The sequence below is a fragment of the Astyanax mexicanus genome, chromosome 5 (genome assembly GCF_023375975.1).
Source record: "Astyanax mexicanus isolate ESR-SI-001 chromosome 5, AstMex3_surface, whole genome shotgun sequence".
Classification (NCBI taxonomy): domain Eukaryota; kingdom Metazoa; phylum Chordata; class Actinopteri; order Characiformes; family Acestrorhamphidae; genus Astyanax; species Astyanax mexicanus.
The window spans coordinates 1,816,507-1,960,685 of NC_064412.1; the positions used below are offsets into that span (position 1 = coordinate 1,816,507).

At 39.1% G+C, this 144,179-nt stretch overlaps 1 protein-coding gene across 1 annotated transcript; it reads left to right on the forward strand.

Annotated features, from left to right (window-relative positions):
• Positions 1–43,529: 43,529 nt before the first annotated feature.
• Positions 43,530–117,701, forward strand: rybpb (RING1 and YY1 binding protein b). The gene is made up of 5 exons (XM_022662738.2): positions 43,530–43,763; positions 46,383–46,508; positions 103,884–104,171; positions 105,168–105,263; positions 116,060–117,701. Exons 1-5 carry the CDS (start codon positions 43,738–43,740, stop codon positions 116,307–116,309), a joined length of 786 nt encoding a protein of 261 aa, XP_022518459.2. The 5' UTR covers positions 43,530–43,737; the 3' UTR covers positions 116,310–117,701.
• The last annotated feature ends 26,478 nt before the right edge of the window (positions 117,702–144,179 follow it).

Sequence of the window (144,179 nt, forward strand, 5' to 3'; positions counted from 1 at the left end):
TACACAGTTACAAATCCAAACCATGGAAATTTGGGAGCGGCACAGTGGCTTAGTAGTTAGCACGCTGCCTCCAAGCACTGGAGTCTGGGTAAAAGCCGCAGTGCTGAATGCAGTCATCCAGGTTGTCTGTTGTTTCCAGTTGAGAGTATGCTGTGCGTGGCTGCCACTTCTCAAGGGTGTGTGATTGGTTGATTGCTGAGATTGTAGATGGTTGTGTTTAAAACATGATAGTAGAGCATCCCAGGTTTTAACAGGAAGTTGAGGATACTTTCAAAGTTCTTGAAATGTTTCGGATTGACAGACTTTCGTCTTTTGAAGCACAGGGGTTGGAGAATGAAACTGAAACACCTGGTTTTAGAGCACAATAATTGATTGTGGTGACGGACAGTTCTGGTGGAAACAGGAGAGTTGAGGTGCACATTGAATTCTGCGTGATTTGATCAGCCGTGGTTTTATGTTTTTTTTTTTTGGATACAATCCGGGTTAGTACCCGAACACCCCTTTCAGACAGCTTCCTCTTACAGCGTCCACAGTTAATCCTGTTGGATGTGGCTGGTGCTTCTTGGTGGTGTGCTGACATTACCCTGGATACCGTGGCTCTTGATGCATCACAAAGACTTGCTGTCTTGGTCACAGATGCTCCAGCAAGACGTGCACCAACAATTTGTCCTCTTTTGAACTCTGGTATGTCTCCCATAATGTTGTGTGCATTGCAATATTTAGAGCAGAACTGTGCTCTTACCCTGCTAATTGAACCTTCACACTCTTCTCTTACTGGTGCAATGTGCAATTAATGAAGATTGAACACCAGGCTGCTCCAATTTAGACATGAAACCTAAAATCCCACACTAAAATGATGACAGGGGTTTTAGTGTATTTCACTTAGTTGAGTAGTTGTTGCTTCTCATAACCTGGATTAGAACATTACTGAAATATTCACTATTCACTGTATACCTGTAACTCTACCTCTTCACTACTTTACTATAACTGATGCTCTCAAACTTAAAATTAAGAGACAAGAAATTCAAGTAATTAACTCTTGATGAGTTCAGCACAGCTGTTAACTGAAAGCCTGAATTCCAGGTGACTCTACCTCATAAAACTGACTCCAAAATGATGGAGCTCCTTCAATATCTTTGGGTTGAACTGGAATGGTCTGTACCTGACCTGACTAGCACTTTTGTAATAGATGACTGCAATCAAACCCTGACAGCAATGCTCCAACACCCAGCAGAAACCCTGCCAGTATCTACAGAACGCTGGACGCTCAGCGCACCACTGCAGTTTGTTTGCGTTTGCTCAGCAGCTGCGGCGTCGAGATTGATGTTGAGGTTCTGGCGAGGCGTACAAAAGCCACAATCCACTGTATGTGTTTGTATTTTAAACAGCTGTCACAGATGATTCATATTTCAACATGACTTTCTCCTGGAAGACAGAAGAAGAAGTAGAACTCCTGGCGAGGAAAAAAGAGAAAGGAGACCGAATCCGACCCACTCCCTCGCTCTCACTCTCTCTCTTTCTCTCTTCACCCGTAAAACTGCTTCAGGAGACCTGAAATGAACCGATAAACCTGAGAGGGGAGGGAAATATCCTGCGCTTGAAGTCTGTCTGTGTCTCCAGAGGAACCCGCATTCTTCAGACAGGTATTTACATTTTTTGTGCCACATTTTTCTTTTTCAAAGCAGCGCTTGGTTTCAGAAGCAACTATCCGGAAAGCGAAGGCCGTGTTTATACAGCGGCACAGCCACCAGAGAGCTGACCCGCAGACCTGAACACTCACAAACACTGGTGTTAACATTACACTGAGCAGTGAGAACTTAGTGAGATATTTTACAGTACCGGAATTTTCGCACCGTAAGGTGAACCAGATCAATATCCATCAATAAACATGTGTTTTTTGGTCTATTTTCATACACAAGGTGCATTGGATTATAAGGTGCATTGTGCGACATTAGTAAGGAACAGGGGTGTCACCATGTTTTTCTTCTAATTCAGCAGCTGTAAGGCTAAGCTAAGTAAACAAAACTGTAATTCTTAAAAAAAACATTTTCTTTTAAAGTCAAACGAGTGCTGGATGTTAACCTACACAGATTTCTACACAGATAAGATTACAGTAAGTTTAAAGTTCCAGATTTCCACTAAGGCTAGCTGCGGTTAGTGCTCGTAAATGCTACCTGGCAGGGCTACACTGAGAAACCCTGACTGTGTCCATTACACAGATTCTCCTGATCCACCTGAGCTATGGATCTCTGCAGCTCCTCCAGAGTGACCATGGTCCTCTTGGCTGCTGCTTTTCTGACCAGTGGAATAGAACCAGCTGCATAAGATTCACCAAAAACAAAGCTTTGATCTGACGTTAAAACCAGGCTTGATTTGGAGCCCCAAAACTAACCAGACATCAATAAGAACAAAGAACATGACCTTTCAGATGCCCTTATGAATTCTGTGATTAGCTCTATTAACTAATTAAGTGACTTCTAAAAGCTGTTAATTGATTGCACTGGATTTTGGGGTTTCAAACACACACACACACACACACACACACAAAAATAAGATGTCCTTTAGACAGATTCTCCTGATCCACCATAGCTGTGGATCTCTGCAGCTCCTCCAGAGTGACCATGGTCCTCTTGGCTGCTGCTTCTCTGACCAGTGGAATAGGGCCAACTGTGTAGGATTCGCCGAAAACAAAGCTTTGATCTGACACAGAGGCTTGAGTTAAACCAGACTTGATTTCGAGCCCCAAAATTAACCAGACATCAATAAGAACATGACCTTTCAGATGCCCTTATGAATTCTAATTAATACTCAAGATTTTAGAAGAAATGTTGCACAAGCAGATGCATGTCTTCACACTTCTGGAGCTGTAGTGGATGCTTGAGTTGCTCTGATCTGATGTTCTTCTTATGTCAGAACATGAGTCTGTCACACTCTGTGTCCATCTGCTACACACACACACACACACACACACACACACACACACACACTCTGAGCATTGGCCCGTGGGATGAGTGTATGAAAGCATATCTCCTTCCATGTCTAGGGTTAAGTGTGTCAGCTCGTCACCTCCCACGCTGCCCCCGTCGCGTCCTGCAGCCCGGCGTTCAGCGGCCGGCTGGTGTGGATTACAGGCGGATAACACACACGCAGCTCGTCTAGTGCAAAACCAACACACACACACACACACACACACACACACACACTGTACGGCTTGCATTTTTACACCAGGAGTAAAGCAGCATAAAGTTATCCAAAAGCAGTGTGTAAGACTGGTGGAGGAGAACATGATGCCAAGATGCATGAAAAAAAAAACTGTGATTGAAAACCAACCAGGGTTATTCCACCAAATATTGATTTCTGAACTCTTAAAACTTTATGAATATGAACTTGTTTTCTTTGCATTATTTGAGGTCTGAAAGCTCTGCATCTTTTTTTGCTATTTCAGACATTTCTCATTTTCTGTAAATAAATGCTCTAAATGAGAATATTTTTATTTGGAATTTGGGAGAAATGTTGTCTGTAGTTTATAGAATAAAACAACAATGTTCATTTTACTCAAACATATAACTATATATATATATTGGTAGCTAAAAGGTGGGGTTTCAAAACTCACACACACACTCCATACATACAAATCTCTAGTCAGCCAGCCAGCAAAACCTAGTGAGGTTACACACACACACACACACACGACCTGACAGTCAAGGCCAATACTGTATGAGCAGTTATACAAGGTCTACCATTGCTGTGGCAACACACGCACACACTCGCACACACACACACAGAAGCTTGAGGAGGGTGGGTGGAGGTGGAGTGTGTGAGGGGAGCTGCCACAGTAGCTGCCTCTCATCAGCGCCGGCAGCACGTCGTTAGAATGTGTCACCCTGCTGCTGTCTGGAGCTCGCGCACACACACACACACACACACACACTCACTCTCTCTCTGAGGGAATGTCAAGGACGCTCTCGCTTCATCGCCGCCTTCACTGCCGAAACACGACGCCGTTTCTGTAACAAAACCCTCCGCTCACTAGTGTGAACACCAGCTCACCCTCGTCCTTAATTAATCACACTTACACTTTAATCACCCTCACCTCACCTCGTTAACAACATCACTCCACATGACTGACAGCTCCACTAACACAGGTAACCACCCCCCACGCTCCGCACGCTGACCAATAAACACACAGACAGTACTAGTCTAGCACCTCACCTTTAATATAATAATAAACACACAGACAGTACTAGTCTAGCACCTCACCTTTAATATAATAATAAACACACAGACAGTACTAGTCTAGCACCTCACCTTTAATATAATAAACACACAGACAGTACTAGTCTAGCACCTCACCTTTAATATAATAATAAACACACAGACAGTACTAGTCTAGCACCTCGCCTTTAATATAATAATAAACACACAGACAGTACTAGTCTAGCACCTCACCTTTAATATAATAAACACACAGACAGTACTAGTCTAGCACCTCACCTTTAATATAATAATAAACACACAGACAGTACTAGTCTAGCACCTCACCTTTAATATAATAAACACACAGACAGTACTAGTCTAGCACCTCACCTTTAATATAATAATAAACACACAGACAGTACTAGTCTAGCACCTCGCCTTTAATATAATAATAAACACACAGACAGTACTAGTCTAGCACCTCACCTTTAATATAATAAACACACAGACAGTACTAGTCTAGCACCTCGCCTTTAATATAATAATAAACACACAGACAGTACTAGTCTAGCACCTCACCTTTAATATAATAAACACACAGACAGTACTAGTCTAGCACCTCACCTTTAATATAATAATAAACACACAGACAGTACTAGTCTAGCACCTCACCTTTAATATAATAATAAACACACAGACAGTACTAGTCTAGCACCTCACCTTTAATATAATAATAAACACACAGACAGTACTAGTCTAGTACCTCACCTTTAATATAATAATAAACACACAGACAGTACTAGTCTAGCACCTCACCTTTAATATAATAATAAACACACAGACAGTACTAGTCTAGTACCTCACCTTTAATATAATAATAAACACACAGACAGTACTAGTCTAGTACCTCACCTTTAATATAATAATAAACACACAGACAGTACTAGTCTAGCACCTCACCTTTAATATAATAAACACACAGACAGTACTAGTCTAGCACCTCACCTTTAATATAATAATAAACACACAGACAGTACTAGTCTAGCACCTCACCTTTAATATAATAATAAACACACAGACAGTACTAGTCTAGCACCTCACCTTTAATATAATAATAAACACACAGACAGTACTAGTCTAGCACCTCACCTTTAATATAATAAACACACAGACAGTACTAGTCTAGCACCTCGCCTTTAATATAATAATAAACACACAGACAGTACTAGTCTAGCACCTCACCTTTAATATAATAAACACACAGACAGTACTAGTCTAGCACCTCACCTTTAATATAATAATAAACACACAGACAGTACTAGTCTAGCACCTCACCTTTAATATAATAATAAACACACAGACAGTACTAGTCTAGCACCTCACCTTTAATATAATAATAAACACACAGACAGTACTAGTCTAGCACCTCACCTTTAATATAATAATAAACACACAGACAGTACTAGTCTAGCACCTCACCTTTAATATAATAATAAACACACAGACAGTACTAGTCTAGCACCTCACCTTTAATATAATAAACACACAGACAGTACTAGTCTAGCACCTCACCTTTAATATAATAATAAACACACAGACAGTACTAGTCTAGCACCTCACCTTTAATATAATAATAAACACACAGACAGTACTAGTCTAGCACCTCACCTTTAATATAATAAACACACAGACAGTACTAGTCTAGCACCTCACCTTTAATATAATAAACACACAGACAGTACTAGTCTAGCACCTCACCTTTAATATAATAAACACACAGACAGTACTAGTCTAGCACCTCACCTTTATTATAATAAACACACAGACAGTACTAGTCTAGCACCTCACCTTTAATATAATAAACACACAGACAGTACTAGTCTAGCACCTCACCTTTAATATAATAATAAACACACAGACAGTACTAGTCTAGCACCTCACCTTTAATATAATAAACACACAGACAGTACTAGTCTAGCACCTCACCTTTAATATAATAATAAACACACAGACAGTACTAGTCTAGCACCTCACCTTTAATATAATAAACACACAGACAGTACTAGTCTAGCACCTCACCTTTAATGCTAGTACTTTAGGGTTTAGTACTCATCCTTTATTAATTACACTTAAGCTCTAATCGCACTTTGCCGTCGCAGCACTCGCCTCGCCTCGGTTAAATCTCTCAGTAAGTGTGTCGGGGAGATAAGATGTTAATGCATGAAGGGAATCCGCCGGTTCTTATGTAATCTCTGATTGGGTTACAGAGTCCACGGCTCTCTCCGGCGAGAGCGTGGTGACCTTTGACCCCGGCGTGTACGCGATTGCTCAGCGCTGCTAAACTTTAGCCAGGCCTCCGGCTCGGCTTGTTTATTATTAAGAGGGGAGTCTTACTCTCCTCCTCATTCTCTGCTCTGGTCAAATAGATAAACTGAAAAACTCAGTTCAGTTACGTTAGTTTCATTAAAAAAAAACTGTACTTTAAAATCTAAAACAGCTAAAATATAATAACTTTAATACCCACAGTTTTTATTTTTTCATAGACATCTTATATAACTTATATAACTAATATGATGATATAAAGTCCAGTAACCTTCAATGGTACAAAGGTTATTATAGAACATCCCTTTCAGGCCCTGCATCTAATAAAATGCACATTACATTTTCTATTCTCATTTACATTTTAATTTCTTAACCTATAGTGCCACAGTCCAGTAATAATAGTAATATAATACACTTACTCGAATGTTTTTTTGTGTGTGTTTTTTCAAGTTTAAACACAAGATTCTAGTAGTATATATTACAGTAGCTTCCTCTAAGCATATCTATATCTAGAATATTAGATTTATATTTGGCTTTATTAGCTGTGTGGTTAAATAGTGCTTGGAGAAGCTTTGTGTTGAAGATTAACAAAGCCCCTGGTTTTAGTTGACCCAATGGTTTGGGAGGTGCATTGGGTGATGTATGGGTTTAGAGGCGGGCAGGAGGGAAAGCTTATTGGCTGAGCTGCAGCAACAGCAGTGTGCCTCTGATAGCGGTGAGTTGCTACAGAGGCGGAAATGAACACAATAAATGCATTACTTAAGGATAAGGGAAATATTTATAATTTTTTTAAGTAGGACTGGTATATTTTTTTACTTCAAAGAAAAAAAAATGATTTAGGGCAGGGGTCAGCAATTAAGTTTGTCAGCGGGCCAGATATTTTCCAAACCAAAAAATTCTGTTTTGTAAAATGAGAAAATGAGGTGTAATGGAATGGAGTGCTTCTACAGACTAGTAGCTCTCCAGCCCAGAGGGTTGTTGAACCCAATTGCAGAACAGTTGATCTCAAAGCAGGTAAACCCAAGAAGAAAAGATTAAAAAAATAAATAAATAAATACACCGCTTCTCAAGCGGGATCCAACTCGTGTCATCAGGGTCGTGGCCAAATAGACTACTGCTGCCCGAGCTAATGATTTGGGACACTGCCGGAAAAAAGGAGCCCTTATAAGGAGATAGGGAGCCCAAGAACGGGGGGGGGGGGGGGGTTGGGGGGGGGAATGAGAACGGGGAAAAACTGAAGTCACACCGAGCGCAACAGAGAGAGAGACAGGGGAGGCATGTAAACAAAAGCTCACCAGAGAAGCTCACCATTTAATTTTATTTTATTTATTTTTATTATAGTTTATTATATTATAAACAACCTCACAGGCCAGATGTTGCATGCTTGATATTCTATTGGCTATTGGCTAAATGCTTATTGCCGCCCCCTGGTTTAGGGTTTAGTGGCTCTTTAAGCTTGTAATTCAGTTTATATTGCATTAAGTATCTCCTCTCCTAAGAAGACTTTACACCAGCTGGCAGCTCCACGCTCCACTACAATCACTGACCTCAGATCAGCTGAGCTGGAGGCTGGAGGTCTGGTCTTCTGGCATCACTGCATTAGCAGCTTCTGATCTGAGATCAGTCTGCACAGGCTGGGACTGGTGCCAGAGCTGAAGGAGGTGTGTTTCACTGTAATCTATCCCATCCCTGAGAGCGAGCAACCTTAACATGCTCTAATCTCCCAGCGACACAAAATCAATGAGGCGGCCACCCACGTGAGATTCGGCATACGCTCGCTCTCTCTCGACTTCCACGCAGACATCTGCGTAGCTTTAGCATCGCTACGAGATTTATTAGCTGGGATTTCGAGGAGTCATAAACACCTTCTTCTTACTTCTTACTCCAGTTCCTCTGCTTGGTCAATGAAACTGAAACACCTGTCATCATTTTAGTGTGGGATTTTAGGTTTCATGTCTAAATTGGAGCAGCCTGGTGGCCAATCTTCATTAATTGCACATTGCACCAGTAAGAGCAGAGTGTGAAGGTTCAATTAGCAGGGTAAGAGCACAGTTCTGCTCTAAATATTACAATGCACACAACATTATGTGTGACATACCAGAGTTCAAAAGAGGACAAATTGTTGGTGCACGTCTTGCTGGAGCATCTGTGACCAAGACAGCAAGTCTTTGTGATGCATCAAGAACCACGGTATCCAGGGTAATGTCAGCATACCACCAAGAAGGACCAACCACATCCAACAGGATTAACTGTGGATGCTGTAAGAGGAAGCTGTCTGAAAGGGATGTTCGGGTGCTAACCCGGATTTTATCTCCAGCAGGACTTGACACACTGCTCACACTGCCGAAAGTACCGATTGGTATAATAAAATAAACGCTTAAAATAGATCACTCTGTGTGTTTAATACATCTATAAAATATATGAGTTTCACATTTTGATCTGAATTACTGCAATAAAGTAACTTTTCAATCATATTCTATTTTTTTAGATGCAGTAGTACTGTGAAACTTGTAAAAACAAGGAACATCCAGTAGAAGATTTGGTAAAGTTAATTATTTGTTATTTGTAGATTCATAAAAAGTAGGTCCACTGGTAGCAAGAACTCATTACATACTTTTTTCGTTTTGTTGCAACTAATTTTTGATAATGAGTAATATCTAATATCTAATGTAATGTTTAGTATCTGCTAAACTGATACACCCATTTTGCTGTAGCTCTCAATTTTTCCCCTTGAATCCCGTCCTGTAAGAACTACACAACTAGACGTGAGCCGTCCAACACTTGGGTGGTTGCTGTGGTCGAGTGGAGCCGGCTACGATTGCCTTTTCTGAGCCAGCATCTCACGGAAAAGAGCATGGCTCCAAAAATGAGATTGTAAAGCAGCTCTGGCTTGGAGAGTGTGACGCTCTCTCTCTGAGATGTGCTTTTGGCTGCTCACCATTCAGCCCATCAAATAGAAGGCTGAGGGGCATTCGCAGAGTGATATGTGCCAAATACAGTGTCTGAATGGATAGAAAGTCCTTGAATTTGTGTTAAGAAAGAGAGTTTAGAGATACAGATGCAAGAAAAAGTATGTGAACCTTTTGGGAATATACTTGGATTTCTGCATAAATTGGTCATTAAATGTGTTCTGATCTTCATCTACGTCACAACAATAGATAAATACAGTCTGCTTAAACTAAAACCACGCAAAAAATATATATTATAAATGTTTGCATGGTTTTATTGAACACAGCATGTTAATATTCACAGTAATGGAGTAAATAAAAGTATGTGAATCTTTGGATTTAATAACTGGTTGATTCTGCTTTAGCAGCAAAAACCTCAACCAATGGTTTCCTGTAGCTACAGATCAGACCAGCAGAACGGTCAGGAGGAATTCTGGATCATTCCTCTTCACTAAACTGTTTCAGTTCAGCTATAATATTATGGGATATCTGGTGTTAATCTCTCTCCTGAGGTCATGATGCCACAGCATCTCAAGAAGACGTATTTTCTTCTGTTGAAGTCATTCGGTTGTTGATTTACTTCTATGTTTTGGGTCGTTGTTCTGTTGCATCATCCGTCCTCTGTTGAGCTTCAGTTGGAGGACAGAGTCTTAAGTTTTCATGCAAAATGTCTTGGTAAACTTGGGAATTCATTTTTCCGTTGATGACGGCAAAATCCGTCCAGACCCTGAGAAGCAAAGCAAAGCAGCCCCAAAACATGATGCCCCCTCCACCATGTTTCACAGTTGGGATGAGGTTTTGATGATGGTGTTCTTTTTTATCTATACATATCATTGTGTTTTTCTTCCAAATAACTAAATTTTGGTTTTATCTGTCCACACAGTATATTTAGCCAGTACTGCTGTGGAATATCCAGGTGCTCTTTTGCAAACTTCAAACATGCAGCAATTTTTTTTTTTTGGACAGCAGTGGCTTCCTCTTTTGCACAGTGGTGTCCTCCCATGAACTCCATTCTTGTTTAATCTAAGCATGTGCCAGAGATTTCTGTAAGTCTTCAGCTGACCTTAGAGGATTCTTCCTCACCTCATTGATCATTCTGCATGTGCTCTTGCAGTCATCTTTACAGGACTTTACCACGCCTAGGGAAAGTAGCAGCAACAGTGCTGAACTTTCTCCATCTGTAGAGCGTCTGTCTTACCGTGGACACATGAACATCAAGGCTTTTAGAGATACTTTTTTTAACCCTTACCAGCTTCATGCAAGTCAACAATTCTTCAATGTAGGTCTTCTGAGCAAGCAATGATTCTTCTTGATTCTTCTTGATTCCCTTTGATCAGCAAACTCAAAACTGGTGTGTGCTTATTTTTTATAGGACAGGGCAGCTTTAAAGCTTTACCCAAAACATCCAATCACATCTCATCCCATACTGGCTCCAATTAGCTCTTAGAAAAGTCATTAACCTAGGGGTTTGCATACTACTTTTTTCCACCCTGCACTGTGAATGCTAATATGTTGTGTTCAATAAAACCATGCAGACATATATATATATATTTTTTTTTTTTGTGGTATTAGTTTAGGCAGACTGCACTGTAAACCCATACATTGTTTGAACTCCAATGATTTAAGTCTGTTTTACATAAAATTGGATATTTCTAAACAATACTATTTTGAGTTAGTTGAACATTTGTGGGCACATATACTGTACTATTCAAACTGAGATCTTTGAATTGAATCAACTTACAGTATAATAACTGAGTTTAGTCTGTTTTGCAATTGGCAGCTTCTTTTCCATTGGCTTCTGTCACAATCTATTTGCATACTGGGCGTGTACAACAGTTTCTGACTAACACTCACCATCAGTGTGTAGTAATTCCCCCTGGGCTACCTTAGAAATAAATCAACTTCCCCTTTAGTTGTAATAACTTGATGTTTTAATTTATGCTAACTCAAGTTTTCATTCCCCTTTAAGGCTGCCTTAATAAAGTTAAGTAAACTCAACTTATCCGGTCTTATAACAGTAAAAAAAAAAAAAAAGTTAAATCAACTTCCCCTTTAGTTCTAATAACTTGATCTAAGTTACAAGCTATGCTAACTTAAGTTTTCATTCCCCATTACTTAATTTTTTAAGGCAACCCGTTTTCCTCACATTTTTTTAAGTAAATTCAACTTATCCGGTCTTACAGTGTGTATTTGTCTATTGTTGTGTCTTTTTTGTGCAGAAATCTAAGTAATCCCAAAGGGTTTACGTACTTTTCCTTGCAACTGTATAGCAGCAGCAGCAGCAGCAGCAGCAGAGTAATACAATTCTGACCGTTGAAGAAAGAAAAGAAAGAAGCTGAATGGAAAGATGTTTTTTAGATAGATACATAGATAGATAGATAGAGCCAGAGCATGTGCCAGAGATTTCTGTATTCAGTCTTTAGCTGACACTCTAGGATTCTTCCTCACCTCATTGATCATTCTGCGCTGTGCTCTTGCAATCACCTTTACAGGACTTTACCATGCCTAGAGAGAGTAACAGTAACAGTGCTGAACTTTCTCCATTTGTAGAGCGTCTGTCTTACCGTGGACACATGAACATCAAGACTTTTAGAGATACTTTTTTAACCCTTTCCAGCTTCATGCAAGTCAACAATTCTTTAAGTAAATTCAACTTATCCAGGCTTACAGTGTGTGTTTGTCTATTGTTGTGTCTTTTTTTGTGCAGAAATCCAAAATAATCCCAAAGGGTTCATATACTTTTTCTTGCAACTGTATAGCAGCAGCAGCAGAGTAATAATTTCTGACTGTTGAAGAAAGAAAAGAAAGAAGCTCAATGGAAAGATGTTTTTTTTGGTGGAACGTCCAAATTTTAACGATCCTCTAAAAGCAGTGGAAAAGAAATATGCATTTCTAGGATTTTCACAGAGCCTCATTAATTCCAGTAAGTCGTATCGGAGTGACTGCAGTGGTCTGGCCTGGTCTGGAGAGTCTTGCGGTCTTAAATGAACAGGGCTTGGCAGGAACACGGACTCGCCGCATGGGATTTTCCTGCTGCAGTTACATGGATCAATGCATAACACATGACCTGCCCTGGGTGCATGTTTTATAGCGAAATGCTTTGCTTCAGCAAGCCTAGCACTACTACTACTACTCTCTCTCTCTCTCTCTCTCTCTTTCTCTCTCTTTCTCTCTCTTTCTCTCTTTCTCACACATACTCTTTTTCATTCTCCCCAAGCAGATAATAATAACAGATATCGAAGATTTTAATGCATTCTCACCCAAATCGGCACGCCGCAAAACTCCTCACTCCTCATCAAGGTCTAATCTAATTGGAATACATTTCAGTCTAAATGCTAAATTAATGTAATTGCTCGGGAATTTGTATAATTACACCTTCTGTTGGCTGCTACTCGTGATGGCATCATTACAGTGCTGACTGAATCCCTCCAACAGGGAAGAGGTTAATGATGCATGAGAATCTGTAAATAAATAAATAAAATTAATAAATGTGTAGGACAGACAGTGGAACTGTGGCAAACTGTTGCATCCCGTTGCAAAACACGGTTGGATGCAGTATTCATTTGGTGGGGTAATGCTGAGCAGCAGCATCCCTCAGGTGAAGCACTGGAGTCCAATTCCAGTTTTATATTTGACGCACAGATAACAAAACAAACAACTAAAACCAGCTAAAACAAAACAAAACAAAAAAAACAAACAAAACTGAACTTAAAACAAGATACAAGAACAGACAGAGCTACTAGAATAATGAACACGGAATAAACTTCAGACAGAAAAACAAGAAACAAAGCAAGAACCGACAAGAGACAATGAAACAAAAGAGCTATAAATACACACGGTAAACAGTAAACAGGAAACACCTGGGGATAGGTAATGAGGGGGCGGGGCACAGACATGAGGCGGAGACATGGAAGGAACACACAGGGCCAAGTGTAGGGGAGCATGTGGGGAAAGAACACAAAATAAATAACTCTGTAAAGCTTTTAGATTGTTCTTTTTTGGGCTAAGGCTTTTAACTGTGCAACAGATGGGACTCTTGCTCTTCCTTTTCTTTTGGGGTGGTCCTGATAAGAGCCAGTTTCATCATTAAAACATTTCAGATAGCCTTTGCGATGGCTACACTTGAGGATACTTTAAAAGTTCTTGAATTTCTTATTTTTAGGTTGATATTGTTTTTTTGAATCTCATTGGTTGACATTAACAAAAAAGTCCTTTTTTCTTTATTTAGTTGAGTAGTTGTTGCTTCTCATAATCTGGATTCGAACATTACTCAAATATTCACTATTCACTGTATACCTGTAACTCTACCTCTTCACTACTTTACTTTAACTGATGCTCTCAAACACTTTATTAAGAGACAAGAAATTCAAGTAATTAACTCTTGCTGAGTTCAGCACAGCTGTTAACTGAAAGCCTGAATTCCAGGTGACTATACCTCATAAAGCTGAGTGAAAAAATGCCAGTAAAATATAAAACATATTCCGGTTTGTTCAACATGGTTCTGTTTATTAAATAATTTGGTACCACTTTAAAATAAGACTACTTTTATAAAGGGTTTATGAATGGTTTAAAAAGGAGATTATTAATGATTATTTATTAGGTTGCAAACACTTTAAAACCAATTAATAATTGTATTTAATACATTGATAACAAAATAGATAGCAATGGCAGAAGGGAGTTGAAAATTTCACACTTATTTATACTGTCAAACCTCAGATATTTCTAGATACTGATCTTACTTACTTGTTTTCCATTAATAAGCATTAAACCTGTCATATTAATATATTTGTTAGTATGTTTAAGTATTTAATATAAATTAAATGACTATGTGAAATTAAATGACTACACAAACAATGGATCACTGTTGTTTTTTTTCTGCTTATCAATGCTTTTAAGACATTTACAACCTAATCAGTAATACTTAATAAAAACGCTAATTTATATACCCTTTATAAGTGTAGTCTTATTTTAAAGTGGTACCAATCATACTATATGTTTTTTATATATAGTTTGGATGCTTTTAGTATTAATCTACAATTGCTTAGCATTTTAAATAAAGAAAAACACTGAATTTAATGTGTACACAAAGTGTGACTTTGACAGTATATTAGCAAATCAATCCCAATCCCTGGTCTTTTTTAATAATATTAGCTTAAATAATATATAAAAGCTTAAAATTGCTTAATGTTTTGTTTGACACCAAGTAAACTGACATGTACTGCCATGTTATGCCAAAGCTTTTTTTTAAACAAAGGATTCTGCACTATATACTAATAGTGCATACTATAATTATTCTAAAAATGATCCATACCCATCACTGTTATACTCTATACAATATATATGCATTCCTACTGTTCCACCTCCCATCAATCAGTTCTAACACCTGTTCCTCGTCAGCTCATCACCTGGACTCCCATAAATACTCCCTGGGTTTTACATGCTTCTTGAAAAGTCATACATACTGTTTGGCAGCAGCCCTAAGCCAAACCTTGTGGACCATGTGTCTTTCCAGATGTTGTGGATTTTATATAAACTTTATATAAAATTTGCATATGTTACATATAGCTCTGGAAAAAACATTAAGAGACTCCTTCAGTTTCTGAATCAGTTTCTCTGATTTTGCTATTTATAGGTTTATGTTTGTGTAAAATGAACATTGTTGTTTTATTCTATAAACTACAGACAACATTTCTCCCAAATTCCAAATAAAAATATTCTCATTTAGAGCATTTATTTACAGACAATGAGAAATGACTGAAATAACAAAAAAAGATGCAGAACTTTCAGACCTCAAATAATGCAAAGAAAACAAGTTCATATTCATAAAGTTTTAAGAGTTCAGAAATAATCAATATTTGGTGGAATAACCCTGATTTTAATCACATTTTTCATGCATTTCAGGTATCATGTTCTCCTTCTCCACCAGTCTTACACACTGCTTTTGGATAACTTTATGCTGCTTTACTCCTGGTGCAGAAATTCAAGCAGTTCAGTTTGGTGGTTTGATGGCTTGTGATCATCCATCTTCCTCTTGATTATATTCCAGAGGTTTTCAATTTGGAAAAGCCATGTCCCTTAGTGCACACTCTCATTCGCTTTAAAAAGCTTTATCAACAAGCCACAGTGTGTAATACGATACTGCTTCCTCAGGTAACAGATAGAGTCGTGTTGTACAGTATCAGGGTTAAATCTGTTGGCCTGACATGCTTTTGCTTCTTCGTGCAAAATAATTCAGATTTCCTTATCTTTTAGTGACTCAAAATCCCAAGTAGTTCCAATTTCTACAGTGTAGCGTCTTAACTGCAGGTTTCTCCAGTTACACAACACCTCAGCAACTGACCGCCTTCAGGTTTCCCTTATTGCTCCATCTTCTAACTTCATATCTCGCCCGCTATCCTCTGGAGATGCTCTCCTGCACACTTGGCTCTACCAAGAATAGCAGGTGAAGTGGTATAAAGATGATATAAAGTTATCTGAGTGGAGGCTCAGATTCACGTCATGGATTATTGCTGCAGGGTTCCATATGCACGGCTCGATACACTTGACCAAACTTAGTCCACAGTGAAACTTTCTCAGGACAAGGTTCTTTCTTGGAGCTTCCAGTGGATGTGATGTGGAAATGAGCAGATACAGTATGTGTAACTGTCTTCTTCTATGGGCTCCAGTTAGAGGTTTAAAAATTAAATGGTTTGGCATATTTGGCACCTCAATGCACTTCATGCTTAATCATCATCATCTTCCTCAGAACCTATATTTTAACTTCCTGATTGGACATACCATCAGGTAACCATCAGGCTGTAATTCTTATGACTCTCTTTCAGTGCTAATATACAGAAATATCTCTAGTCCAAGCTCCAACATTTGGTAGTTGCTGGGAGGAACTTCAGGACTTCTCTGCCTTCATATTGTTGGTAGTCTTTGTCCAAGACCATGGTTGTGGTGTAGGGTACACATTAAATACACATAGGCTACTACCTATAGTACATGAGTACATAAGTAGGCATTGGGAACACAGTGCGTATGCACAAGCCATGACATGACAGTTTATAGATATCCATTGGGTCTATGTTGGTACGGTTTATGGATATGCATTGGGTCTATGTTGGTACGGTTTATGGATATGCATTGGGTTTACGTTGGTACGCTTTATAGATATGCATTGGGTTTACGTTGGTACGGTTTATGGATACGCATTGGGTTTACGTTGGTATGGTTTATGGATATGCATTGGGTCTACATTGGTACGCTTTATAGATATGCATTGGGTTTACGTTGGTATTGTTTGTAGATTTGCATTGGGTCTACGTTGGTACGATTTATGGATACGCATTGGGTCTACGTTGGTATTGTTTGTAGATTGCATTGGGGCTATGTTGGTACGGTTTATGGATACGCATTGGGTTTACGTTGGTATGGTTTATGGATATGCATTGGGTCTACATTGGTACGCTTTATAGATATGCATTGGGTTTACGTTGGTATTGTTTGTAGATTTGCATTGGGTCTACGTTGGTACGATTTATGGATACGCATTGGGTCTACGTTGGTATTGTTTGTAGATTGCATTGGGGCTATTTTGGTATGGTTTATGGATACGCATTGGGTCTACGTTGGTACGCTTTATAGATAGGTCTACGTTGGTACGATTTATGGATACGCATTGGGTCTACGTTGGTATTGTTTGTAGATTGCATTGGGGCTATTTTGGTATGGTTTATGGATACGCATTGGGTTTACGTTGGTATGGTTTATGGATATGCATTGGGTCTACGTTGGTACGCTTTATAGACATTGGGTTTACGTTGGTATGGTTTATAGATTTGCATTGGGTCTATGTTGGTATGGTTTGTAGATTTGCATTGGGTCTACGTTGGTACAGTTTATAGATTTGCATTGGGTCTATGTTGGTACGGTTTATGGATACACATTGGGTCTACGTTGGTATGGTTTATAGATTTGCATTGGGTCTATGTTGGTACGGTTTATGGATATGCATTGGGTCTACGTTGGTACATATTGTTTGTAGATTGCATTGGGTCTATGTTGGTACGGTTTATGGATATGCATTGGGGCTATGTTGGTACGGTTTATGGATATGCATTGGGTTTACATTGGTATGGTTTATGGATATGCATTGTGTCTACATTGGTACGCTTTATAGATACGCATTGGGGCTATGTTGGTACGGTTTATGGATATGCATTGGGTCTATGTTGGTACAGTTTATGGATTTGCATTGGGTCTACATTGGTATGGTTTATGGATATGCATTGGGTCTACGTTGGTATGGTTTATGGATTTGCATTGGGTCTACATTGGTACAGTTTATGGATTTGCATTGGGTCTACATTGGTATGGTTTATGGATATGCATTGGGTCTACATTGGTACGCTTTATAGATACGCATTGGGGCTATGTTGGTACGGTTTATGGATATGCATTGGGTCTACGTTGGTACGCTTTATAGATATGCATTGGGTTTACGTTGGTACGGTTTATGGATACGCATTGGGTTTACGTTGGTATGGTTTATGGATATGCATTGGGTCTACATTGCTACGCTTTATAGATATGCATTGGGTTTACGTTGGTATTGTTTGTAGATTTGCATTGGGTCTACGTTGGTACGATTTATGGATATGCATTGGGTCTACGTTGGTATTGTTTGTAGATTGCATTGGGGCTATGTTGATACGGTTTATGGATACGCATTGGGTTTACGTTGGTATGGTTTATGGATATGCATTGGGTCTACATTGGTACGCTTTATAGATACGCATTGGGGCTATGTTGGTACGGTTTATGGATTTGCATTGGGTCTACATTGGTATGGTTTATGGATATGCATTGGGTCTACGTTGGTATGGTTTATGGATTTGCATTGGGTCTACATTGGAACGGTTTATGGATTTGCATTGGGTCTACATTGGTATGGTTTATGGATATGCATTGGGTCTATGACGAGTGTATACGATCTTGTGTTGGGTACATGTTGCATATGCATAGCTTCAGAATAAGGTACACATTGGGAACACATTAGGAACACATATACAGGCTGCAACCTAGGGTACATGAGTATGCATTGGGTACATGTTGTATATGTACAAGCTATGACATAGGATATGCATTGGGTACACAGGAATAAGGTACACAATAAAGTACACGTTTACACACTGGAAACACATTTCAGCTCTACTGTTAACTGTTAAGTCAACTGGCCTGTTTTAGGAAACGCAGAAATCATTCTGTCCTTTCCTTATAAATTCAAACACAGCCCAATTATCCCAATCAAATTTGCAGTGTTAGATCAACACGTTGAGCGTTAAGCTAACACTGGGAGTGTTAAAAATCGACAGTCGCTGTCTTAATTCACTGTTAATTTAACAGGGAAAATGTTGATTTAACAGTGGTTTGTGAATCTGCTGTGAAGATGATAACTCATGCCTAATTTATACCTTATTTCAAGGCTGTGGAAGAATCTCTCTCTCTCTCTCTCTGCATAAAGAAGAAAGGCCTCCAGAGTCCAGTCTCTTCCTCTGATGAAGCGGAAAGCGTTTGATGATATTACAGCGTCTTTCTTTGTTTGTTTGGCACTTCAGCCCTGATTTCTGCTGTCAAGTAGTGTAACTGTGTGTAAGTGTGTAACTGTATCTCGAGTGCCGTCGTCGCTGGAGAAGTTCTTCAGTTGAAACGTTTCTGTGATGTCTCAAATGTCTTTGGATGTGGAATAAATCCTCCTGGTGCATCTGCACTTTATTATTTTATATTTTATAGACGTCAGCAATCTTCTCTTTTACTTGAGCTGTGTTTTAGTTTATGTAATTTAACATATTTTAGGTTTTTGGTTAACCCTTTGAACTCTAGTCTGTTTTGGTGTGTTTTTTATATTATTCGTTTTTGTTTTCAGTTCCTTTTTCAGGTCTTATAACACAGTAATTATATCAGACAGACACATGCCCTGATCTCTTTTACTCCAGAAGACATACAGCTGCTCAAAAATATCATCATTTAAAATGTAAAAGGAAGCAGAATTGTTCTATTTTCCTGGAACTGATCATGTTTTGCTCAAAATTTTAACAAGCGCCTGTTTTTCACTTATTTTTGAATGTATAGACTTTAAATATATTCACACCTAAGATATATTTTCAAAAATGTTTAGATTAGAGTGTTTATGAGTTAAAAAAGCATAAGAATATTGATGATTTGAGTTCATTACATGGCTTATTATTAATTATTACTTTAATAAAATACATGGAGAAACAGCATCAGGCGGACTTTTTGGATTTTTCTTGATAATCAATAATCACACCTATAGGATACATGTAGATTAAATTACTAAAAAACTGACACTCAGAGCAGCCTATGCCTTTCAGTATTTTCCACTATCAGGACACACAATGTGTCAGGCTGGGGTGCAGGGTAGACGAGGAGGCGGACGCAAATTGCAAACAACAGGGGATTTATTAACAAAAATACAAAATAAACATGGAATTGACTGAAAACAGGACTGGGGAAACTCGGGAAACCATGGAACACTGACAGACGAAAAACATACAAGGATCGACACCGGGGAAATGGAACACGGACCTTAAATAGAGGTGCACACACACAGGAAACATGAAACACCTGGGACGAAGGGGCGGAGTTACAGAAGAACACAGGTGAGTGGAAAAACACAGGTAGAACACAGGGGCACGGGTCACGTGGGACAACACAGGCACGAGGACAGACAGGAAACAGGGCCAGGACCTTACACAATGTAAAAACAAAACTATATGCAAAAATTTAAACTTTTTACTCTAAATAAATATAAAAATGTTTAGTGCAAAATAACTACTTAGTAAAAATAGTAAATGCAGGTAAAACAATAAAAGCTATATAAAGTAGTGCGCACACCATACCTAGCTTTAGTTTGAGTAAAGCAGGTAGTTTCACACTTTTTTCTGTGGACACTTTTGAGTCTTTATTTACTGATATTATTTGGTTTTAGAAACATCATATAAATATTGGGTTTGAAGCACTAAAGTTACCTTTTTAGGTGTTTTTCTCTCAATGGGTTTCTTGTAGATTTAGCTTTACCGCACTGGGATGTGATCACTATTTTTAGAAAGAGTAAGCTCCGCCCTTTCTAACCATATATGGATTATGTTTATGAGTGAAGGGATTCCTGAGTAATTAAGCTGAGAACACAAGGTGTGATTTTGGATGTAAAATCCGTCCGTAAGGATCTAAGGGTTAAGGTACATCCACAACATGCATTAAAAGAGCGCTAGAAGAGCGCTAGAAGAGCGTTAGAAGAGCGTTAGAAGAGCGTTGGAGGGCAGGGGGTTTTATTTTTTCTGCTGTAGCTTCTGAGATACGCTTGATTGAAAGCCGCTGCTCTTCTCCTGACATTCAGCGCTAATGCCCGAGGTTACCTGCTTGATCACTCACTTACAACCAAATTGCTTTAATACCTACATGAAAGGTTGGTGTCTGCCGCGAAAATGCCACCTAGCTTGTTATCAAAGCGGGAAGTGCACAGCTCGTCTGCCGCCTCGCTAACCTCCTTCTGTCGCTTTTTCCCTCCTCGCTGCTGTCCTCCATCTGTTCAGATCTACCTCTCCTCCTCGTCTAATGGAGAACTCCTCGTTTTCCACTCCTCCTTGACCTAACCGACACCTGCTCTCTCTTTTCAGACTTTTCTTTTCAGACTCCGACTCTTTTCCGCCGTTTAACGTGCTTTCACCGCCCACACCTTCTCTTTCCTCCCTCTCCCGCTCTCCTGCAGTCTTTGTTCATCCAACACTTAACACGTCTAATGATCTGAGAGGGTAAAGTGAAGGCTGCGGGCCCTCGCGCGCTGTCGCACGCCGTCGCACGCCCCTCAGAACGTGGCCCAGGGGTCCGTGAGCTTGAGCGAGAAGCGTCGCGTCAAGGGCGCCACTCCCACCTCACCGGGTGATGGATATGTGATCTGCTGGCTTCATGCTGAGGAGGTTGGAGAGGAGAGAGAGAGAGGAGGAGACGGAAAAAGACGAGTGAAGGAGTGGAAAGAAAGAGAAAGAGAGAGAGAGATAGAGAAGTGTCCTTACATAGGACACACAAAAATTCAAGATGCTGAGTCACCATGGAGACAGAGGAAGAGAGAAAGAGAGAGAAAACACTTCAGTTTCTGAATCAGTTTTTCTGGTTTTGTTATTTATAGGTTTATATTTGAGTAAAATGAACATTGTTGTTTTATTCTATAAACTACAGACAACATTTCTCCCAAATTACAAATAAAAATATTCTCATTTAGAGCATTTATTTACAGAAAATGAGAAATGACTGAAATAATAAAAAAGATGCAGAGCTTTCAGACCTCAAATAATGCAAAGAAAACAAGTTCATATTCATAAAGTTTTAAGAGTTCAGAAATAATCAATATTTGGTGGAATAATCCTGTTTTTTAATCACAGTTTTTTCATGCATCTTGGCATCATGTTCTCCTCCACCAGTCTTACAAAATGCTAAGTTTGAGTGGGTTGTAGAGGATAATTGGACAGGGTGTGTACAATGAAACTGAAGCACCTGGTTTTAGAGCACAGTAATTGATTGTGGTGACGGACAGTTCTGGTGGAAACAGGAGAGTTGAGGTGCACATTGAATTCTGCGTGATTTGATCAGCCGTGGTTTTATGTTTTTTGGAAACAATCCGGGTTAGCACCCGAACATCCCTTTCAGACAGCTTCCTCTTACAGCATCCACAGTTAATCCTGTTGGATTCTGGTTGGTCCTTCTTGGTGGTATGCTGACATTACCCTGGATACCGTGGTTCTTGATGCACCACAAAGATTTGCTGTCTTGGTCACAGATGCTCCAGCAAGACGTGCACCAACAATTTGTCCTCTTTTGAACTCTGGTATGTCTCCCATAATGTTGAGTGCATTGCAGAATTTAGAGCAGAACTGTGCTCTTACCCTGATAATTGAACCTTCACACTCTGCTCTTACTGGTGCAATGTGCAATTAATGAAGATTGAACACCAGGCTGCTCCAATTTAGCCATGAAACCTAAAATCCCACACTAAAATGATGACAGGTGTTTCAGTTTCATTGTCCAACCCCTGTAAATTCTGATATTGTGACGACACTAGTCTTTGGTGAAGATTCTACTCTACTAATTCTATACGGACAGAGTTCCCAGCATCACTTATTGAGCACAACACAGTGAACCTGATCAAGTATTCAATCCCATTGCTTCCGTCAATACTCTAATGAGCTAAATTGACCAAGTCCCAGAGAACAGGATTGAGACTCCAGGTCTGCACAGCATTACCCACGTCCTTACTGGGAAACCATGATTTATATTCCTGCAGACCGCCTGCACTGTGGAACAGCTCTAACCAAGAACATTGTGAAGAAGTGTACGTTCTCTTTAGTTCTACCAGGAGAACCTAGAGGACACCTACAGTGCTCTATCTAGACAGGTCAATTTCAGGTACATTTCTGGAGTTTTGCTTGTTTATCTTGGTAACAGAAAACACAGGAGCTCCACTGACTGAATACAACCTAGACAGACGCCAACAGTCAGACGTTCATCGCTATCTTGGTAACACAGGTGCAATGCATTCAGGTAGCTGCGCCTTTAAAATAGCAATCCACCAAAGTCAGAGCTCACCTGTGTCAGTCCTGGCACTGTCAATCTGCCGGCTCTGGACTCTGAAGCACACAAAGACTCAATTTCCCAGCATTCTCTCACTAAGAACTACCAATGACTCATCAGATCACTTGAAACTACGGCGTTCCTGTTCACCTAGCTGTTGATTGTTTGCACCTGGACTATGAGTATATATACCCCTCAGTTTGCTCTCAACTTTGCTGAGTATTGATGCGTTTTTTGCCTTGCCCAGTTTATTGCTTGTTTTCTGTTGCCGACCTTTCTCATATTTTTGACTACTCCTTTGCCGACTACCCTGTCTGTCCCAAACTTATATTCCCTTCCCCCTTTTTAATAAACTGTTTAAACTGTTTAACTCATATCAGCGTGGGTCTCTCCTGGTCCTGGTGTTCGTGATAAGCTGGCTCTTAAAGGGAATGACGAGCAGGTGTCATGCTGATTGGTTTATTATTATTCACATTACACCTAAAATTGTCCACACCCATTATTAATTAAGAGAATTAGTTGCGTTTCGAGCTGTACAAGGTGTACTTTTCCTGACGTTACGATAGCAAAGACACACGACACACCCTAAATCAAGCTGCATGGTGCACGGTTGACAGCTCGCCTACAGATTGCTAAAATAAGAGCCCCTAAAGTCATTTACGCATCTGGATTTGCGAGTACTCAGTGACGGCCGTTTTTGTTCGAGTCTGTATGCAGCTGCTTGTCTGTGAAAGCAGGACCTGTATCGTTTACTGACGTCTGAGAGCGAGAACCGAGGATCTGGCAACCAAAGCCAAGCGTCTCATTTACTTGTTTAAAGTTACAGCGCGACTGTACTTAACAAACCATGGGATTGGGTTGTCCTGTCTCCTGTCTCTTAGTCTGCAGACGCACTCGCCCACTCGCTCTCACTCTTGCTCTCGCGCACTCACACTTGCACTCGCGCACATACATACACTCGCACACTCACACACTCAGACATTCAGCTCTCTTAGGCCTTTGTTGTGCAACCTTTTGTGAAGCCTGCCCTGAATTCAGCAAAGCTCGGAGCTGCTGCGCGAGAGTCTAATTTTTTCCCCCCATGTCTCTCTCTCTTTCTCTCTCTCTTGGCCATTCTCTTTCTTTTTCTCTGTCTGTCTCTCTCTCTCTCTCTCTTGCACACTCTCTCTTTCTCAGTTCCCTTTTTTCTCCCCCCACTTCTACCCCTCTCCCTCTCTCTCTCTCTTTCTCTCTCTCTCTGTTTTCTGGCTTTCCCACCAGCGCGGAGACACAACACACGCTCTGTGGAGCTGGCAGCGTTTTGGGAAAGGGATAATCTACCTTCCTGAAGCTCTGCCAGAGCCTCGCCGTGCTCCGCCTTATCGCCGAGCACTCATCTGAGCATAAGCAGCACATGGGCCACTGCCGACACGAGAGAGAGAGAGCGAGAGAGAAAAAAAGAGCGCGAGAGCATGCAAAAGAGAGAGAGAGAGAGAGAGAGAGAGAGCTGTAGACAGAGCTGTATGGAGAGTGGGCCGGCTTTCTAAACAGGAACTCTCATGGAGACATTCCTCACATGGAAGAGGAAGCTATGTCCTCCATCCCCCCATTCTCCCAGGACACACACACACACACACAAACACACTTACACACACACACACACACTTACACACACACGCATATTCATGGAAATGCCTCTCTAATTCAGTCCCAGGGGTCTCGACCACAATTCAACCCCTACACACACACTAGTCTTTCTCATAAAGCTCAGCCGTATCCATTCGACCACACACTACACAGCGCCAATAAACAACTGCCCCCACCCAATACACACACACACACACACACATTAACACACACACTTACAAAACACACACTCACAAAACACACACACACACAGACGCGCAACAGTATGCTTCCATATCAAAACATCAGAGAAGTGTAGTAAAAAAGCTAAAAAACTAAACCCTCTGATTTAAGCTACAGTAACTCATTCGTTTGGCAGAGGCACTGGCTGATGTATGGGTTTAGGGGCGGGGCAGAAGGGAGAGCTGATTGTGGTGGTATTATTGATTGGATGACCAATGTACACAGAAACATCATCCTCTTCTATATCAGCACAGTTAAACCTGAGAGGAGCTACAGAGGCAGAAATTACCACAATAAAAGCGTTTTTTTTTAAAGGTTAGGAAATGTTTATAAAAACACAAATAAAAAGAAAATGTTTTATTCTATTAATCAGACAAAACAACCCTTCCAAACAGAGTACTCTCAAAAAAATGCACAAAACCATTAAAACAAGAGCATTAAAACACACATTTCTAATATAAATTGAACACAAACTGCTTCCACAATCTGTAATAGAGATTGTATGTGATTAAATGAAAAGGTGGTGGTTTTATTACAGGTATTTTTTGTACTATAGGGATCCCCTTACACCCCTCCCCCTTTAAATCGAGCCATGCTTATAGTGATTCAAATTTAGGCAAATTAGGCCTTGAGCGCGAAGTAACAGCAGGGGATCCAGTAAAGGTGGAAATAGAGAGTCTGCAGCTCTTTATCCCTCTCAAAGAAACTCACAGACTCAGAATCACACCTGTTAACCAGTGCAAAATGTGCAAAATGAGCTTAGTGAGTTATCTGTTCTTCTTATACACTGCAAAAAAACGAAATACTTTCACTTAGCAAGAGAAATAATCAAGTTTTAATGCAATACACAATAAAAAGAAATCCACTTGCAAAATCTAGACAAAATACGTGTACATTGAGACATAGAGCAAGTGTTTAAAGCAAGCAAAAAATCTGCCAATGGGGTGAGCGAATTGTTCTTAGTAAGATTAACTTAGTTAAAGTTGCAAAATAAGCAAAGTAAGATTAAATCAAGCCGAAATCACAGATTTTTTTCTGCTTAAATTTGGACACAAAAATCAAAATTAAGTGACTGGTGACTTTTGAATCAATTTACTTAAAATAAGGGGAAAAACCTTTTTTAGATCTGACTGATTAAGATCATTATTTCTAAAATACGTAAAATAATCTTACACTTAAACAGTGTTTATTAAGATACAATCAGAGAGGAAAAAACACTTATTGCTTGTTTTTTTTTTTTTTGCAATTTATTGTTTAATAGATGACAATACGATGCATTAATGTCTTCTAATGGTCAGAACCTTCCAGAATAGAGTTTCAAACTGCAAATAAACCGGATTATGTTTCAATAGATCTGGACTGAGATCAGCTCAGACTGAGAAGAAGAAGAAGCTCAGGAAGGAACCAAGACTCGAAAGCAGAGCCTATCCTTCTTTGTTCAATAGCAGATACTCAATGAGTATTTGGTTATAAATGTTTTATTAAATACTACTATTAAAAAAACGAGGTGAGAAATGGGTGGTGGACTTCCTTAAATCCTGGTTCATGCTTGAGACTCACTAATGCAAATCTAATTGCTGCTGAACACTTGTATAATGTGTGTATAATGACAAGCCTATTAAATTGAATTAAACTGTTTTAATTAGGCTACTTGGAAAAAGACCAGAAACAAATGTTCCTGCAATTGTTCAAATAACAACTTTCACTGAGAAAAAAAAGAGAGAGAATTAGCTTTTTCATTTCATTATTTTAAAACGTTCTGTATTGCAGATTAATACTAAACTCATCCAAACTCATAATAAAAGCATACAGAATTACGTACTAAACAAAAAAACAAACCAGAATACATTGTTTTATATTTTATATTCTTCACAAAAGTATCTCCTCTTGTTTAGATGATCAGTTTTGAACATCTCTGCTGGATTTTCTCAGTCAGTTTTATGAGGTAGAGTCACCTGGAATTCAGGCTTTCAGTTAACAGCTGTGCTGAACTCATCAAGAGTTAATTACTTGAATTTCTTGCCTTTTAATGTTACAGTTTGAGAGCATCAGTTATAGTAAAGTAGTGAAGAGGTAGAGTTACAGGTATACAGTGAATAGTGAATATTTGAGTAATGTTCGAATCCAGATTATGAGAAAAAACAACTACTCAACTAAATAAAGAAAATGAGAATGAAGAAATTTCAAGAGCTTTGAAAGTATTTTCAAGTGCAGTCACTGCAAAGACCTTTAAAAACATTATACTGGTAAAACTGGCACTCATCAGGACTGCCCCAGGATAGGAAGAGCAAGAGTTTCCTCTTAAGTTCAAGAGAGAGAGAGAGAGAGAGAGAGAGAGAGAGAGAGAGAGAGAGAGAGAGACGGCCAAACTATTTGCTGATCAGAGAAAACATCTTTGAAGTCTTTGAACACACACACACTCCAGCCAACAACAAACAGCCCTTAGGGCAGCCAGATGTGTTTTATCTGCAGGGTTAAAGGTCAAGTAGAACAAATCACACAAACTCATTACCAGTAGCAGCGCTGCAGATACACAACTTCCTACAGAGTGACCCTGACCATCAAATCCAATCAATACTGTCAATACCATCAATACAATTAACCTAATCAATCTGATTAACTCAATGAATACAGTCAACTCAATCAATCCAATCAATCTGATCAAGTTAATACAATTAACCCCCAAAATACCGATCAACACAATCAACACAATCAATCCGATCAATCTGATCAATTTAATCCAATCAACCCAATCAACTTAATCCAATTAACCCCATCAATCCGATCAACACAATCAACCCAATGAATCTGATCAATCTGATCAATTTAATCAATCAACCCAATCAATCCCATCAATTTAATCCAATTAACTCAATCAATCCCACCAACCCAATCAATCCAATTAACTCAATCAATCCCATCAACCCAATCAATCCGAGCAATCCAGTCTGACTAAACAGAATGGAATGTTATGGAATAGAATAGAATAGAATAGAATAAAAAAGAATAGAATAGAATAGCATAGAATAGAATAAAATCCCTTAAAATAAACAAAAAAATCATGCCAGAGGGTTAAAAGTAGCATCCCCAAAATGTAAAAGTTAAAACAGTGATAGAAGAGATGTTGCAGCGACATTACCATAATGTTTAAATGTTACTATTTACTTTGTAGATTCTCACTGAAGCATCAAAACTATTAATGAACACACAACACAACACAACAGTTTTATGTACTTAACAAAAAAAAGGTGAAATAACTGAAAACATGTTTTATATTCTAGTTTCTTCAAAATAGCCTCCCTTTGCTCTGATTACTGCTTTGCACACTCTTGGCATCATTCTCTCAATGAGCTTCAAGAGGTGGCCACCTGAACTGAAAAGTTTTCCAAAAGTCTTGAAGGAAGGAAGGAGTTCCCAGAGGTGTTTATTAGCACTTGTTGCTCCTTTGCCTTCTTCACTCTGTGCTCCAGCTCACCCCAAACCATCTGGATTGGGTTCAGGTCCGGTGACTGTGGAGGTTCAGCTCATTTTTTGTTAAGTACATAAAACTCCACATGTGTTCATTCATAGTTTTGATGCTTCAGTGAGAATCCACTATGTAAATAGTCGTGAAAATAAAGAAAACGCATTGAAAAAGAGAAGGTGTGTCCAAACTTTTGGCCTGAACTGCATATAAAACCCCTCATATTGAGATTTAGAGCAGTGGAGGAACTGTGTTTTCTGGAATGATGGAGCTCCATTCTATACTTTTCTTTACTTTTTTTTTTCAGTAATTTTATTATATAGTCACCTAGAGACCCTGCGTGACCCTGACCATCAAATCTACCTAATCTGATCTGCTCCTTTATTATCACAGCTCGTTACTGCAGATTAGCAGCAGTGGATTATTCATTACATTACATTACATTACATTACATTACATTACATTACATTACATTTGGCAGACGCTTTTGTCCAAAGCGACTTACAATATTGAAGTACAATGTAAAATAAGTTTAAAGGTAAAACATCTTTGGATAGGGATAAAAGGAGGTCAAAGGGGAATAATAGGATAGAGGAGTGAAGGAGGGGAAGAAGGAAATGAGGTTAGAAGTAGTTAGTGTGTTAGAGGTGTTAGGAGAGTAAGAGCTCTTTGAAGAGCTCGGTCTTCAGGAGTTTATTAAAGATAGTGAGAGATTCTCCTGATCTGGTAGTAGAAGGTAGTTAGTTAGAGGTGTTAGGAGAGTATGTGCTCTTTGAAGAGCTCTGTCTTCAGGAGTTTCTTAAAGATAGCGAGAGATTCTCCTGATCTGGTAGTAGAAGGTAGTTTGTTCCACCATTGGGGAACTCTGTATGAGAACAGTCTGGATTGCTTTGTGTGAATGTTTGTTTGGTAAAGCGAGGCGACGTTCATTGGAGGAGCGCAGCGGCCGGGAGGTAGCGTAAGTCTTCAGGAGCGAGTGCAGGTAGGAAGGAGCTGTTCTGTATCACCTTGTAGGCGATGGTAAGAGTTTTGAATTTGATGCGAGCATCAACTGGTAGCCAGTGGAGCTCAATGAGCAGCGGGGTGACATGTGTCCGTTTTGGCTGGTTGAAGACCAGACGTGCTGCTGCATTCTGGATCATCTGGAGTGGTTTTATTACGCAGGCCGGGAGGCCAGTTAGCAGGGCATTGCAGTAGGGTGGTGGATTCAGAGGATTGAATATGAAATATGAAGAAGGTGGTGGATTGTTGTGAGAGATATATGCTGTGTAATAACTGCAGTGTTATTGCACAGGAGCAGAAGCAGAGGATAAATTATCAGGCAATAAAACACTGACTCTTAACCGGTTTGTCTCTGAGGTGAGCGAGGAGCTTCCTGATAGCCTGGGAGTTCTGTTGTTATTACACCACCCGTTCTCCATATTCACACCTACACCTAAAAACAGCAGCGCCTTCCTTCCCATTACAGCATCCTCCGATATGAGTAAATAATGAAAACGAATCGCTGCAGTCTGAACAGGCCGTATCAGAAAACTCCAGCCCACCAGCCTGTTCTTCTCCTTCATTATAGTATTGATTTCAGGCTATTAAAGCACTTCCTTTAGAACTACAATTAATCTGAAGCCTCATACTCCACTCTCTGCTTCTCTGGAGAATGAGATTTTACCTGAACTGTGTGTTGAAGAGACATTACGGCAGATTTCCTGTGATATTTTGTTGGGAAAACATCATCTGTGACTTATTTAAGAAGGGGAATTAAAAGATGCGAAAGATCACTCTGAATACTTATATAAAATATGTTAATTATTTAAAGCTAAGATTTATTATATTCTCATACACATATATTCTCATACACATATTTAGTCCCATAAATAGTCCCACACAGTACTATTCTAGGGCCTTTAAAAGTCTATAAAAGTGATGTTATTTGTAAAATATATCACTTCTAAGGCCAAAGAACAGAACTCTAGACCTACAAACTCAACAAGCACAATTAATTTTTACGTAATTTAAGCATCTCCCCAAAAGCAGGAGGAAGAACCAAGACTCAAAAGGAGAAATTCCCTAAAACTACAAAGAACCAAGACTACAAAACTAGCAGAAACGTACTAAGAATACACAGAGCCAAGACTCAAAAAGAGAAACTTTCTAAATTGAAAAAGAACCAGGACTTAAAACAAAAAACTCTCTAAAACTACAAAGACCAAGACTTAAAAGGGTATAATCTCTCTTAGACTTCATAAGACTACACAGAACCAAGACTCAAAAGGAGAATCTCTCTAAGACTACATAGAGCCAAGACTCAAAAGAAGAAACTCTCTAAGGTTACACAGAACCAAGATCTAAAAGGAGAAACTGTTTTAAACTACAAAGAACCAAGACTCAAAAGAAGATACTCTCTAAGGTTACACAGAACCAAGATTCAAAAGGAGAATCTCTATAAGACTACATAGAGCCAAGACTCAAAAGAAGAAACTCTCAAAGGTTACACAGAACCAAGACTCAAAAGGAAAATCTCTCTAAGACTATAAAGAACCAAGACTCAATAGAGAAAATGCCTAAAACTGCAAATACTTAAAATGAAAAACTTTCTAAGACTTTATAAGACTACAAGGAATCAAGACTCAAAAGAAGAATCTGTGATATCTGGCACCAATTAACCAAGATTAGCAGTAGATTAATCATTTATGTCCAGTAAGTTGCTAATTGGGATCCTCTTGAAAATCATTTTATCTTTGAATGTCCATGGACACCCAGAAAGATCTATTTAATTTTTTTGTAATATTTATTTACATTTTCTTTTAGATTATAGATTAATAATGAAGAAGGTTTTTTATTCTCTTGTGAAGTCGTTTTAAAGATACTTGTTTCACTCGTTCACTTTTAACAGTCTTAAGCTTTTATAACTCTATATTTGCATTAATGTTTAATACTGGTACTGTCATTCCTTCTTTAATCCCTCCATCATACCTAACAGGTACACTCTCACTCTTATATTGCACTATTGTCTTGTGTCTCTTGTCTCACGTATGTTCAATTCAATTAAATTTCATTTGAATTGTTAGGTTTTATTTAAATTGTTAGGTTTTATTTTAATTACCTTACTATGTCTTTATATGTCTATATCTTTGACCATGTTTAGTGTCTAATTCATTCTTATATTATTTTTAATTTTAGTATTGTCTTATGTGTTTTTTTTTTGCTGTAACTTTGGTACGGTGAGTAACGCAATGTAAATCCACTTTAAATCCTGCACATTTCGTTTCTTTCCAATGAAAAACAATAATTTTTTTGTAGATTTTTTAGTTTACTACATATTTTGAACAGAAAAACTGTCTCTTACACTGTACCAAATTTTCTTGATAAATGGACTAATAGAATCTCTTTAAAATGAAAAGTTTAGAAGGATTTTTCTCTCACCTATAAATTAGCTGTTTTAGAGATACTTGTTTTTTTATTGGATAGAGATATACAGACATACAGTACTGACAATAAAACTACTTGACTTGACTTGTTTTAAAGCCAGGTTAAAACACAAACAGCATTTTTAATTCTAAAGGATGAAGACAGGTTGGAGAACGATAACATGGAAATTAATTCTGTCAGTTTTTTTTAATAAATAATCTCATTTATTTGGTAAAACAGATCTTTTGCAGCATTATAAAACACAAAGCAAACATTTACTCACACCGCTTTACTCGAGCTGTTAAAGGTGAGGTTTAGGAGAGAGATATTTAATAGAATTATCTGAAGCATTTCCAGCGTTTCTGTCTCATTCCAGCGCTGAGGAGCTTTTCCTGCCCTGTTGACCTTGGCTTTCTCTTTCGAGGTCCTGACCTGGTTTCTGTGAAGCTGCTTAGTGGAGATGTGTTTTGTAGAACATTCTATAGAAATAAAGCTGAACTGAATGAATAAAACTGTTTTTATTCCTCTCACAAAGGCTAGAAGTGAAGGCTGAATGCATATTAAGGCTCTTGACGACACGACGGCGAGAAGCACCGGCGGTTACTCTCGCTTTAATGTGGAAAGAAAAAATAAATAGTCCCACACAGTACTATTTTAGGGCCTTTAAAAGTCTATAAAAGTGATGTTAATTGTAAAATATATCACTTCTAAGGCCAAAGAACAGAACGTTAAACCTACGTACTCACGAATCTCCCCAAGACAATGATGAAAAACCATTTAGAAGAACCAAGACTCAAAAGGAGAAACTCCCTAAGATTGCAAAGAACCAAGATTTAAGAGGAAAAACTCCCTAAGACTACAAAAAAACAACACTCAAGAGCAGAAACTTCCTTAGACTACACAGAACCAAAACTCAAAAGGAGAAACTCCCTAAAATGAAAAAGAATCAGGACTCAAAAGGACAAACTCTCTAAAACTACAAAGACCAACACTACAAAGAATCAAGACTTAAAAGGAGAATCTCTCTAAAACAACAAAGAATCAAAACTTAAAAGGGTAAACTTTCTAAGGTTACACAGAACCAATATTTAAAAGGAGAAAATATCTAAAACTACCAGAACAATGAATTAAAATTAGAAACTGCCTAAGAATACACAAAAGATGAAACTCCATAGAACTACAAAGAAATAAGACTTAAAAGAAGAAACTCACTAAGACTACACAAAGCCAAGACTCAAAAGGAGAAACTCCCTAAAATGAAACGAACCAGGACTCAAAAGACCAAACTCTCTAAAACTAAAACTACAAAGAATCAAGACTTAAAAGGAGAATCTCTCTATAACAACAAATAATCAAGATTTAAAAGGAAAAACTCCCTTAGACTACACAGAGCCAAGACTCAAAGGGAGATAAAGAACCAGGACTCAAAAGGACAAACTCTCTAAAACTACAAAGACCAAGACTCAACAGAAGAAACTCACTAAGACTACAAAGAATCAAGACTTAAAAGGAGAAACTCCCTAAAAGTACACAGAATCAAGACTTAAAAGAAGAAACTCACTAAGACTACACAAAGCCAAGACTCAAAAGGAGAAACTCTCTAAAATGAAAAGAACCAGGACTCAAAAGGACAAACTCTCTAAAACTACAAAGCCTCAACAGACTCAACAGGAGAAACTCACTAAGACTACAAAGAATCAAGGCTCAAAAGGATAAACTTTGTAAGGTTACAGAGAACCAACATTTAAAAGGAAAAACTACATAAGACTACAAAAAACAAGACTCAAAAGCAAAAGCTTCCTTAGACAACACAGAGCCAAGACTCAAAAGGAGAAAAAGAACCAGGACTCAAAAGGACAAACTCTCTAAAACTACAAAGACCAAGACTCAACAGGAGAAACTCACTAAGACTACAAAGAATCAAGACTCAAAAAGAGAAACACTCTAAAACAGCAAAGATCAAGACTCAAAAGGATACACTTTCTAAGGTTACACAGAACCTATATTTAAAAGGAGAAACTATCTAAAACTACACAGAACAATGACTTAAAATTAGAAACTTTCTAAGAATACACAAAAGGAAAAACTCCCTAAGACTACAAGAAACCAAGACTCAAAAGGAGAAACTCTCTAAAACAACATAGAATCAAGACTCAAAGGATAAACTTTCTAAGATTACACAGAACCAAGACTTAAAAGTAAAAACCTCACTAAGACTACACAGCATTAATACTCAAAAAGAGAAACTCTCTAAGGCTACACAGAACCAAGACTCAAAAGGAGAAACTCTCTATAGCCCTGTGAAGCTGCTTTGTGGAGATGTGTTTTGTAGAACGTTCTATTGAAATAAAGCTGAACTGAATAAATAAAACTGTTTTTATTCTTCTCAGAAAGGCTAGAAGTGAAAGCAGGCTGAATGCTTATCGAGGCTCTTGGCGACGCGACGGCGAGAAGCGACAGCCGTTACTCTCGCTTTAATGTGGAAAGATAAAGACCCTGATCTGGATTTCTCTTTTTGTGCTCGTCTCTTGGTTTCTGATTGCTGGAATGGTTTGAGTCATCGTTTCTAATTGGTCCCACGCCCACACGTCTCACTTCCACTGAAAGACTGAGTTCAGGTACTTTACAGTCCTTCAGATCAGCCTGCTGATATTTACCGTAACTTCAAACGCTCATCTGCTCAACCACACTCACCACATTCACCGGTTCCTCCTGAGACAGGAGACGTCATTTCTAACTGCTGTTAAAAACCTTCTTTTACCTTCATCCAGGAGAAACGGCGTGACAGATGCTGTGCACAGATTACCATTTCCATTCTATTTAGCAAATTTATCTTATTGAGTTTTTTTTAGGAATTGTCCTTTTTTGTCTTAGGAAGATTCTCCTAGTTCTTTCTAATTCTTTTGAGAGGTTTCTCCTTTGAGTCTTGGTTATTCTGAGTGCTGCATCCTCCTGCTCATTGTGAGGAACTTTTTGTTATTTTTAGTGGGTCATTTTGTGCTTTTTAGCAATTTCCACTTTTGAGTCTTAGCTTTTCTTTTTTCTTTTTTCCTTTTGAATTGTTTTCCCAATTGAGTAAGTTCTCCATTTGAGTCTTGGTTCTTTTCATCTTCAAGAGTTTCTCCTTTTGAGTCTTGGTCCTTTTGAGTGGTTCTTCCTCATGCTCTTGGTGAGGTTCTTATTTTGAATATTGGTTCTATGTAGGCTCAGGGAGTTTTTTCTTTGAGTCTTGTTTTTTGCATCTTTGGGAGTTTATCCTTTTGAGTCTTGAATCTATGTAGTCTTAGGGAGATTTCCCTTTTGATTGGTATGAGTCGTAGTTCTTTGTATTTTTTTTTGTTTGTTTTTTTGGAGAGTTTTTTACTTTGACTTTTTACTTTCTTTGTATCTTCAGGAGTTTGTCCTTTTGAATATTAGTTCTTTTGTGTGGTTCTTCCTAATGATCTTGGAGAGGTTCTTATTTTTAATATTAGTTCTTTGTAGTCTTAGGAAGTTTTCCCTTTGAGTTGTTTTTCTCTGTTCAGTCATGGTTTATTGTAGTCTATTGTAGTGATTTCTGTGAGAGGTTCTTTAGAATATTGGTCTTAGGGAGTTTCTCCTTTTTAGTCTTGGTTCTCATTTTAAGTCTTTTTAGTCTTGGATCTTTGTAGTTTTTAATTTTGAATCTTATTTGTTAGTGCTATTTCCACCTTTGAGTCTTGGCTTTTCTTTTTTCATTTTTTCCTTTTGCATTGTTTATCCTACTGAGTCCAGTTGAGTCCAATTTCACACCAGAAGCAGTGAGGCATTCTGTGACACTTGTTATTTCACACCAGATGCCACACATACGTTTCACAAAATAAAAGCAATTTCTGTTTGCATTGTATTTTACTGTGATATACCATCTACAAAAGTCTAAATTTTAGTATACTGCTGAGGTAAAGCAGGTGTTTTTATTAAGATGGCAACATGCAGTTTCCTTTAAATCTGACATCATGACCAACATTCAACCTAAAATTAATATCTGTTGACAGTGGTGACCAGCTTGGTTAGTTCTTTGTATTTTGAGGAGTTTCTCCTTTTGAGTCTTGGTTTTTCTAAGAGGTTCTTACTCACATTCTTTGTGAGGTTCTTATTTTAAGTCTTGGTTCTTCTGAGTGGTTCTTACTCATGCTCTTGGTGAGGTTCTTATTTTAAGTCTTGGTTCTTCTAAATGGTTCTTACTCATGCTCTTTGTGAGGTTCTTATTTTGAGTCTTGGTTTTTCTGAGTGGTTCTTACTCACACTCTTGGTGAGGTTCTTATTTTAAGTCTTTTTTCTTTGCAGTCTTAGGGATTTCTCATTTTGAGTCTTGGTTCTTCTGAGTTTGTCTTCCTCATGCTCTTGGTGAGGTTCTGATTTTGACAATTGGTTCTCTGCAGTTTTAGGGATTTCTCCATTTGAGTCTTGGTTCTTCTGAGTAGTTCGTACTAACTCTCTTTGTGAAGTTCTTATTTTAAGTAATTTCTTTGTAGTTTTAGGGAGTTTCTCCTTTTGAGTCTTGGTCCTCCTGAGTTTGTCTTCCTCATGCTCTTGGTGAGGTTCTCATTTTAAGTCTTGGTTTATTGTAGTCTTAGGGAGTTTCTCCTTTTGAATCTTGTTTTTTCTGAGTTGTTCTTCCTCAACAAGTCAGAGGTATAGCTTTTTTGAGGTATAGCTTTTTTGAGGTATAGCTTTTTTGAGGTATAGCTTTTTTATTAAGATGGCAAAGTGCAGTTGGAAATGTTACACCATTGTACTTTACGTTTACGTTTGACAACCAAATGAAACAGAAAAATATGTTTCTTAGGTAGTTTTTCCTTTGAATCTTGGTTCTTTGTATCTTAAGGAGTTTTTCCTTTGAGTCTTGGTTCTTTTGTGTTGTTCTTCCTCACGCTCTTCGTGGGGTCCTTAGTTTTAATATTGGTTCTTTGTAGTCTTGCCTTTGGAGTTTTGCCATTGAGTCGTGTTTCTCTGTTCAGTCTTGGTTTATTGTAGTCTTAGGAAATTTCTCCTTTTGAGTCTTGGTTCTTCAGAGTGGTTCCTCCTCATGCTCTTGGTTAAGTTCTTTTTTTTAAGTCTTGGTTCTGTGTAGTCTTAGGGAGTTTCAACTTGGCAAAATGGCAAAGTGCAGTTGGAAATGTTACTTCATTGTACTCGTCTACGTTTAACAATGTATTGTAACATGAACGTAAGGCGTGGCTAAAGGGAAGCTCATAGTTGGATATAAATCATTCTAGTGCAATATCTAATAGCAGAACGAATAAAATACACAACCTTTAACCTTGATCTAGGAGGGCTGGCATGACAAACACTGTAAGCAAGTTTCTATTTGATGCAATACACTTTCAGCCCTGATAGAGATGGATAAATTTGTATAATAATGGCCCAGCGGTGCATCCTCTAGATGCAGAGAAAAGTTGGTCACAAAAGGTCTGGATTCCTGGAGAGCAGCTAATGAGGCTGATGATTCACGCTTCATATCCCCCACTGAGTGGCCCTTGTCTCTCGCTGTCAGGAGGCCCCTGATAGGCTCTGGTGCTTGGCCCCGTGCAGCACTGCATGGAACTGGCGAGCGTGAGCCGGGCGACTGGAAAAAAACGATGCCATTCAACACAAGGGTTCTCAGCTCCAGTCCAGAGCGCCCACCTCCACCACACACTCCACCGCACTCCACCGCACCTGCTTCAATTCAGCGGCTAATCGCTAATCTCTCCAACCGTTGAGTCAGGTGTGGTAGACTCATCCCGAGAGCCACGTGCATTTCAACAGCTTTCACCGTGAGTGTTTTGAACTCATTGTTTCACAAGTGTGAAGAGCTCGCTGTGCTGCCGGCTGCAGCCTGGTTTACTGTGTATCTCTGCAGCTGAACATGGGAATGAACTTCACGTAGAACTTTAGCTTTATTTTTAGGTTGATCATCATCATTGATAAGTTATATGTGGTGTTAATTATGATTAAACACATCATAAACCAGTATTTAACTGGCCTTGGTTGGAGCTGAACTTTGCAGATAGATGCATCCGATTCTTGATGAAATCATCTTCTGAAGCAATTAATTTCTAAAATATTAGTCATACACCTACTGAACATCATTGGCGTAGAAACTGGGAATAGGTGGATTTGCCCCCTCCCCAAAAATGATACCGCAGATAAAGCAGAAATTGTTTTAACATAAACTTTTATTTTAATAAGTTTCTTATTTAGATGATTGGTTCTGCTTTCTGCTTCCTCTTGCACTTGATACATTCATCAGTTTGAGTCTTATTTTTTTTACCATGAGTATCTTCCTTGAGTCTTGCTTTTTCTTACTGGTTCTTAATCATGTTTGTATCGAGACTTGTTTTTTCCTTAGATGTTTTTATTTGTAAGGAATTTCATATTTTGAGTCTTGTTTTTTATTGCTCTCCTTTTGAGCCTAAGTTGTTCTTAATGGTTAATTTTCATTAATTTTGCTAGTTTCCCTTTTTGAGTCTTGACCGTAATCTGTGATTTTTTCCATGCATAACTTTTTTATTCTTTGTTGTTCTTGATTTCTTCTCAGGGATTCTTTTTGGTCCTCTAATAAAGTTTCTAAGTTTGAGTCTTGGTTTCTTCTTGGTAAATTTTCCACAAACTTTTTCATGAAATTTCTTTTTTATGCTCTTCAGAATTTCCCCTTTTGAGTCTTGGTTCTTAGTGATTTATCTTCTTTCCAAGTTTCTCATTCATATTTTTCAGGATTTCCACTTTTGAGTCTTAGCTCTGTCTTGAGTTTTAGACTCACTGATTGTCTGATGTCTTATTTAGTTTCTTCTTTTGAGTATTCTTCATAATCTCTCTTTTTCGTGCTCTTCAGCATTTCCCCCTTTGAGTCTTGGTTCTGGATTATTATACCTTTAAGACACATTTCCTTTCAGTCTTGGTTCTTCTTAGTGATTCTTTCTCAAGTTTTAGTCTTGTTTTTTCAATAATATTTTTCCCATGTTTTATGGAGTTTCTTCTTTAGAGTATTCTTTGTAATCTCTTTTTACTTCTTTTTACATCTTGGTTCTGAATAATAATTCTAGATTTATTATACCTTCAGGACACATTTCCTTTTGAGCATTGGTTCTTCTTTTGGGTTTTTTAGGTACCTGGATTTTCTTATATACTTTAAGGACAATTTTCTCTTTGAGTCTTGGTTCTTCTTAGTGATTCTTTCTCATGTTTTTGAGTCTTGATTTTCTGTATTATTGTTTTTAAAGTTTTTATTGAATCTTTTTTTTTTGAGTATTCTTTGTAATCTCTGTTTTTCATGCTCTTCATGATTTCTCAGTTTGAGTCTTGGTTCTGAGTCTAACTTTTCTTTAGAGAGATTATAGTTTTTAGTGATTATTTCTGATGCTTTTAGGGACTCCTCTTTCTCAGGCTCTTGGCTTCATTAGAACCCTGGATTTATCAAACTTTTAGAACATCTATCTCTTTGAGTCTTGGTTCTTTTTAGCGATTCTTTCTCATGCTTTTAAATACAGGTTTCTTCTTACTGTTTTATAGAGTTTTTTTTTTCATTTTAATCTCTGTTTTTCATGCTTTCAGTATTTCCTCCTTTGAGTCTGTTTCTTTAGAGAGATGGTTCCTCTGAGTGATTCTTCATGGTGTTTCACTATTGAGTCTTAGTTCCGTTACCAGGTTCTTCCTCTTTGAAGTTTGCATTTCCTCTCCCTGAACCACTTGGCTCCATTCAATTTCTCAAGGGAGTTTTATGAGTTGTCTTGGTTCCTGGTTTTTCTAAGTGATATTACCTCATGCTCTTAGAGAAATATTCCTGAAAGTCTTGTTTTTTTCTTGAGATTTTACTAGCTCCTATGGTGTGGTTCTTCTCAATGACCATCTTGGCTTGATCTTTGGGAATTTATAGACCTGGAAGTCTATTCTAAAAAGTAAGTTCTATACAAATAGTTAAAACCAGCTTAAAATAATGTAATCATTTTCAAAGCGTGGTAAACCCAGTGACTAAATTTAGTGCAACTGGCATGAAGTAACATTTGCATATAACCACAGGGTCTATATTTGGTCACAAGAGGACGTATCTGTTGATGCTGTCCTCACACTTCCCTGTTTATGTGTTTATTCAGACTCTGACATTTGGTGATGCCTAAAATGTTTTACACTTGAATGTAATATAATTTGTCTGTCGTGGCTCTTTCTACAGACAAGCACCGCAAACAGCGAGCAATTCAATTACCAACTCCTGAGCGTTAGAGCCCTACTGAACTGTGGGTCTTTAAATATTGAGTGCAATCAAAATCCACTGCCAGATTTATTGAGAGTGCTGCATGCAAAGTGTTTAGTCTCAGCCAGTCATACATTTCTCTCATTTCTCTTTAGATCAGTGTACGTACAGTTGGCCAAAAGAACAGTTTCAGTGTGTATTGATGCATGAACTCTCGCCCTCTCAATAAAGCTTTGCATTAACTGGACATCAGTATTTTACCCAATAAAACAGCCCGTCTTCTATTTTTCTGACACCTTTTTCACAAATTTAAAAACAGAGGTCACTTTAGTTCAAATGGTTTATAATAAGGGTGAAGGTACTAAACATTGTTAAATGGGACAGAGCTAATGTCTAAACTATTTATTAAATGACACTAGTTAAGAAAATATTAAACAATACCAACTTGTACTGCTAAAAAATGTTGTAAATAGTAATTAATTTAGACATAAGTTTAAAAATGTGTAATGACCAATAATGTTAAACAGATAATACATTAAAATTCCCATTCTATTACTACAATTTCTTACTGCAACATGTGAGTGTGAGTGAGTGTAAAGGTGTGTGTGTGTGTGTAGATAGCTGGTGGGGAGGGGGGGTCCTCAGTAGGGGGTTTAACGTCCAGAGGGGTCACTAACTACAACAGATAAGCAGACAAACAGACAGACAGACAGAGACACAGACAGACAGTTATACAGAGTTATATAGAGCGGATATAGAGTAGTTGTATAGTATACTATATATACAGTACTATATAGAGTTATATAGAGTAGTATATATATATATATATATATATATATATATATATATATATATATAGTAGTGGTATAGTATAGAGTTATGTATAGAGTTATATAGAGCTGGTATAGAGTAGTGGTATAGTATAGAGTTATAAATATAGAGTTATATAGAGCTAGTATAGAGTAGTGGTATAGTATAGAGATATATATATAGAGTGAGTATAGAGTGGTTGTACAGTATAGAGGTATATATAGAGAGTTATATATATGTATATATATATATATATAGAAGATGTAAAATCATGGATGTCGCACAACTTCCTCCTATTAAATAGTGATAAAACAGAAGTTCTCCTATTAGGCCCCAAAGCTGCTAGAAATAAATTATCAGACTTAATGCTAAATCTGGCTGACTTCTCAGCCACCCCTGGTTCAGCAGCTAAAAACCTTGGAGTTATCATAGATTCAGATCTAGCATTCGATAAACACATATCTAATGTTACTAGAACAGCTTTTCTACACCTCCGTAACATCGCCAAGCTAAGAAATGCCCTATCACTGCATGACGCAGAAAAATTAGTCCATGCCTTCATTACCTCAAGGCTAGATTATTGTAATGCGCTACTGTCTGGATGTTCCGGCAGTAACTTAAATAAACTTCAGCTAGTTCAAAATGCTGCAGCCAGGGTCCTTACTAAAACTAGAAAATTTGACCATATTAGTCCAGTACTATCAGCACTGCACTGGCTTCCAGTCAAATTCCGCATAGACTATAAAATTCTCCTGTTAACGTATAAAGCCCTACACGGGCTCGCTCCTGAGTATTTACGAGACTCATCTCCTGTTATGAACCACCGCGATTACTCAGATCTCAGGGTGCTGGTTTATTAGTAGTGCCTAAAATTCAGAGGAGCTCTGCAGGAGGAAGAGCTTTCTCTTATAAAGCGCCTCAACTCTGGAATAATCTCCCCGAATATGTTCGGGACTCAGACACAGTCTCAATCTTTAAGTCTAGACTGAAAACTTACTTGTTTAGTTTAGCTTTTGGTAATTAATGTTTTTCCCTTTAGATAAGGCTGCAGATTCAGGGGTTCATGGACAGAGGGAATTGTGGTAAACTGAGATGCTGGTGCTGTTGTTCTCCCACTGCACACGGTCACTCAGGTTTGTGGACGGTGGAGTGGGTGGATGCTGGTGTTTCAGGGTGCCTCCATGTCTATGTTACCTTCTGGCTCTCTGCCTTTAGTTAGGCTGTTTTATTCAGTTCTGCCGGAGTCATTTGCCACACTCTGATAATGTTTTATATTCTCAGTTTTGCATAAATCCAGTCAAAACTAATTCCATCTCTCTGCCTTCCTCCGAGTTACTGACTGCCCACCTGTCTGACCCGATACCGATGTTGGACCCTCAGGCTCTCGCGTCTCCTGTCCGGCCAGACTGGAAGTTTCTGAAGTCAGCTCTTCTCCACCACCACCACAGATCAGCTGCTCATCGACCATCTTACTCTCCACTACAGATTACATCCAAGCCATTAGTGGCGCTATTACACTCCTGAGTACATAAAACCTATATAGATGTATAAAAGACTTTTTAAATTTCTATTTAAAAGCCGTTTGACCAGTGGTAGGATGGTCCCCCCTTTAATGTGAGTCTTGGTCCTCCCAAGGTTTCTTCCTCCTCCTGCAGCTCTGAGGGAGTTTTTCCTTGCCTCCGCGCTCACTGGGGGTTCTGTATTATGTATATTCTATGTTTAATGTTTTGCCTGATTCTTTGTCCTGTAATCATGTTTCTGTAAAGCTGCTTTGTGCCAACACCTGTTGTAAAAAGCGCTATAAAAATAAATTTGATTTGATTTGATTTGATATATACATATATAGTTATATAGAGTAGTGGTATAGTATAGAGTTATATATATAGTTGTATAGAGCGGGTATAGAGTAGTGGTATAGTATAGAGTTATATATATATATATATATATATATATATATATATAGTTATATAGTGTATAGAGTAGTGGTATAGTATAGAGTTATATATATAGTTCTATAGAGCGGGTATAGAGTAGTGTATAGTATAGAGTTATATATATATAGTTATATAGAGTGTGTGTAGAGTAGTGGTATAGTATAGAGTTATATATAGTTCTATAGAGAGGGTATAGAGTAGTGGTATAGTATAGAGTTATATATAGTTCTATAGAGCGGGTATAGAGTAGTGGTATAGTATAGAGTTATATATAGTTGTATAGAGCGGGTATAGAGTAGTGGTATAGTATAGAGTTATATATATATATATATATATATATATATATATATATATATATAGTTATATAGTGTATAGAGTAGTGGTATAGTATAGAGTTATATATATAGTTCTATAGAGCGGGTATAGAGTAGTGTATAGTATAGAGTTATATATATATATATATATATATATAGTTATATAGAGTGTGTATAGAGTAGTGGTATAGTATAGAGTTATATATAGTTATATAGAGTGTGTATAGAGTAGTGGTATAGTATAGGGTTATATATATAGTTCTATAGAGCGGGTATAGAGTAGTGTATAGTATATAGTTATATATATATAGTTATATAGAGTGTGTATAGAGTAGTGGTATAGTATAGAGTTATATATAGTTCTATAGAGTGGGTATAGAGTAGTGGTATGGAGCTGCGGCGCTGTAGCGAGACTTTTAAAGGCGGGCTGCGGTGATTGGGCGCTGGAGTCACGCGGTGTGCGGTGGCTCTGCCCTGCCTCGGCTCGGCTCAGTTCGTGAACGCGAGGCGAGCTCTGCCTGCTGCCTCCCTCCCTGCCCGCCTGCCAGCCTGCCTGCCAGCCTGCCTGCCACCCGCGGCGGTCCGAGCTGCCCCTCTCTGGACCTTGGTTCCCGGTGTGAGTGTTCGGGGCTCCGGCCGCGCGCGGTTCCGAGACCCGGTGCTGCGCTTTTCCTCCACTATGGGCGACAAGAAGAGCCCGAGCAGGTACTGGAGCTTTATTTATTTATTTATTTATCTCAGTGTGTGTGTGTGTGTGTGTGTGTGTGTCGGTGTGTGTATGTATCGGTGTGTGTGTGTATCGGTTTGTATTGTGTGTGTTTGTTTATTTTCCTCCAGTATTGTTTTGTTTTTATCTCCCTTATTTTAGTTACTGTGTTTCTTTAGCTGTAGAGAGAGAATATGATACAGTGTAGCTATGGCGGCTTCCCTTCTCTCTCTCTCTCTCTCTCTCTCTTTCTCTCTCTCTCTCTCTCTCTCTCTCTCTCTCTCTCTCTCTCTCTCTCTCTCTTTTCGGTGGTTCTGACTCGTAGACAAAGGGAGATTTGAGGAGAACAGGACTGGCCTCGTCGGAATGTTCAGCCTCCCTCCGTCTCCTTCACTTCACTTCTCTGCCAACTTGCCGACGTTTAAAGGACGTTTCCTGACGTTCGTTCATTTCAGCGCCATAGCGCGCGCGCCTGTTAGCTCGCACAATCGGACGCGTTGAGTATGAACGCGATGTCTGCGCTAAACCAGCCAGCGCTAGCAGGCCAGCTCGCGCGCTCAGGTTCCAAAAACCCGTGCAATAAACCATAAACCAACACTCTGTATTCATAACATATCAATCATCCAGCTATATACAGAAAATATATATATGTGACATTGCATCAACTGTATGGTGTTGTATGAACTATATGCACTGCATGTGGTGTCTCAAAGCCAAAGAGCCAACCTGAAGATCTGAGATAACTTGGTTAACTAATATAGTTAACTAGTAACTAACCTACAGATATAGCTAGCAGGTGTATGCCCATGTAGTAACCAAAAGCATGTTGAATCAACGTTCATTCGATCCCTAATGCACTGAAACAACATTGAAATCCAATGACAGTTGCATGATCAGTGCAACATTGGTTCTTCTTTGATGTAATGTATTGCAAACATTGTAAAAAATGACCTAAAGTAACCAAACCAAAAGTATGTATGTTGAATGAACGTTTATACCAGTGTTGAATCAACCATATGAATTTCTTTGTGATGCATTGCAAACATTGTAAACAAATGACCTAAGCTAACTAGTTTAGCTTATATAGTTAACTGTTAATTAGTATATATATGATGCTAGCAGATGTTTGCCCAGATAGTAACCAAAAGTATGTTGAATCAATGTTCAATCCATCTCTAATGCATTGGAACAACATTCATATCCAATGACAGTTGCATTATCAGTGCAACATTGGTTCAACCTTATGGTTTTATTTGATGTATTGTAATGCAAACATTGTAAAATAAAAATACCTAAAGTAACCAAACCAAAAGTATGTTGAATGAACGTGTACACCAGTGTTGAATCAACCATATGGTTTTATTTTTGATGCATTGCAAACATTGTTAACTAATGACCTACAATAACTAGGTTAACTAATAAGTTAACTAGTAACTAGTCTACAGATATAGCTAGCTAGCAGGTGTTTGCCCAGGTAGTAACCAAAATCATGTCTCTAATGCATTGGGAGAACGTTTAATATCTAATGTCAGAACTGAATTGTTGGTGCAACGTTGATTCAGCCTTATAGTTTTATTTTTGATGTATTGCAAACATTTTAAACAAATGACCTAAGCTAACTAGATTAATTAATATAGTTTACTAGTAACTAACCTACAGATATACCTGTTTGTCCAGCTACTAACCAAAAGTAGGTTGAATCAAGGTTCATTCCATCTCTAATGCACTGAAACAACATTCATATCCAATGACAGTTGCATTATCAGTGCAACGTTGGTTCTTATTTGATGTAATGTATTGCATTGTGAAAAATGACCTTAAGTAGCCAAACGAAAAGTATGTTGAATCAACCTTATGATTTTATATTTGATGTATTGCAAACATTGTTAACTAATGACCTAAGATAACTAAGTTAACTAATATAGTTAACAAGTAACTAGTCTACAGATATAGCTAGCTAGCAGGTGTTTGCCATAATATTAATCAAAAGTATGTTGAATCAACGTTCATTCCATCTCTAATGTATTGGAACAAAGTTCATATCCGGTGACAGTTGCATAATCAATGCAACATTGGTTCAAACTTATGGTTTTATTTTTCATGGTTTGCCCAGATAGCTATATTTAAATAAGCCATATTTAAATACAATATCAAAGCATTAGGTTGTGTATTTGAGTGCTTTTTTCTTAACTTCTGCGAAGTTAGTAAGTAGATTTTAAAAGTCTGTGTTTTTTAAGCACCATTTTTAATACACTTGAAGTATATTGTAAATCTACTACTTTGTGTATTTGATGCACATTTTGTGTACACCTTAATGCTACTGGAAAATTAACTACACTAAAGTGCACTTTAATCAGTATTTACTGCCATTGTATATATTTTCTATCAACACAACATTTAATTTAAAGCATATTGCTTAAAAAGTATATTTAACGTGCATTTTCATAAAGCATATTAAATTGAAACGTTGCACTTTAAATATTCTTTCCTAATTTGAACATACTTTTAATGCTCTTAACTTAAGTATACTTCCTTTTCACAAGGGTGGTGAGAAACTTATATGGTGAAGTTGACCATATTATTTTTATCTTTACTCATATTTCTGTTTTCCCCCAAAGGCCAAAAAGACAAGCCAAACCGTCGGCGGATGATGGATATTGGGATTGTAGCGTTTGCACCTTCAGAAACAGCGCGGAAGCTTTTAAATGCAGCATCTGCGACGTACGGAAGGGCACGTCCACGAGGTATGGCGTTTTTCTCTTTACTCGACCATCATGGAGGTTCTCACCAAGCTGAGGGTTTTACCTGTTGGATTATATGGTGGTCTCAACTTGTTTTCGCCCACTGTGCTGCAGTGATAATGTATGATGGGCGAATTATGAGAATTCCTTATGGGAATTCGTTATGAGTTATATAGTTATATAGAGTCGGTGAGCAATCAGCGATGTTTTTGAGTATGTGAAATTATTATATTATTAATTTAGGTAAAGCAGGTTATTATCAGTGCCCTGTTTTCTGTTCTGAGAGTTTTACTTGTTGATTTGTGTCTCTGTGTGGATTATATGGAGAGGTCTTCACCAATTGGCTTTACTGTGTTGCCTGTTTGCCGTCTATTGAGAAGTTCTGAGAGTTTAGAGTTTGGAAACCTCGCTGAAGAGAAGATCTTTGGGCAGACATTGGAAATATAGGATACAGTGTTCATGCTGTTTAAGGCTCTGGTTGGGTCTGAAAAAGTAAACATTGACTATACTGTTTTTTATTAAATACATTTAATCATTTGTTGTGTTTTGAGGGGTTTAACTCATTGATTTTACCATCATGTTTTCACCCAGTACACTGCTGCATTGCTTTATTTGGAGAAGTTCTGTTAGAGAGTTTAGAGTTGGGAACCATCACTACAGATCTTTGGACAGAATTTGGGAATATAGGCTAAAGCATGTGCAATAAAATGTGCATTATTCAGATATTTTAGTCGATATGTTGCTTCTAATAAAGTGAGCATTGCCTCTACTGTGGTGATTTTTAAATATATGAGTATGCCATTTTTTACCAGGGATTATATGGAGATGTCTTCAACAATTCGCACTACTGTTTAGTCATCTTTGGAGAAGTTCTGAGAGTATAGAGTTGGGAAATTTTGCTGTAGAGGAGATCTTTGGCTAGAAATTGGAAATATAGGCGCCAGTGTGTTCAATCAAATGTTCATGCTGTGTTGGGCTCTGTTTTGGGTCCAATAAAGTGAACATTGCCCATACTGTGTTTTATTGAATATGTTTAATAAGGTAAAATATGACCATTAGTGTCATTTGTTCTGTTCTGAGAGGTTTAACTTATTGATTTTTCTCATTATGTGGAGTATATGGAGATCCGAACTTCAGTATTTCCAACTGTTAAGACTGTAGCATCATTTTTTCACCTTTAGATATTTCAGGCTCTGTGTTGGTTCTTATAAGGTGAGCATTGCCTCTACTGTGGTGATTTTTTAATTGAATGATTATATGAAGATGTCTTCACCAATTGGCACTACTGTGTTGCCATCTTTGGAGAAGTTCTGAGAGTTTAGAGTTGGGAAATGTTGATGTAGAGATCTTTGGGTAGAAATTGGGTCTGAAAATGTAAACGTTGCCCATACTGTTTTTTTATTTGATATGTTTAATTAGGTAAAATATGACCACTAGTGTCATTTTTTCTTTTCTGAGGGGTTTAACTCATTGATTTTTCTCATTATGTGGAGTATATGGAGATCTGAACTTCAGTATTTCAGTAGAGAATTTAGAGTTGAGAACCATCACTACAGATCTTTGCACAGAATTTAGGAATATAGGCTAAAGCATGTGCAATAAAATAGTCTCTGTGTCAATTATTGAGTGTTTTGCTTTCTTATTTTTTTTAACTTCAGTGTTTCCAGCTGTCAGACCATAGCATCATGTTTTAACCCATTGCCCTGCTCCACATTAACTTGAGATAATCACCTCTAATGCTGACTTTTATTGTGTTTAATAGAGAAGTTATGAGAATGTAGATTTGGGCCCAATCATATACAGTCTGTGTACAATCAAATGTGCATTATTTAGATATTTCAGGTGATATGTCGGTTCATATTGTATTGTGTGTCATTTGTTGTGTTCTGAGGGGTTTAACTTAGATTTTTCTCATTATGTGGAATATGTGGAGATCTGAACTTCAGTATTTCCAACTGTCAGACTGTAGCATCATGTTTTCACCCATTACACTGCTGTGTTTGCTTCTTTGGAGAAGTTCTGTTAGCGAGTTTAGAGTTGGGAAAAATCACTTCAGATCTTTGGACAGAATTTTGGAATACAGGCTATAGAATATGCAATCAAATTGTCTCTGTTTTGAGTGTTTTACTTGTTGATCTTGTCTTGTTCTGGAAGCCAGGGAGATCTGAACTTCAGTATTTCCAGCTGTCAGACAGTAGCAGCATGCTTTCACTCATTACACTGCTGTTTTGTAAACATAAAATGATCACCTTCAGCTCTGACATGTAATACATGAGTTAATACATGAGTACAAATGGTATTGCTCATGCTGTGGTGTTTTTGAATATGTTTTTTGAACATTCTTCACTACGGTGAAACAGGTTATTTCACTAGTGCCCTCTTTGTGGTCTGTGCTTTGCGTTCTACTAGTTGATTCTCTACCTGTGTGGAAGATGTAGAGATAATTACACCTTTGTGTTGCCTTTTTTGGAGCAATTGTGAGAATTTATTTGTATATAGCATTGTCTATGGTATTGTACATGTGTATGGTAGTGCTGTGTGGCATGATTAAAAATGTATATCTCAGTATTTATATTATTATTAGGGCAACTAATGCAACTAATGATTATTTGGTAGTCAACTAATCTAGTGAGGATATTTTCGATTAGTCAACGATTATTTCTGACATGTCTTTTATTCTTAAAACGATGAAAACAGCTGATCATGAGAAATAAAATGCTTTAATAGATGTACTGCCATTTACCCATCTCCCATTGCGCTTCTGTCCCCAGACTATACTCTGTGTAATGCGGTACTGTTAGAAATGAACAATTAGTCGACAATTAACTCTGCAGTCAACTAATTTAAATAATCGACATTGTCGATTATATCGACTAATTGTTGCAGCCTTAATTATTATAATTATTGTTAATTTTTTTGTTGAATGGGCTTTTATATACGTTTGTGACTTACTCTACTGTTAGGAGTACATGTAATATAAAATACTAAGGCATTAAATTTTTTTGGCTTTGATTACTGTTGATTTTACATTTTCCCACAAAATTAATTGCACAATATCTGAAGGAATCAGACTTTATTATCAGAAAAACAGCTGAAGAATGTAAACAATAGACCTTAAAAATAGATACACCAACAACTTAAACACGGCTTACTTTACAAAAAATTATATTTTAGAAATTCATTTCAAGCTGTATTTCACAAGTAAGACTCAAGTTTAATATCAGTTGTTGTTTTTCTATTTCACTCTGATAAAAACACTTTATACAGTGAGGAACAGCAGCAGGAGCTCCTCAGATGAAATGCTGTTCTCATTTCTCTCCAGGCAGGACAGAACGAGACGAGCGTTTGACTTCACAGAGCTGAGCTACCAGTGCGTAACTCCAGTGCGTTAGCTTGTTATGCTAACTGACTAGCATTAGTTAGCGAACTGTACTAGTATGCTTCTTTGGCGGTGCTGCTCTACACAGCGCTCCGCAGCACCCCTAGTGGTATGGTGGTATGTAAAAGATGCCTACACCAGCACTAGTGGGTGACATTCTTTACTCTGTTTTGAGAGTTTAAAATTTTAAACCATCGCTGCAGATCTTTGGCCAGAAATAGGAAATAAATATAAATATCTGGGAAAAATAAAAGAGCACCTAAAAAATATGAGTTTCTTTGATTTTACCAAATGGAAAACCTCTGGAATATAATCAAGAGGAAGATGGATGATCACAAACCATCAAACCACCAAACTGAACTGCTTGAATTTTTACACCAGGAGTAAAGCAGCATAAAGTTATCTAAAAGCAGTGTGTAAGACTGGTGGAGGAGAACATGATGCATGAAACAAGATGCATGAAACAAGATGCATGAAAAGTGTAATTAAAAAAACATCAGGGTTATTCCACCAAATATTGATTATTTCTGAACTCTTAAAACTTTATGAATATGAACTTGTTTTCTTTGCATTATTTGAGGTCTGAAAGCTCTGCATCTTTTTTGTTATTTCAGTCATTTCTCATTTTCTGTAAATAAATGCTCTAAATGAGAATATTTTTATTTGGGATTTGGGAGAAATGTTGTCTGTAGTTTATAGAATAAAACAACAATGTTAATTTTACTCAAACATAAACCTATAAATAGCAAAATCAGAGAAACTGATTCAGAAACTGAAGTGCTGAAGAGCTGTACATGCTTCAGTTAAGTATTGCATGATTTAGGCATGGTGTTGGATGATGTTGGGATCTGAATGTTTTTCCGCTGCCAGACTGTAGCAGCAGCAGCAGCAGCAGCAGCCAGTTTTCCCCCATGCTGAGGGAATTTAAAGCCTCTCCAGCTCTTTGTGTTGCACTGCTGTGTTAAAGTGGGCTGATCATCTCCAGTGCTGACTGTATTCCTCTTTTAGAGCATTATAAGAGTTCATAACTCCCTTATCACTGCTGATGTGTGGGCAACAAATAGTGACTATTGCCTACAGTGTGATGTCATTAATTATGTGCATATGTGCATTAGGGGCGTGCCATATCGAATTGTACACAATAATAATGATAAAATAATAAAAATTCTGAATTTATGATACTACTAAGAGTATCGAAGTGTTGTGATATCATTGAAAGCAGCCTGTTTTTTTTTTTATTGTTTGTTTGCAGTTTATATGCAGTAAAAATGCTGCACTTTAGGTTTGTGGTAGAATATTGTTTATACATTACATTATTTCTGTTATATTTTTTCTTTTCTAATATTCTTACATTGCTTTTTTTTAGTTTTTAATTCCTTACATTATTTTATATATATATATATATAACATGTATATATATGTAACATTGCTATATTCTTAAAAGCAGTCTGTTTTCGCTTGTATTTAATTTTAAATCAAATCAGCTCTACCTACAATCTCTAAGCTCTGGACTACTATACCCAGAATGCACCTCACACTGAAGTTACTACTGCACACGATTACATCACTGCACATCTTTAGGAAGCCGATCACCAGAATATTGATCACACCTGCTCACAACCAATTTTTTTATATATATTTTTTTTTCTAACATTATAATTTTATTAAAAGAATGTATATTGTGGTATCGCAATGTTCTTACATTGCTTTATTTTTATATTTTTAATTCCTTACATTTTGTTATTATTTGTATACACATATATATATTTATATATATTGTGACAATGCGATATTCTTGAAAGCAGTCTGTTTTCGGTTTTATTTCATTTTAAATCAAATAAACTCTATCTACGACCTCTCTGGACTACGATACCCAGAAAGCAACTCACACTGATGTCACTCCCGCACACGATCACGTCACTGCACATGGCATCTCTAGGAAGTAAATCACCAGAATATTGATCACACCTGCTCACACTTTAGTGCTGTGGTAGATTATTGTTCTTACATTCTACACATTTTTTTTGTCATGTTTTTATTCTCTTCTTTTTTTCTCATTCTGTTAAACAAAGTATAAAAGAAATAGAAGTTTATAGATTATTTTTGTTTCTGTTGAATTTACAATTTAATTAATACTAAATAAAACTTGAATATTTGTTTTGCTGCATTAGTATATTCTTAATACTTATTTTTTGTCAGTTTTTCTTGTCATAGGGTCATATCTTATACCCGTAATGTGCGTATGTTATGCGTGTGGAAGTTATATAGCAGTGTCTGACTGCAGAAGCTCCTCTTCACTCATGCTGGAGGAATTTAAAGCCCCACCAGCTCTTTGTGTTGCACTGCTGTGTTAAAGTGAGCTGAACATCTTGAACGCTATGCTGGCCTGTGTTCCTTACTTTTGGAGCAGTTCTAATGGGGATAAAATTAGGGCTGTACTGTATTTTGTTTCAGTAGCGTGGTTTATAAATCTGTTTATAATTCTGTTTTTTTTAATATTGTGCAGCCCTAGATAGTATAGAGTAGTGCTGGATCTAATGATGATAAATTTGGTAATTGACTAATCTGATAATTGTTCGTTTTTTGTCGCTTTTAGTAAAAAACTATGGGACCTATTTTAACATGTGCATTATTATTTTTAGGCTCTGTGTTGGGTTTGATGCTGGATTTTAAGTGGTGGGCTTTAGTGGTGGCCGATATGGTCCAAATATAATATCTTGGGGTAGATTTGGGGTATTTTTTAGGGGTATTGATAACGATATTCTCAGAGATATGACAAAACATTGATATTTTTACAATTAATTTTAAGAATATTCTACTTTATACATGATTTACTACTACTATCTATTTCATAAATACTAACACACCAAAACTCTGATTTTGTATAAAATGATAATAGTGTATCAAAAGAAAGAAAATTATAAAAAAATAAACTATTGTATCAACAAAAATCTACTAACGAACTAAAGTTTATCATATTTACTGCATCTAAACTGCATACAATTAATTTAAACTTTTTGTGCCGATTGCGTGTCGTGCAGCTGGATTTGGGGCGTGTCGGTGTGTGTTTGGTATCGTAAGGGCGCAAAAAATACACCTTTTGCAGCTCAAAACACAACGAAAAAGCAATGAACTAATTCTCTTAATTAATCATTGGTGTGTTTTGGGTGTAATGTGAAATAAAAAATAAAAAAATCAGTGTGTCAGTCATTATTCCCTTTAAGAGGCAGGTGAGCTCTGACTTTGGCGCGTTCGTATTTTAACAGTGCAGCGCTTTTGCACGTCTCTGCAGAGAAAACTGAGCTGCTGGTTCACGCTGTAAAGATACACCAGCAGCTCATTTACAAGAACAGCAATGTTATTTTATTCTTTATTCTGTTTATTGTTGATATAAATGTTAACTGTTCTCAGGGTTTTAATCAGTCAGTGGCACACCTGTATTTTCTGCCACCAAGATACAGTAGAAACACACTAGAAATGTACCTGTACACACCTCACTTCCAGACCACCACACCCATCAGTGTAGATATATTCCTAAACTCCCACACTATTTTAACAGTTTGAGCACAAGGCGTGAAAATAGACTGTTGATGGGGTTTAAGATAGCGAAGAGCATCACGATGCTCCTTGTGCTTGGTGTACAATAGGGCCGTATGTCTACCATGCCTTTATCTCTTTAAAACAATAGAAACAGCTGGATGTGGGATTAAAATGCCCTTTCAATACCCAGAAGATGTTTAAATGCAGAAAAAAATACAATTTATTTAGTTTAAATCTGTTGTATTTGGGCACTTTTTAAGACAAACACCAAATTGAGTGTTAACTGTGTGATTGAGCCCATTAACCCTTCTCTCATTGTGTTTCTGTCCCCATCACCTTGTGTAGTTATACATTGCATTTACACATGTATTATTAGTTGACATTAGCATTTGTAGTCAATACATTTGTAGGCCCTACCTTGGTGATCTATAGCACACCGGTCGATTGTAGATCGCACAGCTGGAATTAGGGCGTGTCTGCATGTCGTTGGGTGTGTTTTGGATGTAACGTGAAATAAAATATCCTTTTAAGAGGCAGGTGAGCTCTGACTTTGGCACCGTCTTATCTTAACAGCGGGGGCGCACAGTGCGCACAGAGCTCCTGCATGGCAAAGATATGATTGGATGGCTGAATGTTGACTGTTGTCAGGGTTTTAATAAGTCAGTGGTGCACCTGTATTTCCCGCCGCCAAGATTTACTTGAACACACCTCACTTCCAGACCTCCACACTCATCCGTGTAGATTTATTCCTAAAATCTAATGCTAGTTTAACAGTGCGGGCGCATGGCGTGAATATAGGCACTTGACAGGGTGTAAGATAGCAATGAGCAGAACTCAAATGAACCCCACCCTTGCATACAAATAATTCTGTTTTAGGTCTATATGCTCAGATTCGTTGGTCATTTGGCTGTTTAAAGTCAGAAGAATGTTTTGAATGTCCAATTAGCCTCAAATTAGTTCGCTAGCAAACACATCTCCCCACACACACACACACATACTCCCCGCTGTGCAAAATTATTGCGATTAAAAAAATTATTGTACGATAAATTGATAACATAGTTATTGCGACAGGCCTAGTTTGGATTGCTCAGAATTTTGCCAACCGTAAAACAGTAGAATAAGAAAAACAAGCTTGTGTGATACGTGCAATTTTTGAATGGATGCTAGGTTCACCGCTACATATTACATAGCTCAACCAGTACTGTGGATCAAATGTCCACAAAGAAACAAAACTAAATAATTCCTATTTTGGACAAACTAAGAGTTTCTGTATTTATCTGATATCATACTCTAAAAACAGTACTATGTCTGGAGTTTGGTGAATTTAACAAAATCTCTGAAGCAGCAAATAAGTAAAAATGAGAGATTGAAGCACATGGTCAAAGAGTATAATTTTTTATGTAGTTTAATTCATTTTCTTTGGGAAAATTAAAAAGGGAGATTTTAGCCTGTGTAATGAGGTTATGATGGTGGGACGTAGGCATATCATACTTTATAAATGTGTTTTATATAAATATGCTCACTAAACTGCAACGTGACGCCAAACCTGATGTCAAAAACCTCATGAACAGTTTGTAGCGTTTGGCTTCGCAATGCTTAAAATGTTTTTTTTTTGTATCTTTAAATGTTATGATATTGGTTCGAGCATTATAATGTTATCATCTGGAGTTTGGTTTTGTCGTATGTGCCGTTATCACGACAAATAATTCTGTGTTTTATATATATATAGGTCTATATGCTCAGATTATACGCTTATGTTACGTTAGGCAGAGTGTGTCGTATTACAGTTCATTATATCACCAGCTCTTGCTCTGTGGATAATTCAGGTGGTTGAATCGTTGGTCATTTGGCTGTTTAAAGTCAGAAGAATGTTTTGAATGTGATGAATGGTGAAGCTGCTTATCAGAGTCTATGCAAGTCTATGCAAAATCCATGAGTTAACCGGTGTACAGCAGCGGGATATCTCTGAATTACTCCTGAGTTATTATGCGTTTAGATGTGTGACCTGCCTCCTCTCTTTTGAAGCTTTTGAATGTCTTTTGAATGGAAGTCAGCAGATTTTGACTTAAAGCGTATTCAGCTTGTCAGGGCTGTGCAGTTATTCACCTGTTATTTCCGCTGACAATAATGTGAAAAGTGACCGAGGAGCTGATTCATATTCATACCTGCTTTAACTCCGCTCTATTAGACCTTTAGAGCTTTATTATTAGCCATTAGATTAGAAATCGGGTTAAAATCGGGTCTGTAATCCTTCAGATCTTTTGTGTTTTCCAGTTAAAGATGTTGCTCAGTGATGAGCCATTAATCCAGTAAAGCTGTATATAATGAAGTGGTTGGTGCTGTTTTTAACTAGTGGTGCTCGGTTTTGACACGCAAGTGTGAAACCTGCCTGTTTTTGTTATGAACACTAAGTGTTAACCTCAAATGACATTATTTCCTGTAGTGGGAGGTTTGTATAGGAAGGCTTGAGAGTTGGGTTTACTGTAAAGTTAATGCATTGACTTGTCAGTTTGAGTGTTTACTGTGTGGACCTTTGAGAAGTGTTTTTATGGTGCTTTCACATTTAGTCTGTTTGGATTGCTCAGAATTTTGCCAACCATAAAACAATAGAATAAGAAGAACAAGCTTAAAATGAGTAAAACTGAGAGATTGTAATATATGGACCCAGTTTTATCTGTTTTTGATGCAGTTTTGTAGAATTGAAGTAATTGAGAAAACACCATATTAACAACCCACCAATAATTGGCAAGTATAGTGAGATTTTAGCCTGTGTAATACATGTAATTTTTGAATGGATGCTGGGTTGACTGCTACATACACTAATTTCTATTTTGGATAAACTTAGAGTTGATATGCAATAAGCAAATGTTTATTTTTTTTTTTTTTTCTTAATTTATCTGTTATCATCTGGAGTTTGGTTTTTGTCATATGTGCCATTTTCATGACTAACTTAAACAATAGAATAAGAAAAAGAAGCAGTAAAAAAGGAAAAAGAGATTGTAGCACAATGTCAAAGTTTTTCTGTTTTTTATGCAATTTAGTACACCAAATAAGTCTGTAAATGCGCTCACTAAACTGCAATGTGACATTAAACCTGATGTTTTTAATGCTTAAAAAAGGTGATTTTCAGCTTGTTCTGGCTGCTTCACTTGCGCAGATCCCCACATCTAGAGGGGACTTCCCCAGTAGCATGCAGTCCCTCCTCCACTCAAATTGTAAACTGCAAGCTGATTGGTTTGTTTTGTTGAACCTTGAACTTTATCCTTGAACTAATGCTTAGTTAAATATGTATGATCACACACATTGTGAAAATCAGATACACGGTATTAAGTTAATTATGTAATTTAATCTCAATCCGACTCAGCTATAAGGAGCTAATAAAGAGCAGTTTAATCTGATATATTAGCCAGATAAAGTATTTAAACTTTTTACTCTGCTGCTCCATGCTGTTTACTCACGTGGTCTGTGCTGCGTGCACTGCTCACATCTGCAGACATCTGCGCTGCACGTCCCAAATAACGGATTTGTTTTTGTCTTATGTGCCGTTATCATGTTATTTTGTTATTTTGCTGAAACACAGTCATCACACTGTTCTTATAAACCAAACAAACCAAAACTGTGTTTTTGTGTGTGTTTGTGTACGTGTACTGTCTGTCAGCCCACCACTGTGTTTATATAGGGTTTGTGTCTGTGTGTACGAGTGTGTGTGAGTGTGTACGAGAGTATATGTGTGTATGTGAACCCGCCAACACTTCTCATCAGCTGATTGATGTGGTGTCTACAGCTCTGAGTAATGTTCGGCCGAGAGCAGGAATCCCCAGCTCTAACCTTTTCTTGCTCTGTGGTTTTACTCTCACTCAGCGCTGTGCTGACATTTGAGGGGAAAGTGCGTAAGACGCTAAACGCTTAACGCTAATTTATTTCTTCCTGAGCTGAACAGAGGAAAAACGAAGCGGTTTGAGTGATTTGCGGTGGGCAGATGAGCGGGATTTATGGTAATGACAGGAAATAACGCTACGCATGTCAGAACGTCTCGTCACTGTCAACGACACGTCAACCTCCCACCTCCGAAATTAAATAAAAAAATGAGAGATTGTACCACATGGTCAAAGTTTATCAGTGTTTTATGCAGGTTAGTAGCATCAAATAAGTCTGTTAAATGCTCACTTAACTGCAATGTGACGTCAAATCTCATGAAATAGTTTGTAGAGTTTTGCTTCATAATGCTTAAAAAAAGGGTGATTTTCAGCTTCTTCTGGCTGCTGCACTTGCGCAGATCTCCACATCTATGGGAGGATTTCCCCACTTTTATTGTAAACAACAAGCTGATTGGTTTGTTTTGTAGGAGGGCGGGACTTTGTAAATTTAACTTGATCCTTCTGCTCAGCGCTGAATTAAATTTCCACAATAAAACGCATGTTGAAAAACAGAAATGTGTTATTATATTTTTAACGCAAGTTAATTACGCCAACAATTTGACCCCAACTTCTGGCAGAATCTGCTCAGACCAGATATCAAAATATCTCTTTTTTAATAGCACTGCAATATAATCTAATATGTTATCCAGATATTGTGAGTAAGACGGGAGGAGGGGTGGTGGTTATAGATGTCGTTCAGGCGTGTAACTCTAAAGGCTAAATGCTAATTTATTTCTTCCTGAGCCGAACAGAAGAAAAACGAAGAGGTTTGAGTGATTTGCGAGTGTTTTTATTCAGTTTAGTAGCATCAAATAAGTTTGTAGAGTTTTGCTTCATAATGCTTAAAAAAGGGTGATTTTCAGCTTCTTCTGGCTGCTGCTCTTGCGCAGATCTCCACATCTATGGGCGGATTTCCCCAGTAGCATGCACTCCCTCCTCCACTCACAGTGTAAACAGCAAGCTGATTGGTTCGTTTTTTGGAGGGCGGGACTTTGTAAATTGAACTTTATCCTTCAACCAGCGCTGAATCAAATATGCACATTGAAACACATGTTAAAAAACAGAAATGCATTATTATTTTATTTAAATTAAGTTCATTATGCCAAGAATTTGACCCCAACTTATGGCAGAATCTGCTCAGACTGGCTATCAAATGTATTATTTTTAAAGGAGCTGCAATTTAATCTGATATATCTGATATAACCTGAAAAAGCTCTGTGTGAAAGATCTCCATGTCCAAAAACATGGAGATCAAATTCAATTCAATTCAATTTTATTTATATAGCGCTTTTTACAACAAAGGTTGTCACAAAGCCGCTTTACAGGAAAAACAGGTCCACGCCTCTTATGAGCAGCACCACAGAGATGCTGATTTTATGGTGACACAGTGGCAAGGAATCAATTGGATACTAAAAAAATACCCTGAAAAATTGATCTGGTGTATATGTGTAAAGTGCGTGGTATGTATGTAAGTTAGTGTGTGTGTAAATGTGTGTGTGTGTATGGCTCTGTGCCTAGACATGGATTGACACTCTGTTCTGGGTAAATGCTGTAGTGCTGGATGCAGTCCTCCAGGTGGACAGGGGTTGTTTCCGGTTGAGAGTACGCTGTGCGCTATTGGTTGCCGCTTCTCACCGGTGTGTTTTTTATTTATTTATTTATTTGTATTTATTTGTAGATGCACATATACAAACATACACAGAAGGAAGAGGAGGAAGAAAAGAGAGAGAGGAAAAAAAGGAAAACAATAAAACAATGACAAGACAGACTCTCAATATATTGTAAGAAAAGCGACCAGGCTTCCTCAAATGATCTAATATTTTTATTTTAAGATTTGCTGTAAGTCTCTTCAAGTTGCAATGATCTATAAGGAGATTAAGCCGATGTTTAATTGAAGTTTGAGTTCTGTCTTTCCAGTTCAACAGCGTTTCTATTTTAGCAATGGTTAATAATATTAACATATCTCACTGGTGTGTGGATGAGTGTTGAGTATAAATGGTTGTGTGTAAAACGTGTAAATTGTAAAGCGTCCTTGGGTTTCTATAAAGGCGCTATGTAAGTTAACTTCATTCATTCATTCAAGCGGCGATCAGCCCGGCGAACAGAAACGCATCGGGGCATCGATGAAGAACGCTGAGTAGGGGTGTGACGAGATCTCGTGGCACGAGATCTCGCGAGATTAAAACGTGACGATATTTCTCGTCAAGCTTTAACCTGTCTCGCGGGAAAAAAATAGGTTAGTGTGGACTTTTTGAGCGGGATCTGGCAACACAGCAGGAGTGCAACTACGTACTGTTTGTGGTGTACGCAAATGTAGAATCAGCGCCCCCGGGGGGACGGGGTGGAGGAGAGTTCTGTCACTACGCTCCGCAAAACCAGCGAGCTGATTGGCTGTTTCTCCTGAGAGAAAATGTATTTGGGGCTTTCATTTGGCGCCCTTTAGTGCAGCGCCCCTATGCGTCGCATTGGCTGCATACACACTTTTTATGTTGTAGGTTTGGCTGCATTTTGGCTCCAGTGGAAACAATAAACGGTATTTTAGGAGATTTAGGAGAAAAAAAACACAAACCATAGGCTTAATATGACTGGTTGGGGTTTGCACTTATTGTTTGCACTTTATAAATCCTAGAAAAGTTTTATTTTTATTTTTATTTCTATTTCTTATACACTCTAAGAAAAGTAAGTACAGATTTGTACTTAAAAGAGTATAAAGCTTGTCTCTGGGGCTGTACTTTATATTGAAGTACAAAAAAGTACCTTTCAGTGAAAGTCCTTTTTTGTACCCATGTTTTTTGTGCCAGTAAAGATTATAAAGATTATAAACATTATCATCAACTAAATATGTGTCAAGAACTTGATGATCCAAAATTGTCTGGCTTTCAAATAAAAAATGTGCAATTAAAATATATATAGTTTATCAGTACAGTGATACAGAATACTGAATGTACCTTTTGGCCGAATAAATGGTACAAATTGCTGTTAGGAATGACTTTGTACTTCAGAGGGAACAAATCTGATCCTGTAAAGACCAATACTATACCTTTGAGAGTACAATAATGAAGAGTGTACCTTTGAGTACAAAAAAGTACTTATATCATACCTCTGTTTTTTAGAGTGTAGAATCAATGTGTGAGAGAAACCAGTCTGTTAAGTGTGCGTTATATGATTTAGTCAAATAAAACTCTAGTTTTCAAGCCATTTTTAATTTTTGACGTTTTCTTAAAAATTTTATTTTTAAATCTCATCTCGTCTCGTTCTCGTGAACCCAGTATCGTGTCTCGTCTCGTCTCGTGAACCCAGTATCGTATCTCGTCTCGTCTCGTGAACCCAGTACCGTGTCTCGTCTCGTCTCGTGAACCCAGTATCGTGTCTCGTCTCGTCTCGTGAACCCAGTATCGTGGCTTGTCTCGTGAACCCAGTACCGTGTCTCGTCTCGTGAACCCAGTATCGTGGCTTGTCTCGTGAACCCAGTATCGTGTCTCGTCTCGTGAACCCAGTATCGTGTCTCGTCTCGTGAACCCAGTACCGTGTCTCGTCTCGTCTCGTGAACCCAGTATCGTGTCTCGTCTCGTGAACCCAGTATCGTGGCTTGTCTCGTGAACCCAGTACCGTGTCTCGTCTCGTCTCGTGAACCCAGTATCGTGGCTTGTCTCGTGAACCCAGTACCGTGTCTCGTCTCGTCTCGTGAACCCAGTATCGTGTCTCGTCTCGTCTTGTGAACCCAGTATCGTGTCTCGTCTCGTCTCGTGAACCCAGTATCGTGTCTCGTCTCGTGAACCCAGTACCGTGTCTCGTCTCGTCTCATGAACCCAGTATCGTGTCTCGTCTCGTCTCGTGATATAAGTGTCTCGTCACACCCCTAACGCTGAGTGCTGAACGCTGACGAGGTTCTGTTTGATCTGAAACGTTAACCTTTGATGGGAAGCGATTGTTTGCTGATGTAGACGCCAGGCTCTGGTTTTAATGAGGACTAATTAGACACCTTGTCCGTGTTTTGATGTGTTCCAGCGGCGCGTCGGGAAGATGGGTTCGCTCTGTTCGCTCTGGCGGTGAAACGGCACGCGTCTACAAGTGTCGGCGGTTTATCTCCTCCTTCTCCTGCTCTTTTATCTCCGTTTCCTCTCTGAATGGGCTTTTGTGCTGTGATGACACATTTCATTTGCCAATTATTTCACCTTTGTTGGCGCCGGGAGTTCAAAGAGTGCAGCCAGCCCTCGATAAAAGGGCGTGAATTTAATATGTCTTTATACACGTCTCTTAGCGCTGGGAGCTCTGCCTGTTCAGTCCTGTCAAACGTTTGTTTAATGTGTTCGACATGTCCTTTTTTGTGCTTAAATAATTTATAGTGATAATTGGCAGCTATTGACTAGTGCTGGGCGGTATGATCAAGAATGCATATCACAATTATTATATTATTATTTATGTTTTTTTTGCACGACTGGGCTTAAATATAGATTTGTGACTTATAGGTTATTTCCATTAACACTATAAATGGACCTAAAATACTCAATGTTTAAGTAGGCCTGTCACAATAATTGCAATATCGATTTATCGTACAATAAATTAATATGAACTCCTTACTATACTTACTATACTGTTAGGAGTACATATAATATCAAACACTAAGGTTAAAAATTAAGGCTTTGGTTACTGTTGAGTAGGGGTGGGCGATATGGCTCTTAAATAATATTACGATATTTCAGGGTATTTTTGTGATAACGATATACTTGGCGATATAGGAAAACTAAAATAATTCATTCATTTCAGGAATATAGTATAATAGTATAACAGTATAATCATAATGTGGCAAAATAAATAATATAGTATAAAATAATATTGCAGAATATTTAGTGCATGCACATAAACTGCAAACTAAAACAATTATACACTAAATACACCTAAAGCTTCACAGTGAATAATAGACTACTTTTAAGACAGAACAGCCCTATTATCACAATATGGATTTTTAATATCATGATATTTCTGTGTCACGATATATTGTATATGATATAATATTGCCCACACCTACTATTTATTACCTTTAATGTCTTATTCATGGTGACTAATGCATTAATTCATGTTAGTTAGTCAACACTTAATGTAAAGTGTTACCGATATCCACTATAAAAACTTTTGTCTTTAATTGAACAAGTGCAATTAATCGCAGTTAATCACAGAATATAATTAGCGCTATAATAAAGCTAATGAATGAAGCTAATTGTGGTTAATGTAATATATAGAGGTCTTTTTATATGGTAATGGCGTATCTGTGAGGTGGATGGTGAGGCTGGTTATTACAGGGTTTCTGCAGCAGCTGGATGAAGATAACTGTGCTTGAGGTGATGTCCTCAGTGCTTTCTCTCTTGCCCTCAGGAACCACCAGTCAGTGGAGGCTGTCACCTTGCGTTAGCATTAATCCAGGTTATTCAGGGTCGTATGGTTGAATGGAACAAGTCAAAAATCTTGCTGTTTTACTTTTAGGCCAAAGACAGATTTCCTAGGCCTGGATAAGGAGCGAGCAGTTTCGAAACACACAAAAGGCATGTACTAATTCTCTTAATTAATCATGGGTGTGGTTAATTTGGGGCGTAACGTGAAATAAACCAATCAGAGTGTCACTTGCTCATCTTTCCCTTTAAGAGCCAGATGCTGTCTGACTTTGGCTCGTTTGTATCTTAACAGCGCGGTGCTTTTCTGCGTCTCAGCAGAGGAAACCAGCAGCTCATTTACAGGAACAGCAATGTTATTTTACTTAGTATTCTGTTTATTGTTGAGTTAAAAGCGAGATTTGTGTACTACAGTGTGTTTATATAGGATCGGGCAGCTGACTGTTGACTGTTGGCTCTTGTCAGGGTTTTAATCAGTCAGTGGCGCACCTGTATTTTCCGCCGCCAAGATAAAAATCTCACTTTCAGACGACCACGCTCATGAGTGTAGATATATTCAGAAACTCCCGCTCTATTTTAACGACGTGGGCACAAGGCATGAAAATAAACTGTTGACGGGGTGTAAGATAGCAAAGAGCATCACCAACACCACTTATACCAGACCAGCCATCCATCTGTTTGAATGAGGGGGGACCAAAATACCCTAAACTAAATTCAAGGTAAAATTTCAAAGATATACAGCTAAAATTAAGAGAGCAGTTCAGTTTCTGAATCAGTTTCTCTGATTTTGCTATTTATAGGTTTATGTTTGAGTAAAATGAACATTGTTGTTTTATTCTATAAACTACAGACAACACTTCTCCCAAATTACAAATAAAAATATTCTCATTTAGAGCATTTATTTACAGAAAATGAGAAATGGCTGAAATAACAAAAAAGATGCAGAGCTTTCAGACCTCAAATAATGCAAAGAAAACAAGTTCATATTCATAAAGTTTTATGAGTTCAGAAATAATCAATATTTGGTGGAATAATCCTGGTTTTTAATCAGTTTTTTCTTCATGCATCTTGGCATCATGTTCTCCTCCACCAGTCTTACACACTGCTTTTGGATAACTTTATGCTGCTTTACTCCTGGTTCAAAAAATCAAGCAGTTCAGTTTGGTGGTTTGATGGCTTGTGATCATCCAAATCTTCTCTTGATTATATTCCAGAGGTTTTCAAATATATATTTATATATACTTTGTATATATATAAAAAACATAAAACTTGACAAAAATAGAAAATGAAAAAACAAAAAGATAAGAGTAAAAGTAAAGTAAAATTATAAGAATGATAAGAAATGATAAAATGAATAATGATAAACTAAAAACATAGGAATCAAAATAAAAACATAAGAAAAAAAAACAAATTAGATTATTAATAAATAAATAAATAAAACAAAACAAAAAAATAATAAATAAAAAATTAGAAACTAAAACTGAAACGAAATGATTCAGTGACCCCACCCATGTGGATGATGGAAGCCATTTGGTTACCTCGTGTTTATTCCTTGTGCTCCCCCTCCCCCTCGCACTTCTCAGGCAGCAGCAGCCTGTCACTCACACAGACACAGAGACAGCGCTGTGTATCTACTGTACTTCTTGTGTGAAGAATCTAAACATTGCAGCATGACGTGTTGATGTGATTCAATTGCATTAAGTGAAATCACACATCCTGAGATGTGACTATTGTGCATGCACACATCGCGATGGCGATGTTTAAGCGATATGTATCGTGCAGCTCTCGCGTGCGGTATCTCGTTTTACCTTTACAGCCGAGTTCTGGCGCTTTCTCAGCTTCCTGTGCGAAAACCTCAGAAGACCCCAGACCGCCATGTTGTAACGCCTGAGCGAAGTGCTGAGAGCAGAGCTGAGGAACGCGACACCTTGTTTCAGTATCAGCTTTCGCGCTGGCTGTTTCTCAGTGTGCGTATCGGCCTCTCGCGGCTTCAGGAAGCTCCATTAGGACTTTCTTAAGTTGATTGATGTTGGGGACGGGGGGGCTTTGTGTTTCCTTGATCTTGGGCGATGGTGTGCATTACTCCTTCTTCCCCTGCAGATCCTGCAGATCCCGCTGCTCGCCGGCTCAGGACTCAGGACGTTTGTATGTTTTATGTTTGTTTCGTGCTCTGGGGGAGTTTCTGAAGTATCAAAGCAGGATTTCTAAGGTTACACTGAAAAAGTAGAGCCAAAACCCAGACCTGCTCTTTTTTTACCTCTTTTTATTACTTTTGTTTTTTTTCCTCTTTCTTTCAGACCTTCAGACATTGTTAAGTAAGCTGAAAGTTTGAATAAAACAAAAAAATATGATTTATTAATTATTATTGACACGTTTTTCTATTTTTCATCCGTTTTGTGCATTTTGTTTTCCATAGTGATATATAATATAAATATAACAGCAGTAGAGGTTTAGATAGTTGTCTTCTCTGTTCTGTGCTTTGTGTAATGTTGTGATTTTGCTATTTATAGGTTTATATTTGAGTAAAATGAACATTGTTGTTTTATTCTATAAACTACAGACAACATTTCTCCTAAATTCCAAATAAAAATGTTAGAGTCATTTAGAGCATTTATTTACAGAAAATGAGAAATGACTGAAATAACAAAAAAGATGCAGAGCTTTCAGACCTCAAATAATGCAAAGAAAACAAGTTCATATTCATAAAGTTTTAAGAGTTACAGAGCATTATACAGCTCTGTAAAAAAATAAGAGAGCACTTAAAAATGATGAGTTTCTTTGATTTTACCAAATTGAAAACCTCTGGAATATAATCAAGAGGAAGATGGATGATCACAAACCATCAAACCACCAAACTGAACTGCTTACATTTTGCACCAGGAGTAAAGCAGCATAAAGTTATCCAAAAGCAGTGTGTAAGACTGGTGGAGGAGAACATGATGCCAAGATGCATGAAAAAAAACTGTGATTAAAAACCAGGATTATTCCACCAAATATTGATTATTTCTGAACTCTTAAAACTTTATGAATATGAACTTGTTTTCTTTGCATTATTTGAGGTCTGAAAGCTCTGCATCTTTTTTTGTTATTTCAGGCATTTCTCATTTTCTGTAAATAAATGCTCTAAATGACTCTAATATTTTAATGTGGAATTTGGGAGAAATGTTGTCTGTAGTTTATAGAATAAAACAACAATGTTCATTTTACTCAAACATAAACCTATAAATAGCAAAATCAGAGAAACTGAAGCACAAACACTGTAGAATCTTGTCTTTTTAAGAGTGAACAGTTGATCCAGAGCAGCGGTTTAGGACCTGTCGGCTCTTCTCATGCTGCCGGAGACGGCGAGTACAGTGTGCGAGGCGGCGATTTAAGCGCTATCAGTCTTCTGTAGGGTGTGATGTGTTAATCTACGCTCTGCAGTCAAACAGAAGGCTGGATTCTCAGTGCGCAGCGACAGATCTGCTGAGAGCAGAGCCGAGCTGATGGAATATTAAGTGTAAAATAAAGCGGGAGGGAGTTTGATGCAGGCTGCTCGGCTGAAGTGAAGGATATTCGTGTGTAATTTGTTGGGAAATTGAGGTTTAAGTGCTTGGTTCCGGATGGAATGGGCTAATACCGCCTTTAAAAACTACCTGCTCAGGCGTGCGCCGAGGCGGCGGCGCAGATGGGCCGCGTGTGTTTACGAGTTCACACGTGTTTGTTTTAATATGATTGAGGAGTGCTTTATAATCCTGGGATTTTCCTCACCGTCGCTTCACCGCAAACCGTGCAGAATAATGGAATTATACAGGCGGAGTGTGCTGGTGCTGCGGGTGCAGAGTACGGACAAAATAATGGAAATACTGGAAATACTGTGAATATTGTGATGCTACAGACTGCAGTTTCTCTGATTTTGCTATGTATAGGTTTATGTTTGAGTAAAATGAACATTGTTGTTTTATTCTATAAACTACAGACAACATTTCTCCCAAATTCCAAATAAAAATATTATCATTTAGAGCATTTATTTACAGAAAATGAGAAAAAGATGCAGAGCTTTCAGGCCTCAAATAATGCAAAGAAAACAAGTTCATATTTATAAAGTTTTGAGAGTTCAGAAATAATCAATATTTGGTGGAATAACCCTGGTTGGTTTTAATCACAGTTTTTTTTCATGCATCTTTGCATCATGTTCTCCTCCACCAGTCTTACACACTGCTTTTGGATAACTTTATGCTGCTTTACTCCTGGTGCAAAAATTCAAGCAGTTCAGTTTGGTGGTTTGATGGTTTGTGATCATCCATCTTCCTCTTGATTATATTCCAGAGGTTCATCATTTTTAGGTGGTCTCTTATTTGTATTTAGTTTGTTACACAGTCATACAACTAAATGCAAATGACCAATCAGTGCTTAAAATAACTGTGACTCTACACATAGTGTGAAATTATGCAGTATGTGAAGAAAAACCTATATCTTGATTAGTTAAGATGTTGCAATCTTTACAGGGGTTCACCATAATTGCTTTGTTACGCTATAATCACAAATGTAAAATACAAGAAATAAATGTACAAAACTAAATATATACACAGAGCCATATATTCAGTATTCAATATTCAGTATTGTATCAGCAGCCAAAACGATTGATAAACTCCTGATTTGACATGGTTATATTTTATATTTTTATATATTATATATTTTTATATATATATTATTTTATATGTTTACATTTTAAAGGTAAATATATGGACAATTGACATGTTTTGTCTTATATTGTGCAAATGCAGCTGGCCTCAACCCTCAATATCTCCATATATCCAGGATTAAAGTAAAATAAATGATACTGGACAGATATAATCTGTCTCTAGTAGATATATGATGGGAAATGAGAACAGTGTGAGTACCCTGATGTGTTCTATATAATAATTAGTGGTGGGAGATATGGCATGATATTTCAGGGTATAGTATCGGTCACTAGAAATATATAAAATAGTGACCGATATATATATTTATATTAAAAAAAAAAAAAAAAAAAAAAAAAATATATATATATATATATATATATATATATATATATATATATATATATATATATAATATAAAAATATATAATATATAATAATAATATATAAAAATATATAATAAAAATATATAATATATAAAAATAGTGAACGATACTAGCAATAAAAAAAGCAAACGGTGTTGGATGAGCAGCAAGTGTCCATTTTTTGCTGCATCACAGCATTTTAGATATTTGGGTTAAAGGCTTCTGCTTGAATTTGAAGCCTCTATGCTGTGGATCAACATGTTTTAAAAAAAGCACTCAAACAAGTGAAATAACTTTTAAAACTGATTTTAAAACTGATAAATGATAAGTAAAAGCTTTACAATTTAAGCATGACTAAAGTAAGTGTAAAAATATAAAAAAAGTAATATTAGCAAAAGGGCACCACTTTGAAATAAGACTACCTTTATAAAGGGTTTATAAATGGTTTACAATTAGTTTATTAATGGTTACTATTAGGTTGTAAATGCCTTAAAATCATTAATAATCAGTTATAACACATACATAGAAAGGGCAACAACATAGACGGCTGTGTGATATAGTTCACTAATTGGCAAACAACAGGTCATTGTTGCCCTTTCTATGTATGTGTTATAACTGATTATTAATGATTTTTAAGGCATTTACAACCTAGTTAGTAACCATTAATAAACTAATTGTAAACCGTTTATAAACCCTTTATAAAGGTAGTCTTATTTTAAAGTGTTACCAGCCAAAGGTATGCCCACACTGAATAAGAGTAAGACAGTGTTTGTAGCCTGACACAAATACATGTTATAGCTGTTTAAAGGAGGAAGAATGTTTAACCTGAATAATTAGAATTGAGCTAATTTAAGAAAATACATATTAGAGATGATTTCAATAAAAAGGATAAAAAATAAATTGAACTACACAGAGCAGTACAAAAATGGTGGAGTTAACAATAGACACTAAACTTCTTATATTTAATATGTTGATAATACATTATGCTTCTGTGTAAGATAGATAGATAGATAGATAGATAGATAGATAGATAGATAGATAGATAGATAGATAATATAATACACAAAGTTACAAAATAAAATATATAAAATGTATAAAGATAAAAAAACATTTATTCTATAAACTACAGACAACATTTCTCCCAAATTCCTAATAAAAATATTCTCATTTAGAGCATTTATTTACAGAAAATGAGAAATGACTGAAATAACAAAAAAAAATGCAGAGCTTTCAGACCTCAAATAATGCAAAGAAAACAAGTTCATATTCATAAAGATTTAAGAGTTCAGAAATAATCAATATTTGGTGGAATAACCCTGATTTTTAAACACAGTTTTTTCATGCATCTTGGCATCATGTTCTCCTCCACCAGTCTTACACACTGCTTTTGGATAACTTTATGCTGCTTTACTCCTGGTGCAAAAATTCAAGCAGGTCAGTTTGGTTTACTACAGCAGGTATAATACACAAAGTTACAAACTAAAATATATAAAATATAAAGATAAAGATACATATAAATACAATCAAATAGAAAATAGAATGTACAGTGTAAAAATAAAAATACAGTCTTTAGTGTGTGTGTGTAATGTAGAATGGAGGTAGTGCAGTTGAACAGTAGACAGTGAACACCAGTTGATAAAGTGCATAAAGTGAGGATAACTGATATCAGCCATACAGAAAGTGCAAACACACAGTTATATGATGATTTAAATTCAGCAGTGCAAAAGATACGTAAACAGTAGATGAATGAACTAGTGAATGAACTACTAGTGCGAAATAGGGTAGAACTATAAAAATAGTGTTATAGGCTTCAGCAAGTCTGAGAGTGTGTCCATAGCTGAGGGTGTGTCCATGGTGTGGCCGGAGTTACCAGAGTGAAAAAGTGTCACAGAGTCTTCAGTTTGCTGTGCTGAGATGAGTTGAAAAGTCTTATGGCCTGAGGGACAAAAGACTTTCGGAGTCTGTCTGTGGAGCAGGACTGGGACAGCAGTCTGCCGCTGAATGAGCTCCTCTGCCTAGTGATGGTGCTGTGCAGATGGTGAACATTGTCCATGATGTAAGCCAACATGCATACATTACAAGTCCTCCGCTAATTATGAGGGCCGGTCTAAACCAAAAATGCCAGGGTTGATTTTCGTCCCAGCCCTGCACACCCCTACTTCAGCATCTTGACAACATCCTCAGTAATTCTCTTGTTTCTGAACACAAAAATAACTCATAAATGATCAATAGGAAACAGTGCTTTTCCAGCACCTCTGTTCTAATCTTCTAATCTGCACTCGTTGTGTTTTTATTAGAGGATTATAAAAGTGTTAATGGATCTGAGGGAAAGCTGAGCATGTGTTTGCAGCAGTAGATCAGAGATGTGGGAAGAGCAGGTCTGTCGTGGGGACGGTTAAGTGCTGCTGTCGACAGCTTCATCGCTTTAAGTGGGCCGTCAGTTTCAAGTGCTGAGAAATAGAGTGCTGTTGTGACTCCGTGTAAACGGCGAACGCTCTGCTGGAATCACCAGCAGACACCTGGAAAAAAAAAAAAAAACATGCACACAAAAAAGTCAAGGTAAACTCTGCATCGAGTCGCAGTCAGAGAATGATGAATAAATAGCAGATATGCTCTTTATAACTGGTGAGAAAAGAGAGAAAAGAGAGGAGAAAAGAAGTTTCGGCATTGAACTACAATATAATATTCAACTGTAATATAATGTGGGTTGAAAAGGACTTAAAAACCAATTGGAAAATTCTTCAAAAAAGAAAAAGGTCCTTCTGGGGAAAGTGTTAGATATTCTGTTTTTAAAGAGCTGAAGGATAATAGAGAATTTTATAGTGTTTCTTCATTCGAGAACTCTATATTCTTGATGGAAAGATGAAGAGTTTTAATACCAGCCAAATGTTATAGATCACTTGTTGAGTGGCCTCAGTTGCTCGATCCTGCCGCTTTGCACTTCACAACATCGGAAAAATTTGACCGTTTCTGACGCAACAGGCCACCCAACTCCTGGTACAAGCTGTGGTAATCTCACGCCTCGACTACTGCAATGCCGTACTAACTGACCTCCCGGCCTGCGTAGTAAAACCACTACAGATGATCCAGAACGCAGCAGCACGTTTGGTCTTCAACCAGCCAAAACGGGCACATGTCACCCCGCTGCTCATTGAGCTCCACTGGCTACCAGTTGATGCTCGCATCAAATTCAAAGCTCTTACAATCGCCTACAAGGTGATACAGAACAGCTCCTTCCTACCTGCACTCACTCCTGAAGACTTACGCTACCTCCCGGCCGCTGCGCTCCTCCAATGAACGTCGCTTCGCTTTACCAAACAAACATTCACACAAAGCAATCCAGACTGTTCTCATACAGAGTTCCCCAATGGTGGAACAAACTACCTTCTACTACCAGATCAGGAGAATCTCTCACTATCTTTAATAAACTCCTGAAGACAGAGCTCTTCAAAGAGCACTTACTCTCCTAACACCTCTAACTAACTACCTTCTACTACCAGATCAGGAGAATCTCTCGCTATCTTTAATAAACTCCTGAAGACAGAGCTCTTCAAAGAGCACTTACTCTCCTAACACCTCTAACACACTAACTAATCCTAACCTCATCTCCTTCTTCCTCTTCTCTACTCCTCTATCCCATTATTTCCCTCTGACCTCCTTAAGGCCCTATCTATAGATGCTTTATTTTTAACTTCTATTATTTTTGTACTGAACCTCTTCTATTATTTGCACTTCAATATTGTAAGTCGCTTTGGACAAAAGCGTCTGCCAAATGTAATGTAATGTAATGTAATGTAATGTAATGAGTATTCTCAGTTTTAACGCTCTGTTATACTTTATATATCTCTATGATACTTCTCAATGTATATTTTATCAAAATTGTGGGCAAAGTATTGCGATGTCACGATGCTGTCATTCTGTGTTGCTCGATATAGTTCAATATACTCAATTCTCTATGATACTTAAAGAGACTTAGAGACTTTTATAGTGTTGCTTAATTTAAGAACTCTATACTCTCTATGGAAAGTTGAAGAGTTTTAATACCAGCAAACTTCAATCATTTCAAACGCTTTGGTCAAGATTTATCGCAAGACAATTCTCTACGATACTTCACAATATGATATATTATCATGATATATACCACACGATAATGATATCACGATACTGTGATTCTGCGATACTCGATATATCAAGACAATTCTCAATATACTCAATTCTCTATAATACTTAACAATACAATATATTATCACGATACATTGCCCACGATAATGATAATATCAAGATACTGTGATTTTACGATTCGCAATATATCATAACACAATTATCTACATTACTTCACACTATGCTACACTATCACAATAATATGTTATTTACGGCATATGATAAATACATTAGCAACGTTTGAAATATTGGGCATAATGGCCGATGTTTCTAAAATATGATCTTTTGGCATTCAACGACAATATAATATTCAACTGTAATATAATGTGGGTTGAAAAGGACTTAAAAACCAATTGGAAAAATCTTCAAAAAAGAAAAAGATCCTTCTGGGGAAAGTGTTAGATATTCTGTTTTTAAAGAGCTTAAGGATAATAGAGACTTTTATAGTGTTGCTTCATTTAATAATTAGAACAAAGTTCTAGAACAGAGTTCTTTTATTTTGTGTGCACACTTTTCTGTACACTTCTGTAACTCTATACTTTTAATACCAGCCAACTTCGATCATTTCCATCACTTTGGTCAAGATTTACTGGTACATGTTGGGTCACTAGTTTTAACAGTATGTCTTTGTATAGTAATTAGGGGTGTGAATTAGAGGGCACATCTATTGGTTCAATTTTATCACGATACTGTGATTCTTTGATACTTGATATATCGCAAGATGGTTCTCAACAATACATAAGGATACAATATATTATGATACGTTGCCCAATATATTATATTCATATATAATATATATGAAATATTGGGCATGATTATTCTAAAATAGAAAGAAAGTAATGGCTATCATAGTGCATCCCTACTAAAAAGGCATTGTAAACATCCCCCCAGCTCCCTGTAGTTTATATGTGTTTTTGTTCTTGTTGTTAATGTAAGCGGTTAGATGTCTCTTTCTTACGCAAATTTTTTATCTATTCATGTAATGGTATGTATTTGTCTGCCAGACTACCAAATACAAAAGTTAAAACTATCTTGGTAACAGAAAGCACTGGTCCACCACTGGCTGATTAAAACCTTGACAACAGTCAACAGTCAGACGTTCATCGCTATCTCGGTAACACAGGCGCATCGAGCCGAGCGTACACCCCCACTTATTAAACACACATGAACACACAGCGGCACAAACCCAACTTTTACATCAACAATAAACAGAATAGTAAATAAAATAACATTGCTGTTCCCGTAAATGAGCTGCTGGAGCTCCTTCACAGCGTCAACCAGCAGCTCAGTTTCCTCTGCTGAGAAGAGTTTGTTGAACACGTCCAGGTAGCTGCACCGTTAAAATAGCAATGCACCAAAGTTAGAGCTCACCTGGTTCTATTCTTAAAGAGAATGGCTAGTCTCTTTATTAGGCTAATTGTTTATGTATTTATAGAATTGTGTATTTGTCTGCCAGACTACCAAAGATAAGTTTTATGTAATGTAAATTTACCTTAAAAGAGTTGGTATTGTATTTAATGTGTGAAAAACACTAAAATTCATTGTGTAAAAGCGTGTGAGCTCTTATTCACTGCACAAACAGGTTTTTCTTCAGTTTCTTCAGGTTCTTCAGTTGTTGAGTCAGCGTATATCGGATTGAAATGTTGGGTATATAAGCCAATGCTGATATAATTCCGATATGATCATGCTTCCCTACTTAAAGCAGCACTAGGTAGGATTTCCTTGATTTTTGATCTTTTTAAAGAAGTGAAATTACAGCTTGAAACTCACTGCAGCGCTGCATTGAGGTGTAATAGGAGGAATAGCGGTGCTCTCGTGTCTGTGCCGGAGCTCCTCTGAGCTCAAACCAGAGTCTGTAAGTTTTCCGAGGCGGCCGCGACCAACGCTCGCGAGAACTGCGACCTGCTTTCCGACCTTGAGTTCTAACAGTTCTACAAGGACTACTGGTTCATTCTTTACAAACTAACATACAGACACTCTGGCAGAAGCTGGAAAGAGACCGAATGTGTCTGTAAAAGCCAGAAAACGAGAAAGAGAAACTAATCCGCCTGAAACATTTATTACACTCTACAACTAAATGGGGAGCCCGAGAGCACAAAATCTCAATCCTACCTAGTGGAGCTTTAAAAGGCATAATAAACAACCTCTTTACTTAGTTTGTTATTTGTACGTTGTTGTTATAAGCGGTTACAAGTGTCTTTAGTAGTAGCTATTTGTATTTGTCTGCAAGATAACCAAAGATAAGTTTTCATGGAAGATAAATTTAACGTACAAGAGTTCTTTCTTTAGTTGTTTCAGTTGTTGAGTTTGCATGTATCAGTTTAAAATATTGGGCATACTGGCCAATGCTGATGATTCTAAAATAAAAAGCAATTATTGATCGAAACCAATATTATTTGGGTATTACTGTGGATCTTTTCCAATAAAGGAAAATAAATAATCCCTTTAGTTAGTTTGTAGTTTGTATATTGTTGTTGTAAACGATTACAAGTGTCTTTAGTAGTAGCTATGTTTGTATTGTATTTAATGTGTGAAAAACACAAAAATTCATTGTGTAAATTGTGTAAAAGTCGTGTGAGCTGGTATTCACTGCACAAACAGGTCTTTCTTCAGTTTCTCCAGTTGTTTCTTTAGTCTGAAGTGCTTGAGTTTGACAGAAGCTACAAACTGTATTTAGGGTTTTGTTCCAGAATCATTAAAGCACATGGAAAAACATTGCGTCTGCCAGCGGGTGCAGGTGGGAGTGTGGGTTTTGAGGCGAGTGGAACAGAAGCGATTGTGTACGTGGAGGAAGAGGAGGAGGAAGAGGAAGAGGAGGAAGAAGAGGAGGAGGGGGAGGCGGAGTTACAAACCTCAGCAAATGAGTCGTAGCCCGAGCCGCTCGCCAGACCACACCGTGAATCGGAGCATTGAGAGCGAAGCCGATGACGAGGCACCGGGGAGAAGAGACGGAGGGAGGAAAGGGACAAGGAGAAAGAGGAGTGGAGCGAGAGAGCGCCTGAGAGAGAGAGCGAGAGAGTTGGACCATGCTGCGCGAGTGGGGGTTTGATGGACGGCGGTGTGGGGATGTGCTCACTCAGCCGAGAGGCTCCCAGAGGGAAGGCAGAATGGAGCACATCATTACCCGGCGTAGGGAAGCGCTGGGCATGCCCTCTCTCTTTTTCTCTTTCTTTCTTTCTCTACCTTTCTTTCTCTCTCTTTTTGGCTCACTCACTTTTTTACTCCCCCTCCCTCTACTGTGCTTCACCACGGCACTTTTCACTCGTTCAGTGACGAAACCACAGCAGTGAGTGACGTGATTCACACAACGCATTCTCCTTACATCCTTACCAACAGATTCGTTTAAACAGCAGCAGATCTTCTGAATATATCTACACTGATGGGCGTGGTGTTCTGGAAATGAGGTGTGTTCAGGTACATTTCTGGAGTTTTGCTTGTTTATCTTGGTAACAGAAAACACAGGAGCTCCACTGACTGAATACAACCTAGACAGACACCAACAAGACATCAGACGTTCATCGCTATCTTGGCAACACAGGCGCAAACTCAACTTTTACATCAACAATAAACAGAATAGTAAATAAAATAACATTGCTGTTCCCGTAAATGAGCTGCTGGAGCTCCTTCACAGCGTCAACCAGCAGCTCAGTTTCCTCTGCTGAGAAGAGTTTGTTGGACACGTCCAGGTAGCTGCACCTTTACAATAGCAATCCACCAAAGTCAGAGCTCACCTGGTTCTACTCTTAAAGGGAATGATGAGCAAGTGACACGTTAAATTATTCTGGTATTGACTCGTTTGTTGTTTGATGCTGCAACTTTTTTTGTTTTTTTGCAGAATAAGCTGTTTGGTATTGGCAGAGAAGATTTGGCTCATTTTTAATGGGCACAACTTTCATACTCAGCTCTACAAAACAAGATATCTCACAAAATTAATGTTTTGCTAGCAAATTTCACTGAAGTACAGTTTTATTTCCTGAAAAAAGGCTCTTACAACACATTTAGTAAACGTATAGTTTTATCATAAAAAGCAGTTTTATAAAAAAGTGTTTATTTCATCTGAAATACAGATTAAGTAGGTAAAAATGTGCAAGTATAAGAAGCATATAGTTCCAAGCACATTATTATTATTATATATTTGAATATACAGCATTTGGTACCACTTTAAAATAAGACTACCTTTATAAAGGGTTTATAAATGGTTTACAATTAGTTTATTAATAGTTACTAATTAGGTTGTAAATGCCTTAAATCATTAATAATCAGTTATAACACATACAGCATTTTCACTACAACTACAAACTACCATGGCTTGGTTAGATCTGGAGTTTGATTGAATTCCGTCGCACAACCCAACTGGATTGGTGCTGGATTGGATTTAGATTGTGATTCTACAGTTCAGATTTTGGTGGAACAGGACATAAACATGTTCTTACTATAATTATTTAGCCTGTACACTGTTGTAGCAGTCATATTTTCCTCTGCTTATAAAATCTATAAAAGGTTTCTGAGATTTACCTTTGAGTAAACATTTTTGTGTTTATAGCCTGTTTGTCTTTGCTTTTCAACTTAATTATCCGAGGAAATCTTCTGTTGTTTCATTCCAAACCCTTTTTTTACACGTGCAGGAGCTGCCTGCACTCTAAGAAATATAAGTACAGATTTGTACTTAAAAGGGTATAAAGCTTGTCTTTGGGGCTGTACCTTATATTTTAGTACAAAAAAGTACCTTTCAGTGAAAGTCCTTTTTTGTACCCATGGTTTTTGTGCCAGTAAAGATTATAAAGATTATAAACATTATCATCGACTAAATATGGCTCAAAAACTTCATGATCCAAAATTGTCTGGCTTTTTAAAAAAATTGCAATTCAAATATATATTGTTTATCAGTACAGTGATACAGAATACTGAATTTACCCTTTGGCTGCATAAATGGTACAATTTTGTACTTTATTGCTGTTAGGAATGACTTTGTACTTCAGAGGGAACAAATCTGATCCTGTAAAGACCAATATTATACCTTTGAGAGTACAATAATGAAGAGTGTACCCTTGAGTACAAAAAAGTACTTATATGATACCTCTGTTTTTTAGAATGTGTATTTGGATTTTGTTTAAATAAATTGAGAAATTAAATATATTCCAGGGCTCGACCCAGGAAATGGCTGGGTGTGTTTTTAGTGGAATGGTTTCAGGCTGTCAGTTCTTCTCCTAATCGTGCGTTTTCCCGATGCTCTCCTGGGATTAACTACATATGTTTAGGAGATTTATTCCTTTGTGTTCTGGAGTCGAGTGAACGCGGTCCTTCGCTCTGTTTTCGCTCCGTCTCCAGTAAGAGGATTAGCGCTATTGTCTTATTACACGCCGACATCGCTCTGTATTTTCATGCTAATACTGTAAGTGGTGATCACACACTGCGCCTCTTAACACACAGGGGGGAAATATTACAGCAGATCCAACTAATAAAGTCTATTTTTCCTCGTGTTCGCTCTACATTCAGTGATTAGCTGCTGAGGGATTTCGAGAACAGGAGCGCACCAATTGTTTTAGGAATTTCACAATACGATATATCATGATGACATGTTCACAGTCATAACAATTAAATCACGATACTGTGATTCTTCTTTAAGCTGCTTCACAGCATCTGTGTTACTGAAAAGGATAAAATACTCATAAATAATCAAATACCACTTATTTGATAACTTATTTTGGTCATTCGAATTGGTAGGCAACTCTTAAGGAGGTTAATGCTCCTATATTTCAATAAAAATATTAATATTTGATGCAATATATCGATAATGGCTAATCACAATATATAATGATTAGGGGTGGGCGATATGGCTGTAAAATAATATCATGATATTTTAGCCTCCGTGGCGATAATGATGACAGAACATTAAATAAAAAAATATATATATTTTAAGAATACACTACTGCAACAACATTATTATAAAAATGTATTTAGTGTATTTAGTGCCATTGCATACAATATCACGCTGTCTTTCTCTCACTCGCGCTGTCTCCCTCTCACAAAAAACGTGCTGTCTCTTGCTAAACTTGTGCTCTATCTGTAACTCGCGATGTCTTGCTTTCTCACTCTTGCTGTCTCTCTCAATCGCGCTCTATCCCTCTCTTTCATTTGCGCTGTCTCTCTCTAAACTCGTTCTGTCTCTCTCTCACTTGTGCTGTCTCTCGCTGTCTTTCACTCGCACTCTCTCCCTCTCTCACTCTCTCACTCAGTCTACCTCACTCTTACTCACGCTGTCTCTCACTAAACTCGCATTTTCTATCGCTAACTCGCGCTCTCTCCCTCTGTCTTTCACTCACCCTGTCTGTTGCTGAACTTGCCCTGTCTCTCTCTTTTACTCGCGCTCTGTCCCTCTCTCTCACTCGTGCTCTATCCTTTTTTCTCACTTGTGCTGTCTCTCTCTCCCTCTCTCTCATGCTCTGTCCTTCTCTCTCACTTGTGCTGTCTCTCTCTCCCTCTCTCTCACTTGTGCTCTCTCTCTCCCTCTCTCTCACTTGTGCTGTCTCTCTCTCCCTCTCTCTCACTCATGCTCTCTCCCTCTCTCTCACTCGTGCTGTCTCTTGCTAAACTTGTTCTGTCTCTCGCTAACTCTTGCTGTCTCTCGATCTCTCACTTGCACTGTCTCTCCCTCTCTCTTACTCGCACTGTCTCTCTTTCACTCATGCTCTATCCTTCTCTCTCACTCACGCTCTCTCGCTAAACTTGCACTGTCTCTCTGTCTCTTGCTAACTCGCGCTCTCTCCCTCTCTCTCACTCGCACTGTCTCTTACTAACTTGCTCTTTCTCTCTTTCTGTTGGCTGTTAAATGAATACAAAACAAATTATATTGCATTTTATTTGGTAATACTATTGCCTAAAATACTGCTCTGTGTTTCTCTCATTTGCGCTGTCTCTCCCTCTCTCTCTCATTTGCGCTGTCTCTCCCTCTCTCTCACTCGTGCTGTCTCTCCCTCTCTCTCTCATTTGCGCTGTCTCTCCCTCTCTCTCACTCGTGCTGTCTCTCCCTCTCTCTCTCAATTGCGCTGTCTCTCCCTCTCTCTCACTCGTGCTGTCTCTCCCTCTCTCTCTCAATTGCGCTGTCTCTCCCTCTCTCTCACTCGTGCTGTCTCTCCCTCTCTCTCTCATTTGCGCTGTCTCTCCCTCTCTCTCACTCGTGCTGTCTCTCGCTAATAATGCGCACCTGTCTAGAGGTGTCGCATTACAGGAACGAGATTTTTATCTATGGCAGGAATTCTCTCGATTTTCATCATTTCATTTTTCTGGAGGGATTTGTCGAGGCGTCCTGTACAGTCCTGATATCTGAAGTATTCCCACGAGGAGGAACGAAGCGCAGGATCCCAGCAGAAGGAGGAGGGAAGGAGGGAATGAAGGAATGAATGTTTAATGTTCTGGTCTGTCTCAGACGGGAGAGGCGGCGCTCTGGAACCCCGGGGCGGTCCTCCAGGTGCTCTCCACGGGCTCCTCTCTCTCTCTCCGGCTCGGCTCTAGTGAACAGGCGCCGTGCCACTAATCGTTTAGCAGAATGGCTTATGGGAGCTGAGTCCCAGAGCTTGTTTAACACGCGCCGGAAACCAGCGGCTCCATCATCCCCCTCCTCTGAGGGCTTAATGCGGCCGCGCGAGAGGATCAGGCCTCTCTCTGCTCACTGTGACATCGCCGGCTGCTCGTGAACGCTGTGTTTCACCACGCCGCTGATGTAAGAAGCTCTTTCGGGGAGAGGATTTAGCACGAGTGGCGTCTCTGAAGCGGGATGATGATGTTGAATCTGGAATTCGAATAAAATAACGTAGTTCAGCTGCAGCTGGTGTGGAAGGAATGGAATTCCCAGTTGAGAAAGCAGCCGAGATTTTGGGTTTTTTATTTGCCCGTCTTTTAAACATCCGAGAGAATTCTGAAGCTCATGAGACTGAGTAATGGAATCCTTATGGTGCACAAAATATATTTAAAACTACAGCAGATATTGCTATATATATATATATATATCTTTTGCTAAATTCACACTTTCGTCTTCTCTCTCTAACTCGTGCTGTCTCTCGCTAAACTTGCACTGTCTCTCTGTCTCTTGCTAACTCGCACTCTCTCCGTCTCTCTCACTCGCACTGTCTCTTACTAACTTGCTCTTTCTCTCTTTCTGTTGGCTGTTAAATGAATACAAAACAAATTATATTGCATTTTATTTGGTAATACTATTGCCTAAAATACTGCTCTGTGTTTCTCTCATTTGCGCTGTCTCTCCCTCTCTCTCTCATTTGCGCTGTCTCTCCCTCTCTCTCACTCGTGCTGTCTCTCCCTCTCTCTCTCAATTGCGCTGTCTCTCCCTTTCTCTCACTCGTGCTGTCTCTCCCTCTCTCTCTCATTTGCGCTGTCTCTCCCTCTCTCTCACTCGTGCTGTCTCTCCCTCTCTCTCTCATTTGCGCTGTCTCTCCCTCTCTCTCACTCGTGCTGTCTCTCGCTAATAATGCACACCTGTCTAGAGGTGTCGCATTACAGGAACGAGATTTTTATCTATGGCAGGAATTCTCTCGATTTTCATCATTTCATTTTTCTGGAGGGATTTGTCGAGGCGTCCTGTACAGTCCTGATAACTGAAGTATTCCCACGAGGAGGAACGAAGCGCAGGATCCCAGCAGAAGGAGGAGGGAAGGAGGGAATGAAGGAATGAATGTTTAATGTTCTGGTCTTTCACTCGCCTGTTTCTCGCTAAACTCGAGCTGTCTCTCTTTCTTGCCTGTTTCTCGCTAAACTTGCGCTGTCTCTCTTTCACTCGCCTGTTTCTCTCTAAACTCGAGCTGTTTCTCTTTCTCACCTGTTTCTCTCTAAACTCGCGCTGTCTCTCTTTCTTTTGCCTGTTTCTCGCTAAACTTGCGCTGTCTCTCTTTCTTGCCTGTTTCTCGATAAACTTGCACTGTCTCTCTTTCACTCGCTTGTTTCTCGCTAAACTCGCCTGTTTCTCGCTAAACTCGCCTGTTTCTCGCTAAACTCGCCTGCTTCTCTGAGGAGAGGATTTAGCTAGAACTCTGGAATGAATAAAATAACGTAGTTCAGCTGCAGCTGGTGTGGAAGGAATGGAATTCCCAGTTGAGAAAGCAGCCGAGATTTTGGGTTTTTTATTTGCCCGTCTTTTAAACATCCGAGAGAATTCTGAAGCTCATGAGACTGAGTAATGGAATCCTTATGGTGCACAAAATATATTTAAAACTACAGCAGATATTGCTATATATATATATATATCTTTTGCTAAATTCACACTTTCGTCTTCTCTCTCTAACTCGTGCTGTCTCTCGCTAAACTTGCACTGTCTCTCTGTCTCTTGCTAACTCGCACTCTCTCCGTCTCTCTCACTCGCACTGTCTCTTACTAACTTGCTCTTTCTCTCTTTCTGTTGGCTGTTAAATGAATACAAAACAAATTATATTGCATTTTATTTGGTAATACTATTGCCTAAAATACTGCTCTGTGTTTCTCTCATTTGCGCTGTCTCTCCCTCTCTCTCTCATTTGCGCTGTCTCTCCCTCTCTCTCACTCGTGCTGTCTCTCCCTCTCTCTCTCAATTGCGCTGTCTCTCCCTTTCTCTCACTCGTGCTGTCTCTCCCTCTCTCTCTCATTTGCGCTGTCTCTCCCTCTCTCTCACTCGTGCTGTCTCTCCCTCTCTCTCTCATTTGCGCTGTCTCTCCCTCTCTCTCACTCGTGCTGTCTCTCGCTAATAATGCACACCTGTCTAGAGGTGTCGCATTACAGGAACGAGATTTTTATCTATGGCAGGAATTCTCTCGATTTTCATCATTTCATTTTTCTGGAGGGATTTGTCGAGGCGTCCTGTACAGTCCTGATAACTGAAGTATTCCCACGAGGAGGAACGAAGCGCAGGATCCCAGCAGAAGGAGGAGGGAAGGAGGGAATGAAGGAATGAATGTTTAATGTTCTGGTCTTTCACTCGCCTGTTTCTCGCTAAACTCGAGCTGTCTCTCTTTCTTGCCTGTTTCTCGCTAAACTTGCGCTGTCTCTCTTTCACTCGCCTGTTTCTCTCTAAACTCGAGCTGTTTCTCTTTCTCACCTGTTTCTCTCTAAACTCGCGCTGTCTCTCTTTCTTTTGCCTGTTTCTCGCTAAACTTGCGCTGTCTCTCTTTCTTGCCTGTTTCTCGATAAACTTGCACTGTCTCTCTTTCACTCGCTTGTTTCTCGCTAAACTCGCCTGTTTCTCGCTAAACTCGCCTGTTTCTTGCTAAACTCGCTTGTTTCTCGCTAAACTCGCCTGTTTCTCGCTAAACTCGCCTGTTTCTTGCTAAACTCGCCTGCTTCTCTGAGGAGAGGATTTAGCTAGAACTCTGGAATGAATAAAATAACGTAGTTCAGCTGCAGCTGGTGTGGAAGGAATGGAATTCCCAGTTGAGAAAGCAGCCGAGATTTTGGGTTTTTTATTTTCCCGTCTTTTAAACATCCAAGAGAATTCTGAAGCTCATGAGACTGAGTAATGGAATCCTTATGGTGCACTAAATATATTTACTCTGCTGTTGAAACTACAGCGAATATAATTTGGAACTATCACTGAGGGAAGAGCTGGACGATGTAATATATAACAAGGTTTTATCATATCTTGATAGATGTTGTTTATTGAGAAGCTTATGATGCCTTATAATCACTGTTCTTCATAATGCATAGTAAACATGTCTATAAAAAATAAGAGAGCACTTAAAAATGATGAGTTTCTTCAATTTTACAAATTGAAAACCTCTGGAATATAATCAAGAGGAAGATGGATGATCACAAACCATCAAACCACCAAACTGAACTGCTTGAATTTTTGCACCAGGAGTAAAGCAGCATAAAGTTATCCAAAAGCAGTGTGTAAGACTGGGGGAGGAGAACATGATGCCAAGATGCATGAAAAAAAACTGTGATTAAAAACCAACCAGGGTTATTCCACCAAATTTTGATTATTTCTGAACTCTTAAAACTTTATAAATATGAACTTGTGAGTTCTGAAAGCTCTGCATCTTTTTGTTATTTATTTATTTTTATTATATAAACCTATAAATAGCAAAATCAGAGAAACTGATTTGGAAACTGTAGTGCTCTCTTATTTTTTATTTTTTGTAATGCTTGTAATGCTTATTTAATTGTAAATTATTGTTATTTTAGTGGACTTATTGTTAAATTATGCTGTTTATAATTACAATGTCTTTTTTAAATATCATATATAGTATTTTTTTATCAAAGCATGTTAACGTACACCACAGTGGTAGCCTTTATACATTGCAGTTCAGCACCATGCTGCTTTTATTAACAGGCCTAGTGATTATTTATATATACTTATATAAATATATATATATTTTATATATACTCTTGACACGGCTTTGCTGTTAGTCTAAAAGGCTTCGGCCAGCCGTTCAGGTCCTCCTACGCTGCACTCGAGTTGGAAAGCCGTGTTAATTGAGGGCTTTTCTATAGCCTCTCTTCACTCGAGTACTCCAGCAAGTGCTCTCTTGATATGTCGACTATATAGGAGATTTTTCATTTATCTCCGTCTAGAGCCGAGCACTTCACGCTTTAAATCACCTTACAGCCAACTGTACATTCATCTCCAGCCAAATACTCACTGAGGAATGTCTGTAGCATTAGAAGTCTACAGTGTCTGGCTAAAGTATTCATACCTCTTAAACTTTTTCACATTTTTCCACCTTATAACCACAAATTAAATGTAATATATTGAGGTTTTAACCCTCCTGTTTTGTTCATTTGTATTAACTCCATTTTATTCATTATTCTATCAATATTTAGTGCAGTGCTGTTGCTTTTCTCTAACAGGTAATGGTTAAATTAGTCACGCGTATTTCATAAAAACAAAGTTTTTTTTAAGTTTTTTACATTTAAAAGACCAACATATTAAAATATAATAGTTTTACATAACATTGAAACATAACTGCAATTTTATTTTGTTTTTATTTTTCAGCAGGGAGTGGTTTCAAATACGTGAGATGAACCATTGTCATGTTATATATTTACAATTACACTAATTTAGGCAAGTAGAAGAAGTTTCATACTGAAAAAAATATATATATATTTTTAACTATTTTTCCTACATCTTCAATCTTTAAAATTGGTCTATTTCACCTTTTTTCCCTACCACTTAACTCTACCTCTTATTTTTGAGTGTATCCAGTCCAAAAAGACATAAAAACACAAAACTAAACAGGTAACGTAGTCAAAAATAAAATATGGGTCAACAAACAGAACAAAAACACTCGATATAGTGTGTGTAAACAAGGAAAATACTTCGCAAAATACTTTGCGTAATTCAAACAGCTTTAAATGCATGAGATAATGAACAACAGGTGAAAACAGTTTAGAACTCTGGGGATGACGAGCGTGAGAACGAGATGGGATTGGTTGAATCGGGACACGTGACACTGGTTGTCCTGTGGACAGATTCTCCTGATCCACCGTAGCTGTGGATCTCTGCAGCTCCTCCAGAGTGACCATGGTCCTCTTGGCTGCTGCTTTTCTGAGCAGTGCTCTCCTTGCTGGATCTGTCGGTTTGGGAGTTTGGGTGGATCATACATTACACAGAGCTGGATTAATTTTATTAACTTAAGATTTCTGAACGCAATCAACTAATTGACTACTTGATTTTTTCACATCACACTTCTCAGATTTGTATTTTGTTTAAACTTTTAAAAACATGCATTTTTGTCATTCAACTTCACAATTATGTGCTATTTTGTGTTGGTCCATCATTTAAAATCTCAATAAAATACATTTAAGTTTGTGGTTGCAATGCAACAAAATGTGAAATGCGTAAGTTCAAGGGGTATGAATACTTTTGTAAGCCTAAAGTGTTATAATACATTTATATACGATTCACCACTAGTAGCGAGTTCTGGATGGTATATCGGTCTAGCGTTGTCCTGCCTGGAGAGAAATAAGAACAGCACTTTTATCTGAGGAGCTCCTGCTACTGTTTCTCTCTGTATGAGTGTTTTTACCTGAATACAAGAGAGCAGTAACTATAGCCCTATTTAAATATATTAATACTGCAGCTTGAATGATAATTTTAATGCACACTAAACTGAATGTATTTGGTAACTGGAGAAAGAAGATAATAATGGCTTTAAGAATAGCATATTATTTATTGATATTAAACTATTGTTTCTTACTTGTGCAATAGAGCTTTTGAGAAAAATGATGTGCCCCTCCCCCTCGCGCTTCTCAGGCAGCAGCAGCCTGTCACTCACACAGACACAGAGACAGTGCTGTGTATCTACTTCTAGTGTCAAAAATCTAAACATTGCAACATGACGTGTTTGATTTAATTGCCTTAAGTGGCATCGAACATCCTGAAGATGACGATGCTTAAACGATATATCGTGCAGCTCTACATAAAACAGTCAGAATCTTAAAAAATACCATAATATACATTTTTGTCTATACCTCCCAGCACTACTTCCAGCACAGAGACGCTGATTGAGCTTTGTGTAGCCACTTTGCTGCTGCCTGTCTGCCCCGGCTTTAAGTATGATGTCCTGATGACAGTCTTTTTATTGCATCCAGCAGCGCCGCTCTTCACCCGCCCGGCTCGGGAAGATTGAAGGGGAAGTTGGGAGGAGGAGCTGTCAATCATTGTCTAATATGACAGTGCGGAGGAGACGCTCGGCTGTGCCTCCAGCCTGGAGTTTCTAGAGTTTCTGCAGACGTTCCTAGAAAGCGTGTGGACCATTCTACTGCATGGGTGTCATTTCTCTCTCCAGGAAAATACATGTGTAAATGTGCACACAAAATAACTTTAAAATACATTTTATTATTAAGCACAGTGTCTTTTTTTTAGCTTTAGCTTTTTTTACCTGTCCCCACTCTCAAACTATAAACTTTACCATCTATGCTTTAAAAATATATATTTTTCATAATAAATTGGTTACAATATACATTTTTGTTGTGTCCCTGTGTTGTGGTTTCACTCAGTCCTGTTACCGTAACACATTACCTCATCTGAAACATCTGGAACATTCTACAACAGGAAGTCACATCTACAACAGGAAGTGACATCAGCTGGTTCTTCTGAAGATCATAGGAAGACCAAAATTAAGTTCCCTCATTCGTTTTTCTGTATATTTGATCTTATTGTAATGATAACTGAGGAGCTCAATCTCAACACTCAGTCCTGTTACCTAAATTATTTTTTAGATCTTATTGGTATATTTATAAAATACACATATTGGGAAAATCACTAGAATGTGCTATTAGCATAACCACCATTTGCTAATTCTACACTAAAAACTCATTTCTGTTGCTTTCATTCCTGTTATTTAAAACATGCAAAGTAACAGGAGTGAGTGCCAGTAACAGGAGTGAGTGCCAGTAACAGGAGTGAGTGCCATTAACAGGAGTGATTTTTTTGTCGTAAATATCAATTATTTGAACATGCAAACTGCATGTTGACTATATATTGACTATATATTTTATCTTGGCGCTGAACTGTTGATCTTCATTCGGCCGCAAATTATAACTCTTGGCAGTAAAGCTCAGCAGTGACCAATTGCTGGTAACTACGTTCTACGTGGAGAGCCGCTGTCTTAGATAAACCTCAGTCCTGTTACTCAAAACAAAAAAAGTAACAGGAGTGAGTACCATTAACAGCAGTAAATATTAATTATTTGAACATGCAGTCAGTCATTTATTTAAAATTAAGAGTTTTTTGAGAGAAAATCAAAGGAATTAGTGGACTTGCTTTAAAACAGGCTTTTTAAATGGCAAAAAGTCTTGTAACAATCTTCGGATTAGAAACCGGATTAGAAACAGTATGCTTTGAATAGTTAAATGCATGTGTTTTATTAGATTCAGATAAAAAAAGGATTTTTAAATTTTAATTTGATTTAATTTGAAAAAGTTACAACAAGCAAATGGCACCCATTCGGTGGAATGGCCTTTATATCGTTGACATGCTTGTATGTTGGTTGTTCCATAGACTGTGTATACCTGGACAGAGCATCGTCTCTCAAAAGTGAAGCCACCACAGGTCGGGCGCCCCCTGCTGTTCGGCTGCAGAAAGCTGTGTAACTCCACCCATCCCCATAGGTTTCAATGGCAAAACAGGACAACTTTCAATCACGTTTTTTTCTAATATACTGTAAATCTACCTCCTTTATTTAAATGCAGCAGCTAGTGTAACCTCTGCTTATATTGTTAAATTTTTATATCCACACAGAATTCGTTTTTTAAAACGTTATTAAGCTCTATTCAAAAAAGGTGTGGTTATGGTAAAAGGGCTGGTTATGGGCGGGACCAATAACAGACCGTCAGCTCCGTTCCGCCCCGCTCTGCAGCCTGTGACCTCGAGGCATCCCTCAGGGGCGGGGTTATTCAAATGAGTAGGTTGCTCTCCTCAGTCTTTCTCCCTCCTCTGGTCTCTACTGCGCTCTACAGACTCGGGTATCAGGATTGCCAACATGGAGGAAGATTTTGGCTTCATTTTCATTGAATGAATGGGAACAGCGACACGGCGCCCATCTTTTTTACAGTCTCTGGGTTGTTCTGTCACTGGTTTGCTGTTGATTGACTATATACTTTAGGTTGGCGCTAAATTGTTGATCTTCTTGTGGCCACAAATTATAACTCTTGGCAGTAACGCTCAGCAGTGACCGATTGCTGGTAACATTCTTGGGGAAACTTGAAACTTCTCTGGCAGGAGGTTTGTTAGCATGTCCTACGTGGAGAGCCGCTGTCTTGTTAAAACCTCAGTCCTGTTACTCAAAACATAAAAAGTAACAGGAGTGAGTTCCAGTAACATGAACGAGTGCCAGTAACAGCAGTAAATATCAATTATTTGAAAATGCATTCAAACATTTATTTAAAATAAATATTTTTTTGAGAGAAAATCATAGGAATTAGTGGATTTGCTTTTAAACATGCTTTTTAAATACCATCTTTAGATTAGAAACCTTGTAAAAAATGAATTAAAGCTGCGATGACATGCTTGTATGTTGGTTTTTCTGTCATTGGTTTGCTGTTGATCGACTATATATTGACTATATATTTTAGCTTGGCGCTGAACTGTTGATCTTTCTTGTGGCCACAAATTATAACTCTTGGCAGTAACGCTCAGCAGTGACCGATTGCTGGTAACATTCTTGAGGAAACTTGAAGCTTCCCTGGCAGGAGGTTTGTTTCTGAAGGTGGTTAACATGTTTTAATCTGAGGAGCCCCTGTGGAGAGCTGCTGTCTGGGTTAATATATCATCCAGTGAGCGCTGTGAAGGCTGTAAATGCTGTTGTGTAGAATCGGTCATGTGTTGGTCAGTAAATAATGTATTGTGTGTGTGTGTGTACTTTTTATATATATTTTTTTGCGTTGCTGAGGGAGCTTTGACAGCGCTGCCAACGCGCCGCCGAGCTCTCGTGGCTGAGTTACAGCTGGCACTGAATCACGGCTTAAACCGCCTGGCCTATTTCTGCCTTTCTGATCTACGCCTGATACAAATCTCAGAGCTTGGCAGCAGAACCAGCGGCGAGGGGGGGGTGGACAGAACGAGGGGGGGTTTGATCAAATCAATCACAGGCCTGTCCACCTCCAGCGCTGTGCTCTGAGACTAACCGCGGGTCTGAAGTGATTCCGGAGGAGGACGGCTCTCGGGCGAGGAGCTGTTTGGCGGAGGCTCAGTGCACATTTCTGACAAATCCCTCAGCTGGATCACAGCAAATACCCCAGGCTCTGCTCCATTGTGGTTCCACTGAGTGATTCCACTGACCCAGTCACCTCTGCGTGCTACACACTCGACCGCTGAACCTTTGTTTTGCCTTATTTTTGCTTATTTGTGCTTAATTTTGGGTGCTTTGGGAATGACATTGTGAATACTTTGGCTAAATTCAGTAGTAGCGGTAGTGATGCGACAAAATATTAATATTAATATTCTTTATTAATTCATGGATTCAAATATTGATATTTTTATGCTTTGTGTGCTCTGTGGCACTGTGTAAATTCATAATTCCTGTCATTTGCTTATTCAGGACTAGGGATGGGCCTTGAGTTATATCACAATATTTGCGATAAAGATATTATTGAAAATATTATTGTCAATACATTGACATTTTTAAAATAGGTTTAAAGAATATACTACTGCAACAGAAGTTGTATTATTATTATTATTATTATTATTATTATTATTATTATTATTATTATTATTATTATTATTACTATTATTATTATTATTATTGTTATTACTATTATTATTATTATTATTATTATTACTATCAATAAAAGTTTAATTTAGTATAAATATAAGTGGTTCATACATTCAGTATCTATACAACATTTTATTAAACATTTCCATAACTTTTACAAAGACCCTGATTTTGTATAAAATAATTACAATGCATCAAAAAATCTACCACAATACAAAAGTGCTTCATGTTTAGTGAATGAAAAAAAAAATAGAATAAATACAAAAATATATACAAAATATATGCTCTTGAGAATATTGTGATATCACGATATGAAGTTTTTTGTATTGTGGCAGAATTTTTGCTGATAAGTATGGTACATCCCTATATAGGTATATTCTATCCCTTTTCATTAGCACATATGGCATGAAGTATTTTAGGTTTATATTTAAATAAAATGAACATTGTTGTTTTATTCTATAAACTACAGACAACATTTCTCCCAAATTACAAATAAAAATATTCTCATTTAGAGCATTTATTTACAGAAAATGAGAAATGACTGAAATAACAAAAAAGATGCAGAGCTTTCAGACCTCAAATAATGCAAAGAAAACAAGTTCATATTCATACAGTTTTAAGAGTTCAGAAATAATCAATATTTGGTGGAATAACCCTGGTTGGTTTTTAATCACAGTTTTTTTCATGCATCTTGGAATCATGTTCTCCTCCACCAGTCTTACACACTGCTTTTGGATAACTTTATGCTGCTTTACTCCTGGTACAAAAATTCAAGCAGTTCAGTTTGGTGGTTTGATGGCTTGTGATCATCCATCTTCCTCTTGATTATATTCCAGAGGTTTTAATTTGGTAAAATCAAAGAAACTCATATGTTTAAGTTCTTTCTTATTTTATTCCAGAGCTGAATATATTCAGTATTGTAGAATTGCAGTATTATCATGGGAAGCGTATCATGATTCCATCCCTATTCCATAGTGGAATATACTGTATGTGAAAGAATGTTCTCCATGACCTTTTAAAGGTTTTATCCATTTAAGGAGATACCAGCATTACTCATTATTAATAATGCAGCCAATTCCTCAGTTTTCTGCCCTTTTTTATTTCTGTAATCTCTTCAGGACTCGTCCTGTTGGTCTCCTGCTGGTCGGCGTTTCTCCTGCAGCTCAGAGCTAATTGCAGCGCCGCTTTAGCCGCAGGGCTTGGGCTGATCTGGATTCCTGGCGGGGGTTGTATTGATTGTGGCGTTGTGCTGCCCCCTTCAACATGATTCCCTATTATGAGGCAATTGATTGCCTTCTGATTGGCCAGCCCCTACGGGAGAGCCGCCTGCAGCCCATCAGTCACACAGACCAGGAGAGATAACTGAGAATCTCCACCACCAGCCTGAACTTTACTCCACAGGAGATTCAGCTTTTAATTTCTTATAAAATGAACAGTGTTGCTTTAAAGTTTGTGAACCTCTTTAAAAAAAACATCATCAGAATTTTACACAAAATCCTAAAAGTAGATAAAGAGAACCCAGTAAAACAAATAAGACAAAAATTACATTACATTACATTGCATTTGGCAGACGCTTTTGTCCAAAGCGACTTACAATAGTCAAGTACAATGTAAAATAAGTTAAAGGTAAAACATCTTTGGATAGGGATAAAAGGAGGTCAGAGGGGAATAATAGGATAGAGGAGTGAAGGAGGGGAAGAAGGAAATGAGGTTAGAAGTAGTTAGTGTGTTAGAGGTGTTAGGAGAGTAAGTGCTCTTTGAAGAGCTCTGTCTTCAGGAGTTTATTAAAGATAGTGAGAGATTCTCCTGATCTGGTAGTAGAAGGTAGTTAGTTAGAGGTGTTAGGAGAGTAAGAGCTCTTTGAAGAGCTCAGTCTTCAGGAGTTTATTATTAAAGATAGCGAGAGATTCTCCTGATCTGGTAGTAGAAGGTAGTTCCACCATTGGGGAACTCTGTATGAGAACAGTCTGGATTGCTTTGTGTGAATGTTTGTTTGGTAAAGCGAGGCGACGTTCATTGGAGGAGCGCAGCGGCCGGGAGGTAGCGTAAGTCTTCAGGAGTGAGTGCAGGTAGGAAGGAGCCTGTACTGTCATCACCTTGTAGGCAATTGTAAGAGTTTTGAATTTGATGCGAGCATCAACTGGTAGCCAGTGGAGCTCAATGAGCAGCGGAGTGACATGTGCCCGTTTTGGCTGGTTGAAGACCAGACGTGTTGCTGCGTTCTGGATCATCTGGAGTGGTTTTACTACACAGGCCGGGAGGCCAGTTAGCAGGGCATTGCAGTAGTCGAGGCGTGAGATGACGACCGCTTGCACCAGGAGTTGGGTGGCCTGTTGCGTCAAGAACGGTCTAATTTTTCGGATGTTATAGAGCGCAAAGCAGCAGGATTGAGCAACTGAGGCCACATGGTGCGTGAAGGAGAGCTGGTCATCAACCAGAACACCCAGGTTCCTAGCAACCTTTGTCGGTGAGAGAGAGAGAGAGAGTCGATACTTATAGAGAATTTGTGTTGAAAAGATGGTTTTGCTGGTATAACCAGAAGTTCAGTCTTTGAGAGGTCAAGTTGAAGGTGATGCTCCTTCATCCATGAGGATATGTCAGAGAGACACTGCGATATCCGTGAAGAGATTGAGTGATCTTCAGGTGAGAATGACAGGTATAGCTGGGTGTCATCAGCAAAGCAATGGTAGGAAAATCCGTGTGAGCGGATAACCTGACCAAGAGAGGCAGTGTATATTGAGAAGAGAAGGGGACCCAGTACCGAACCTTGGGGAACCCCAGTGGATAAGGAGTGGGCTGAGGACAGCTGTCCTTGCCACGACACCTTGAACGAGCGCCCAGTGAGGTATGATCTGAACCATGACAGCACATTGTCTGCGATCCCCATGTTTGAGAGTATAGTTAGGAGGAAGTCATGGTTGACTGTGTCAAATGCTGCCGAGAGGTCCAGCAGAATGAGCACTGAGGACTGATCTGCAGCTCTGGCAGTTTTCAATATGATACCTTGTCGTTAATTTATTGAGAAAAAATATCCATGATACATATTTGTGCTTTTAGTATCTGGTGTGAGAGTGAGAGTGAGACAGATAGAGCAGAAAGAAGCCGCGCGTGAGACAGAGTGAGGGACAAAGAGAACAGAAAGGGACACAGCGTGAGACAGAGTGAGAGAAAAAAGGGGTCAGAAAGAGACTGAGTGTGAGACAAAGAGAGAGACAGAGAAAGCAGAAAGAGACAGAGCGTGAGACAAAGTGAGAGAGCAGAAAGAGATAGAGCAAGAGACAGTGTGAGACAGAGAGAGCAGAAAGAGACAGAGTTTGAGACAGAGTGAGACACAAAGAGAAAGCAGAAAGAGACAGAGTGTGAAACAGTGTGAAAGACAAAGAGAGCAGAAAGAGACAGAGCAAGAGACAGAGACAGTGTGAGAGACAAAGAGAGCAGAAAGAGACCGAGCGTGAGACAGAGTGAGAGACAAAGAGAGCAGAAAAAGTCCCAGCATGAGACAGAGTGAGAGACAAAGAGACAGCAGAAAGTGTCAGACCATGAGACAGAGTGAGAGACAGAGGGAGCAGAAAGAGACAGAGCACTTCCGTTTTTTGCAAGAAGAACTTGTGTGCTTATAGGGTCGTTGTCCTGTTGCATGACCCACCTTCTCTTGAGATTCAGTAAATAGACAGATTTCCTATAGACATTTTCCTTTAGAATTCTCTGATTTATAACTCAGAATTTATTGTTCATTCATCAATGATGGCAGCAAAACTGGTTCAATCCATGAAACTACCACCACCATGTTTTACAAAGATAAGGGATAAGGTGTCTGTTTTGTTTATTTGACAGTGAACAGTATTTTAGCCAGTCACGCTAAATGACCAATCAGTGCTTCGATACTCCTGTGACTCCTGTTTGCTGTCCTGTTTTTTTTTTTAAAGGATTTGTTATGCTATTATATTATCGTTATATCGGTGGCATTTAAATGGTCTTAAAATGACAATAATTTTACAGTAATTTATGGGAAAATATATATATTGTCCACAAAAAATTGTTGTTGTGACAGGCCGGTGTACAGTGTCTGCACCAAACCAGATTGCTATTGATGAAGAAATGATGGATTTGTAGTACTAGTGGTAGTGTAGAACTGAATCACGAGGCACAGTGGTGGGTATCAAGACAAAGCGTGAGACAGAGAGAGACACAACGAGAGACACATCGAGAGACAAAGCGTGAGACGGAGGGGGTCAATTGCACAATTCCATTTGTCTCTTTTCTGAGTGAATAATTGCTGATTGCTGTTGTTTTTCTATTTTACTTGTATAAAAATACTCATATAGTGAGAAACAGCAGCAGGAGCTCCTCAGATAAAGCGCTGTTCTCATTTTTTCTCCAGGCAGGACGGAGCGAGATGAGTGTTTGACTCCACAGAGCTGAGCTACTGTCACTTCAGTGCATTATCTTGTTATGCTTAATGTCTAGCGTTAGTTAGCGAGCTGTGTCTCTTCTTTGGTGGTGCTGTTCTACAGTCCTGTAGTGGTATGGCGGTATGTGAAAAATGCATACCGGTTATAATTTCCCCTACAATATACTGTATGAACTAGTGCTGCAACGATTAGTCGATATAATCGACAATGTTTATCGACAAATTTTATTGTCGACTAATCGTTAATTTGTAACGGTACCATATTACACAAAGTGCTGGAGACAGAAGCGCAAAGGGAGACTTAATTTGTGTCTCCAAATGAGCCCAAACACAACAGATTTACATATTAAATCACTAAATATCAGTAATTTCAATGTTTAAACAACATTCAGATATTTAAATGCCATTTAAATCTCATGTTCTGCTGTTTCAATCGTTTTTAGAGATGGCAGAAATAATCGTTGACTAATCGACTAATCGACTAATCGAAAAAATAATCGTCAGATTAGTCGACTACCAAAATAATCATTAGTTGCAGCCCTAGTTTAAACCACTATACCACCCAGAACTAGTGTGTAGATGATTTTAAATGCAGAAATTTTAGAGAAGACTCTCCGATTATCTCACGTCCCTGTTCTTAATTCTGTTGTTCTCTCTAGAGATTGAACCTGTTGAATTGTGGTCTTTATTCTTGTCTTTGTTTGAACAGGATTGTCTTCACCCCTGACAGAAGGAATTATCTGTTGATTAAGGCGCATTAAGAGTTGAAGTGTTTCGTCTTTAAGCTCTTTTCTCTTCAGATAAGCAGGAGGTGCTTTCAGTCCTCATCAGCTCCTGAACGGAGCGACGGCCGTGTAAAACACAGCCGTTAACAAGAGAGCAGATAGGAGATAACGAAGCGAGACGAGCTCCCACGTCTAAATGTTTAGACAATGTTAATGATGCTACTCGTCTCTCCGGCTCTCGCTCTCTCCCCCTCGTCCCCCGTCTTAAGCTGAGATCCTGAGTTTCCCCCCAGCTGCTGCCAGATGTCAGACATTATCCTGCAGGAACCAGAGCTGCTCACAGTCCTGCCTCAGATCTCAGATCCTCAGCCCCTCAGCTTCTAATTAACTCAGAGAGAGAGAGAGAGAGAGACGGTGGGGGAGAGAGAGAGAGAGAGAGCGAGAGAGAGAGACTGAGAGAGAGACAAAGAAAGATAGAGAGAGTGAGAGACAGAAAGAGTAAGAGATACAGAGCATGAGACAGAGCGAGAGACTTAGCATGAGACAGAGTAAGAGACGGAGAGAAAAAACACAAGTGAGAGACAGAACATGAGACAGAGAGAAAGAGAGTGAGAGACATAGCATGCGACAGAGTATGAGAGAGAGCGAGAGACAAAGAAAGAGACAGAGTGAGAGACACCGCATGAAACAGAGCGAGAAACAGCATGGGACAGAGTGAGAGGCAAAGATGCAGAGCTTTTAGACCTCAAATAATACAAAGAAAAAACAAGTTCATATTCATAAAGTTTTAAGAGTTCAGAAATCAATATTTGGTGGAATAACCCTGCTTTTAAACCACAGTTTTTTTTTCATGCATCTTGGCATCATGTTCTCCTCCACCAGTCTTACACACTGCTTTTGGATAACTTTATGCTGCTTTACTCCTGGTGCAAAAATTCAAGCAGTTCAGTTTGGTTTGATGGCTTGTGATCATCCATCTTCAATTTGGTAAAAAGCAATTAAACTTATCCAGAGCTGAATTCCTAAACTCTGATGCTGATTTTAACGATAGCTAGGCCTGTCACAATAATTTATTGTACAATAAATGAATATGAACTCAATAATTTTTGATAATCGTGATATCGTCCATTGTGTTTATTTGTATGTTTGTTCACATATATAACAGTGAACAGTATTTAAGCCAGTCATGCTTCAATAACTGTGACTCCAAAACATACTGTACACAGTGTACACAGTGTGGACTAAAGTAGGTGAAGAAATAAGTATAGAATTCTTTAAAAAGTGTATAATTGCTTTTTTAATGCTATTCTCTAATCAATATGTCAGTGGCATTTAATAGTCTAAAAAATTACAAAAATATTGTGTATATCGTGCAATAATCGTATCGTTAAAAAAAGTGACGTGCCTAACGACAGCTTTAGTCTATAACTTTAATCTACAATGCAGAACAGTCTGTGTCTGTGTGTCTTTGGTATCGTGCAAAAGGCATGAACTAAATCTCTTAATTAATCATGGATGTGGTTAATTTTGGGCGCAACATGAAATAAACCAATCAGTGTGCCATTTGTCATTCCCTTTAAGAGGCAGGTGAGCTTTGACTTTGGCACGTTTGTATCTTAACAGCGCGACGCTTTTGTGCGTCTCAGCAGAGGAAACTGAGCTGCTGGGTGACGCTGTGAAGGAGCTCCAGCAGCTCATTTACGTGAACAGCAATGTTATTTTATTTACTATTCTGTTTATTGTTGAGTTAAATGCTGGATTTGCACTGTAAAAGTCATATCGTGACGTGCCTAACGATAGCTTTTAATCTTTTTTTTTAAATAAGGACAAACCACCAATCTTTCAAGTGGTACTTAAAATACAAGTAATCGATCCTCTACATCAGGGGTGTCCAGGGGTGTTATTTTAGAAATAGAATGAAAGTTGGCCCGCTGTTAAGCAGGTTTTTATAATGTGAGATTCAAAGTTTGAACGCTAGGTGTCAGAAACGGGCCAAAGAGTCTAAAAGCGGAGAGAGTGCGCATTTCTAGCGCAGAAAAACGGGCCAAAGAGTCTAAAAGCGGAGAGGGTGCGCATTTCTAGCGCAGAAAAACGGGCCAAAGAGTCTAAAAGTGGAGAGAGTGCACATTTCTAGCGCAGAAAAACGCGCCAAAGAGTCTAAAAGCAGAGAGAGTGCGCATTTCTAGCGCAGAAAAACAGGCCAAAGAGTCTAAAAGCGGAGAGAGTGCGCATTTCTAGCGCAGAAAAAGGGGCCAAAGCGTCTAAAAGTGGAGAGAGTGCGCATTTCTAGCGCAGAAAAACGGACCAAAGGGTCTAAAAGCGGAGAGAGTGCGCATTTCTAGCGCAGAAAAACGGGTCAAAGAGTCTAAAAGCAGAGAGAGTGCGCATTTCTAGCACAGAAAAAGTTAGTTTACACAACACTGTCAAGGATAAAGATAGTAAGTCAAGTAAAATGGTGTGTAAATGAAAATAATCAGGAAAATGTATTATTTAAAGTGGTATATTTCATTATATGTTTTATTACAGAGTCTGTGGACCGTGACTTATATGAAATATATTGAAATATATTTCTCCTTCTGGCCCCCAACAAAAAAAGTTTGGACACCCCTGCTCTATCTGTAATGTGTGGTTTGTTGTAACCCCAGCACTCGTCTTCCCTGCAGGAGGGACAGATTGAGCACCACTCGTCTCAATCCCCGTCCTGCTGAACGAGGCCGTCCCCCCGCGCATAATGAGATTATCTCCTGTCACCGCCTTGCTGCAAATGACCCGCACCTGTGATCCTCCACTCGTTCGTTTAGGGAGCACAGTAATGAGATTATCCCTCCATCCAGCTCCACACAGCTGGAACGTGGCTGGAGCACCCAGCCCGGCGCCGGCGGGGGGGGGGGGGGGACCCGAGGCTCCTTAGACCTGTAGAACATCTCCCCCCCTGTGGATTAGAGGGGAAGGGCAGGATGGATGTGCTCAGCGAGACTCTGCTGCTGCTGCTGCTGCTCTGTGCTTACTGTTAAATGGAGCTTAACATCACTCGCAAACAGAGCCGGGGGAGCCGGGCTGCTGGAAGTAGATCTGCTGATCAGGCAGGACTAAATGATCACGTTATTAAGCATCCTGCTGCTGTGTAACGATCCTGCTTTACGCAGTTCTATATATATGGATATATAACATGGAGTTACTGATTTTAAACTGCATGAATTTAACCTGTTTAGGGGTGAAACGATTACTTGAGTAAATCGAGTAACTCGATTTAAAAAATTGAGTAATCGAGTAATTTTCTGTGCCTCGAGTAATCGTTTATTTAATTAAAAAACTCAGCGCGTGATAATTCACGCTTTTAATGTGAAAGCACGCTCAGCTTTACGTCACCCGCGTTTAGGTTTTAGTTTAGAAGAGGGTATTTTGAAGCGGCGAGGGAAAAGAGCAACAATTTGCGAGAAAAAAGAGCAATAAAAATGCAGCTTTTTAGGCTGGACAGCGTGTATTCGCTCTTGTCTCCCACAACAGCACCTTTTTAATGCTGCACCGTCTCAGCCGAGCACACGTTAGCGGTGGAGCCGAGATCAATAAAGATTAACATTAATGTAGCTTATTAACACAACGACAGCGCTGTGGAGTACTGACTATTAGGAATACTGTCTAATGTGCAGTTAGTTTATAAAAAAACGAGACAATTCTGGACCTAACACAGGTTTTATGTAAATAAACACAGTTGTGAGGAGTTTATAAACAAATACATGTCACCAGCTTGTTGAGACGAACTGGCAACATCTCTGCTGTTCAGAAGCTAAGCTGCACAACATAATGCAAATATTTATGCCTTTTTTATTTATTAATTCCCTATAGTTTTGATACTTACAAGAAATCCTTGTTGAAAATAATTTATCTTAGTTTATTAAACTACTAATTATTAAATTATTATTATTCCTTTATTTATTTCTATTTGTGTTTGCAGTTTGGAAACGTACGTTGTGAATTTAAAAATATAACATCTAAAAAAGGAAATCAATTGGTCAATTATGTCAAGGCTAGACAGTACTCAGACACGTGCAGATGCAGAACACTGTGATTTATTTTACAGCACAGAAACAACGGGTAGTCAATATACAGAAAAGATTCAACAGGGGCGAACAGCAGCCAGAGAGATAACACGTACCGAATAACGAGGGACAGTCCTGAGGTCATACACGGCAAGGCAATAGAGAAGAGCAGGCAAAAATCAGCAATGGTATAAACAGTCCAGGTAATACACAAAAATCCAATGTCAGAGCGTAGGCAAAAATCAGAGTCGAGAATAAACAATCCAGGGGTCATACACAAAAGGAAAACAGGCAAGAAATAGAAACGCGTTGTAAAGTGGAAAACCAATCAATACTCAGCACAGGTATGCGTGTGAAAGGGCTATTTATACTGTGAGAAATTAGGATTCCGGACTTCCGGGAGGTGTACCGAGATCAGGTGAATGTGTGATGTCAGCGTGTGGTGCGTTCTGGGTAGTGTAGTTCGGAGACTGGAGATCGCAGGGAGCACTGAGTGTGGGAGAGACAGAAGCGCTATCAGCATCAGACCTGACAAATTATTATTAAGTAAAATGGCTTGTTTTTTTTCTTGTTTTTTTTTATTACTCTTTAAGCAAACAAATATGTTTTATCAGATTACTCGATTAATCGAATTAATTTTTCAGTAGAGTACTCGATTACTAAAATAATCGATATCTGCAGCCCTAAACCTGTTCTTTAACTGTATATCGTGATATTACTTTAAAATATTTTCATGTAATATTTCTAAGAAATGATATTATTGGTGTCAGAAGTGGTCTATTTAGTGTTGTGTTTAAAGCCCGCTGTCACGTTCTTGCCCTGTTTCCCACATCTCTACCTTTACTGTTGTCACCTGTGTTCATTTGTAGCTCCGCCCCTCATAATTAGTATCCCCAGGTGTTACCTGTTCCCTTTCCCGCCTTGTGTGTATATTTAAGCTCCATTGTCTTCAGTGTTAGTTTGTCAGTTCTTGGACGTTTATTGCTCCTGTCTTTGCTGTGTTTCTGTTTGTCTGTTCTTGTTATCCAGCTAGTAGTTTTTATTTCTTTACTTACTTACTTACTTCTCCAGAAAAGTAACTGAGTTACTAACAGAGTTACTCCACTATAAAAGTAACTAGTTAAGCAATAGAACATGAGAGGGGGTGTGTTATCACGAATAACATCACGGGTGAGATTTGGTCGTACACACGAGCCAAAATGAATAAAGAAAATAAATCAAAGAACTTTAAGAAATTCAGAATGAATATGCTTTAATATGGACTGAGCCTTCCGCCAAAAAGTAGTTCCACAACAACTGTAACAGAACTGAAACTTAACTACAAAACGGTGTATGGTTCATACAGACTAACACCACAAAAGTTAGCTTGAAATCTAAATTTGATAATAAGTGAAAACGGTAAACATTAGGAGCGTGAAATAACGCTAATACTCTCCTCTCCTGCTCCGTGGAGTCGTCTTCAGGTGAAAGCTGCACATTTTTTGAGCATTTCTGCCTGTTTTGCTGGACTGTGGTTAGGTTTAGCATTAGCTTAGCCTAGCCTGGCTGGTTAAGTTAGCGTTCTGGCTGTCAGACGGCATTAGCCGAGCGATTTTTCTTTCCTTTTTCCACAAGAGACGAGTCAGCGCTGCGGGCGAGCGTGCCGTGGTTGAGCGCTAGCCTGTGCTAAGCTAATGCTGCTGCTCATTTAAACAATCCCAATATATTGCCTTGCTGATATTATAATTAATATATTAATATGTTATCTAATATATTATATGACATACTGTATACTCTACATACTGTATGATATATTAACACAGCGTGATATTGAACATAGACTAAGTGATCACATTAAACATGCTGCTGTGAAATGATTCTGCTGTATTTTGCAGTGTATCGTGAAAATATTTTTCAAATATGTTGATGTAATATTTTTACTAAATTATATTATCTGTGTCAGAAGTGTTTTATTTAGTGTTGTTTTTTTACATAGATCCCAAGCACTTTAAAGCTGTTTTATGGTTCAAAGTATATTTATATGTATACTTACATGTATTTCTGCAAATATTCAAAAGTCAAAGTGGTTTTTATTGTCATTTCAGCTATATACAGAGTACACAGTGAAACGAAACAACGTTCCTCCAGGGACCATGGTGCACATAAACACAGTGTAGACAGAACAATAAGTGCAACAGTACAAAAGTGCAGACAGACAATACAACACAATACAGACAAAGAATAATAAATAACAAGACAGTGTGCAAATTATGCAGTGTGCAAAAAAGACCAGGTGAGGTAGTAATTACCTCTATTACACAGTGTGCAATAGAGTCCAGTGAGGTAGTAGGGTTTTTAGTGCTTCCATTTTCTGGGGTAAGTGGAGTAAGAGTGTGTGTGCATGTACAGAAAAACCATCAGTTCAGTCTCTGCAGTTGAGGAGTCTGATGGCTTGGGGGTAGAAGCTGTTGCAGAATCTGGTCGTGCTGGACCGGATGCTGCGGTACCTTCTTCCCGAAGGCAGGAGGGAGAATAGTTCGTGTGAGGGATGAGTGGGGTCATTCACAATGCTGGTTGCTTTGCGGATGCTGCGGGTGGTGTAAATGTCCGTGATGGAGGGGAGAGAGACGCCGATGATCCTCTCAGCTGTCCTCACAATACGCTGGAGGGTCTTGTGGTCAGAGACGGTGCAGGTCCCAAACCAGGCAGTGATGCAGCTGCTCAGGATGCTCTCAATGATCCCTCTATAGAAGAGTGTGAGGATGGGTGGAGGGAGACGGGCCTTTCTCAGCTTCCGGAGGAAGTAGAGACGCTGCTGGGCTTTCTTGGCTGCAGAGCTGGTGTTCAGGGTCCAGGTGAGGTTATCTGCTAAGTGGACACCAAGGAACTTGGTGCTCTTAACAATCTCCACAGAGGACCTGTCGATGTTGAGTGGAGAGTGGGTGTGTTGTGCTCTCCTGAAGTCAACAACCATTTCCTTTGTCTTGTCCACATTCAGGTGAAGGTTGTTGACTGTACACCAGTCTGTCAGCCGCTGCACCTCCTCTCTGTATGCTGACTCGTCGCCTTTGGTGATGAGACCCAGCACGGTTGTATCATCGGCGAACTTGATAAAGCTGTTAGAACTGTGTTTTGCAGCACAGTCACTGGGGGGCCCCAGTGTTCAGTGTGATGGAGCTGGAGGTGCTGCCCCCGAACCGGACTGACTGGGGTCTCCCCGTCAGAAAGTCCAGGATCCAGTTGCAGAGGGGGGTGTTGAGGCCGAGCGAGCTTAGCTTCCTGATGGGGTTCTGTGGGATGATGGTGTTGAATGCTGAACTGAAGTCTATAAACAGCATTCTGACGTAAGTGTCCTTCTTCTCCAGGTGGGTGAGGGAGAGATGAAGGGTGGTGGTGATGGCATCGTCCGTGGAGCGATTGGGACGATACGCAAACTGCAGGGGCTCCAGTGAAGAGGGCAGTTGTGTCTTGATGTTCCTCATGACTAGCCTTTCGAAGCACTTCATGATGATGGGTGTAAGTGCAATGGGACGGTAGTCATTGAGGCAGGACACTGTGGACTTCTTCGGCACGGGGACGATGGTGGTGGACTTGGGGCACGTTGGGACAGTGGCGCTGCACAGGGAGATGTTGAAGATGTCCGTGAGAACATCTGTCAGCTGGTCTGCGCACTCCCTGGGCACTCTGCCGGGGATGTTGTCTGGTCCTGCAGCTTTCCGTGGGTTGACTCTGCGCAGAGTGTTTCTCACGTCAACTGCAGTCAGGCACAACACCTGCTCGTCCGGCTTGGGCATGGTCTTTCTCGCCATCGTGTTGTTTTGTGCCTCAAACCGTGCATAAAAGTTGTTCAGGGCATCAGGGAGGGAGGCATCACGTTCACAGGACGGTGGCATTGTCCTGTAGTTGGTGATTGCCTGGATGCCCTGCCACATGCGCCGCGCGTCACCCGTGTCCTTGAAGTGGCTATGGATTCTCTGGGCGTGTGCGCGCTTTGCCTCTCTGATGGCTCGTGACAGGTCGGCTCTCGCTTTCCTCAGGGCCACCTTGTCACCCACTCTGAAGGCGGAGTCGCGGGTCCTCAGCAGCGCACGTACCTCAGCAGTCATCCAAGGCTTCTGGTTTGGGCATGTGGTGATGGTCTTGGAGACAGTGACATCATCAATACACTTGCTGATGTAGCCAGTGACTGATGCTGCATACTCCTCCAAATCAACAGAATCGCCTTCAGTAGCAGCCTCCCTAAACATGTCCCATGCAGTGCACTCAAAACAGTCCTGAAGGGCAGAGATGGAGCCTGCTGGCCAGGTTTTCACCTGCTTCTGAACTGGTCTGGAGCGTCTGATGAGTGGTGTGTATGTTGGAGTCAGCCACACACACATGTGATCCGAGAAAGCGAGGTGGGGGCGGGGCTCCGCCCGGTACGCGCTGGGGATGTTTGTGTAAACAAGATCCAGCGCGCTCGCTCCTCTCGTTGCAAAGTCCACATGTTGGTGGAATTTAGGGAGCACTGACTTGAGATTTGCGTGGTTGAAATCTCCGGCGATAATAAACAGTCCGTCTGGGTGTTTGTTCTGCAGATCGCTGATAGTCCGATAGAGTTCACACAGAGCCTCTTTAGCATTAGCACCAATGCTAGCGCTGGGTGGGATGTAGACAGCAGCTATTAGCACGGCGGAGAACTTCCGTACTAAATAAAAAGGTCTGCACTTGACTATCAGGAACTCCACCAGCGGAGAGCAGTGTTTGGCGACAGTCACAGCGTTGTTACACCATTCCGTGTTGATGTAAACACACACGCCTCCACCGCGGGTCTTCCCGGATAGAGCCGCGCTCCTATCCGCTCTGAACACGGTTAGCCCGGCTAGCTGAATGGCGCTGTCCGGAATGTTGTCGTTCAGCCACGATTCCACAAAAAACCAAAACACAAGTAGCGTCTGCAGAACCTCGTCCGGTAGCGTGTTTTCTGGCTGATTTCTCCACTGTAGCAGGGTCTGGCGGTGGTAGAACATGTGCACGGGTGTTCCGATGCACATATTTGCAGGAAATAAACAGAAAAAACGACAAATAGTAACACAAAAGCACCATTTAACGGACCCGGAGCGGCCGCTGCGTGTTAACGCGCCGCCATCTTGGGTGGGTAAGCTATACTATACTATTTTACTATACTATATATTTTTATACAAAACACTACAGCAATGAAACTTGGGCATAAGGTTGTTTGATGTGTGATTGATGTGTGATTGTTTTGGGTTCAGCTCTCTCCTACTGGCCACTGGACATTCAACATGCCACCTCATGGCAAAGAGCTTTCATAAAAGCCGTATTTTGAACCAGATTTGGCACTGTGATCTCCACACTTTTATCATCTCACTGTATTATAAAATCTTTTTCAGAAACTTTGCCTGATTATTAATATCTTAAGGCTAGAGGTATACTTGATGTTTCTTTATTTACTGTATACTTGCATTGATAGTGTTACCAAATATTTGCCGGTTATTCTTGACGCCTCGTCTCAGTGTACTGAAGGGTACGGAGACTCTGAGGTGGATAAGGTCAGGGTTAGATTTGATGTGTTTAGCACATTCCTCTTTAATGTGAACTCCTGTCTGACCCCACAGGAAGCCCAGGATAAACTCCCAGCTGGTGGCTCAGCAGGTGGCCCAGCAGTACGCCACCCCTCCTCCCCCGAAGAAAGAGAAGAAGGAGAGGCCAGAGAGACCGGAGAAAGAGAGGGTGGAGGAGGAGCGCCCTGAGAGAAACCTCGCGCCCGACACCGAGACCCCGAGCAAAGAGACCATCGAGAAGGAGCAGCCGGAGAAAGAGAAAGAGAAGGAGAAAGAGAAGAAAGACAGAGAGAAGGAGATCACTCCCACCATCACCAAGAAACCCAACAGCAAAAAGACCAGGTACAGAATTGAAAGAGATTTAGATTTTCAGAACCATTAAATCTCACTATCGTTAATATGCTGCCCTCAATAACGATTATGTCACGATACTGTGATGTAAAATGTAGAAAATGTAGAATTTTGTCTCTTTCTCATGAATATTCATACATGCAAACATATCGCCTCTGATTGGCTAACAACACTGCAAGACCAGGAGGCAGAGAGACGAACAACAGTTAGAAACATTTTAAAATAAAGACATTTTTACACTAAAAAATAACAGTCTTTACAATGTTATATGTTACTTTACAACATGTGTAATAATGCCCTGCTAAGTGCAGTTCAGCCACTGACCTAGTCTTACTGTAGAGTCTCTGTAAAACACCAAATCCACCGGAGATCCTATTTAAACCTATAGTTACTTACACACAGAGGTGGGTAGAGTCCAGATCCAGAAAGTAAAAAATCTACCCCGGGGTGGATTTTTATTTTTAACTAGTGTAAACAGAACTGTTCTAAACATACACCTATCTATCTCAATTGTACTTGGCTGGTGGTGTTTTTCCTCCATAGACTAATTCTTACCATTTGTTTCTTAGCTCTGAATTACTGGGTAAAGTATATAAACACTGATGTGTTATTCGCACAAATAACACAGGAATGAACTGCATGCTGTTCCTAGCGCTGTTAGCTCCTCCTATCTGACGAGACGGCGTCGCTGCCCGGCTTCAGCTCTGCTCTGTGGGCGGTCCCGAGCCGAGGTGGGCGGGGCCATGAATACTAATTCACGGGTTGATGTAGACACGGTGCTTTTCCTGCTTTTCGACTCGTTTTTCTAAATATTTTCTTTCACTAGCTGCTGCAGACAATGATGAATAAATGATGAAATAAATTAAAATGAAAATGAAGTATGTGCTGAGCATGCCTGAGCAAAGTGCTTTAACATATCATTTTTATCATATTTTGTAACAGATATCAACTTCTTATGTTCTTGTTCTTCTTTTCTCCTCTTCACAGACCCAAGACAGACATCCATCAAAGCCCACCCAGTGAAAGGAACAGCATACAGTCGGGGAAATCCACCACCAAGACCAAGAACTCTCACACCTCCAGGTGCCTCACTTTTTATCTGTGGATTTTATATGTAAAACGTTCCTTTAACTTTATAAACCTGCTCTGCAGGTTCTTCTCGCTCTGAGTCTCATTAGGATGTTATATATTGTAATATATTAATAACTGCAGTTGGAGACACGTCGCGTCGGATTTAACCGCTACTGTACGTCATTCTGTCAGAGAATAAAGCAGACAGACAGCTGCAGCGCGACTCAGCGCGACCCCCACCCGCTCTCGCGCTTTCTCTCTCTCTCTCTCTCTCTCTCTATCTCTTTACCTCAATCGTTCTCAATCTTGCTGCGTTATCGCTCTCTCTCCATGTCTTTCTTTCTCCATCTGTATCTCTCTCTCTCTCTTTCTCTGTCTCTGTAGCTTACTCTCGCACTCTTTTTCTCTGTGTATCTTTCTCTTTGTCTTTCTATCTCTTTCTCTATCTGTCTCTTTGTCTCTCTCTCTCTTACATTCTCCCTCTTACAAATACAGCACTCCCCTCCCACGCACTCTCGCGTTCTCTCTGTCTCTCTCTTTACCTCAATCGTTCTCAGTCTCGCTGTATTATCTCTCTCTCTCCATCTCTTTCTGTCACTCTTTCTAATCCTCTCTTCCTCTGTCTCTCTCTATTTCCCTCTCTCTTTCCCTCTATCTCGCTCAGTCTTGCTGCGTTATCGCTCTCTCTCTATGTCCTTCTTTCTCCCTCTGTATCTCTCCCTCTCTCTCTCTTTCTCTCTCTCTGTAGCTTACTCTCACACTCTTTTTCTCTGTGTATCTTTCTCTTTGTCTTTCTATCTCTGTCTCTGTCTTTCTGTCTCTCTGTTAATTTGCCCCTCTCTCCTTCCGTGTATCTCTCTGTCTTGCTGTATTACTTTATCTCTCTTTTTCTTTGTCTGTCTCTTTCTCTCTCTCTCTCTCAAATTCAAATTCAAATTGGCTTTATTAGCATGACTGTTTTAAAAAAAAACAATGTTGCCAAAGCACACAAATATCACAACCGAACCTATAGTGAAACAACGATGAAACATAAACATCAATTAATTAAAGAAAGAATAATAATAATAATAATAATAATAAAAATAATAATAAAAAAATCACAATAATAATAATAACAACAATGATGATAATAGTAAAAACAACAATAATAATAACAATAGTAATAATAAAAAAATTATAGTGATTATAATGATCAAGTATAATAATATTAACAGTTGTTTATTAGGGGAGTTACTCACTGTCCTTCAGGCGGTGACAAGTTGCCACATATTTAGCCGCAAGAGGTGCTGTTTTTCCTTCACCAAGAAATATTTTTGCCAATTCACATTCGCTCAGGGTTTTTAGGTTTGGGTGGGTATTTCTAAGTTTTTGGGTGAAATTATTTCTAATAAGGTTATATTTTGTACAGTGCAGGAGGAAGTGCAGTTCTGTCTCGACCTCACCGCTCTTACAGTGACCACACACTCGTTCCTCTCTGGGCAGCCAGGACTGTTTATACCTGCCGGTCTCTACGGCCAGGCTGTGGTCACTGAGCCGGTACTTGGTCAGGATCTGTCTCTGCTGTGGATCTCTGACGGTGTAGAGATACTCTGCTAATTCATACGGTCTGTTTAGGGCCCGATAGCATTGTAATTTGGACTGGGTTCTGGTGTGGTTGTCCCAGTGTTGTAGATAGTCTGATTTGGTCTGTTTGATGATTGGGTGGACTCTGATTGGACTTTGGTCAGCAGTGCTGGACTGAGGCTGTGGTGTGTTAGGGGTCAGTGGGTTAGTTAATCTCAGAACCAGCTGACAGAGGGGACTGGGTTTAGGGCTGAGCTCTTGGGATTTTAGTGCTTTATACTGCAGGGTTTTCTCATTACTACATTTCAAATGGTTCCAAAATTTTAAAGCTCTTTTTTGAATTGCTATGATAAGTGGAAATCGGCCTAATTCTGCCCTGCATGCGTTTGTTGGTGTTTTTCTTTGAACTTTTAGTATATTCCTGCAGAATTCAGCATGCAGGGTCTCTGTGGGATGCTTGTCCCATCTAGTATAGTCGAGTTTGCTGAGTGGTCCCCAAACCTCACTTCCATACAGCGCAATAGGCGCAATAACGCTATCAAATATCTTACACCAGATTTTAATTGGTATGTTTATTTTGTGGAATTTTTTCTTGATTGCAAAGAGGGCTCTTCTGGCCTTTTCCTTTAGTGCATTCACTCCCAGATCAAAGTTTCCTGAGGCGCTGATTTTCAGGCCCAGGTAATCGTAGTGTAATGAGTGCTCTAGGGCGGTGTTTCCCAGAGTGAAAAGGTGGCTGTTTTTCTGAGACCTGGCTTTTTTTGGAAGATTACAATTTTGGTTTTGTCCAGATTGACTGTCAGGGCCCAGTTCTGACAGTATTGCTCCAGCAGGTCCAGCTGCTGCTGTAGCCCCTGTTCTGTGGGGGACAGCAGCACCAGGTCATCTGCATAGAGCAGGAATTTGACTTCCGTGTTGTTGAGAGTGAATCCAGGGGCTGCAGATTGTTCCAGTAACACCGCTAACTGGTTTATATAGATATTGAACAGGGTTGGACTCAAGCTGCAGCCCTGTCTCACCCCGCGCCCTTGAGTGAAGTATTCTGTTCTTTTGTTGCCTAATTTAACTCCGCACTTGTTGTTTAGGTATATAGATTTAATGATATCATATACTTTACCCCCTACACCACATTTTAGAACCTGATAAAAGAGTCCAGTGTGCCAAATAGAATCAAATGCTTTTTTAAAGTCAACAAAGCATGCATATATTTTACTGTTGGTGTTTTGGTGGACGTGCTGGTGGATTAGGGTGTGTAGGGTGTAAATATGATCAGTAGTGCGGTGTTTTGGTAAAAAGCCAATCTGACTCTTACTCAGGACGCTGTGTTCGGCAAGGAAGGCCTGTATCCGGGCGTTAATGATACAGCAGAAAACCTTCGCCAGGTTACTGCTCACACAGATGCCTCGGTAGTTGTTGGGGTCGAATTTGTCTCCACTCTTGTAGATCGGGGAAATAAGCCCCCTGTTCCAGGAGTCAGGAAAGCAGCCAGCTTTAAGAACCAGGTTAAAGAGTTTTAGTACGGCCCTGTGCAGATCAGGAGAGCTGTTCTTTAACATCTCAGTCCTGATGCTGTCAGGGCCACAAGCTTTCTTTGTTTTTAGATTTTGGAGCACGTCTGCCAATTCTTTTGGGGTAATTTGGTAATCAAGGGGGTTTTGGTTGTTTTTAATTGCCAATTCTAAATGTTCTAATTCATCCTGGATATGTTTTTGGTGGGGGGTAAGATTTGTTGTTTCTTTAAATAAATGTTCAAAGTAGGTTTTCCATATGTCTCCATTCTGAATTGGAATATCCTGATTTTGTTTGCTGTTCAATGAGTTCCATTTTTCCCAGAATTGGTTTTGGTTAATTGAATCTTCAATTTCTTGTAGGGTTTTGTTATAGTGTTGTTGTTTTTTCTGATATAAAGTTTTCTTATATTGTTTAAGTGTTTCATTGTATTTTTGTCTCAGTTCAGGGTTTTGTGGTTTTCTGTGTTTTTGGTTAGAGAGTTGCCTAAGTTGTATTCGTATAATTTCACATTCTTTATCAAACCAGTTTTTATTCTGGGGTCTTTTTTTGTATTGTTTTATTTTAGTGAGGTTCCCCTTGATTGCACATTTGTTATAAATTTGATTTATTTGATTTACTGCCAGATTAAGATCTTTTTGGTTAGTTTGGAACTCTGTTGTTAGGAACATGTTAATAAGGTTAGTGATCTCTGCAGAACTGGTTGCTTTGGTAAATTCAGACACACTGTTAGGAGTCCATTTGAAAGCCGGATTGATTTGGATTAGTTGGTTGGGCTCTTGGGGTTTCTCTGATTGGAGAACTCTTTTTAGAAACACATTAATTTGGCAGTGGTCTGATAGTGGTAACTGTGGTCTGACAGTGAATGCACTGATGGAGGAGGGGTCCATGTCAGTAATGGCATAGTCGACTACACTAGACCCAAGAGCTGAGCAGTAGGTGAACCGGCCTAAGGAGTCTCCTCGGATCCGACCGTTAAGCATGTACAGGCCTAGGCCTCGACAGATCTGCACTAACTCCTTACCATTTTTATTGAGCACAGGGTCCGGATTTAAACGAATGGTTACTGTCGGGGTCAGGTATGGAGAGGCCTTAAATATATGATTGTTCCCGTCACTATCTATAAAATCAGGTTCTGAACCTGTCCTGGCATTAAAGTCTCCACACAACAGCACATTGCCCTGAGCCTGGAAATGGCTGATTTCTGTGTGGAGGTTGTTAAAGAATTCCTCATTAAAGTAGGGGGATTCTACAGGGGGTGTATACGCTGCACATATGTACAGGTCAGAGTTAATGAATCCTTTTTTTAGTTTTAGCCAAACATGCGTGAGTTCTTTTTTGATCATTTCTATATCTGAGATTAGGCTCTCTTTATACCACACAATGACCCCACCTGAGTCTCTGCCATGTTTTATTTTTGAATTTTTATAAGAGGGTAGAAGGATTTCCCTGTAGCCTGAAGGACAGTGAGTATCTACATCTGATCGACACCACGTTTCGATCAAAATAACAATGTCCTGATTGGTGATTGCTTTGAGGAATTCAGCATTTAAAGCTTTGTTTCCTAAGAGGGATGAATACAGACCCTGAATATTCCAGGAACTTATAGAAAGAGATTTCATTGGTTATAAAAAGTTGGTTAAAAAGGTAAGTATACAGAGGTGAAAATGTGATTGAATGTATAAAAGTATGTTTATAGGTAAGTATAAAGGTAAGTATGTTTAATAAATGTAAGAAATGTTTATATTCTAAACTAATTAAAAAATATTATTGAATTTGAGATTATTGTTAGAAATATTCTCAATATTTCCACATTTATATGCAGACTATATTTACAAAATCATTTTCAACCTTTCTTCATATTTAGAATTGTAGATTATGCCAGTATTTTACAGATGTGGTGAAGCAGTTGACATACTTCAGTGATGTCTGAGGTTGAGTGTTTTTTACCTTGAACAACCTCTGAATATGTGAGTACATGTGGAGGTGGATGGTACCAGTTAGGAATATTGTCAATTTCATGTTCATGTGGGTTGTGTGGAGCTCTGCTGGGCGGGGCTCTGTTGTGCGGAGTTCTGCTGGGCAGGGCTCTGCTGGGTGGGGCTCTGCTGGGTGGGGCTCTGCTGGGTGGGGCTCTGCTGGGCGGGGCTCTGCTGGGCGGGGCTCTGTTGGATGGGGCTCTGCTGGGCGGGGCTCTGCTGGGCGGGGCTCTGCTGGGCGGGGCTCTGCTGGATGGGGCTCTGCTGGATGGGGCTCTGCTGGGCGGGGCATGGTAATGTGATTGAGTTCTGTCGTGTTTGTGCATGGGTGGGGCTTTTCCGAGTGTTGCATTTTTAAGATCATTAGCAAAAAGTCTGATTCCCTCCTGATCAAGATGTACATGATCGTACAGGTAGCCATCATGTAGAGTTGGGTGGGCCACAACTTTGACCTTTGGGATGATGGCACAGAATGTGATGATGTCCTGATTTATGCTGTTAATGAACTCATCAGAAATATCTTTTCTAGGGAGCAGTGTAGAGATAGTAATTTCTGCTTCTGGAAATTCTATGTGGGCCTTCTCTGCTACCTTTTTGAGGGAATCTGCCACTCTCTCTCTTTTTGAATGCAGGTCATTTGTACCCGTGTGAATTACAATGTTCTGTGGGTCATGTAGCATCGACTGACAGAGTAGCTTCATTGCGCTGTCTGTGGTCGGACACCAAAACTTTGCTACTCTGTGAGTGGGGAACAGTTTTCGGTGGTGCAGAAATTTACCGTTGGAGTCAATAAGAACTGCAGTTTTGGGAGGATGTGGAGATGTAGGTCTCCCTATGGTTGATTCTTGTGAGAATTGGGGGCTGTCTGGCTGTGGGGCTGGTGCAGGACCTGGCTGTGGGCTGAAGCTGACCTGGGCTGGTGGGCTTCCTGGCTGTGGGGCTGGTGCAGGACCTGGCTGTGGGCTGAAGCTGACCTGGGCTGGTGGGCTTCCTGGCTGTGGGGCTGGTGCAGGACCTGGCTGTGGGCTGAAGCTGACCTGGGCTGGTGGGCTTCCTGGCTGTGGGGCTGGTGCAGGACCTGGCTGTGGGCTGAAGCTGACCTGGGCTGGTGGGCTTCCTGGCTGTGGGGCTGGTGAGCTAGCTGGCTGTGGGGCTGGTGAGCTAGCTGGCTGTGGGGCTGGTGAGCTAGCTGGCTGTGGGGCTGGTGCAGTACCTGGCTGCCGGTCTGATGGGCTGGGGCTAGCCTGTGTGGCTGTTGTGAAGTTGAAGCTGTTCTTGGTGGTCTGAGAGTCTGACTGGCTGCTCTCTGACTGTGAGCTTGCTGATTGGCTGTGAGGATGTACTGGCATTACTAGGTGTTGTTGGAGGTTACAGATCAGAGTTTCTTGCTCTTTTAATATTTGTTTTACTCTGTTCAGCTCTTGTTCTAGAGCACTGTTTTGTTGTTTTAGTTCAGTCTGGCTTGTCTGAAGATTTCTGATTTTTGTTCTGCTCTCCTGCTTAAACTCGTTCAGTTCGTTTCTCAGTTGTTGGATAGTGTCGTTCTCCTGTAGTTTATTCTCTTTAAACTCTATGATCTCCAGCTCCAGCAGGGCGAGGCAGTCCTGTATGCGCTGCACAGACACTGCTGCTCTGGGTGTGTGAGGGGAGGGGGCTGGGCGTGGGGTCGGGGGATGGGCGGCTGTAGAAGCAGCAGGGGGAGGGGCTGTGGGGGACTGCTGTGCTGCTGCTGCTGCTGCTGTTAGCTGGGCAGACTTCTCCCTCTCTGCTAATTCCTTCAGTTTAGGAAAGTCTTTTTCAAACTGCTGAAGACTAGATTCTGAGCCTTGAACCATTACAGTGCCGTTGTTGTACAGGTTTATAGTGAATTTGGGAGTTGTGTCTAAATAAAGCTGTCTCATGGTTTTGTTTCCAGCCATTTTTAGGTTTAGCATAGCTGAGCGGAGGGCTGTGTGCCAGGCATTTGGATCATCAGTATAGAACAGCAGATCTGTTTTTATTTCTTCTCCCTGCATAATCATGAAATCTGCTTTCAGAGTCTCTGGAAATTCTCTGAGAGTTTTGGTTTTAAACTTCTTTTTAGCAGTTTCACTGCTAATGCTATCAGGATAGCAGATAGCTAGGCTGCTGAGGCTCCTCCCCTCTGGCTGTTTGAATGTTTCCATTTCTAACTGACTGAGCCCTGTAGCTTTAGCAACTTTAGCTTTTGCGGCTAGTGTAGCTGATTTAATCAGGAGAATAAAGGGCTTACCTCCTTTAAATGACTTTATTTTTTTATTTTTCTTGTCCTCTGGTCTGATATCTGTTCTCTCCTGTGTTCTAGAAGTCTTCAGATTTTCTCTCTTTTCCAGTTGTGGTTTTCCAAAGTTTAGCTTCTTCACACTCTAGCCAGATGTGTTAGCATTAGCTTTAGCTGTTTTAGTTTTTAATGTGAATGAAGTCCTTTTGAGTCCTTTTTTTAGAAAAAAAAAATCGTATGGTTTGTCTTCTGAGTTTTAAATTTATGTTGAAATAATTTCTTCTCCTAATACTTAACTCTTAACCAACAAAATACTGAGTTTAATCAGAGCACATTTCTTCTGCTGCTGACCACTCTCTCTCTCTCTCTCTCTCTCTCTTACAGTCTCCCTCTTACAAATACAGCACTCCCCTCCCACGCACTCTCGCGCTTTCTCTGTCTCTCTCTTTACCTCAATCGTTCTCAGTCTTGCTGTATTATCTCTCTCTCTCCATCTCTGTCTCTGTCACTCTTTCTAATCCTCTCTTCCTCTGTCTCTCTATTTCCCTCTCTCTTTCTCTTTCCCTCTATCTCGCTCAATCTTGCTGCGGGATCTCTCTCTCTCTCTCCATGTGTTTCTTTCTCCCTCTGTATCTCTCCCTCTCTCTTGCTCTTTCACTCTTTTTCTCTGTGTATCTTTCTCTTTGTCTTTCTATCTGTCTCTGTCTGTCTGTCTGTCTGTCTGTCTGACTTTCTGTTACTTTGCCCCTCTCTCTGTCTCCGTGTATCTCTCTCTGTCTCATTGTATTATTTTCTCCCTCTCTCTCTCTCTCTCTCTCTCTCTCTCTCTCTCTCTCTCTCTCTCTCTTTCTCCCTCTCTCTGTCTATCACTATCTTTCCTCTGTCTCCCTGTATCTCTCTCACTATCTCTTTTTCTGTCTCTCTCTCTTTATCTCTCCTTCACTCTTTCCCTCTATCTCTCTCTGTCTTGCTGTATTATTTTTCTGTCTCTCTCTCAATCTTTCTCTCTGTCACTCTTTCTTTTCTTTGTCTTCCTCTCTCCTCTTCCTCTATCTCTTCCTCTCTTTCATGCATGCTGTATCTCTCTCTTACTATCTGGCCTCTTTCTATCTGTCTCTGTCTGTCTGTCACTCTCTTTTTTCTCTCTCTGTCTCGCTCTATTATCTTTTTGTCACTCTGTTTCTTTTTCTTTGTTTCTCTCTCTCTCTTTCTCTCTGAATGAGTGGAGTGTGTGAGAGTATTAGTGGTGGGTTCAGTTTAAATGAGCAGCTCAGTGTTTTCCTCCCACTCCCACTCTCTCTCTCTCTCTCTCTCTCTCTCCTGCCTCTCGTCCCGCTGTTCTCAGTGCCAGCAGCAGGGCTCAGTGTGTCACATTGTCTGGGAGAGATTTAAACAGCTAAAACCCGTCATTGATATTCTGTGTATCTTAATACCGGCCACTTGAGAAATAGCTTAGAAATATGATTAATAAATGAATAAATAATAAATAAATGTGTATATAGCTGTATTGAGCTATATATGGAGCTGGATACAAAAACAAGTTGTTTTTGTTTGTTGCCATGACAAAAACAAAGAAAGAAAGAAGTGTTCATTGTTTTACTAAAATGTCCCTGAGTGCAAAAATATACAGCTCTGGAAAACATTATTATACATCTACTTTTTTCTACAATTGAGATAGATAGGTGTATGTTTAGAACAGTTCTGTTTACACTAGTAAAAAGTAAAAATCCACCCCGGGGTGGATTTTTTACTTTCTGGACCTGGACTACTCACCTCGGTGTGTGAGTAACTATAGGTTTAAATAGGATCTCCGGTGGATTTGTTTGTTTTACAAAGACTCTAAGACTAGATCAGTGGCTGAACTGCACTTAGCAGGGCTTTATTACACATGTTGTAAAGTAACACATGACATTGTAAAGACTGTTATTAGTGTAAAAATGTCCTTATTTTAAAACGTTTCTAACTTGTCTGTCTCGCTGCCTCCTGGTCTTGCAGTGTTGTTATCCAATCAAAGGTAATATGCTTGCATGTATGAATATTCTTGAGCAAGAGCCACAATTCAAGATAAGTTATAAAGATAAGAGGGTTCAACTTCTCGACTTTGATATACAGCTCTGGAAAAAATGAAGAGGCCACTTCAATTTCTGAATCAGTTTCTCTGATTTAGCTATTTATAGGTTTATGTTTGAGTAAAATGAACATTGTTGTTTTATTCTATAAACTACAGACAACATTTCTCCCAAATTCCAAATAAAATATTCTCTTTTAGAGCATTTATTTACAGAAAATGAGAAATGTCTGAAATAACAAAAAAAAAAAAGATGCAGAGCTTTCAGACCTCAAATAATGCAAAGAAAACAAGTTCATATTCATAAAGTTTTAAGAGTTCAGAAATAATCAATATTTGGTGGAATAACTGTTTTTTTTATCACCTATTCTCCTCCATTTTTTATCACCTAGTCTTACACACTGCTTTTGGATAACTTTATGCTGCTTTACTCCTGGTGTAAAAATTCAAGCAGTTCAGTTTGGTGGTTTGATGGTTTGTGATCATCCATCTTCCTCTTGTTTATATTCCAGAGGTTTTAATTTGGTAAAATTAAAGAAAATCATGATGTTTAAGTGCTCTCTATTGTTTTTTTCAAGAGCTGTATCTCTGTGTCTCAAATTGATTTTATTCTGCACTGATGCACTAAAACAGTACATGTACATTTGTCAGGAACAGTAATGGTGTTGCCGGGTCAATTTGATCCGGTGCATGTTTAATTACCCAATTTATATCCAAAATAATAATTATTAAAAAAATATATCAAAGAAGTAGTGTGAATATTTTATTAATAACTACATTGCTCTTTATTCTATCAATATTTAGTGCAATGCTGTTTCTTACCTCTAACAGGTAATGCTTCAATTAGGATAATTTACTCGTTTTAAAAAAGAAAAAGACATGTTAACAACTTTTCTGAATATTTTACTACTTTAATACTTTTGAAAGACCAACAGATTAGACATAATAGCTTTACATAACATTAAAAACCTAACATAGAATTTTGTTATATGTTGATTACACTAATTAAAGCAAGCAGGAGAAGTTTCGGTACCACTTTAAAATAAGACTACCTTTATAAAGGGTTTATAAATAGTTTACAATTAGTTTATTAATGGTTACTACTTAGGTTGTAAATGCCTTAAAAGTAATTAAAAATCAGTTATAACACATATGTAGAAAGGGCAACAATGACCTGTTGTTTGTCAAATAGTGAACCCACAGCCATCTATTATGTTGCCCTTTCTATGTATGTGTTATAACTGATTATTAATGATTTTTAAGGCATTTACAACCTAATAAGTAACCATTAATAAACTAATTGTAAACCATTTATTAAACCGTTATAAAGGTAGTCTTATTTTAAAGTGGTACCAAAGTTTTATACTGAAAAAAAATATTTTAAACTATTTTTCCCAGATCTTCAAACTTACAGGAGGGTTAATTCTGTCTTTTCTTTGTTGATTGACAGACCCAAACTGAAGAACGTGGACCGGAGCACCGCCCAGCAGTTGGCCATCACAGTGGGGAACGTGACGGTGATCATTACAGACTTTAAGGAGAAGACTCGCTCCTCCTCCACCTCCTCCTCCACCGTCACCTCCAGCGCAGGATCCGAGCAGCAGCACCAGAGCTCCGGCTCGGAGAGCATGGACAAGGGCTCGTCTCGCGCCTCCACCCCCAAAGGAGACCTCTCGGTGGGGCACGACGAGTCGTTCTGAGCTTCCAAATCCCCCTTTTTCCTTCTTCTGGACACTGTGGAGATGCTGGGAGCCCCGAGGGCTGTCTGGATCAACCTTCTCCCATGCCCTGCGTCGCCCTGCGTCACCCTGCGTCGCCCTGCGTCGCCCTGCGTCACCCTGCGTCACCCTGCCGTCTCTAATTCCACGATATTCATTTTTATTTTTTATTTTCCCATTACATTCGGAAGGATGCTCACATTTACATTTACTTACCTAAACACACACACAGAAGCTTTTCCTTCTCAAACGATTTTTTGATGGATATAACTTACTGTATGTTATATATCTTGGTGGACCTCCCATTGGATACCAGATATACCATGGATACAGATAATCTCCATCACACCTCACTCAGCATCACTGGATTTACCGCAGGAACAGCCAGGGCCTCTGGGAATACTGGGAATACTGGGAATAGCGCCACCCTCCTTGACGGCATCCCACTCTTGTATGTAATGTATTGTTTTATATTTGTATAAGTGAATATCGGGCTGAATCAACTTTTTTCTTTTTGCTCTTTTTTTTGTAAAAAAAAAAGAAAAAAAATAAGAAGAAGAAAGAAAGAAGAATGAGAAGAGAAAGAGAAGTCTGCTGTGCACAAGAACCGCCTACGATTTAACAACTCTTCTCGAACCGCTGCGACACTTATATTTACTTATTTATTATCTGTTGCATCTTCTTAATACTTTTAGAGGTTTGTTCTGTCGAAGCTTCGCTAAATAACAGTAGTAGTAGTTCGGCTCACGGCTCCTCTTTTTACACTTTTCTGGAGTTTCTGGAGCCTCCTGAGAAAACTTCTTCTCCTCCCACATTGGTGCTAGCTACACTGTGAATCAGATTTAACCTTTTTTTTGGACTGTCCTTCACATGGTCCATGGTTCAACGTGGTTCAACGTCCATGAGCTTAAACCCATTCATTTATCCATCCATCCATTCATTCATTAATCCATCCTTCCACTTAAAACAATTCTTCCCCAGGCAAATCCCACCAGAGTTCGATATATATATATAGAGCTACAGGGGTTGGAGAATGAAACTGAAATTCCTGGTTTTAGAGCTCAATAACTGATTGTGGTGACGGACAGTTCTGGTGGAAACAGGAGAGTTGAGGTGCACATTGAATTCTGCGTGATTTGATCAGCCGTGGTTTTATGTTTGTTGGATACAATCCGGGTTAGCACCCGAACATCCCTTTCAGACAGCTTCCTCTTACAGCATCCACAGTTAATCCTGTTGGATGTGGTTGGTTCTTCTTGGTGGTATGCTGACATTACCCTGGATACCGTGGCTCTTGATGCATCACAAAGACTTGCTGTCTTGGTCACAGATGCTCCAGCAAGACGTGCACCAACAATTTGTCCTCTTTTGAACTCTGGTATGTACCCATAATGTTGTGTGCATTACAATATTTAGAGCAGAACTGTGCTCTTACCCTGCTAATTGAACCTTCACACTCTGCTCTTACTGGTGCAATGTGCAATTAATGAAGATTGAACACCAGTCTGCTCCAATTTAGCCATGAAACCTAAAATCCCACACTAAAATGATGACAGGTGTTTCAGTTTCATTGTCCAACCCCTGTACATTCAGGTTAAAAACCTAAAAGGAGGTTGCAGCAGCAGCTGCTTCTTCTTTTATACAATCAGTTATTAACTAAAATAAGTTATGTTAGCTTGGCTTGGCGTTCTTGCGTGGTTTTATTTATGGCTTCGAAAGGATTCGTTTGACTGGTTTGCGTTTGGTCCTTTTTGGTCCTTTGTTTCTATTTATTGTGTGTAGTGGAGAAACTAAAACACTAAAAACACTAAAATGATCCATTCCATTCATTCAGATTCAGATTTACATTCAGATTTCTTTAAGTAAAGAACTCTAAGAACTGTAGGTGATTGTAGAAGTTCTAAACTAGGGCTTTCCCCATGCTTTTTCTAGAGTCTGTATTTTACAGACTATAAGGCGCACTGCATTTATAAGGTGCAATTTATGTTTCACTAGTAAGGAACAAAGGTGTCGCCATGTTTCCCTTCTAATTCAGTAGGACTAGTAGACAAAACTGTCATTCTTAAGAAAAACATTTTATTTTATAGTCAAACAAGTTTCTCTCCTGAAAACTGTTTATTTGGGTGGATAAAATATTTTAGTTTATTTACAACTCAGTTGTAAGCTAGTGGTTTGTTTCATGTAGCTTGTTTTAACACAGTAAACACACAGACTACAGTCCAATATACTCACCTCTGAATGGCGAAAGAGCTAGTGCTGCAGTCAGTTAGCGGCTAATGCTAAAGCTAATGCTGCTGCACCTAGCCTTAGTGCTGGAGAAATTTCACTGAAAACTCTTATAACGCTGTATTTCAGCGGAGTAGCTTTACCGCTCCTAAATGCCCAACTGGTAGAATTCATGCATAAAGCGCATTGTCTTTTTTTGGGAAAATTGAAGGATTTTAAGTGCACCTTATAGTCTGAATAATACAGTATGTTCCAGGCACAGTTTATAGTATATAGTATATATATATATATATATATATATATATATATATATATATATATATATAGATAGATAGATAAACAAAATAAACCCAGAATACAGAAATGTAGAACCTGTAAACAAATGTTTCACAGTCAGATTTGTTTTCTTTATTTTTTTTTAGCCAATCACATTTCCAAAGCATTAAACAATGGTGTTTTGGACAATAGTCTAGTCTGTGTCAACCTTCCAATAATGGCAAAAATCTTAACAGCCCCTTTAAATCCGAATACCCCCCCCCCAACACTTCCCTTTAAACTGTATTAAACCTGTATAAAGTATGTGTAAATGATATGAGTTTTATTTATTGAAGGACCAAAGGAATTTGAAATTGATGACGTGCTAGACAGAATAATAATAATTCAAAATGTAATTTTGATATGTAATTCATATCATATGTGTGATATATAATAATACGTTTTAAATAAAGTGTAATATAATCCATATCAGCTGTCTAAATATTGTCCATTGTTTTTATATAATGAGAAATTCTCAAATCATAAGACCACGCCCACCACGTTTAATATACTATCTTGAGATAACAGTATTGCAATATATGTAGACATTTCCATTCAGTTCAGTAATCAGTTGATTAATACTTATTCTGAGTGATGATAATATTGATTATGATGATAATAATGATTATGATGATGATGTTGAAAAAAATGTGAAAGTATCGCTGTATCACTTGTAACAGAAATGAAGACTTGTTTTTTTTGTCCTCCAACAACACAATGAAGTTTTTTTTATCTAATGCTTTTTATTTTGGTTTATTTCAGTAGTGATAAATCCTCGTGAGATGTGTCCTGTTGCAGTAGTGCACCGTCCTCTAGTGTTACGCACCAATGAAGGCTTTACCGATTCAGTTATTCACACAGTTACCACGTCCTGTTTGTGTGTTCGTGATATTTTTCAGTGGTTGTCGGCTTCAGAAAGTATAAGTAATGACTGTCCTCAACCACCCACTCATCACCTGAAGTCACCTGACCCGAATTTACCTGTGCTAACCTATGTTAAACTGAGTTAATTGGAAAAACAAACTCTTTACTTTTACTGCGTTCGTATTTTGTACAACCAGCGTTAGCCGCAGTTATTAGCAGTGTTAGCCATGGTTAGCAGCAGCACCAAGCCATATTTAGCAGCAGCTCTAGTTTCAGTTGGCAGCAGGACTAGTCGTGGTTAGCAGCAGCACTAGCCGTGGTTAGCAGCAGCGTTAGCCACATTTAGCAACAGCGCTAGCCGTGGTTAGCAGCAGCGCTAGCCACAGTTAGTAGCAGTGCTAGCCGAAGTTAGCAGCAGTGCTAGCCACAGTTATCAGCAGTGCTAGCCGCGGTTAGCAGCAGCACTAGTCATGGTTAGCAGTGCTTAGTGCTAGTAAATGCCTCCTGATAGTGCTACACTGAGGAAGCCTGAATCTTCTGGTAAGCCAGGGTGATATTAGCTAGCAAGCTTGTTTTAACACGGTAAACACAGCAAGGTATATAAGTAATGACCGTCCTCGACCACCAACTCATCACCTGAAGTCACCTGGCCCGAATTTACCTGTGCTAACCTATGTTAAACTGAGTTAATTGGAAAAACAAACTCTGTACATGGTACCTTTACTGTGTTTGTATTTTGTTATATTATTATTATTATTATTATTACGACCTTTGTGCGGTTAGCAGCAGTGCTAGCCACAGTTAGCAGCAGCACTAGCCGCAATTAACAGTGGTAAGTGCTATTAAATGCCACTCGATAGCGCTACACTGAGTGATCTGGTAAACCAGGGTGCTATCAGCTAGCGGTTCATCCCACGTAGCTTATTTTAACACAACAAACACAGCAGAGTATAAGTAATAAACGTCGCCCTCGACCACCCATCATCACCTGAAGTCACCTGACCTGAGTTAACCTGAGTTACGTTACGTTGCGAGATAATTGAAACTGTTAAAGGCGGTTAGCTGCAGCGCTAGTTGCAGTTAGCAGCAGCACTAGCCGTAGTTAGCAGCAGCGCTTAGCACTAGCCACGGTTAGCAGCCCTTACCGCTAGCAAATGCAACTTGACAGCGCTACACTGAGGAACCCTGAGTGTTTTGGTAATGCAGGGTGCTATCAGCTAGCGGTTCATCCCACGTAGCTTGTTTTAACACGCTACCCACTCATCGCCTGAATTCACCTGACCTGAGTTAACCCCAGTTACGTTACGAGACGATTGAAGACTGTTGAAGGCAGTTAGCAGCAGCGCTAGTCGTGGTTAGCACCGGCACTAGCCACAGTTAGCTGAAGCACTAGCCACATTTAGCAGTGCTTAGCGCTAGTAAATGCTGCCCGATAGCGCTACACTGAGGAACAGCAAAGTAAAAATAATGACCACCCTCGACCACCCACTCATCACCTGAAGTCACCTGACCTGAGTTAACCTGTGCTAACCTGTGTTAACCTTTGTTAACCTGAGTTAATTGGAAAAACAGACTCTGTACCTGGTACCTTTTTACTGCATTCATATTTTATTATATTACAACTTTTCTTTTTGTTTTAAAGAATATGCAAATATGCGAAAGTTACGAGACAATTGAAGGCTGTTGTTGTTTCGAAATTCGCCAAAAATTCACAGGGGACACAGAACCGATGGTCCAAATGATTTAGAGATTTAAAGATTTAGACATTTCGACATTTCAACCCCCCCCCCCCCCCCGCCCCCCCCCCCCGAGTCGTCAGATCTCGCTAAGCAATGTATAGCCTACTTGACATTTCTTATGAGTATTGCCATCTTTTCACTTGCCTTACCCACCATCATAACAGCTTTTGTATAATTGTAAAGAAAAAAAAGAACGAATTGTATCTTAATTTATTGAAATTTGAAAAAGAAAAAGATAAAAAAAAAAGCTGAGTTTAAACAATGCTTGTATGTGTAACTCGAAAATGGTGCAAATGTCAAGATGATAGGTTACAAAACGGCAACGGAGCTGAACGTTTTCTTTCCTCTCTTTTTCGTTCTCGAATTTTATTTCGTTTTTTACGCGCAAGCAGTTCTGTTCTTGTGTGCGACCAGTAACCTTAATTTACTGTGTAAAGATGGTTACATTTTTTTAGCTTCCTTTGTTAGAAAACTCAATTATAGAATGCTTGTTTTACTTGTGATATACAGTAGCATTAACCATGTGAGATTTCAGTATATCTGTACAGTAAATTCCCGATTGTTTCCCGATTGTTTCATTTGATCCGAATACGACGTTGTTGTGAAAGCGCTTTTACAGTTTCGTAATAACGTAGGGTCTGTCAGTGTATTAAACCAACATTTTTTATTTGATTTTTTTGCAGTCATGCTTTTCGTTCTTCGCTAGTTCGCTGAGTGTTATATCGGTAATGTGTGATGGTTGCATTAATTTTCCTTGTGTATCCGTATTGGCAGATTTTTTTTTTGTTCGTTTTGTTTTTTTTCCATTTCTTTTTATAATTATAATTATTATTATTATTATTATTATTATTATTATTATTATTATTATAATTATTGATCATTGCTCCTTGTCTATAGCTACTACAATGTTCAGATACTACACAGTTTCCGGCATGTGCACGACTTTGCTCTTAGAGGCTACCTTATCATTTTCTCTGCTTCAAATAGAAATGTCTATTTATGCATTTTGCTTGTAGTTTTTCACAAATAAAATGTTCAATTTATCTAAAAGTGCTTGTTTGAGTTTTTGTTTCTTAATGTCTTATTGTCACACCTTTCAATGCCTTTACAACACCTTTACTTTTCCACCTTCACAAATTACCAACTCCCAGAATGCACCTCTCAGTCATGTGTCTCAACCAGCTAATCAGCACCTGATTGTTAGATCAGGCTCACCTGAGTTCTGATTAATTTCAGCTGTTTTTCCATGTGTATATATACTGGTCTATTTGTATAGCTTGTGGCGAAGTATTGTCCCTGTTTTTCAGCTGCATAAAGCTGCATAATGAGCGTTATTTCATTGTTTATATATTTCGGTGGATTACCTATTTTTGGCTTTTGTCTCTTATTTTGTCTTGCCCTTTTTCTAGTTCTCCTAGATGTTTTTTGATCTGGTTGATCTGGTTTTGACCCTTATTTTTCGTCTTTTGTTTATCTTTTTGGACTGTTTTTTGGCTCTGATATTTTGCTCAGGCTTATTTCTGTTTTTGACTTTTGTTTGTTCTCAGATGTTGGTTGGTTAAGCTCTGATTATTAAAATCATTCCTAATTAAAAAGTAATTTACTAGAGAAAATACGGAATTGTTAAGTCCCAATAACAAAACATTCATTTTTCAAAATGTACGTTTAAAGCCCTATCCATAGGGGTTACATTTCTCAGGGGACGTCTGTGTAAAATATTTCACACGTCGACTCAGTGATAAAACTCCTGCATCCGGACTGCAGTTGAAAAAACAGGAGGACCAGTGAGTTTTTAGGCTTTTTTCTCGGTCACATGACATCAGTAGCGTTCAGTAGCTCCTCCATTTCCACTCGCTGTTGTGTTTTTAACGTGGATCTCAGTGGAAACCGTGGTGTGCCCAAAGTGTAATTACGGTGCGCGGCAGTGGACAAATATCTATATTATTAAAGGCGAGGAGACGAAACTCAGAGATGTGCGTCTGGACGGGACTAAAATTACCGGAGGAGCACGGAGTTCAGAGAAAAACAGTAGATAATTCAGCCTGTAATTTTCTCAGAGGACATCTGAGAAAAACACCTACATGATTGTTCTGGACTGGAATAAAATCACAGAGGATAAAAAAAAACCCATAAAAGAGAAAATTACCCAGAACCCCCTGAGAAACTAATCCCATCCAGATAGTGCTTAAGAAGTGTGAATCGTTGAGATGTAATCAAACCATAATTTGTTGGGAAACATTCTGTTCTAGACAAAATGACCCAGCCTGAATTGTTTATAGTGGTGGGAAATGAAATCACAATTTGTCACATAAAGTTATTACAGCTACTTATGAGTTCTGGACTTTTAAGTAATATTATTCATATTCATGGTTACAAAATAGACCCCTTAGAAAACATTTTTTTTTCACATTTGACACATTTTAACAATCATCTTTAGATATAAAATGCAGCCAAATGACACATGTATGGATTAAAAGACTAGGATGAGATGTAGGTGATTAGAGTAGGGTTTGAGAGGTTATTGGAGGAGCCTGTGTTTTTTTTATTTAAACCTCAGACATTAGTTTGGTTCTTGATTAATAAAGTATGTGGATTATAATGGCCAGATCCATAGATCTCTCTATGGATATAATTATATAGATAATTATATACATTAATAAATAAGTAACATGGATAGCCTTGTATTTTACAGTGGGTTTTAGTGGAACAGAAAAAAGCCTTATGCAATGGAAATGGATATCTGTTAGATAACGCTGGGTTGTGCGATGCTGTAGCGTGGTGCTGTAATGCAGTGCTGTAATGCAGTTCTGTAATATGGTACTGAACCCTCCCCCGGGGCTGCTGGGAGCTCCCTGAGCCGGGATTGAGATGTCAGGGGCAGAACGGCCACCTCCTGTGTAGATCACTGACATTACTCTCAGAGGAGCCTCCCTCCATACTGCCCTCTGTTCCATCATCTCCCTCCCTACTGCTCTCTCTCTCTCTTTCTCTCAAAAGGATATATAAATAAATTATATACTTTATATACAGGTGTTGGAGAATGAAACTGAAACACCTGGTTTTAGAGCACAATAATTGATTGTGGTGACGGACAGTTCTGGTGGAAACAGGAGAGTTGAGGTGCACATTGAATTCTGCGTGATTTGATCAGCCGTGGTTTTAGCACCCGAACATCCCTTTCAGACAGCTTCCTCTTACAACGTCCACAGTTAATCCTGTTGGATGTGATTGGTCCTTCTTGGTGGTATGCTGACATTACCCTGGATACCGTGGCTCTTGATGCATCACAAAGACTTGCTGTCTTGGTCACAGATGCTCCAGCAAGACGTGCACCAACAATTTGTCCTCTTTTGAACTCTGGTATGTCTCCCATAATGTTGTGTGCATTGTAATATTTAGAGCAGAACTGTGCTCTTACCCTGCTAATTGAACCTTCACACTCTGCTCTTACTGGTGCAATGTGCAATTAATGAAGATTGGCCACCAGGCTGCTCCAATTTAGCCATGAAACCTAAAATCCCACAATAAAATGATGACAGGTGTTTCAGTTTCATTGTCCAACCCCTGTATGTATACATACTTATATCTATATAAACTTTTTAATTTGCCCTCTGTCCCTCCTTTTCTCTCTTGCTTTTTTAGCCTGTCGCTGTAAAATCTTACAGTAATGATTCAAATAGTTTTAGTAAATTCATCATGAACAGTATAAAATATCCCGCAGTTTACTGTAACAGGGTGGATGTACACACGCATGGCCTGTAAGTTTATGTAGACTTAAGACTTTAGGTCCCTTAAAGGAGAACTCTGGTGTAAAATGTATTTTTATTGTAGTAAAACATGATAAAAAGTTCTTATCTTTGATGAATAGCACACCTCCGCTCTCCCACAGCGTTCAGAGATCCAGAAATTTTAACAGTTCGTCCAACAAACACCCTTCAGACTGGGAGATACGGGGCATAATTTACCCTGATAAATCACTTTTTACACCGTAATCCAGCTCAAAGTAGCTCCACACCTCCTTACTAGAATCTGGAGGGTCCTGACATTCATGTTTTACTACAATAAAAGTCCATTTTACACCAGACTTCTCTCTAAAAAAGTTAAAGCGTAAGTTAGAGTAGAGGTGGGCGATACAGTGATTTTTGGTATTGATCCGATACCAAGTAAATGAAGGGCCAGTATTGCCTATGAATACTGATACCGATACTTTTTAATATTTATGCTTCATAGATCCAAAGGATCCAAAAGACCTAGGATACAATTTTACCAAATACTTTATCACAATCAACATTTTTGTTTAGAAACAATGGACCAGTAACAAAACAAAGTTTGTCTTTAGATTAGGAGAACACATCTGTTTTGAGGTAGAAAAGGAGAAACCAAAATAGAAAAATAAAATAAAAATTCTTCCCTTGTTAGACATCTTTTCTAGTTCTTTCTTTCTTTGATTCTTTTTTTAAATTAAATTGTTCTAATGTTCTAAAAACAGTAAAGGAATTTTCTTCTTTTCCGTGCAATTCAGTTTTTTGTGTAAAAAAATATCAAAAATGTGTGCGCAGCAGCGGAAGAAAAAAAATGCTTGAGTATCAATCTTTTGTAGTATCAAACAAGTATTGTTCAATATCAATACCAGCATTGGTATCGATTTTATCGATATTTGTATCGATCCGCCCACCTCTATTGTTCAGCCTGTTGCAGTAAAATCTAATGGTAATTCAAAATTCAAATAATTTTAGTAAGTTCATCATTAACAGTATAAAAGGTTCCACAGCTTTGCTATAACAGGGTGGATGTACACATGCATGTACTGTAAGTTTAAATAAAAAGTGATTAAACTAAAAATATGATTTCTGTTCTGTCTGGAGTCGTATAAATATGATGGATGGTCAGAAGTCTTTTTTCCACAGTCAGAAGATTTACTGAGAACCCTTCAAGTCATTCTGCTGAGACTGACTACGTTCCAGGCGATGATCCCTGAGGCTTTCCACAGAGACCCCCGCTCAGTTGGTCCTCTCCAGATGGGGGTCTTTTCTGCAGATCCTTTCCAGTCCAGGTCGTGGAGTGAGGAATTCCATATGGTGAGGAAAGGGGGGGCGGAAATCTGCAGATAAGAGAGCGAGTCTTTTATTGCAAGTAAGAAATCAGGAGGCCGCTGGCTCAGTAACGGGGGCTGAGGAGATGTGTTTAACAGTGGTGATGCTGAAGAGACGAGGGAATTGCAGAGGAACTGTACGTATGAGATCGAGACGATGTTATGAAGGAGTGTTTGAAGTACAGGTGTATCAGGTGCATCCATAGAACAGCACCAGCAGGGGATCTCTATCTAGCACTGGAGTGTGTTTTTGAGCGTGTGTATGATTGACACTTCACCGTATTAATAAAGACCATTCGAGGCTTCGTCTGTCAACATCGCCCCAGACAAACTTCACGCTGACACCAGGAGCCCTCGACAAACACTCCAACCTCACCAACTTCAAAGCCGGGAATCGTATTTCGTGTTTCGCTTCCTCATACATCCCCAAGTCAGCAGATATTGTGTGATATTGCATGTACAGACAGCAGCAATACAGAAAACAATAAAGCAATTGTGCAAAAGAGGATGTATAAATGTCCTTACTGTCTGTTGAGGATGGAAAGAATGGAAGGAATGATGTATTCAAAGGTTTCAACACTCAAAACATCAGATGCATTGAAGACGTGTTCTCTGGACTGACAAATCACACATTTCCTTATCTGGAAATGCAATGGATAAATCTAAGTTTGGCTGTTGCCAGGAGAACAGTACTTGTCTGGCTGCATTTTTCCGATTGTAAAGTTTGGTAGAGGGGGGATTATGAGTTCGCCATATTAATAAAGACCATCAAAGTCTTCGTCTGTCAACATCGCCCCAGACAAACTTCACACTGACACCAGGAGCCCTCGACAAACACTCCAACCTCACCAACTTCAAAGCCGAGAATCGTATTTCGTGTTTCGCTTCCTCATACATCCCCAACTCAGCAGATATTGTGTGAAATTGCTCGTACAGACGGCAACAATGAAGTAAGAATAGAAGGAAGGATGAAGCGAAACACTCCAAGCATTGAATGCAGTAGTTTAAAGAACAGAACGCTGCCATTGGACTGACTCTAGAACAGTGTAGATGTGTTTTCTGGAGTGACCAATCAAACTTTTTCGTCTGGCAACCCAATGGACGAATCTGGGTTAGGTGGTTGCCAGGAGAACAGTACTGGTTTGGTTGCATTTTTCCAAGTGTAAAGTTTGGTAGAGGGGGGATAATGAGTCTTTATTAACCTGACACATACCGAAGTCAGCAGATATTGTGTGATATTGCTTGTACAGACGGCAGCAATAAATAAAGAATAGAAGAAATGATAAAGCTAAATTTTAAAACAGCTGTATTTAAAGGTTTCAACACTCCAAGCATGGAATGGATTGATGTAAAGAATGCTGCCTCTAGACTCTAGAACAGTGTAAATATGTTCTCTGCAATGAGGAATCACACTTGTTCGTCTGGCAACCCGATGGATGAGTCTGGGTTTGGCAGTTGCCAAGTTTGGTAGAGGGGGGGTTATGAGTTTGCCATATTAATAAAGACCATATTTTGAGTTTTTGTGATACTGCTTATACAGACAGCAGCATTTTGACTAATGTTGGAGATGCTCCATGACATGTGTTGGAGAACTAATGTACATTTTTGATGGTCAAATCTGGGTTTGGTGGTTGCCAGGAGAACGGCTGGCTGCATTGTTCCAAGTGTAAAGTTTGGTAGAGGGGGGATTATGAGTTTCTGTCTACATCACCCCAGACAAACTTCACACTGAGGTGGAAGGAAAACACCAGGAACCCTCAACAAACACTCCAACCTTACCAACTTCAAAACCGAGAATCATGTTTTGTGTCTGGCTTCCTCACACATCCCCAAGTCAGCAGATATTGTGTGATATTGTTTGTACAGATGGCAGCAATACAGAAAACAATAAAGCTGAACTATGACTAATGCTGGAGATGCTCCATGACTTGTGTTGGAGAACGAGTGAGCATTTGCTTTTGTGCAAAAGACAATGTATAAATGTCCTCACTGTCTGTTGAGGATATAAAGAATGGAAGGAATGATGAAGCGAAATATTAAAACAGCTGTATTCAATGGTTTCAACAAAGCATCTCAAAGCATTGGATGCATTGATGTAACAAACACCGCCACTGGACTCTAGAGCAGTGAATATGTGTTCTCTCTCTTTGTGGAATGACAAATCACACTTTTTCGTCTGGCAACCAAATGGATAAGTCTGGGATTGGCAGTTGCCAGGAGAATGGTAGTTGTCTGTCTGCATTGCGCCAAGTGTAAAGTTTGGTAGAGGGGGGATAATGAGTTTGCCATATTAACAAAGAACATTTGAGTCTTCGGTTTTAACATCCTCCCAGACAAACTTCACACTGAGGTGAAAGGAAGACACCAGGAACCCTCAACAAACACTCCAACCTCACCAACTTCAAAGCCGAGAAATATATTTTTCGTGTCTGGCTTCCTCACACATCCCCAACTCAGCAGATATTGTGTGATATTGCTTCTACAGACGGCAGCAATAAAGAAAACACAGCAATAAAACCTCATACGACTTCCCTCCACAACTCCCTGTAACGCTGGACGTCCAACAGTGATAAATAAGCATCCAGCACGAGCAGGAATTACAGTGTTGAGCTACGATAAGAAGCCAGTAGAGCGTTTATTATAAACACACACAGCGAATCCTCCGCTTAGGCCTCGGGCGCGATCAATAAGCAAAAACATTTAGTTTGATTTGTAAAAGTCAATAAAAAATTGATCGTCAGCGTGTGAGGAGGAGCTCCCCCGCCATTTGAAATTCTAGCCTGGTCTCGTTTTCACGGTTTATGGATTGATCGCTTTTCTGGCAACTGCTTTACAGATGGTAAATGATGGATAAAGATCAGCTGATATTAGAATGAAGAGTGGATTTACAGCTAAAAGACGTTTTACGTTTTAGCGTCTCGCTCTGTTTCTCTTTCTCTCTGAGTTTAGTAATAGGGGAGACCAGGGATGGTTGTAGCACATTTCATGATTTTTCCAATAAATCAAAAAAACATGTACACTGGAAGATCCAATTTGCTTTATTATACACGACTGCTCAAAAGTTTAGGATCACTTGCAAATGTCCCTCTTTTTGAAAGAAAAACACATGCAATTTTCATGCAATTCACAAACAATATTGTCCATAAGTGTATCAGATCCCCCTCAAGGTGGCACCTCACTCAGCCAGGTTCGTCATTCCTGCAGCCGGCAAAATATGAACCTCCAGCAAACATTAAGCAACAGAGTTATCCATCAGGAAATAGACAAAATCTAAATTAAAAATAAATGAACAACATTATAAGGTCCCACTATATAATAAGTGTCCCTAAGTACTATGTAGTTACACGGTAACAATCCACATAACTACAGTGTAACTACTGATGAAGTACACATTGTTACAGATTATGTAAGGTAGAGGTACAGGTTATGTAATTACACATGTGTATTAAGGTTCATTTTGACTTGTGTAATTACACATGTGTACCAGGGTGAGTGTACTTACACATTTAATAGAGCAAGTGCACTTACACATGTGTAATAGTGTGTGTAGTAGACAATAGCTGTTGGATAGGTTTATACTCAACTTATCACACACACACACTATTGCACATTTTTAAGTACACACACATTGTTACACATGTGTACTTACACAAGTCAAAATTAACCTTAATACACATGTGTAATTACATTACCTGTACCTCTGTAGTTAATCTGTAACATGTGTACTTCTTCAGTAGTTACACTGTAGTTACATGGATTGTTACCGTGTAACTACATAGTACTTACAGACACTTATTATAAAGTGGGACCCATTATAATATTATGGAACACTAATACTTTGTGGTTGATCTTGTTGGTGTCCCTCAGATTGTGACAAACCTCTTTCTTTATCTTTTTCCCACTAATCTTTTGCACCAGTTATCTTGCTCCTGACCTGTCACCTTCAGTCTCTCCTTCTCTTCCTCTTCTTACACCCCTTTCTTTATTTGCATACTGCTTTTTCTCTTTGTCTTTTCATCTCATCCGTCCTCTTCTTCTGTCTCCCTCTTTCCCTCTACTGCTCTTTTCCCCATTTCTCTCCTGTAGTTCTTGTTTGTCCCCTTCTATCTTCCTCCTTCCTTCCCATAAATTCCTTTGCATCTCTATCTATCTATCTGTCTGTCTGTCTGTCTGTCTATCTATCTGTCTGTCTCTCTCTCTCTCTCTCTCTCTCTTTATTAATGTTAATTGATGAATGGACCAATACAAATTTAGTAAATTTAGATTGTGTTACGGGTTAGTCGTGTAAAAGTTTGCATTGTGTTGTTGGTCAAAAATGCGATCATTTACAGTGTCAATCGATTAAAAAAATTAATCCGATTAATCACAACAAAATCCCGTAATTAACTGTGATTAATCGAGCTTGTTCTTCTTAAGACAACATTTTTATAGAGAATATACAAATGTGAATAAAAGAATAAGTGTAAAAAAATGTAATTATATTTATATTTATTTTTAGTGGTGTTCATTAATATAATAGTATATACTTGTATGTTTGAGGGGAGTATGTTGAGCCAATGTGGGGCGCGGGAATAAAGAATGCGTGATAAATTGTATAGAGGAAACTTTTTTTACTTTTTTTTACACCTGTAGTTTTGAACGTTTCTATGATCCGGATCAGTTAATGAGTTAGTTTATTTGGAGCGTTTCTCACCAAAGTATGCACCAATAAACCATGTGAGCACATTGTCTCCTCTGATTGGTCAGAGCTGTCTGGCTTGGGAGCACAAAAAATGTGCCGCTCTTTTTTTTTAAACAGTGTTTTTAATGGGATATGCAGTGCAGATGTGAGCAGTTAATGCAGCACATTACTGCATGTGTAAACAGCATGGAGCAGTGTATTATCTGGATGATATATCAGATTAAACTGCGCCTAATCAGCAATTTAGCTTAATTAAAAAGAAGTATATTTGATAGCTGGGTCGGATCGAGACCCTTTGGGCGGGGTAGATTATACTAAAAGCTACTGTCAATTTTGGTAGCGTAATCAATTTGCATTAAAAAAATAGTAATGTTACTGATTCCAAATTAACCTTGTGCATTTAACATTGCTTTAACATTGAAAGCCCTAATAAATACTATATAAACTGTACTGTTGGGAGTCAGTACTGATGCTTCACTTCACTGTAAAAAACTCCCGTAACAAATCCGTCGATTCCTCCTCAGAGCTCATTACCGATCGCAGGGTTAGCGAGAGAAACTCGGCTCTTTTTCCCGCCTGTCATCAGAAGGAGGCCGTATTTGCCGCAGAAATTGCAGGGATTTGAAATTGGACACTTATCACACAATCTGAGCCATCTTTATCACGCTGAGCACTCCAGCCTGCTCTGTGAATACACTCCACTGCTCCGCCTGTTTCTGGCTCAGTAAGTGGATGCTTCACTTCATCATCATTTCTGTGTGTGTGTGTGTGTGTGTGTGTGATATTATGTCTACATGTATCTACATGTCTGTCTCTCTCTTTCTCAGCTCAGTAGAAAAGAGATGACAGTATTGTGTAGGATGATATTTCAGTATAAAACCAGCTGACAGAGAACATTTAGCAACATCTTGAAAACGTTTGAGGAAGTTTAGCCTGTTACATTGTAGAAATAACGTTTTCTATCTATCTATCTATCTATCTATCTATCTATCTATCTATCTATCTATCTATCTATCTATCTATCTATCTATCCATCCATCCATCCATCCATCCATCCATCCATCCATCCATCCATCCATCCATCCATCCATCCATCCATCCATCCATCCATCCATCCATCTATCTATCTATCTATCTATCTTAAATCATGTTTATTGATGAATGGACCAATAGTGATGACCTGACTCTTGACATTGGCTTTCATTGAAAGCTAAGTTTTTTTTTCTCTCTCTGCTGTAAAGTTGCTGTTTTGCAGATACATGTTTTTGATTTAACAGCAGTGATATACACTATATTTCCAAAAGTCTCTCCTGTTCTGGCTTGTGTTGTGTTTGGTGATGTAAGGCCTGGATGAAGCTGCTCGGTCCTGGTAGTGTAAATTTAGATTGTGTTACGGGTTAGTAGTGTAAAATTTTGCATTGTGTTGTTGGGGTCAAAACTGTAACAATTTACAGTGTCAATCAATAAAAAAAATTAATCAGATTAATCACAACAAAATCCTGTGATTAACTGTGATTAATTGAGCTTGTTCTTCTTAAGACTACACTTTTTATAGAGAATATACAAATGTGAATAATAGAATAAGTGTAAAAAAAATGTAAAATGTAATTATATTTATATTAGTGGTGTTCATTAAAATGCTAGTAAATGCTAGCAGCAACGTTAAACATTAAAAACCACAACAATAAAAACTGTTAACTGTTAAAATTGTTCTTAGAACACCCACAAAACATTTACAAAACATTTTACTAACCACTAATTGTTAGCTAGGAAATCATAATAAATTGTACCAGTGTGGAGCATGTTACAGGTCAGTAGTAGTTAAATGATGATTTTATTTATTAAGGGATTAAAAAAAAACTATTAATCTAGCCCTTTGTGAAAAATAAATTACCTGTGATTATAATTTAAGTTTTTGGAAATCCGAGTTCAGTTTCACCACTAACCACAACCAGGCCTGATTACTGATTCCAGACCTGTAGAATCAAGAAATCACTTAAATAATAGAACCTGTCTTACAACATGAAGCAGATAAAAGATCTCAAAAAGCAGCACAGTATTAAGAAAAAAAGTAATTGATCATCTATTAGACTGGAAAAGGTTATAAAGTCATTTCTAAACTCTGGGATTTCAGAGAACCACAGTGATTCACTATTATTCACTAATGGAGAAAACATGGAACACTGGTGAACCTTCCCAGGAGTGACCGGCCGACCGAACAAAATTACTCCAAAAGGGCATGAAGAACTCATCCAGGAGATCCCAAAAGAACCCAGAACAACATTTAAAGAACTGCAGGATCTCACTAAAGCCTCAGTTAAGATCAGTGTTGATGATTCAATAATAAGAAAGAGACTGGGTGAAAAAGATTACAAATAATTTCTAAAGCTTTGGGACTGGGTGTGTGTCCCGTTAAATCTGGCGTAAAACTATATAACACATAATTTCAGAATAAGAACATCATACTGAACGTAGTAAAACATGGTGGTGGTGGTAGTGTGTGTGTGTGTGTGTGTATGATAATCTGGAGCTGCTGGACTTTAATTTGCTGTAATTGATGGAAGCACTTGGGTACTTGGGTTCTGCAGCAGGACAATGACCCAAAGCACACAAACAAGTTCACCACTGAATGGATAAAACAAAAACTAAATGAATCTTTTGGAGGGTCTAGATAAAGTCTGGATGATTGAGATGCTGTGGATGATTATAAACAGGACTTTTATGCTCGAAAATCCTCCAGTGTGTCTGAATTAAAACTGTAATTCTGGAAAGAAGAGTGGAACTAAATTCCTCCACAGAGAAAGACTTGTTACCAGTTATCTGTATCTGCCAAAAGAAAGGAGCACAACTGAGTTATTCCATTTAGAGACAAATCCTTTTTTTACTCAGGGTAAGATTGGTTTGGATAGTTTTTTCTTATTTTCAGAAATAAAATTATCAATTAAAAAGTGCTTTTTTATATTTACTCAGATTATCTTTCTGTCTGATATTAAAGTTTGTTTAATAGTCAGAAAAAATTCAGTATCACAAAAAAGCAAAAACAAAAGTAATCTGTAGGGAGAAAATGAACCACAGCGGACCGACTTTACATAAAACCAGAGAATGTGTCAGGTGCGGGTGCAGGGAGGACGCGGAGGCGGACGCAAATGCAAACAAAAAAGGGATTTATTAAAGAAAACAAATACAAAATACACATGGAATAAACTGAAAACTGGACTGAGGAAACTGGGGAAAACATGGAGCACTGACAGACGATAAACGTACAAGGATCGACACCGGGGAAATGGAACACGGACCTTAAATAGAGGTGCACACACACAGGAAACAGGAAACACCTGGGACGAAGGGGCGGAGCTACAAATGAACACAGGTGAGTGGAAAAACACTGGGAATGAAACACAGAGGAGCCGGGTCACATGAGAACATACAGACAAGAGAACAGACAGGACATGACAGAATGAGAAAAATCGCTTCACTCGAATTTCAGCAAATGGAGCATAATTTAACCCTCATTAAAATCTGTGTGAGATCACTGATCCGGCCGGCTGAACCGAATGTAAGATGAATAATTAATGCGCCCGGTGCCCACGGCGGTCTGTTACACACACTCACACACTCACACACACCTGCGGGTCAAAGCTCTTATCTCCCTCTATCTGTCATATCTTTATTTCTGTCGACTCCATACAGAACCTGTGAGTCGACAAAACTGAGCACACCCCTCACATTTCTGCAGATATTTAAGTTTATCTTTTCATGAATGAAGTTCAACTTATATAGCGCCTTTCTAGAAACCCAAGGATGCTTTACAATTTACATGTTTTACACACAACCATTTATACTTAACTCTCATCCGCACACCGGTGAGAAGCGGCAGCCAATAGCGCACAGCGTACTCTCAACCAGAAACAACCCCGTCCACCTGGAAGACTGCATCAGGCACTACAGCATTTACCCAGTGGCAATCCATATCTGGGCACAGTCATACATTTTGCTGGGAAAGACTGACATAATGACACTTTGACATACTGAAATGTTTTCTGTGTGCAGCTTAGCTTATATAACAGTGTAAATTTATTCTTCCCTCAAAAAAACTCAATATACAGCCATTAATGTCTAAACCATCCCCCTAAATGTCCAAATTTAGCATTGCTTGTCATTTTCCCTCCAAAATGTCATGTGACTCGTTAGTGTTAGTAGGTCTCAGGTGTGCATAGGGAGAAGGTGTGTTTAATTTTGTAGTACAGCTCTTACAAATGTCTCTCATACTGCTCACTGAAAGTTCCAACATGGCGCCTCATGGCAAAGAACTCTCTTAAAAGAATCTTAAAAGATGAATTGTTGTGCTACATGAAAAGGGCCAACACTCTGAAACTGGGCTGCAGCACAGTGACCAAGATCATCCAGCATTTAAAAAAAAACAAGGTCCAGTAAGAAAAGACCTCGCGTTGGTCGTCCAAAGAAATGTGTTTAGTTGTAGCCCCGCCCCCTCATTACCTGTCCCCAGGTGTTGTCTGTTAGCTGTTCTCTCCATGTGTATTTAAGCCCCAGTGTTTTCAGTGTTAGTTTGTCTGCTCTTGTGCGTGTTCTACATAAGTCAGGTTGCTGTTTCTTTGTTTTCTGTTTTGTTAATTTATTTCAAGTTTATTCTAGTATGTTTTATATGATTAGTCACCTGAAATTCAGGCTTGAGTTGAGTTGAGTTGAGTACCAACAAAGAAATGAGAAGAATTATCTAATAAATAAAAAAAAATCGTTCAACAAGCCAGAATATGTTTAGAATATGTTTAGAATTACTTGAATTTCTTGTCTCTTAATAAAGTGTTTGAGAACATCAGTTAAAGTAAAGTAGTGAAGAGGTAGAGTTACAGGTATTCAGTGAATAGTCAATGTTTGAGTAATTCTCTAATCCAGATTATGAAAAGCAACAACCACTCAAAAAAGCAAAGAAAAAATCCCTTTAAGAAAACAACTGAAAAAAAATTTGCAAGAACTTGCAAAGTGTCCTGAAGTGCAGTCGCAAAAAAGACCATCAAAAATGTTATAATGATCAAACTGGCACTCATCAGGACTGCCCCAGGAAAGGAAGAGCAAGAGTTACCTTTGTTGCACAGACACACAACAGACACTTGCAGATACAATACACACAGTATATTAATAAAGAGGCTAGGCTTACAAGAGTAGTTAGGGACAGGCAGGGTCAATAACAGTAAGGCAGCAAATATAAACAGCATACTGGAGATTAGTCAGGCAAAAACAGGGTCATATGAGAAAAATCCAGCAAAGAGAGGACAAGGGAAAAAGACTATATGAGGACAAGGCAAGAATTGAGAGTTAGAAGAAAAAAACAAGTCAGTTAGAGAGCTATATAACTAGATTCATTACTTGGCAGGGAACAGAGCAAACCGAGGGGTATTTATACTAGACAGACCAGGTGCAAACAATCAGTAACTGGGGGAGTGGGAGCAGAGTCAGGAGAGTCTGGTGTGAGGGCATGCTGGGAATTGGAGTCTTTGTTTGGAGAGTAGGGAGAGTCCAGAGAAAGGCAGACTGACAGTATACCTAGCTAATGCAAGAAAATAAAAAATAAAAAAGGAATTTTCCATTTTACACAGATCCTTTAAAAGAAATTAAAATATGCACAGCATAGTCTATAAAAATGCTCCATGCATTAATCACAGGCTGCTTTGTGGAGTGTAATGGCCGGAGGTTATACACGAAATTAGACACGGTTAAATTATATCGCATTTGTAAACGAGCATGTGTTTCCTGTGGGTTATTTTGGGTGTATTTTTTGTATTTTGTCTATTTTCTCAAGCTCTTGGCCTTTGATTCACTTCTAGAGTGTAAGGCTCTAATACATCATTTTAATTATATTGTGAAATATGTTCAGCACGCACCAAAATACAGCTCTGGAAATAAATGAGTTCCACTTAAAAATGATGATTTCTTTGATATATATATATATATATATATATATATATATATATATATATATATATATATATATATATATATATATATATATATATATATATATGTTAGTGGTGGGAATCCCAGGACATCGATTTATAGCACCTAAAAATTACGAGTTTCTTTGATTTTACCAAATTAAAACCTCTGGAATATAATCAAGAGGAAGATGGATGATCACAAACCATCAAACCACCAAACTGAACTGCTTGAATTTTTGCACCAGGAGTAAAGCAGCATAAAGTTATCCAAAAGCAGTGTGTAAGACTGGCGGAGGAGAACATGATGCCAAGATTCATGAAAAAAACTGTGATTAAAAACCAATCAGGATTATTCCACCAAATATTGATTTCTGAACTATTAAAACTTTATGAATATGAACTTGTTTTCTTTGCATTATTTGAGGTCTGAAAGCTCTGCATCTTTTTTGTTATTTCAGTCATTTCTCATTTTCTGTAAATAAATGCTCTAAATGAGAATATTTTTATTTGTAATTTGGGAGAAATATTGTCTGTAGTTTATAGAATAAAACAACAATGTTCATTTTACTCAAACATAAACCTATAAATAGCAAAATCAGAGAAACTGAAGTAGTATCCTTAAGTTTTTTACAGAGCTGTGTCATGCTTGAGAATTATTTGCTAAAAAGGCAAAAACACAGGACTTATTGCTGTGAGTTTAACAGAATTTCACAACCAATATTATTCCTCACCGCAGGTTTGCTAACCCTCTTTTTATTAATTATAGTGCCACCATGTTGAGTAATGAAGCAGTATTTTTAGTATGTTAAAGTGTAGAGCGCCTACATTTCAATAAAAATATACATTGGAACCACAGTGAAAGATATTATCCACAAAAATTAATATATATAGTTTTCTTTGCATTATTTCAGCCATTTCTCATTCTATTTTTTGTGAATAAATGCTCTAAATGACAGTATTTTTATTTAGAATTTGGTAGAAATGTTGTCTGTAGTTTATAGAGTTTTATATAACGTTCTACATTCGAATCCGACTCCTCTGACAGGAGCAAGCTGGGCAGAAATGCGAGTGATTAGGGCGCAGATAAATGGTTTCTGCATCCAGTGCAATTTATTGCCATTAATTATTTAGCCGGCATGGCTGAACATTATGCAGTTCACACACTTAATAAGTGCAGATCGCCGAGTGGGTCAAGAATGATTACACATCGCACTGGCCCGGCTATGAGAAAGCGTTTATTGTGCAGTAATTACTCAAAATGATAGAGCACTCGCATTAGGCGCGAGAGGGGGAGGGCTCGCCGGCAGAACTTGCTCATTGTAAAATTAAGAAAATTAGAAACAATTTGACCTGCCAGTCACGCCGCGCTCCCACATTACCGCGACTCCGTCCGGCTACAGTACGCTATAATCACATCAATTCATCACCAGCCCGGACCCGGCCCGGTTCTGAGGACGTCCACGCGACAGCTGGGTCTTTCTGCTGACACCCACCTTCTGCTAATCTCCATCTTAAACACCTACGATGACAAATCAGCTCCGTTTAGCCGAACAGACCCACGGCATTAAAGACATGATGATGCGTCTGAAGGGTTGAGAAGAAAACTGCAGCATTTTCTCCATTAATCATCTTCTGCTGTTGAGTGAAGCAGAAGCCTACTTATAGTAAGTGGGCTGAACCTGAAGATCAGAATGTTTTTAGGGTTTTTTTTGTGAGCGACTTTTTGTTTATTGAAAAGATGAGGTCAGTAGATACAGTGTTTAATGTAAAACACAAATATAGTCAATATACACAGTATTATAGCAACAGAAAAATAATAAACATAACTATGTTGGACTGAGATTTAATATAGGGAAAGAAATAAACAAAAAAACACAAAACAAATAGATAATTGTTTAAATTTTTTTAAAAAGAAGCAGCCTGTGCATATTTAAACGTCTGTCTTCTCTTTATAAGTGAATTCAGCTTTCTAAAATTGCTATAATTCTACACTATTTGTAATGTTATTTAGCTCCATTCATCTCCCCATTAATTCAGAGCAGCTTCTCCACAGCATGATGCTGCCACCACCATGTTTCACAGTGGGGACGGTGTGTTTAGGGTGTTCAACTTTAGTCTGATCTGAGCACAGAAACTTCTTCCACACGTTTGCCCTGTTTTTTTCTGGCCACTCATCCATAAAGTCCAGACTTCTGGAGACTATGACTTAAAAACACATAAACGGCTGAAATAACAAAAAAAAGATGCAAAAATAATGCAAAGAAAACAAGTTCATATTCATAAAGTTTTAAGAGTTCAGAAATCAATATTTGGTGGAATAACCTTGGTTTTAATCATCTTGTCATCATGTTCTCCTCCACCAGTCTTACACACTGCTTTTGGATAACTTTATGCTGCTTTACTCCTGGTGTAAAAATTCAAGCAGTTCAGTTTGGTGGTTTGATGGTTTGTGATCATCCATCTTCCTCTTGATTATATTCCAGAGGTTTTTCATTTGGTAAAATCAAAGAAACTCATCATTTTTAGGTGCTATAAATCGATGTCCTTGGATTCCCACCACTAACATATATATATATATATATATATCAGGTCTCCAGATTGCTGTGTGTATGAAGGTGTGACTGTAGTTTAAACTCCAGCTCTTATCAGTTCTCCTTCGTTGTCACGCTCTCGCGCCGCACCTCTGCTCCATGACCCGCTCGCTTTCGCGTTAGTATGATTATGTATGTTATTGTTAATGTAAACTGAAAATTATTGATGAGATATTGTAAGAAGAAGAATCTTATAGGAGGTAACACTTTATTTGGATGGTCAATAAAGGATGACTCAGATAGATGTTCAACTAACATTAAAATTAGTGTTGTAACCTCTTGTCTCATTTGTAACCCCGCCCTCTCATGGCTTCCACAGGTGTCCCAAATGTGTGCCTGAGTATATATGTCACGCAAGACCACGGAGGAGGATCCAAATGCAGATTTATTAACAAACAAACACTTAAAGTCCAGGCAAACAAAGCAGGCAAGGGATATCCAAAATCAGAGTCGTAAATACGAGGCAAAAGTCAAAAGATCAGGTAGTCAGAGAAAAATACAGAACGCTTCGAATTGCAAGTGAAAAACAGACAAGACGTCGCACCTGGTTCCAGGTGCGGCGTCTATTTATACACACTAGGCATGATTACACACAAAGACAAACCGGACTAAAACTGGGGTGAGTGCGACCTCCTGAGGCGTGGAGGTGCAATGCCTTGGTCAATGGTAACATCACCCCCCACCTGACGGTCGGCCCCAGCCGACCCCACAACTCTGCGCCGAGGACGACCCCTGGGACGAGGGGCGGGACGGTCAGGGTGTTCACGATGAAAATCCTCAATTAATGAGGGGTCGAGGATATCTCCAGTGGGAACCCATGATCGCTCCTCTGGCCCATAACCTTCCCAGTCTACAAGGTAGAAGAGCTGGCGTCCCCGGCGCTTAGAGTCCAACAAAGTACGAAAGCTGTAAGCTGGGGCCCCATCGATGTCCAGTGGAGGGGGAGGCTCAGCCAATGACCCAGGTTCCTGAGAGGAAGAAGAAAGAGGTTTAAGCAAGGATACATGAAATGTGGGAGCAATACGATATTGAGCAGGCAGTTCTAAGCGATATGAGACAGGTGTAACTTGTTGTACAATCTTGAATGGACCAATAAAACGTGGACTTAACTTCTTTGACGGTAGTTTGAGCTTTAAGTCCCTGGTGGAAAGCCAGACCCTCTGCCTGACCTGGAATTTTGGAGGAGAGCTCCTTCTACGGTCAGCTTGTATTTTCATCCTGCGAACTGCTCGTTGTAGGCGGACATGGGCCTCCTCCCAGGTCTGCTGGCTTCTGTTCATCCACTCGTTCACTGCAGGTACATTGCTGGGTTCAGTGTCTATAGGAAGAAATGGGGGTTGGAACCCTAAAACACATTGAAATGGCGTGAGTCCAGTGGATGAATAGTTTCAGGGTCATTAATGCATACATTGTTAGAGTCGGTGTGCATACAAGATAATGCATCAGCTTTTCCATTCTTGGATCCAGGTCGATAAGTCACAGAGAAGTTGAAGCGACTGAAAAACAAAGACCAGCGTGCCTGCCTGGAATTAAGCCTCTTAGCAGACCTAATGTACTCAAGGTTGCGATGATCTGTGAAGATCAAAAAAGGATGTCTAGCACCCTCTAACCAATGCCTCCACTCCTCCAAGGCATACTTCATAGCCAAAAGTTCTCTGTTGCCCACGTCATAATTTTTTTCAGCAGGATTCAGCTTGCGAGAGAAGTAAGCACATGGGTGTAACTTTGGTGGTGTTCCCGACCTTTGGGATAAAATGGCTCCAACTCCAGTGTCAGAGGCATCCACTTCTACCTCAAAGGGTAGTTCTGGGTTGGGGTGCTGAAGAATGGGGGCAGTGGTGAATTTACCTTTCAATGCAGTGAAGGCTTGTTCTGCAGTAGTGGACCAATCCAAAACTTTGCTGTTACCTTTGAGTAGCGAGGTGAGTGGAGCTGCTACAGAACTAAACCCTTTGATGAAGCGACGATAAAAGTTTGCGAAGCCCAAGAAACGTTGTAGCTCTTTCACAGTTCTAGGTCTCGGCCAGTTGACCACAGCATTGACCTTGTCCAAATTCATGCTAACTCCTCCTGGGCGTATGGTGTACCCCAAAAAGGAGAGTTCCTGGACATGAAACTCGCATTTCTCTGACTTGACAAATAACTGATGATATAGCAGTCTTTGTAGCACAGCTCTTACATGGTTAACATGATTCTTCAAGGATGATGAGTAGACCAAGATATCATCCATAAATACAATTACCCATCGGTCTATCATGTCCCGAAGTACTTCGTTAACAAAGGCTTGGAAAACAGATGGTGCACCAGACAGGCCATACGGCATAACCAAATATTCATAGTGCCCCCTTGTGGTAACAAAAGCTGTCTTCCATTCATCACCTTCTTTGATCCTGATTAAGTTGTTGGCACTTCTGAGGTCAAGCTTGGTAAACCATTGAGCGTTTCTCAGTTTTTCTAAGGCAGATGGGACTAATGGCAAAGGGTAGGGGTTTTTCACAGAAATGGCATTAAGACCCCGGTAATCTATACAAGGGCGAAGGCCTCCGTCTTTTTTCTCCACAAAAAAGAATCCAGCAGCGCAGGGTGACGTGGAGGGTCTAATATGGCCCATAGCTAAAGCTTCATCAATATATGTTTCTAGAGCTTGGGTTTCAGGTTCAGACAAGGGGTACACTCGGCTGCGTGGGGGTGTGGTGTTGGGGAGAAGGTCAATGGAACAGTCCCAGGGCCTGTGTGGAGGTAACTTTGTGGCACGTTCCTTACTAAATACCTCCCTGAGATCTAGATAACAGTCTGGAACAGAAACTGGGCTAAACTGGTCAGGGCTCTCGACAGTAGTAGCTAGACAGGGCATGGTCAGACAGTGGCTTTGACAATAGTCACTCCATTTAAGAATCTCCCCTTGCTTCCAGGATATCCAGTTCCTTTCCCCAAAGGACGTCCATCCAGAGCTTTAATCTTCAGTTGGGTGTCCATGGATAGCAGTGGAATCTGCAGACGGTTGGCCAGTCCTGCATCCATAAAATTTCCAGCAGCCCCAGAATCTACAAGGGCTAAAACAGAAAAATTGTTTGAGTGCATTGTAATCTGTACAGGAATTGACATTTGCTTTAAATTAGTAGAGAACAGACACACACTCACCTCGCCCGTCCCAGCGGTACTGGGACGGGCCGGGCAGGAAGCGCATATATGGCCCTTCTGGCCGCAATACATACAAAGCCCCTCCCTTCTCCTTCTCTGCTTCTCCTCAGGAGTGAGGCGGGCGCGTCCCAATTGCATGGGTTCAAAGTCATCAAGGGGGGCGGGGCTTGGGTGACTGGTGAGCGGTCTGAACTCCTTAGTGAGCCTCCGTTTGCCGCGCAGAAGGTTATCAAGAGCGATCGCTGAGTCGATTAGCTGGTTGAGGTTTAGATCTTGTCCTCGAAAGACCTCTTTTCCGGCAGCAGGGTGGTCAAACACCGCTTTAAACTGAGCTAAAAACTGAGCCTCTGAGCGCAAAATCTCACTGTTAGCAGACCAGAGGGCGGTGGCCCACTCTTTAGCTTTACCAGTCAACAGTGACATCACAAAGTGAATTTTGTCCGTCTCGCGGCGGAACTGAGCAGCGTTATGATTTATATACAGCGTGCACTGCATTAAAAAGCTCTTACATGAACCAGGAGAGCCATCATAGCGCTCGGGAACGGCGATGAAAACGGAGGAAGAGGGTGGATTAGCTGGTAAATCAATGTCCACGGCTTGTTCAGGCCCAGCGGCTGCAGGTTCAGCTACGGGGGGGGGGGGGGGGTCACACGCTGCACTAATTCTTGAACAAGCTGGATCAACTCCTCCATTCTCTGCTCTTGGGTGGGCATACGCTGCTCAAAATCTGCTGGATCCATGGTTAGGCGACGTCTTATGTCACGCAAGACCACGGAGGAGGATCCAAATGCAGATTTATTAACAAACAAACACTTAAAGTCCAGGCAAACAAAGCAGGCAAGGGATATCCAAAATCAGAGTCGTAAATACGAGGCAAAAGTCAAAAGATCAGGTAGTCAGAGAAAAATACAGAACGCTTCAAATTGCAAGTGAAAAACAGACAAGACGTCGCACCTGGTTCCAGGTGCGGCGTCTATTTATACACACTAGGCATAATTACACACAAAGACAAACCGGACTAAAACTGGGGTGAGTGCGACCTCCTGAGGCGTGGAGGTGCAATGCCTGGGTCAATGGTAACAATATATACCCCATGTGCTCCCTTTGTTGCCTGTCGTGCTTTTTGTTTGACCTTATGCTGTTACTCTGTCCGGATCTTGTTAATCTGATTTGTTTAGCCTTAGACCTTCTGTGTTTTTTGTCTTAAGTGTTTCATGTTTGCTTTATGTAGTTTGTTTTTTTATTTGTT

Bases quoted from the DNA above. Each gene is read 5' to 3' on its own strand.
- rybpb (XM_022662738.2), top strand. From the start codon at position 43,738: ATGGGCGACAAGAAGAGCCCGAGCAG. The intron at 46,509-103,883 runs GTATGGCGTTTT...CTGACCCCACAG, and splicing joins CGGAAGGGCACGTCCACGAG to GAAGCCCAGGATAAACTCCC. The intron at 105,264-116,059 runs GTGCCTCACTTT...GTTGATTGACAG, and splicing joins AAGAACTCTCACACCTCCAG to ACCCAAACTGAAGAACGTGG.